The sequence below is a fragment of the Miniopterus natalensis genome, chromosome 2 (genome assembly GCF_054644295.1).
Source record: "Miniopterus natalensis isolate mMinNat1 chromosome 2, mMinNat1.hap1, whole genome shotgun sequence".
NCBI classification, from domain to species: Eukaryota; Metazoa; Chordata; class Mammalia; order Chiroptera; family Miniopteridae; genus Miniopterus; species Miniopterus natalensis.
Window position 1 is genome coordinate 72,927,596 of NC_142082.1, and position 144,179 is coordinate 73,071,774.

Here is a 144,179-nt window from a genome sequence, read left to right on the forward strand (position 1 = left end):
AGACCAAGGGCTGGCTTAGATCCCACCACATCTGTGAAGCCTGTCCTAACAAATTCCACCCCAGAACAATTTTTTTTTCTTTTCAGAACTATATCTGGCATCAAACTGCCCTTGAGAAAGTCATTACCCACTCTGAACTTTAGTTCCTTCATTTGAAAGCATGGATCAAAATACTTCAAGACAAGTCTGTAGGTGAATTCAAATGTGTCAGAATGTGTCCATGGTGACACACAGTAGCTACACAGTAAACATCAGTACTCCCTCTCTCCTTACCTTCTCAGGTGTGTCATGAGGATAAATGTGAGAGACAAATCTGAAACTATATAAAACATGCTTGATCATAGATTATAGCAGATATCAAGTCCTTTCTGGGTTTGTGAAGAACATGGACTCTGAAGAAGCTGGAGCAGAGATGTTGAAGGATAGTGGAGCTGCCAGGGAAAAGGAAAGGAAAAAGTGGGGGACAAGAGGCATTGTTTTGTCCAGGGATATCTTATTAATCTTCAAATAGCAAAGGGAACTGAGCACAAAAAGACTTGCCGAGATAGATAGCAACGTGCATTTCTAAGTGGAGACTGTGCTTCCAGGTCAGTAGTCAGAGGTCATGGATAGGATTCGAGCACACACCGAGGAGGAGGAGGAGTATTTCTGAGAGGGGGATGCAGAGGGCTCCATAACTCTAGGCATGAAGTGAAGCTCTTTCAGGACTATCATAGGACAGTGAGTAGAGCCCCTTGACAGCCACGGGGCTCCTGAAAAGTCAAGAGGGGCCTGATGGTGCAGGGCTGGGATATCTGGTTGAGTAGGATAGAATTTACCCTCTAATGGCTGAGGAACTCCTGGGAAACTTGGAACTGATGTATAACATGATGCCTGAGCTACCTAGACAGCACAGACTGCAGGGGAAGGAGGGTGGAAGCTAGGGAACGAGTGAAAAAGTCTTGTAATGAAACTGTGCACAGTGGATCCGGGCTTCCTGTCTCTACTTCAGCCAATTAAGCAGAGACAAGGTTGAATCATATTTGAGCGTTTATTGCATTATTGCTGGCAAAATGGGAGAGCAGAGGGATTCATCTACATCAAATCTGCTCTGCCCTTCCCTTATTACCTGGCTGGTTATATAGGCCTACATGCAAGGAGAGGGGTGCGGGGGGACGATGGCTGCAGGGTCTGTGGTCCGTGTGTCTCCTTCCAAGACCTTGAAGTCTGATAACAAGGTAGTTAATTTTCAGCGGTGTTAAAACCCAGTTCATCAGTAAACTCCTTGGGGGGGGGGGGGGGTCAGTCTCCAGGCACAGCAACCAAATCAAATGCATCCTGTCCTTTGTCTGTTCTCAAAATGAATTTTCTTTCTGAGCAGTGGACCCATCCAGGCCCCAAGGTGCCTCATCTTTTTCCAGCTCTCTTTTTCTTCTTGCAGCACATCCTCCAGTTTCCCAGGGTCTGTAGGAAAACTTTTTATCTATAGTTAGTAAGGTGAAAAATCATTAAACAACTAGTCCTATTAGGTGCCCTCCCTCTTTCACAATCACAGTCAACAGAGCATGGTCAACATCTCTGCCCCCAACAATAACATTCCTGGGACAAGCCCCACCTCAAGTAGCAAAAGTGGGAATGGAAAGAAAAGGACTTATGTTCAAGCACTATCTTCTATAATCTTTTTGTGGCCTCTACTTTTGGCTCTCCCTCTCATTATTATATGACAGACTATAGGTGTTTAAACATACTATTTAACTTGATTGGCATTAAAAAAAAAAAGTATTTGCAGATGGAAGGAGTTAATAAAATGGACTTAATGTTCGGGGCTTATTTTTAAAATATTGTAAGAGAATGAATTAGCAAACTGTCTTTGGCCACACACCACTAAAGGGAGACCCAGAATATAAGTAGTTATAAGTACTAGAACATCAAACTGGTGCTATTCCCTTAGGAAGCAAAAAGCATAACCATGACAAACATTGTGACTTCTTTTATAGACAAGCTTGGCACAGGCAGAAAGAAATGACTGCTTCTTAACATTAGTGAATGTATTGTTCCAAAATGGGCAAAATAAAAGTTGTGGTAATGGAGAAATAAAGTGACCTGGTAAGAGAATTGACTGGCCATGGCTGTCTCAGGTGAGAAGGAAGAGACAGAAATGGAACTGGGAGACCAACACCCTTTGACCTTGTTCATGGAACCATAGCCCAACCCTCTCTCTTCTGTTCTCAGTACAAATGGACTGAACAGAGGTGTGTAATTAGCATTTAGCTGAAGAGCATAAGGAGGGATATGTTTGGGTGTTTCAAGAGGCGGAAAATGTGAATCATCCCCTTTGGGGGAAAGGTAGAAATTTCTGAGGGCACAGCTTGAGTTATTGAACTTTGAGACTTGAAAGAGAGCTCTATAGTGAGGAGGCTGGAAACAAAAGGGTCACATCAAGAGTTCTAGAAGTCTCATGAGTGGGTCCTCTCCTGCAAAGTTTGTTTCTAGAAAGTTCCTTTCCTTGTGCTTTCATAAAACAGTTTAAATAGCTAGCCTTTCCCTTATTTACCAGAGATGGTTGAGAGGATCATGGAAACTTTGATCTCTTTCACACCAATAATTTCTTTAGGTCTAGAAGCAGAGCATTGGAGGAGAGTTATCGAGGAACACTGACTGTTGTGGGTTGAATTATGTTCCCCCCAAAGATATGTTGAATTCCTAACCCCAGGTACTTTTAAGAGACCTTATTTGGAAATAGTGTCTTTGCAGATGTAATCTCAAGATAAGGTCATAACAAATTAGGGTGAAGTGTTCATCCGCTGTCACCTCACCTATTTCTTACCACCTACGTGGATTTGGGGATGCCCTCAGCCATGTTGTATACACAAAAACCATGAAGCTTAGAGACCTGCAGTAGGTCATCTAAGATTCTATGTGGTAGAGCCAGGTCTGAAGTCCAGGTACACACCCCTCCAAGCATCTATTTGTCTACTCTGTTATGCACTGTTATGACCCTTAATATTATGAAACATAATGCTTAACAAGGGGAAAAATGCTTTGTGCATTATTGACCTCATTTGAGTCACGTTTTTTTCATCCAAAACATAACACTCTTCCCCTGCACTGCTGCCTCTAGTCAGCCCATGCATTTTCTTGAGAATAGCTCTTTGGTGTGTCTGGCATGTTTCTGTTGGGAAAAAAAAAAAAAAAATTAGAGTGAGGAATTCAGTTGCACTTTGGTCTGAACATAGAGAAGGAAGTCCAAGTCTCTGAAACCTGGAAAAGGAAGAGTCTCTGCAGCCAAGCCAATGTGACTTTTTGACAAGGAACATCCTTTACTGAGGTAAGAAACAGAATAGCTCCGATCCTTTATGGAAGCTAGTTACAGCTAGTTACTTAGAAACCATTTCCCCACTCTCCCCCTGGCTGATGCCTTCTGGGCACCCAGTAAGTCTCCAGTGAGGGATTGCCCCCCAGGACACCCACCCTCCTCACCTCCTCACTGAGCCTGGCCTCTTCCTGTGTTCCCACCACACCAGGGCTTTCCCCTACCATTCTGCTTGCTCATTATGTGACTTCTCCCCTGCTAAACTATGAGCCACTTAAGGTCAAGAATGGCTCTTAGTCCTCTAAGAATCCCCAGTGCTATAAACCCTTCATAACTGTTGAGTAAATAAATGAATGAAGGTAACCAGTTCAATATTCTGTGGGGAATATAAGAGCAGGGTCAGAAACCTCCCACCTCAGATTCCAGAAACTTCTCTCCTCCTTCCTTCATCCCTCAGAGGGTGATCCTTTCTCAGATATTCCCAGCGATGTTATCAGAAATACCTTGGGAAACTCACCGTCATCAAGGAAGTGGGAAACTTCAAAGAAGCTCAGGTCCTGGATTTGTGTCCACACTTCATTCCAGGAGACAGAGAGCTGAGGGCCCAGACTGGTGTCCTCCCAGCAGGGATGGAGAAAAGTGCAGCCTCAGAGTCCTATGTGATTGTATTTATTTCAGGAACTATGGCTAATGCTGCTGGGGGTTGGGGAAGCAAGGATCAGAGATGCCTCCTTTATCAATCGGTGTGATCTCCTTGAGTTAAGGCCAGTGTGTCAGAAGTGCAGGTTAGAGGTGACTGGGAAACCTGGAGCCAACCCTGAGCTGACACAGCATGGGGTGGGGAGGCAGAGGCTGGTGAAGGAAGTTCATCTCCCTGCTGCAATATGACATAGCAGAGGGTAAATGAGACTGCATGACAGCCCGGTCATGCCCGTTCACCTTTCTGCTGAGGTTTCCTCTGTGCCACCCTCGGTGGCTTGTACAGAGGCCAGGAGCTGCCGCAACCATGAAGGCAGGTTATTTGCCCACTCTGTCCTCTTTATGAATCTTCTCCCTGCGGGCTGGCTCAGGACAGGGTGCAGCCTCCTGCTCCCAGAGCTCCCAGGTACCTGCGAGGTGCTGCTGCCCTGATCCCTTTTTGCCCCTCTGTGCTCTCCCTGCTTTCTCTTTACCCAAGAACTCACTAATCAGCAAGTAAAATGATTAGGCAGGAGGGTTGGTGGCCAGAGACTGAAGGCTGGAGTTCCTGATCTTGCACTTGGGCAAGTTCCTCTTTATCTCTGGGCTCTATTTTACTCATCCATAAAATGAAACTAAAAATCCCTGAGTTGCAGATTGTCGTGATGATTAAACCTGTGGTTCTCAGCAATAGCTGCATGTTAGAATTTCCTGGGAAGCCACAAAATGCCAGTGCGTAGGCTCCACGCAGATCAATTAAACCAGTTTTTGGAGGGTGGGCCCAGGCGTCAGTGTTTTAAGGCTCCCGAAGTGATTCCTATGTGCACCCAAGGCTGTGATCACTGAATTAGAAGTAATGCATCTAACCTAACTGACAAGCTGCCTTCAGAATATGATATACTGTTAGTAATAATACCAACATTACTATTTTTACTCTTTATTATTGCTGCTCTCCCTTAATCTTACTTCTGCCAAGAAAGGAAGTCTGCTTACGGGGAAATCTGGTTGTATCTAAATTATAAATGACAGAGCACATACAAGTGATGATCACTAGCCTCTAAGCCGCTCAGGGAGACAATGAGAGGGGCTGAAACAGCCAGTCAGCTGTGGAGACCCCAGTTCCCTAAAAGAAGTTCATGCACTCCTGCTCCTTGGTGTGGCCCCTCCCCAAGCATGCTTCATCCAGCCAGCACTGTGCCAAAGGACACATTTCCAGTTGAAGCCCAGTGCCCTCATTTCCAGGTACAAATGATCTCCTCGGAGGCAGCTGTCAACATTTGCATCCCAAGTTGCCTTTCCTCTGCAGTAAACAGATGAGTCACGGTTGGTCCCAGGTTGGCCAACAAGCAGCCCTGGCCCGACAAGCAGCCCTGGCTTAGGCCGTGGAGACAATGCCCTTGGTGCTGATGAGGGAGTCATAAACTTGGGCTTGACACAGTTTAAAGTTATCTTTGTTTGCTGATTGTTTGGCTAGAGGGACTGGTGCTGAGTTATTCAGGGCTTCTTTATGGCCCTGCAGTGATAAGCATAATTAGGGTGAAAGGAGGGCAAGCCCAGCCTTTGGTTAGCTGAAGCAATGGGTCAAGTAGATTAGCACAGATAACTGCCGTAAGCAGACAACTCTAAACTCCACTTTAGTATCAGTTCCTTTCTTTTTCCAAACTAAATATTTTCTGAGTGTGGTTAGCAGACGGGCAGGCTAAAAGTTAAGGCTTCTTTCTACCTGTCCCATCCCTATCTGGGTGGTGATGCAGGACTAGCTTTGGTTTTAAGCCAAACATTTAAATTTCTCTCAAATTTACCCACTTCTTTGACTTTAATCCGTGCAAGTCTGGCCATGCTCCTCAAGAGAAGGTGCATTAACGCCTCCTGCCAGCACCCCCACATTCCCTCTTCCTACAGAGTGGCCAGCATGGTGCTTTCTGACGTCAGACGGCATCATTTTACTGCCCTTCCTGAAACCCTTCAGTGAATTCCCATCATTCTCAGGACCAAGCCTCACCCTTCGACATGGCCTCCAAGCCTGCATCAGAGCCTGGCTACCATCTACCTTTCCACCTCACCTTCTTGCACTCAGATGGAGGGGCCTCAGCTCCTCTCAGCTCCAGGCTTCCTTTCCTTCCAGGTCCCAGAACCACCTAGAGAACTCTCCCAAGTCTAGCTAACGCCTAGAATGCTTTAGTTTTCAGCTCAAGCTCCACTGCCTCAGGGAAGCCTTTCCTCACTCCTTTGATGAGTTGTGGATACATGCCTCTCTCACACGCTGAGTTCCTGATGCTAACACCACTCAGGCTTTGTTCTTACCTCTTGTCCAACAAGAATTAAAGTTGCATAAAGAAGGGACCCATCCACTCTACTCTCTGTGCACCCAGCACTCTATTCTTAGCACCTAGCTGGTGAATGCATCCCAAATGAACCTCCAAAGGCAGGTATTTGTGATCCCTCCAACAGGTACACTGGGAAGGTCAAAACAGTGGGGGAAACAAAGGAGGAGTATATTGTCCACATAACAATTAAAGAGCTAAGAGCTTCCTGTACTGTGTCAGGTCCCTATATACGTGTGAGGTACAATGTTCGATATTTTAACAGCTTTACTGAGATATAATTAATATACAAAAAACCCCCACAAACCAAAATGATATATATCACCTCATATCAGTCAGGGTGGCTATTACTCAAAAAGAACAGCAGGCGAGTGTTGGCAAGAATGTAGGGAAAAGAGAAAGGGACCCTCTTTGGTAGGGATGTAAAATGGTGCAGCTGCTGAGGAAAAACAGTAAGGCGGCTCCTCAAAAACTCAAGAATAGAATTACCACACGACCCAGCTATCCTTCTGGGGTACCCAAAAGAATGTTAGATACGTTATCTCTATGAGATATACATTTTATTGGTAATTGGAATAGTTTTCAAATAGAGATGATCGAAGAGGGGAGGCCACTGTTGACAGCCAGAAGAATGGGGATAATAGCTGACAATTATTAGTGCCTACAGTGTGCCAAGCACAGCACCCTGCGAGGTAGGTGCTATTATTACTCCCATTTTGTGAATGAGGAAACCAAAAAGCACAGGGAATGGAGCCGCTTGCCCAGTGCTATAGAGCTGGTGCAGTGAGAAACTAGACACTGCTCTTCCAGAGCAGGCACTGTTATACTGTCTCTCTGTGGAACCGTCTACCACCTTCCAAAATTTAGGTTCTCCCATGCTTGTGAGAAGATATCATGGGCTGAAGATGTATAATAGAGCTTACATTCCCCTTTTATAAGTGGAGCATTGCTAACATCTCAGAACACAAAAGGGTGCGGCTTGATTTCTCAGCTTTGTGAATTATTTCTGAAAGTTTATTGTATTATTGGTGACCAAGTAATTGTGGTCATGAAGAGATATAAAAGTGCTTCATTGCAGATGGTATAATCTTTAACTTCATTTAGAACACCTGCTGCCAGGTGGGTACCTGAATTACTGGGGGGGGCTCCTTTGTAAATTATATAATTGTGTAACCACTACACTCTACACCTGAAACTAATATAAAATAATACTGAAGGTCAACAGTAATTTAAAAATAAAAATAAAAATATTTTTAAAAAATGACCTGAAGCTCTGTGGCTTCCCACCCAGAATTGTGCTGATATAAAAGTGCTCTATGACTTTGCTGGAGTTATTATTATTATATTTTTTTAAATATATCTTTATTGTTTTCATAGAGAGAAAAGGAGAGGGATAGAGAGAGAGAAACATCAATGATGAGAGAGTCATTGATTGGCTGCCTCCTGCAAGCCCCCAACTGGGGATTTACCTCCAACCCGGGCATGTGCCCTGACCGGGAATCGAACCCTGATCACCTGGATCCTGGGTCGACGCTCAACAGCTGAGCCACACCCGGCCAGGCAGGTTATTATTAATTGACGTAGCCCCAGTCTTCTTGGGAGGACCTGAGGGGGTCCACAATGTCTGGCTGTTTCCACACCAGCCTCCCCGGGTCTGGAGAATTCACACAGTGCTCTGCCTCTCTCATTTAAGTCAAGGGCACAATGGGGACATTATTATAGGTCTTTCCACTTCAATTAAATTTTCTTCAAAGGGGCATCTGCTGTTTTTAGTTTTGCTGGTGCTTCTTGTATCCACTGACCCACTGCCACACTGAGCAGGGTTATTCGCCTCCTACTTGTTAAAGAGATGTAGATGCTCCTTGGGCTGAGCTGTCAACAATATTGTGATTACTGCTATTTATTGGTTCGATGTCCTGTTTCGCATGCTCTGTATGCCTGTGCTTCTGAGTTGTTGGAATCATGTTGACTTCCACTAATAAAATCACTTCCTCTGTTTCTAAGTGTGGTGACAATTCCTGTCATAACTCTTTCCCAATTTCTTGAACCTGAGAAATAAATTATTCTACTACAGGGTGCTCAAAACTACTACAGATACATTCCCCTTTTAATAGTAGTGCACTTTTCTGAAGTGTCAGACACTTACATGTACTTTCTCCTTTAATCTTTTCACCATCCTCATAGGCGTACTTACTGTTACTGTGTCCATTGTATAGATGAAAACACTGAACTTACAGAATTCACTTGTTTGTTTTAAAGTGATCTATCAAATGCCACACAACCAGTAAGTAGTAGAACTAGAACACAAGCTCATGCAACAGACTTGAAGAGCCCACATGCTTTATCCTTGTGCTGTGCTGTTCTATTTCACTTGCCTGCACTGGTTTTCATTTGAGGTGTTTTATCCATTGTAGCTGTAGCCATGAATACTTGGTTGCTTATTTATCAAAAATATGATCCTGAGTAATTAGGATGTATTTTTCAGCATCATTCAATTTCTGTTACACTCACTGTCCCCCAGACCCAGTGCCCACACACAAATAACCCCAAATTCAGGCATATAAACTTCGATGCGTTTTCCTTTTCATTGAATCAAATTGTTCTTTTTGATACGTAACCATCTTACCAATTCTTCCATGGTGATCTAGAACCTATTACTTATAAGCCTTTTTAGAAATTAGGATGACCTTTCTTTGAAAAGGGAGCAGTTTCCCTGGAAAAAAATATGGAGCTCCAGGAAAAGTAATACGGAGACTGGAGTGCTGAACAAGGTGGGGTTTGTCTCTTCCAATAGGTTAAAATAATGTCTGAGGCCTCTTAGGCTTAGTTTCATTTCACCTTGGAAACTAACCACATGACAAATTGGATTAGATAAACATATTTGCATCTCTCGGAGCAGAAGCAGTGCAGAATTTCCCATCTGAAAAATGATGGCTCATCAGAAAGGATATATGTACCCCAATGTTCATAGCAGCGCAGTTTACAATAGCTAAGATCTGGAAACAGCCCACGTGCCCAGCAGTAGATGAGTGGATAAAAAAGCTGTGGGACATTCACACCATGGAATACTACGCAGCTGTAAAGAAGAAGGATCTCGTACCCTTTGGGACAGTATGGATGGTCCTGGAGAATATTATGCTAAGTGAAATAAGCCAGGCAGAGAAAGACAAATATCACATGATCTCGCTTATACGTGGAATCTAATGAACTTAATAAACTGATGAACAGAATAGATTCAATGACATGGAAGCATAGATGAGACTGATGAATGTCAGAGGGATGGAGGAGGGCGGGTGGGTGGAGGAGGAGAGAGTAACCAAAGAATTTATGTGCATATATACACAACCCAAGGACATGGACAATGGTGGGGAGAGGGACTGGGGAGGGGGAAGGAACGGGGTGGAATGGGTCATTGGGGAGAAAAAGGGACATCTGTAATATTTTAAACAATAAAAAAATTAAAAAAAAAAAAAGACATATGCACCCCTAAAAAAATAAAATAAATAAAAAATAAAAATAAATAAATAAATAAATGGTGGCAGGCCATGAAAACGGCCAGGCAGTTGTAAGCAACGTGACAAGCAAGAGGCCTGGGCTACGCATCAGCCTCGCCCCTTGCTACTCTTTAAACACTGGCCATGTTACAACCTCTTACAGTTTGTTTTTTATTGTTTCAACATGAGTCTGTTGATAACTGCTCTTCCTCTAGACACTTCAAGGGTTAAGTGAAATAACTTGGGAAGGCTGCCTAGCAAGAGTGGCCAGCACACAGTAGGCCCTCACTAGATGGAGAATCTGAACCTAATTTGTTAGCAGACTCACTTAATACTCCAAGGAAGTGTTGCCACTCCTGTGAGAGAATTTGTTTCAATGAGCATATGCTAGCTCTCAGATCCTCCAGTTTTCAGAGGTATAACAGAAGTGAAGTTTCAGTCACCACAATGAAACAGCAAAGAAACAAAATGGGAAAAGAAATGATTTAAAGATTGTCAGAGAAAAGAAGTGGTAGTTTCTAAGAATCATTTTCTTTCCTCTAGATCCTGGATTTGGGAGTAGATTATTCTTGTTTTAAAATGAACTAAAGTTAGTTTATTTAACTTTTTTACAGTTGAACTACTTGAGGTTAAAAGGAGTGAGCATAGATAAAGACTAACAATCATTCAATGACAGGACAAAAAGTGTAAATCATAGTAAGTTTTTCAGAATAAAATTCACTTATCCCCTTAGGGACAGCAATTATTATGTGGACAGAACCCAGAGAAAACACTGTAACAGCATTGTTTTTTTGCTGAATAGAATTCCTGTTACTAAATCAAAAACACTATTTTCATGGGCCATCTACCAGGGCAGACAAATAATTTTGTTATCACAGGCTCAACTTTTGGAGATGAATTTGTGAGAAGATTTTGTGAATAGTCTTTTGTCTTTTTAAGATAAATGTTGATGAACACACTGAGGAATCAACCACTGTCTTCAGGGCACGCCTGAAACCAAATTCAACACCTACATGATCATGTCTTTTTCCCTTGAGAAATGGGACTCTCTCCTATGTGTCTGTGCAATGCCACAAAATTTTACTTTCTGTCAAGCTGCATGGTATCGTTGGGGGCCAGGGCCCATCACGTTTGGTCTTCTAGCCCTTTGTCTTCTTCTTCTCCCTGGAAGCATTGAGACTCCCTGAAGAAACACATCAATAGAGCCCTACTCCCAACATTTTGGATTTCCAAAAACCTTATTTTTGTTGTTAGTGGCTTACAATTCAATAGAAGGAAGTGAAAGACAATTCTGTGCCTCTGCAGCTATTAAGCTTCTTGAGAATTGTTTATGAAAGAAAGAAAGACTGGAGGGGTGCTCTGTGACCATGAAATAAGCTCAGGATCAGTTATTTAAACTGGCAGGGGAATGCTGACTGGCACTACAACCAGTCACTTGAAATGACTGCCACTTCCCTAACTGTGCTGCCTGTCTAGATGTCATCGCAGACGCTGGATTGTGGTTTAGGTGTCATTTTGCCTTTAGGAAAAAAACAAAGAAAAAGGCACCTGAAATATCTCTGCTAGTATTCATTCATTCATTCATTCATGAAATATTAATTGTGTGTATATCTGGACAGAAGTCCGGTGCTAGTTGCTATGGTGATCAGAGCCAGGACCAGGTGAGGCGAGTGAGGCATCTGTTTAAGCACTTAAGAGGAAGCCAAAAGCACTCGAGAATAAAGATAACTAGCACATTAATGCAATAGTTGTTTAAAAATCAAAACCAATGCAAAGAACCTATGATAAACAAAATGTCAAAATTTCCGATCAAGACAGAATCAGTAACAGTGCTGGGCCATATGAAAGCCTGAGGCAAACAGGAAGATCTGAAAGGAAAAGGGAAAACTACTGATCCTGTTTTTACAGAATATTTTGATACTTTGTTCATCACAGATATTTTGTTTTTTAAAATGTCACATTATAATGTTATTTACTTGACTGGGTTTTGGGGGTCCCCCTTAAATTTTGTATGTGTGGCAAGTGCCTCAATTATCTCACATTGTCCCAGTCTTGATGGGGATATGAAGATCCTGCCATTCAGGAGTTTATGGTAATAATAGGAGCACTGAGTGCTCTATACAAATGACTGTCTTACAAATGATAAATGCAAGGAGAAAGGTTATGGAGAAATGCCATAGGAACTAAGAGGAAGGAGAGCTTATTTCCAGAGTGGAGGCCAGTAGAGGCTTTGAACAAGGTTGTGTTTAAACTTGACCTTACCATGCTCTGGCATGGTAGAGCAGTAATAGAGAAACGCTCCTGGTGCATGAAAAGGTGGTCGACATCACCAATTATCAGGGAAATGCAAATCAAAGCCCCAGTTAGAAATCACCTCACACCCATTATTACAGCTTTCATAAAAAGACAAGAAATAACGAGTGTTGGCGAGGATGCAGGGAAACTGAAACCCTTGTGACCTGTTAGTGGGAATGTAAGTTGGCACAGCCACTATTTAAAACAGTGTGGAGGTTTCTCCAAAAATTAAAAATAGAACTACCATGTGATCCAGCAATTCCATTTCTGGCTATTTATACAAAGAAAACAAAAACACTAACTTGAAAATAGAGCTGCACTCCTATGTTCATTGCAGCATTATTTATAACAGCCAAGACATGGAAACAACCTAAGTGTCCACCAATGGATGAATGGAGAAGGAAAATGTGGTGTGTATATATAGGATGGAATATTACTCAGCAATAAAAAGGAAATCCTGCTATTTACAACAACATGGGTGGACCTAGGGGGTGTTATGCTAAGTGAAATAAGTCAGACAGAGAGAGAAAGACAAATACTGTGTGAGATCTCACTTATATGTGGTATCTAAAAATGACAAGAGCAACAAACTGAGCTAATAGATACAGAGAACAGACTGGCGGCTGCCAGAGGCTGGGGAGCGAGAATGAGGGTGAGGGTGAGGGTGAAATGGGTGAAGGGGATCCAAAGGTACAAACTCTCAGTTATAAAACAAACAAGTGCTGGGGATGTAATGGACAGCATGCTAACTATATTTGATACTATATTATATATTTGAAAGTTGCTATGGGTGTAGATCTTAAAAGTTGTCATCACAAGAAGAATAACTGTTCCTGTGTGATGATGGATGTTAACTAGACTTACTATGGTGATCATTTCACCATATATATATATATATATATATATATATACACACACACACACACACATATACATATATATATACATAATATATATGTGTACACACACACACACACACACACACATATATATATATATATATATATACATGAAGATCCCAGAAATCCATCCCAACTTTTCAGTGAAATAGGGGAAGAAAATTTACAGGCTATAAATGGAGAAAGTATGCCAGGTTCTGATGAAAGTGTGTGTTTATTTAGTGCAGAGCACGTCCGGGAGTCCCTCCCACAGCAAAGGAGGAGGCCTTGCAGGGTTGGACTCATTTTACAATGTCTTTGTATAAACAAGGCCCTCTCTCCAGTTCTGTGGATGGAGACAGAAGCTGGTGTGGGAAACGAGTGAATAAATCATGCTCGTGAATGGTGAAGGAGATGCCTTGTGCCTATCTTCATTCATCAAGCGAACTCTCGCCTCAAGGACTGCTTTCTGACTCAGCAAGCAGAAGTCTCTCATGGGCAAGACCTGTGTGAATGTTCTCGCCAACAACAAAACTCCTATTGTGGAAAACCCAGTAGCTATGAGCCACAATTACACAAACACAGAGGAGAAAGCATGAATTCAGAGTTTCCTAAAAGTTTATACCCAAGATGGGAGCAGGGCTTAGCTAGACAGTTTGGTTCTGAAACCTGTAATTCATTCAGGGTTTGCCATCCTGGATTTGCTGCTGTTGCTGTTTCTCAGCTTTGTAGCTCCTTGTATGCAGCCAGTCTCCTTTACTTACTACTAACTGCCTTCAATGGATCATGATCAGGAACAGAAATTTCGGGAGGTTGTTTTGAGCCAGTTCCCATTTTTGAATGAGCTGAGTCACTTATGAATCTATACCAACCCAGCCCGGAGGTCAGACTGCTGTCAGAGAGAAGGTGCTCCATATGCAAAGTGAAAGGGAGTGTTAAAAATAATTAATGAAGGTCACATAACACATAAAAAGTCTAATCAGGACTGTTGGGGGAGAACAGCGGTATGGTTACCATAAGCAGCTATTTGTTAAATTAATAAACTAATCTCACAAACCTGAAGATTGTATTTTTTTTCTAAAATTAGCTCATAGTCATGTAATATTTCATTGGGAGGGGTAGAACTTAGCCTCCTGAAGATGAAATTTATGGCATTTGATACCTCAAAGGATGAACATTCACAGTCCTTTTCCAGAAGGAGCCATAGTTTTTGTCTTCAACTGAATGTATTTAACACTCATATCATTAAAGTTTTATCTCACCCAGAGGCTCTACTGTCTCAGAAAATCAAATGATCAAGTAGCTAGACTGGAAAAACAAACTATTTTAAGAATGGAAAAGTTGTGACTTGAAGTGTATTAATTTACTTACTTTCAACAGAATGATAGGAAATAGATTTTCAGAGACACTGAGGATGTAAGCATTAAAAGGGAGTCCACGTGGACATCATTCGGTCCATTGGCTCTGGACACTTTATAGCAGTGGCTATCTTTTCCCAGGGATGTCTATCTGCTCCCCCAGCATATAAAACAGATCAAAGAGAACTGCACTAACTAAAATGGGGAAAGGGACTGGAAACCTCAAATCATGACTTTCCCCTAAACCCAAATGAAGCCAGCTTTACAAAAATCCCTCAAGATAAAAATTCCCCAAGGACACAGAATCCCAGAAAGTTTAGATGATTTGCTCCAAGTCACACAGACGTAAGGAATGAGTTTTGGAAATAGCTCCTGACTCCAGATCCCCAGCTTTTCCTATTGTGCCCACAGAGAGGACACCAAATGCAAAGGAAGTCATTTCCCATTGTGGTGTGTGCATGCCCAGGGGTTCATGGTTTTGACCTAATTTGACTAAGGTCAGTGCCCCCTGACCTTTCTCATAACAGGACCCACACAGTGTCTGTGAGGCACACTGGGCTAATGGCCAGAGGCCGCTGGCCAGGGTCTTGGGTGGCTCCGAGCCAGGCCTAGCCACCCTGAAGCATGAGAGGAATCTCTCCCCAAACTAGTAACCCATTGCTATGTGGAACACAGGCTGGGAAGCTCCAGGTTCTGCAGCCTGGCTCACTTCTCCTCCAGAGGAAATAAAGAAAGGAAAAGACTTGGGTCTGATCGTGTTCTAGCTATGCCTTTGATGTACTACTTCCTAGCATTTGTTCAGGAGCAAGATCATTGCACCCAGGACAGGGCCGTGTGCTTAGCGAAGTCAGCAGAGCCTTCCTATACTACAGAGTATAGCCATATTATTTCCACTCCGCACAATTTTCTTGCCACCTTTTTGGTCAAATCCTTGTTCTGAAGGTTGTGGTGACAATGAAATTGGAAGAGGTCATGATTTAAGTGTCTGATCAATACTGTCAAAGACAGATCAACAAGGTATTACCCGAGCAAGGGAGGCTTCCTGGAGGAGAGCTATCTGGACTGTCTCTTGAAAAATGAACAGGGTTTCAACAAGCAGAGAAAGGGAAAAGGGCCATCCAGGTGAAAGCAACAGGCTGCACAGTGGGAGAATGTTCCCAGCAAAGTGGGAAAATTCAAGTCTTCTTAAGTTCTTGTTTGCTTCATGGTTTGCAAAGGAATAGAGCCCATGAAGAAGCATACTGGAGGGATGGGGCGGACCAAGATTATGGAAGACCTAGAGCACAGCAGCAAGGGGACTGGACTTACCCTCTAGTCATTACTAAGACCAGGTATTAGATGCTCACTGGGGGCCTAGGCACTACGCTAGGTAAGGCAGGTGTTGGAAAGCCAATGTAAAACAGCAGTCTTGGAAGTAGGAGGGAGATGTAAAGAAATGGTTTCCTAAGTATTATGATTGAAATCTGTATTAGAAATAATAAGGAAGAAGTAGGGCCGGTCAACTCTATATGAAGCTTAGGAATGCCTTCAGGGATGGGGCCGGAGGGGGAGTCACAGCTTAAGATTTAGGAAAATGTGGCTGCTGAGCCAGGAACATGATTGGAGCTGCGTTTCAGGGAGATTGTCCCCACCCCCCCCACCCCCCGGCTGTGTGGTATGTTTTGGAGGGAGGAGTGGCTGCAGATAAGGGTCCCAGTTGGAAGGTCATTGCAGGGTCCAGGAGAGAGACATGAGGATAACTGCAGCAGCGATGGGAGGGAAGACATCAGTGGCCCTGGCTGCTCCAAGTGTCGTAACAGACCATTTGTTGCATAGCAGCCACCTACAATAAAGTCTAATTCACATAATTAACCTATGAGACCACAGTTAGGTCTATTTTTCTGCCAGTTATACAGGAGCACCACCAAAAACTGATATAATCCAGACACTCCGACTCACAAAACTTTTCCCATCCCCATAATTATGAACTGTCACTTATCCACTCAACCCTAAATAAATGACTCCTCTTTCTAAATACACTCCTTTTAAACCCATCTCCCGGTATTTTGCTTAAGAACCTTTAAATATCTTTCTACTCTGCTTCCAAAGTACACAAATCTTGCCAAAGAAGATTTATGGGGGAAAGGATAGTAATCTTAAAATATTTGAACATTTAACCATGAGGCTCAGATACATTTTTTGTGTAAATGGAAAAATAAGTCTTTTTGCCTCTGATCCCCAAGGGCTTCAATACGTAACAACAATAAATCCAAAAACTCTCTCAGAGACCTTCTATACACCTCCCCCCTGTATGTATCATAGCTAGGAACTGAGTGGAGAAAGATTCTTTCAAGAAATAGGCCTGGAGGGCAGGGCCTGAGGTAGGGGTGCGAGAAGCCTGAGAAGCTGCTAGAAGGTGGACTCCGAAGCAGCCTTTCCCTCCTCAATATGTGAGAAGGTTCTGATGACAGGTGGTGGGAAGCTCGAGCACGTAGGCTATATGTGGGTTACTAAATGTGATTTATGACTAAAATGGTGTAATGAATATTTATAAGACTGAATGTTAAGGGGCCCTAGCCAGTTTGCTCAGTGGTTAGTGCGTTGGCCTGTGGACTGAAGGGTCCTGGGTTCGATTCCCAGTCAAGGACATGTACCTGGGTTGCAGGCTCAATCCCCAGCCCTGGTCACCTTAGGGCACCTTCGGGAGGCAGCCAATTGACGTGTCTCTCTCACATCAATGTTTCTCTCTCTCTCTCTTCCACTCTCTCTGAAGAGCAATGGAAAAACTCACACCAAAAACCCCTGAATTTTAAGGGGGCAGATTTTAGATGAATATAGAGAAAAACTTTCCACTAATTAGAGCTGTCCAATCACAATGACTAGAGAAGCAAAAGAACTCTATAACCATCTGTTCCCCTCCTCTCCTCCCCTCCTCCAACTCCTTCCCTTCCTCCCTCTCCTCCTCTTCTTTCTTTTTCATGAACAACAACGGCATGATTGCAATGATCGTTTTATGAGGAAGGCCATCTTGGAACCACAGGAGATACAAAATCTCAGCTGCTAAGGAAATGACAATTGTGTGTGTGTGTGTGTGTGTGTGTTGGGGGAGGGGTAAGCCACCAGAGAACTAGAGATGATATTAGAAATTAGAGTGAGATACAACAATTGCTGCTCATTGAATGACAAGGGTTCGAAGGAAGGATGATTACATCTGATTGAGAGAATCAGGGAAGTACGTGGCAGATGACTAGGACCTTGAAGGACAGACAGCATTTTATTAAATTGCAGACGGATGAGCAAAGCACCGTTTTTCTATCATACTTTGGCTGGGGCATAGGGCACCGGTAGCAGAAAGCCTTTGAGGATCTTATGGGAAGTTTACTAGGGGCTGAAGTGAGGAGTTTGCACTGGATCTGGGTAGCTATTTAGGGTTTTGTAACAATAAAATAATAGTATTGAAACTATTTGGGGGAGACATCTGGCAGCACTGAAATAAAAAGATTACATGGGAAAAGAGAAACGAAGCAGGGAAACAAGTGGACAGACAAGGGTCCATATGTAAGATAATGACTACCTGACTCACTGTCTAGACTCACTGTCTCAGGGCCATTTCATTTCACTCTTTCCCATTTAAAAGCATGAGTGGCTAAGCTAATGCACTTAACATAGCTATTTTGTTTGGTTTTCTGTATCTATTTAAATACTGTATAAGATACTGCACCATTCCCTATGTGAGCAACAACCAGTAATTGTAATTTTACTTTGTAAACTTAGATAACAAATAATCCACAAATCATCTCATTCTAACCAATTGTGTGACTTTGGGAAATTCTCTTATCTTTCTTGGTCTCAGATCTTCAGCTGAGAAAATAGACTTAATAGTGCCCCATTGTTATGAAAATTAATTGTTGGGAAGATTGAGATATATACATAAATTTCCTAGCATGATTCCCTTCCCAGCTTCCGATGATAAGGCAAGAAGATAATAATCCAGATTCTGAATGTTCCAGAACTATTCTAGTGCTTTATTATACTAACTTACTGAATCTTCTCAAGGACCTTATGAGCTAGGAACTATGATTATTCCCATTGTACTGAAGAGGAAACTGAGGTTCAGGGAGGTTAAGGAACTAGCATAAGGTCACTGTCAAGTAAGTAGAGTCATGTCCAGGCAGTTGGTTCCAGAGGTTGAATTCTATGTGCTCTATGGCCCTTGTCAAATTTGAGTTCATGACATTAACATTTCTGGATGATTTCATATGTCTGTGATCCATAAATATTTTTGAAAGAATGCCAGGAACTCTTCCAATGGAGTAAAAGTGCTGGATGGAAGGTGAGAATTTCTTTTGGTTTGGTCTCTTTTCCCCGGTAATACCACAAGACTGAAATTAAGTCAATAAAGTGCTGCCCAGGCACCTCCCCTTACTTTGTTAAATGTGCTCTTAATTTAACCAAGGTATCAGAGAAAAACAAAATCTGTCCACTGAGTCTCAGAGGAATTGCTCCACATTCCCATCTGACGGGGCAATCCTTCTGCCTCCTGGATTCTGGATGCCAAGAAGCTGGGCCTTATGATGTCACTGGCCAAGCTCCAGGTCTTCCCGCTGAAATATTGACCCTGTGTATGAATACGTGTATCACCTCATTGTCCACTGTGGGCTTTTTCTACATGCGGATCTGGACAGAGAAAATCCAGAAGGATTCCTTGATTTTCACACACACACACACACACACACACACACACACACACACACACACACACACACACACACACACACGAGTCTTTATATGTACTTTATTGTAACTTATAAGTACTTTATGTCCTTTACTGGAAGCTTAGATAAATAGAGAGGTTTATTTCATACCAATGTAAACAAAACAATTAAAATCAATATGGTATAAATATTTTTTTCATCGACCGAGGCCTACTGCTAGATAGTTCAACACTCTGCCTTCCCTTCCCCCCGACCTTCACTAGCAAAAAGTATTATGCTTTCATTTTCCTATACAGAGTGGTTTAGCCCTCTCTGTTCTATCTGTGCCTTCCATGATTTTCCTGGGCCTAAGCTTCCTGCTCAGTTGTTCACATCAGGCTGGTTCATCAAGGAAGGAGAAATTCTGAAGTCAGCTGCTAAGATAGTCCTTTTTTTTTTTTTTTTACCCCATTCTGCTACATTAAGCTTGTCCACAACCCAAGTGAGAAATGCAACCTGTGAACAACCAACCTGGTCCATTAGGTGGCAATTGCTAATATCCCCCCTTCAATCTCCTTGTAACTTGGGCAGCCACCTCTGGTCTAGGTGCAGGAGCTCAGGGTACAGGGTTCATACAGCCTTACATAATACCCCAGGCCAGAAACTGCCTGTTCCTGATGAAGAAGCTGCTTTGAACTTTACGCAGCTCTTGAGGCCGTTGGCTGGAGGGGAAGAGATGGGAAGTGAGGCAGGAGAAGCAGTTACCTGGGAGGGCTCTCGGCACCATGGGGTGAGAAAGAACGGGCGCGGATGGAAGGACGAATAGACAGAGTTTAGGCCGCACCACTGGAGGTGAATCAGAGAAGGGAGCGTGGCAGAGAGAGGCTGGAAACTTCGTTTGGCTGGAAGCCCTACGAGAGTATGGAGACTGAGAAGCAGGCCCAGTTCTTTGGATAGTCACCTCATTTTCTCTTTTGCTAAGTGCAGTAAACTGCCATTTTCTCTTCTCTCCTCTCCTCTATTTCTTTACCGCGTGGTCAGCATTTCCAACTAATACTTATTTAACAACAAGCATGGGGTAGATATTTGGAGGATAGACTGAAAAGAAAAGATTGGACCCTGCCCTGGAAAATGTTTGGGGTCTTTTCCTGATTCTTCTAGGGCTGCTGCTCTGGGTACTTCAAAGCCAGGGTAAAACCCACTTAGCTCGGATTCGGTCCCAACGATCTTTGAACTGGGTAATAAAGAACATAATAGGGATTAATGAAATTTCCAATTATGTCAAATTCATGGACTTTGGCACACAATAAGAAGAATGTATTTGTGAAAGTTAAAAATGCCTCAAAAAGGTACACACTTACTCAGCCCTATGAGTGCTGCCAGGCCCTGGGAATGTGGACAGTCTGGGTGCTGAAGGAGGTGCCTGGCTGCTGTGAAGTCTTCCAGCAACACTTCAGAGTCGACACCATCAGCCAGTTTCTCCTCATGGAAACCATTTTGCCATCAAAGAAAAATTCTACTTTCCCCTCATTTAATTATGTGGACATTTGCTAAATTAAATGCACGAAGAGGCTGGGAGCCAACATCTACAAAGGAGAAATCTCAGACTCCTCTGTTTTCTGCCATTCTGTGCTTCCTTGAAAACAGACACTGGGCAGTGGAAAATGTGGTAAAAATTGTAATGTTTGTGCTCAAAGGAAAAACACCGTTCCTTTCCTTTACATTGGCCAGTCACACCTGGCAAGGCAAAGACCAGCTGAGTGAAAAGTCACTTGTGCAAAATCCAGCTGAGCTGTCAGCTGAGCTCAGTAAGCAGTGACTTGGAAATTTATAACACCAATATACATGTGTATATACTAACACCAATATACATGTATACAGACTAACAGCAATATACATGTACACATACTAACACCAGTATACATGTACATATACTAACACTAATATACATGTACTTATACTAACACCACTATGCATGTCCATATACTAACAATAGAAAAATATTTTAATATATATTTTTTCTGAGGTTAGAAAATATACATATGTATTCAACTTTTTTGGAATTGACAAGAAGCAAGTCATTCACCTTCAAAGAAATATTTTCAAGAAAATATTCCCAAAGTATGCAATTTTATTGTATATAATATTAATGCCTGGTGCATAATACAAGAAAATCAAAAGCAGTAAAGACAATTCTCTGTAAAGTAGGAGCTATTTGTTCTAAAATAGTGATGCCAATCCTTGGTGAAGCTGATAGAAGTGACAGGAGAGGGGCACGTAGTAACTCCTAGAAGTCTTCTCTCTAATTGGCCAGAAAGAAATTTACAGCTTTGCTTGATCCTGAAACAATGTGTCCTCAGGTGAGAAAAGAAGTCTGGTTGTGAGAAGAGGAGGTTACTTTGCTCTTAGCTTTTCCACATGGCCTTACTCAAAAATTATTTAACTTTCTTGGAAACAGTTCTTTATTTGAAAAATAGAAATTCAGATGCTTCCTAATAGACCCTGATTGTCAAGTTTTGAGACTGAGGTGAACAAAGAAGAGATGTCTCTATCTGCTGTCCATTGAGTGTGGTGGGACCACGGAGTCGCTGCCCCAGCACACTCAGCTCCCTGCCCTAGCACCCAGGCCAATTTGAGATGCTCTGGAGTCTGTACACAGCCTTAATGAAGGCTGCAAAAGCTTTCCCTAACGTTAAATTCCTCAGTCAATTTCTGGGCCCCTTTAAACTGTGAACAAGAAGACCCTTGTTCTGGAAAATCTATCACCTCTTGCCAAAACACACACATATACAAAAACATGACTGTTGGGCAAATAAATCTTTCCAGAGAAAATAGATTCCTTTCCAATTCAGTCAACTGTACTGAGCTGGAAACGGAGAAATGTTATTTTTCCAGTATGAAGGGAAAACAAGATCTCTCCTTGTTTACTCTGTCTAGCCCATTTCAAAAGAAGGTCAGTTTAATCCCTTCATTAAAAAAAATTCAAGTGTTGTTTATCAGAAGACACTTGGTTCCTTTCAGCTGGAAATCACACATTGGGGCTCTGTGCCTCTTCTCTTTGACCTAAGACACACGAAGCAGGGCTGAGTGCCCTGCTGCCCTGGAGATGTCGAAAGTGTTGGGAATGGGAGAGACAGAGTGGGGACACAGTCTGGTGACGAGGGACTCTTTGCTATTGGCCAGCCTGTGAACCATTCAAATGCCTGAGCATGAGGTATTGAGCTTATGAATTGATCTCTACTTTATTCAAGGCCACACACATATTCTATGCTTACTTTTTATCTGCGTTACCCATAATTTGTGGACCTGAATCATCTCATAGAAGAGTGAGAAAACAGAGTAATGAAGTACCTGGATGAAGAAATAGATTTAAATGATTTGATCTTTAGAGCTTACTGGAGTAAGTCTCAGGGAAGTCCCAACCATGACTACACTAACTTGAGAATGAAGATCCAGCTTTCTAGCTCTTCAGCATGAAATTAAACTTCACGTGTATAGCATGTAGCATATAGTTGTTGCTCTGTAAAAGCAAATGCATTTTAAAAAAGGATACATTTGGAAGATGAAACTTAAAAAAAATTATAAAAATTGTTCCAACAATATGGGTGAACCTTGAGGACAGTATGCTAAGTGAAATAAGTCAGTCACAAGAAGACAAATTCTGTCTGATTCCATTTATGTGAGGTGTCTAAAGTACTCAGACTCAGAAACAGAAAGTAGAGTGGTGGTTTACCAGGGATGGGGGAGGGGAATAGGAAGTTCTGTTTAGTGTATATAGGGTGTCAGATTGCCAAAATGAAAAAGCTCTGGAGACCTGTTTCATAACTATGTGAATACACTTGACACCACTGAACTACATGCTTAAAAATGGTTAAGATGGTAAATTTTATGTTATGTGTTTTTATTGCAATAAAAGAAATGTTCTCTACATAATTATTTCAAAAACTAGAGAATAATAGACCTAAAATGGGTCTGAGAGAAGTCATCTGGTCACCCTCTCACCCAAAGCAGGACATTCCATTAGAGAAAAGTAATAATTTCATTGGTTTCAAGTATTGTTAATACTTGTCTTACCCAATGTGTGGTTACTGTAAGCTGTACAATATGCCTTTCTTCTCTCATTCCAAACCAATTCCAAACAGAACAAATGTTCTGCTTGATTGCATTGGGACGTGAGTGAGCTCCAAATGGAAAAAGTTGCCTCCTCCCTTCCCATTTGTTTAATGGCTGGTGCACATTGGATTTTCTAAGGTCTGGGAGAGCATACGATGTGTTTTAGAATTAATATTCTGAACCCTGAGGAGAAGAGTCAGAAAACCTGCAGTATCCTCAAGGTGCAGCTAAATCTGCTCCTTCGACTCCTGGCTCAAGGCATCCTCCCAAGGCTCCACTCAGTGTGACTTCAGAGACTGCAGAGAAAGGAGGGAGTGTTTGCAAAGACCTCTTTCCAGAAGCACTAAGGCCTAATGACTGGTCCAAAGAAACCTCCACTTCTAAGGACTGGGGGAAAAACGCCGTGTTGTTTCTTAGAATGATAAGAAGAAAATGTTGATTTTAAAGACAATGTTTAAATAATGCAGAATTTAAAACATTGTATCTAGACCTGTTCAGTACAGTAGCCATTAGCCATATATAGTTAAGCACTTAAATGTGGCTCATCTGAATTTAAATGTGTTCTAAGTATAAAATACACACCAGATTTTGAAAACAATGCAGAAAAGAATGTAAAATATCTTATTAATAACTATATTATTGGTCACATGTTGAAATTATATTTTGTAAATATTGGATTAAATATATATTAAAATCAATTTGACCTGTTACTTGTTTTTCTTTTTTTTATTATTATTAAAAATATTACAGATGTCTCCTTTTTTCCCCATTGACCCCTTACACCCCTCACCAACTCCCTGCCCCAGGCCTTCACCACACTATTGTCTGTGTCCATGGGTTATGCATGTGTGCATATAAATTGTCTGGTTAATTTCTCTCCACTCACCCACCCCACCTTCCCTCTGAGATTTGTCAGTCTGTTCCATGCTTCTATTTTGTTCATCAGTTTATTAAGTACTTTAGATTCCACATATAAGTGAGATTATGGGATATTTGTCTTTCTCAGCCTCCTGGCTTATTTTGCTTAGCATAATATTCTCCAGGTCCATCCATACTGTCCCAAAGGGTAAGAGATCCTTCTTCTTTGCAGCTGCATAGTATTCCGTGGTGTAAATGTTCCACATTTTTTTTATCCACTCATCTACTGATGTGCACTTGGGGTGTGTCCAGATCTTAACTATTGTAAATTGTGCTGCTATGAGCTGCCTTTTGACCCAGTGATCCCACTTCTAGGAATATATCCTAAGAACCCTGAAACACTAATCAGAAAGACTATATGACCTGTTACTTTTCACTTTCTTAATATGGCTACAAAATAATCTAAATGACATATGTGGCTTGCATTATATTCCTGCTGGACAGAACTGATATAGACTATTCTGTGAAATTTAGAATGAATAAGAATGAAGGTAAGGGTCTACCATGGTATGATATAATAATAATGGAAAGATAGCTTTTATAACACACTACTCTGTGCCTGATACTTAATCTATATGATTTTATTTAATTCCTAATAATATTCCTAGAAGGTAATTATTAATAGCCTTATTTATTGAAAGGCTAAGCATCTTGCCCCAAATTGCATAGCTTGCTAATGGTACAGCTAGTATTTAAATTCAGATATTCTGGCACCAAAATACATGACCTTTTCAATCTCTTAAACATTCTTGATCTTACTTGAAAAAATATGCCCAAGATTGTTGACATTAGGTAACTTGGAAAAAGTAGGGGTGTCTCCCCACTCAGATCCTAACTAGAGCTTAAAAGTTTTGATGATTTGAAAAATCAGTGTTATCTACTTATTCTTTTATAATTGAGAAGGGCTTAATAGAAACATTGATCCTTAAGCTATAAAAACTAACAGAATTTAAATTGAAAATTACAATGTAAGATTCAATCCTTCCTAAACACAGAAGAAAAAGGAAATTTATTTGATGGAGGAGATGTTAATATTGATTGAGTACCTACTGTTTGCATCAGAGTGCCCCATAAGTTCATAATTCTTGACAGGCCCCAAATGGAAAACATTATCTTTACCCTCAAACCAGCTCCTCCTCTTTCTGTCACCAGAGTCTACCCAGTAAGTTAAGCCAGGAATCTTGTTGTTTCCTCTCTCAATTCCTCCCCCCTCTCGACCCTGCGGCTTTATAGGACACAGCTTCGCCTGCTTAACCCGAGGCGGACAGGCCGTGCCTCCCAGTGGCTGTGCCTCACGGTGGCCCTGCCTTTTTCTCGCCAGAAGAACATAGCCCCATACCCAGCTCATACAGGCATAATTCAAGCTTCTAATTTTTTCCAGTCACATAGGTTTATGAAGATAGCTCATTGCTGTGTTAATTCGCTGAGTTACTTAAGGCTTGTTAGCTTTTTGAGTTTATTGCTCTGTCAGTTTCCTGTCGCTCCTTTTCCCAATGAGGTTACTGTCTTTTTCTTGTTGATTTGCTTGATTTAATTTCTTGATTGACCCCTGTTCTTCTATATTCTATTATAGAGATCCCCTGTTCATTTGAAACATTGTAAGGGCTCTTCTTGCACTTTGAAATATATTTCTAACTTTATTCGTGTGCCCTTTGTACAACGGAAATCCTTAACTTTGATGCACTCAATCATCAATTTCATACCGTATGGTTTTTGAAGGTTTTGCTTAAGAAGTCCTCTACTGCCCCAACATCAGACAGATTTTAGCATAAATTTAACATGAATCTCAAAGATCTAACTGGAGTTTTAGTGACATTAGGCTTTATTTACTAGATAAATGTGAGGAGAGTTGGTATCTTTAAAATATTGTCTTCTGACCCAAGAAGCCTCTCACTCAGGTTTTTTCTATGTCCTTTATCAGAATATTTAAATTTCCTCAAAGAGGCTTTAAGTGTTCTTGGTTAATTACCAGACATTTTAAAATCTCTATTGCTATGTGAATGGTATCTTGCTTTTTAAATAACTTTTCTAGTTGTTTGCTGTTGGAAATGCTCTTATAATTTGATCGTATATACCACCGAGTTCTTATAGTTTACCTGTTGATTCTATTGGCTATTCTGAGTAAATAAATATATTGCCTGCAAAAAAACCAGTACTTTGTTTTTCCCAATCCTTTTATTTATCTTTCTTTCCTTCAATGTTGGCCAGAATTTCCAATATTATTGTATTGGTTGTAATATTTTGCTTTCTGACAAAGATAATATTTGTCTTGTTTCCAGTCTTAACAGGAATGCATGGAAATTTTCTCCATTAAGTATAATATTTGCTGAGGGTCTTGAAATATAATCATCATCCATTTAAGGAAATGAAAGAAACCCTTTTCTACTCTTAGTTTGCAAAAAGTTTTTACCATAAATAAATAACCTGTCAAATACTTTTCTTGCATCAACTGAAATTATTATCATGAGCTTTTAAAAAATTTAATCTACTGATGTTCTGAATTATGTTGGCAAAATCCTTAATGATGAATCATTCAATAATCAAGGTGTATTATTTTAAAACACACTGTGGGAATCAATTAGCTATATCTTTAAAGATTTTTTTCATCTATTTGTATAAGAGAAAGAAGGTATAATTTTTTATACTGTGTTTATTTGATTATACCAATATTATAAAATGAGCTTGGCAGTTTTATGTTTTGATTCTTCTGGATTAACTGATAATGTAGGTGATAATTTATTATTTCTCAAGAGTTTGATAGAATTTACCTGAAAAATCATTTGGGCCTACAGTTTTTTTGTAAGGGGAGGTTGTTAATGATAATTTAATCTCTTTAAAACTTTTGGTCTAATCGTATGCTAACTTTGGCGTTTGATGTTACCTCTATTTTGTTTAGGTTTTCAAATTTCTTAGTTCATAAAACTTTTAGTGTTTTAATGTTTTTTGAAAGTGATAGCTGCTGCTGGAGATTTCAAACAGTAAAAAAGTTTAAAGAAGAAATTGAAAAATGCATCCCAAATTGCATGCCCCAGAAATAATCAAAAATAGAAACATCTCTATATATGTACAGTTACAATTTTTATAGCAGACATTTCTTTGTATGTATAGTTATAATATTATTATTAATAATAGCAGACACATATAGTACTTAATATTATTACATACAACTACAGATAAAAGAATTATATACATGTACAAATAGAAGAATGAATGCCTACATAGCTAAATGATAGATAAATAGATACCCTGCATATAGTTCTATTATAATACCCATAACAAAAAATTGTATTTATTGATTATGAGAACATCCCCATGGGATTCTGCACATATTGAGAGTGGCAACCCTGTTGTTTGCACCACTACAGCTAGCCTGATTTCTGACATCTATCTCATGATTGAGATTTTATCAAATTCATGAGTGAGGAAATGAATGAATGTGCAATGTTGTGTGCAAACACTGTTCTCTGAGCTACTTACATTTTGTTTATATAATCATCCCTAGACCCTTGCAAAGTAGTGTCATCCCTATTTTAAAGCTGAGGAATCTGTAACTTGTTCAGGTTTTAACAAGTGACAACTGAATGGTGAGATTCTGGTGTCAGATCTAACCCTGACATCTGCTCTCTTTCCACATTGATAATCTGAACAAATACCCCACAATAAGGGAAAGAAAAAAAAAATGCAAAAGGGCCAAAAGAAATACCAAGAATCTACAGTTCCATCTTTGAACAAAAGTGCCTTGCAAACACCAAACACTGGGATGGCAACTGGCTTTTGGTGACTCGTCATTACAGTTCCTGCTCCGTTCCCTACCCGGCAAACAATGAGACATGTGCTCTCCTGGTAGGCTGTGCTCTGGAGCGTAGGGTGGGATGAAAGGGAAACGTACAAGAAAGATGATCCCCAGAGGCTTCTCATGTAAAGCCAAGGAAAGAAGGTAGGCAAGAGGAGGAGAGGGGACAGTGCTCCACAGCAGCAGTGACCAGCAGAAGAAAGGGCCTCTGCGGGACAGAGGCTGCATCCTTAGTTTTCTTTATCCATTTGGGCCCACCAATTAGAAAAAAATGCCCTGTCTGGGCTGATCAATTAGAAGTTTCCCCAGCCTCCTGCATTGCACCTAGAGCTGAGCAGAGCAGATGTCAGCCCTATTACGTCAGCTTGGTGCCCTTGTCAGGGCAAAACCACTGCGCCACCTTGCCTCCTGGGGGGTGCGGGGGGGCTCCTGTAAGGCATCCTCATCATTGTTTGCCTTATTTTAAGGTAGTTTTAACAAGTCATTGGAACAGATCACAGTTGGCTTTATGATACCTGTCATTTAAGATGAACAAATATGTCAATAAAAAGAATTATAACCCAATTGGGGGCTAGGGATGTGGGCAGGATAGCTTATTTTCTGGTGATTTGCGTATTACCAGAAATCTCAATTAAGAATTTCAGATTTCTTAACATCATTTTCAAATATCACCAGTTTTTTTCAAAAAAGGTAGTACTCTGAAGGAGGGTGTATTTAAACAATTGGGGGACCCTGTTCATGTTTTTTCTTTAAATCCTAAATTTTTTGTTGAAGTATGTAACACACACAGAAAAGTGCACAAATTGTAACAATAAAGCCAATAAATTTTTACAAAATGAATGCATCCAAGTGGCCAGCACCCAAGCAAGAAACAGAATTAGTGCTAGCACCCCAGGAACCTCCTCATGTTCTCTAGTCACTGCTTGCCATCCACAGACGACCACCGCTCTGACTTCTAACGCCCCAGCCTGGCTTTGGCTGTTTGTAAACTCCATGTAAATGGCATCACTCAGTGTGTACTAGTTTGTCTGGCTTCTTTCCCTTAGACTCTCTTTGTGAGGCCGATACGTGTTGTTGCCAGTAGCAATAGTTCATTCATTCTCCCTGCTGCATAGTATGCCCTTGTAGGAATGTACTACAAATTATTTAATTCATTCTGCTATTGACGGGCATTTGGGCATTTCCATTTTGGAGCTCATGTGAATAGTTGCCAGCTGTTTTTAATATTTGAGCGTTGTTACATACTCCTGCCAAAAGCCACACCAAAGTAAACATGAAATTCAAGGGCTGATAAATTGCCGTGGCTGTAGGAAGCAAAAATAACTGTAAAAGATCTTTTTCCTTGCTTGGAACATTTAAAGATACGGTTGCTGTATAAGGCAGTTATATGCAATTCTCTGCATAATGCTAATTCATTAGCCAGTGGGAGGCAAACAAGATTGATGAACTTGCAAGTAAAGAATGTGAGCCTATGTGATCCCAGCTGGTGATTTTTTTACATTCTTCCCTTAGCAAAGCGTGGTAACTTTTTCATGATACTCCTAGGATTTGACATATACACCACGCTGACTGACTTAAAACTCAGTGAGGTAGGTGGCAAGTGGCAATGCTCCCGTTTTCCAGAAAAGGGGGTTTAAGCCAAGCTCTTTACCTCCCTCCCGCCTTGTTCATGACAGTGAGTGGGTATTGGCTTCAGGCTGTGAGTCGAGCGCTGTCTCCAGCAGTCCTCCCCACACACTCGGCCTGCCTGGCGGGAAGCCCACTATGCTGCCAGGAAGGCCGTGGGAGGAGCTGCAGCCTTGAGGGAGGAGAATTCTGGAATTCTATTAATACCTTTGATTTTCATAGTACTGCCTCCAGAGAACTTTGAGCATCCTTTCAGAAGAGCTGGCCAAAGTTTGTGACTTATATGCCAGCACTGGCAGAAATCATTTGGAGATGGGCCTTCTTTTAGATTTTGCGGTGACCTCGGGTTCTTTATATGGACTGATTTCTAATCCCTGGTTATTATGTTTACAAAGGATTACACAGGAAGTCACGTATATTGAGATGCACTTATCCAAATAGTAAAAAAAAAAGCCCAAACTTGTGATACAGGAATATATGTGCTTCCTTATGGACACATTATATAACAAGATCTAGAGGTGGAAAAATAATTAACACAATTTCAAAGTAATCATGAAGATATCTGTAACAACTATAATATGTATTAAAATATTTTAATTTCTATTGGTGACAAAGTGAGAAATACTAATGCTTCTGTGTTTGCTGCCTAGATTTAGTTGAAAAGTTTTTTTAAATTTCCATTAAAGGTTAATAAAAACTTAAGATGTATCACCTTTTCCCATCTAAATTCATAGCCTCCTGAATTCTATCACAACCCCCTAAAATCTATTCCCATGTCAATGCTCCAAAGATAGCCCTAATGCTGGACACACACATACACAACTCTAAATAGCATTAAGTGTCTGGAACTCCTCTCCAGAAAGCTGGATTCTGGGCCAGTCCCACAGTCAGGCCTGAGCTTGTGAGTATAATCATCAAACTTTGCTAGTATGGCCAGACAAGAATTGACCTAGAATTTATTGATCACTGCCTTCTCTCATCAGTTCCCATCCTGGCTCTCTGTGACAGGTTGGGAAACAAGCCTTCTTTTCAATGATGTTCTTGCTCTTTGGAAACAGTCAGGGAAGTTTAGATGAAATCCAGGAATTATTGTTAATTTTAAGTTGATGCTAACCAGGTTATGAAAAAAATTCATATTTTTTAAAGATGCATACTGAAGGATATAGGGATAAGTAACATCCCTGGGATTTGTGATTATAATGAAAGGGGAATGAATGAAACAAAGGGTGGTGAAAACTTAAAATTCTGGACTCTGGGTGATGGTTGTATGGAGGTTAAGCTATCTTCTCTACCTTTGTGTATGTTTAAAATTTTTAATTATTTTCTTTTTTATTATTATTTTTTAATCCTCACCTGAAGATATTTTTTTCCATTGTTTTTCAGAGAGAGTGGAAGGGGGAGAGGGAGAGAGAGAGAGAAAGAGAGAGAGAGAAGAGAAACATCGATGTGAGAGAGACATATTGATTGGATGCCTCCTGAACAAGCCTTGACCAGGGCCAGGGATGGAGCTTGCAATCGAGTCTTATGCCCTTGACTGGACTAGAATCCCAGACGCTTCAATCCATGGGCCAGTGCTCTAACCACTGAGAAAAACTGCCTAGGGTTATTTAAAATTTTTAATATTAACAACCTTAAAAATAATTTTTAGCCCTAGCCAGTTTGGCTCTGTGGTTAGGGCATCAGCCTGAGGACTGAAGGGTCTTGGTTCGATTCTGGTCAAGGGCACGTACCTTGGTTGTGGGCTCAATCCCTGGCCCCAATAGGGGTAAGTGCAGGAAGCAGACAATTGATGTGTCTCTCTCACATTGATTTTTTTTCTCTCTCTCTCTCCCTCCCTTCCACTCTTTCTGAAAAACAATGGAAAAAAATATTCTCAGGTGAAGATTAAAAAATAATAATAATAATAATGTTTAGATCAGAAAATTCAGTAGAGAATGCTTTTCGCTAGTGTTAGTTTTTTTACAATAATCACTATTTAATTTACTTCTGTGCACAATACAATGACTCAACTATATTGTCTTTCTTACAGTAAATATGCAAGTTTTGGACATGGTCTTGCCCTCCAGAAGTTTATATTACAGTTGGAAAGAAATAATGTATATATATGAAACTACAGTTGGAAAACAACATAAAACAGAGTCTAGTATAAATGTCAAAACATGTCACAAAGATGGAAAATGTGATAGGAGTTCAGTAAAGGAGAGATCAGTGAGGACTGGTGGCTTTGAGTTAAAAGTTGCTGCCTATTGGTCTCAGAACTTCAGGTTCATTGCTTCATGCTGGTTAGGCATCTTTCTTTGCACAACTTTCCCCACAGTGGAATTTCCTCTGGATTCTTAAAGCTCATAAACAACAACATTCTTGCTCCCACTATCTCCCCACCCCCTTTCCCTAGGAGACTACATTTGACACATCCTGAGTCTCCATGAATGTGTGCCCTCAATCTGCTTAGGGCCTCTCTGTTTCATCTTTTTATCCCAGATGGCACTACAACCCAGATGCTAAGTACTACCCTGAACATTCTTACCCACTCAACCCAGTATGGACTGTGGCCGTGCGTGGTGCTGGCCAGGCAGGAGGCAAGGGACTGCTGTGCCTGAACCCCACAGTGGCCTCTGGGGAGAGCTCCTTCCTGCCAAGCGCTGGGGAAGGGCACTCTGGCTAGCAATGAAGCTTCACAAGGATCTGCCATCAGAAGACAGTGAAAGCAAAGGGCTGGGTGTAACTGGGAACAGCTGTGGGAGTCAAAATCATAACCCTTGGAAAGGGCTGGAAAAAATCTCTCAGAGCAGGAGAAACATCTCTAGACAGCATTTAAGAAGACCTAAGTTCTGGATGATCAAAATAGAAATAAATAATAATAATAATATCAAAAAGTTATTTTTCACATTGCTTAGGTCATTTAAACCAAAGCAAAAATTTTTTTAAATCTCCATTAATTCTCATTCTGAATTATCTGGGACACTCTGACCCAGTTACCTGGCCAGGCTGAGCTGGGGGGGACGGAGTTGGGATGTGCTCATACCTGTGCTAGAAACTGCTGTGACTGCAGCAGCCTTTTGATCCTCTCAGGACTTCCTGCACGGCTAGAATCACAAGTCTGAAGTGAAAGGGAAAACATCAAATTTGTGATAGTAGTAGGATTTAGGAATCTGTGCAGAACTGGCCCCTGACCGACAGATACGCAAAACTCCAGCCCGAGCGGCCATCCCTCTCCGGACGGCCCTCCCTGGCCTCCACATCGCTCCCATCACGTCTGGGATGGGGGGCTCCATAGGAGACTCAGGTCTCCAGGGTTTAATTTTATTCCACTTCCCCTCTTTAAGAGGTAAAAACTAAATCCTTTAACAACAACAATATATATGACTGCTGTCCTGTCTCCAAGGGAGAATCTTCTCAAAGAAAAGACATCGGGGTATGAGGCCTTGATTCATGAAAGTGACCTAGAGAGTGGCCTAGCCTGACCTAAGAGGCGAGGCAGGGAAACACTGACCTTCTGCTTAACAAAGTAACCAATAAGTCAAGCTTCCTCAGGGAAGCAAGGGCCCACCCCAGGGTCTGAGTGTCCAGGAACAGCAGTCTCAGAAGAGAGATGAGAGGGTCCAGTGGAGGTGGCAGGCTTGGGGCTCGAGAAGGGCCATGAGAGGTTCCTTGGGGTGGGGAGGCTACAGCATTTTAAAGAAACATGGTGTTTGCTTTTCCTTTTTAAATAGTTTCCATTCATTGTGACCCCTTCCGTAACCTCCAGCCTCCCCATGCGCCTGTTTCATACCACAGCTTTGACTGAGGGGAGCTTTGGGGGAGAGTGGAGATGCTGTTCTGTGGGAGGGAAAAGAGGGGTCGCTCAGCAATTGCAGGAGCTGTCAGTGGCCGTAAGAACAGGCCACAGCAGAGAGAAGGCTGGAACATGGGTAACCCCACCTCAGGAAAGGATGTGAGCTGACCCCCTTTCACTCAAAATACACTAGAAAAAGATGGCTCTGATGAGAAGGTGACTCCGATGGGAGAAGCTAGTTCTTACCTGGAAAAGGGCTATACTGGCAGGAGGCACTTGGATTCTTATGTTACATATGAAAAAAATTGCATTCGTCTGGTTTGGATGAGAACCCCATACACACATGTGTGCATAACACATGAGCACGCGCACACACACATGATCATTCCTATTTCTTGTCTCCCCTAAAGTTTTATTTATCTTCTATTATAGTATTTATCATATGATTCTATATTATTTGGGGAGTACTCATATGTTTTTATAATCATACTTGTGAATTTTTTCTTTGTGTGTTTCTTAAATAAATAGTTAGCTAAATGGCTAGTCTACATGTTACTAACACATGTTTGTTAATAAGCTGAAAGTCTGACTCACTCATTCAGCGGAATCAGGTCTCATTTATCATCAAGGAGCTGATGCCAGCTTTGTTCCCACTTTTCTGCACATACCCTTAGAACCCTGGGCTTCAGGAGGCATTAGTTGTGCGATGACCCACACCGCAATCCACAGCACTCCTCCGTGTGCTGTAACTTCTGGCTGAGGGGTGGACAAGCTGGTGTGGGCATGTGACTCTCACTGGGCCTGGCAGAGCTGGCCCAGCTGCACTGCACAATGTAGAGAGGTCAGCTTACCTCCAAGAAGAGCAAGGACAGTAAGAGGAGTGGGCAGGCCTGGCTTTTGAGTCATTTGGCGAATGCCTGGAAGCTCACTGTCCCCACACTCCCCACATTGAGCTTTCCATTTCCTGTCACAGAACCCACAATTCCATCATCACTGGTGTCATGCTTTGGGGTATTTCAGAGATCCCATTAGTGAGTGATTTCTTAACTTGGTAGCTGTAAGATTCTGGAATGGAGAAGGGGATGTGGAGATAGGTGGAGAGAGAATAAAATAAAAGAAATAATGGGGAGATATAGACTGACACTGCCCCCTTTCCAGTGGTTGCTTGTGCAGGATAATACTTTCTGGAATACCTTCAGCCCTCCCAAAGGTGCCCAGAAAATACTGAGGACCCCAGGAAGTCAGGACTCACCACAGACATTCTTAAACACATGCTTTCTCTTCCAGCTGCACAGCACCTGAAAACTCAAGCACCCAAGAGAAATGAGAGAGGAGGCAAAGATCAGCACAAAGTGTGTTGCTAAGAAAGCACTGCAACTGTGGCATACCCCGGACCCACGTGTCTAGGCCCCCTTCTCTATCCAGATAAGACTTGGGATCTGACCGAGTACCCTTTCTAAGTGAAGGCTAAGAACTTGAAAGCACAGGACTGTATTTTCTTAATCCCAAATGGAAATGTATCAGACATATCTGTAAACCTTTACACCTGAAGTCTTAAAAAAAGGAAAATAAATTGCCTTTAGTTTACATGTAATAAATCTCCTTTATTAATTAGTGGATTTAACTTTATTGACTCCTGGTCCAGGAGATGACTGTCAATAAGACCACTCCTGGAGCTGCTTCTCTTACACCCGGACCTTGGCATATGCGCAAGCCAGTTCCTGGAATCTGCATTTCATTTGCCTTCCATAACCAGCATGAACCAGTGATTTTGTTAGCATAACTAGCTAGTTATCAGTAAAGGAAGGGAGAAAATGGAATCAGACATTAAGCCTAATAAACTAGGGAGCTGAATGGGACATTGGGCCTGATTTACTAGGAAGCTATAGCATTCACAGGCTCCCCAGGGGACGCTGCATCCTCTCTGAAGGGACTGAATCCCTGAGTGGGCAGGAAGAATCTCCCCAGGGAACATCCTGTCCCTTCCTTGCAGATTGGGTGGGTGGGGAGGGAGAACCAGTAAAGGGGAAATTCCTTTGCTGGGCACATGCACAGTAGAAACCAGATGACTGAGGCGGAACTTTGGAGCCTGCACAGTAGGAGCCAAAAGGGTGACATAAAGGGGCAGAATCTTGTTCGGGAAAAGAACAGATTGGATCAGGGTGGAACCAGCCTGGTCCAGGAAAAAGATTGGTTAGGGGAGGGGCCCAGCACAAGCCTGGGAAAACCCAGGAAGTAGGTTGCGTAGTTCAAAAGAAAAGCCTGCTTGTTCTCAAAACCTAGAAAACATATGGATGATTATTAGGGATCCCGGGGCAGTTGCTACTAGAGCCTGCCCATCTTCTACATCCCCAAGGTGTGTTATTTCCCTTCACCCCAATAAATCTTTCTGTTACACTTAAGCTTCTCCCATGCATGGGCCCTTTGAAATTCCTTCCTCACAACATCACAAGAACCCATTTCACCAGTAACAATTTGTTTGCTTTCTCTTCTCACTGTAAGTAAATATTCACTCTTGTATGTAATTTTGCCTATGTAATTCTGCATTCCTTTTCATCAGGAGGCCCCCATAGTATATAACTTTCATTCCCACAAAGTTAGGTCTGTCCTTTCGTACATCTACTCATGTACTATACCTTCATCGTGTGCATAATTGCATAAGAAATCTCAATTCATGAATCTCCTGATAACTGTGATTCTTAGTTAATGAGAATGTTTTCTACATAATGCTCTGAAAGCAAGTAATGAAATTAGAAGAAAAAAAAGCAGATAGTAGAGATTTTTAATTTTAGAAATGTAGCAATTGTTCTACTTGGTCCCCAATCTTTTCTCCATCTACATGCACAGAAATGCATGATAACAGCTAACAATTTTAGTCCTCATAGATACTCCTTGAAGTGGGTATTCTAACTGTCCTCATTTTACAGAAAAGGAAACTGAGGCATAGAGAAGTTAAGCAAGTTTCCTAAGGTTACAACTAATATACAAGATACAGCTGAAAGTGTACCTGGCCATCTGGGTCCAGGACCCAAGGTCTGGAGCTTTAAGCTGCATAACCTGTGTATAAGAATTGCTTATGTTTGAAATAATATCCCTGTTCCACAGAAATAATATCTTTATTTTGTTTTCAGTTGACAAATATTCCCTATTCTTCTATTAGTTCTGATTAGTAAAGTTGTTACACTTTCTATTTCCTCCCTTCCTCAACTAGAAATGGGAGACATCCCTAGGGCCCCAGGGTAGTCTGACCCATGGTTAGGAGTGTTAATGGGCTGAGTGGTGCCTCAAAGACACCAATCCTAATCTCTAGACCCTGTGGATGTTATTTTACATGGAAAAGTTTTAGCAGATGTGACTAAATTAAGAATTTTGAGATGAGGAGATTATCCTGAATTATCTGGGTGGTCCCTAAATACTGTCAAAAGTGTCCTTATGAGAGAATGGCCACGGGAGATTAGACGTACAGAGAAAAGGCCATGTGAAGACAGGCAGAAAATGGAATGATGTAACCACAAGCAAAAGAACACCAGTGAAAGCTGGCAGCTTCCAGAAGCTCAAAGAAGCAAGAAACTGACTCTCCTATAGAGCCCCAACAGAGAGCATGGCCCTGATGACACCTTGATTTCAGATTTCTGGCTACATAACTGTAAAGGAATAAATTTCTGTTGTTTTAAGTCATCAGGATTGTGGCAGTTTGTTAAAGCAGCAAGAGGAAACTAACACAGGGGTCAATGCATGACAGCCAATAGTTTGAGGGTAATAATAATGATAGCTGCCATGCACTGCACCCAAACGTAGTATTGGGTATGCATTGTGTGACAGACAGCCCTCCATTTAATCCCCATAAGCTAAATGAACAACCTGAGGTCACACAGCTACTAAGTGGCAGAGCAAGGATTTAAACCCAGATCTGTCCAAATCCAAAAGTCATGAACAGAAACACTGTACTATACTGTCAATTCCAACACCTTACGTGGCGATTCATGAACCTAAAATGACAGCCAGACTCCAACAGTTCTTCATGACTTCTCTGAGGCTAGATTTATTAATTAAACTTTCCCCTTTTGCCCATTTACCCTCACACAGTTGGTTATTTGTCGATTTGTCTTAGTGCCGCTTAAAAAAAAAATGAGGTACAAACCCTATCAGCCCTTTCCCAAATGGAAGAAACTGAAACATAGAGAAATTAAGTCACTTGCTGGAATGCATCCCCCAGAGCCCAGTCCTAGGGCTTTTGCTCTCACCACTCTTCTATACACCCTCGCAGAATCTTGGGCAGGGCCTGTAAGAAACAGCTGGCAACTTTCAATTTTAAAGTGGCTTTTAGTTGGTGGAGTAGCTGTACCAGTTCTCTGTGCACAAAGGTTAATTAAATTCCTATAAAATGAAGAAGCAGCCAAGTCTTTATCAACAAGGTAATAAAATCACAAAATGGTTCCTGTTCAAAATGAAACAAGTAAAAATCTGTTGCCAGTGGGCTGTGTGCATTTTTTCTGTTTTAACAACATGTACTTCTCTCTTCACCAGAAACATTAGGTCACAAAAGCCAATCTCATCTACATCTTTCCAATCTTGTTTATCATCTTCCTCCTTGTGGGAGACAGAACTGGAAATGAAGCAGCCAAATTGGATTCCCGGGAGGATTTGTCCTGACTTAGAATACTTTCAGAATCTGTTCAGAATGCCTCTGATTTATCGTTAAGCCCTCTGAAGCCATTTATTTTGGGGCAGCTTGTCAGGGATAGGACATCAATTGTGTGCCAGTTACCGGGAATTATAACACAGCTGATGAAGTGTGACAAAACAGAGTCCATTGGATTTTGCAGAAGATTACAAGAAGGCCCTATAGAAGTCAGCAGCTATTAAGATGAAAATGTTTCTGATCAAAGAGAACATGAAAATAAGGAAATCGATTCTATCCTGTCACCTGGCATCTCTCTTGTGGTCTCTGGGTTGAGCTTATATGAGTTGTCCCACACCCACAATTCCTTTTACCTGCCCTGCAGCTTTTCACACACACTCCCATCTACTACCCCTCTCCCTCAAGCAGATATCATGAAAAACTAGGAGAACGGATGGAACGTGGGTTGATGCTTATGGCTATGCAATGGTGGGTGGTAAATTCAGCCACATCACAGACTCAGTTATGTTCAGAAAAGGGCAGGAGGCATGTTATCTAATGAGATTTTAGCTGACCCATAAAATCCAAAATACTTCACAAATCATGAATTATAGTCTTATTATACTCACAACTGCATCCAACTGAAGCTATTCTAGGTCAGCCTGCCCCCTTCCCATAGCACATGTAATATGCGCAGGAGAAACTCATGGGAGGGGCAGTGGTGACAATATCATCTAAAATGACCAAAGTACATACCTTGTGATCGAACCATTACACTTCTGTGATCTTTTCCTAAGAAGAAAGAAAAAGTACCCTGGACTATAAGGATATTTGTGCAAGGATGTTTATTGCAGCCTGGTGCCCAGTGGTAAAAATCTGGTAGCAAACAATTTGCATTTCCTGCAATAGGAATGGTTGAAAAAAGTAAAGAATATATATGTATTGTGGAATATTATGTAGCTATTAAAAAGGAGGCATTAGATCTATGTGCATGAACCTGGAAGGACGTTTACATAGATTATTAAGTGAAAAACATCAGTTGCAGTTTAATGCACACAATACTATATGATCAAACTTTAAATAACTCAGGCTGTCTCCTGAGAAGGAGTATCATTATGATAATATCATCTCTAAGTTTGAGACGGGCTCATCAACTTATCCATAATACAAAAGAACTAGGAATCTTAAATTGGATTGATTTCAATCTAGCTAAGGGGATGAACTTAAATATATGTACATGATCTGTCCAAGTTTATATTACCCTGAAATAAAAATACATTTTACCCTCCAGAGAAATCCCTTAACATTGGAGTTCTGGTGGAGTGTTAGGTTGAGTGATAGGATGAAAGAACACATTTTAGATCTGCCTTTTCAAAATACATATGCCTATGTCTTACCCCAGACCTACTGAGTCTGAATTTCCAGAAGGTTGGGAATGGGAGATGGAGAGAAAGGCCAGAATGTGTAAAAGTGCCAAGGTGTTCTAGCCACTCTTTCCTCCCTTGTTTGACCCAATTGAAAATAACTGTCTTAAAGTATAAGCCCTGCTGCAGTTATCAAGAGAAGGCTGTAATGATGACAATGAAAACAGCATTTACAATGTGCCAGGCACTCGTCAGAGGGTACTAACATAAACTAATTCACTTAGTCCTCACAGCTCCCCACAAGGGAGGTGTTAATCACTATTATCTCCATTTGCAGATGACGATAAAAAGGTTAAGAATCAGGCCCATGATTACAAAGCTAGCTAGTGGTAAAGTCAGGGTTTATAAGCCAGGCCGCCTAGCTTCAGAGTCTACATGGAAAGATGTGAGCCAGAGCATGTGAAAGAGGGCGCACTCGTGAGCTCAATGAAACACTTTTACGCCTCAGTTTCTCATTTATCTTGTCCCTTGATGAGACCTAACGAGTTGTTCTATTTATCGGAGCTTGCTCATTGCCTCCTCCTCATCACTGCATGGCCCTTGACCTTTGAATTGTTAAGTGTATCTGGAGAAATAATTCTGGAAAAATATGCTCTACTATTTCTCTTTCTCTTTCTCTTTCCTCCCTCAGTTCTTTTCCTGCCATGGAAACAGACTCATTTACTAGCGGATAACTGTACTGAATCTTCATTAAAAGTCTGAAAAAATCAGCTAAAATCTTATAATGCCTATGTCTTTTTTACCATGATCCTAACAGATGTCACTTTTGAGACCTGTCTTTAAAATTAGCCTGTGAGTCCTGGCTTGTCTCTGAAATCACTTGCTTAAGGGGGGCAGGAGGAGGAGACAGGCATATAAATGTTCTTTTCTCTAAAAAGGCTTGTTCTCAGCCTAAAACATGGAAATTAAGTCTTCTTGCCTTCAAGAGTTATGATGTTGAGTGAAGAAAAATATCCTAAGAGTTAAGGGTTCTTTCTGCCACTATTTAACAGTGCACCCTCAGCCAAGTCACTGGACTTTCTAAACATGTTTCATCATTTGTAAAATGGGACTAATAATTGCTGCTCTACTTACTTCATGAGGTTATTGTGCTGATCCAAATAAGAACCCAGATCATCTGGCTTCATGCCCATGATGACTATCCCTCTTTCCATCCAACAGCCTTTCATTTCTTCATTCATTCATTCAATATGTATTGTATTGTATTGTATTTTCCAAGAGTTAGCTAACTGAAAAATATATGTATGTTGGGAGGCTGGGAGAAGAAAAGTAAAGATGCACCCCAGATTGGGAAAGAGCTTTGAAGGCAGAAAAAATGAGGTGATTAAAAGCATAGTATGAGCAGGGACCTACAACAGCTATGATCCCACATTCTAATATTTTTCATGCTATTCCATTTCCCCTGAGAGTAATCATTATATGTGGCACAAAAACAATTAATTTTTGAGATTTCCTAAAACAGAGCCATCTTATTTCATCCAGTCAGGACTCTTCAGTTGCTATCTTCTATCTTCTTTCTCACTAGGCCCCTCTGTTAAGTACAATAATTGGTGAGCCGAACTAAGCAAGGCTTACAAGTCATCCCTGTTTTTCACATCTAGCCAAATGAAAAGGTGCCTGTGGGGTGCTTTAAATCCGTGCCTGATACAAAGATAACCTTAGGTATTACAGATTTTACATAAAGTACAGATTCTACATGACCTAAATAAAGATTTTAAAGGTAATTAGTGGTGTGCATCGTGGTATATAAGGGACATATACTAATACTTTGAATCTGTAAAGTGTTTCTCCGTCTACTGTTAGCTTTATCTTTGAAGTGTCTTGAAAAGGTAAAACTTATTTGAGTATAGAAAACATTATTTAACTGGCAGTATTTTATAAAAGAAGGAGCAGAATCTGTAAGCCACATGTGGTCAATTACACAGCAGCTGAGCGAGAACTAGACTTCAGGTTTCTTTGACGCTGGGTGGAGTTGACTTCCCCATCTGCAGTGAGCACAATGTTTTCATCCTCGGATGATGGAAGTCTTTTTCTATTCTGGTAATATTGCTGATAACTCTAGAAACAACTAATTCATCCATTTATTAATTTCATAGACCCTTAACTGGGGAAAGGAGTGGAAAGTATCTAGAGATGGGGCAAGAGCAGTAATCAGGAATCCAGAACTTCCATTGCCTTGGAAGCCAAGTTCAGAGTTAAGCCTTTATCTTGAAGGCAGAGCGAAATCCCATAAGAGTTGTATGTAGGGGAAAGTTCTGAGCAATTAGCTGCAATCACTGGACTGCAGTGCGCCTGGTTGGAATGAACAAATTTCGGAGCAGGAAATCCAGCCAGAATTATGCTGATAAAGCAAGTGGAAGATGGTGGTGGTAGCCATAAGCAGCAAAGTAAATGGATCATATAAAAATGTGAGAACCAAAGTGTGGTTCTTAACCTGAATCCCATTATTTCCAGATTTTCTTCTTCTATTAAGAATACAAATGTGTTTCAGAGTAGGAAACTCATTTCTGCTTCTTTCCCTAGCTTTCTCTTATTCCCATTGGGCCTTGCCTCTGGAACATTCAGGAATGAGAGAGAATGCAGAAGACCTGATCCCAGGGTTTTTATCACAATGTCCCATGCCAGATTCCAGAGCCTTAGAGCCAGCCGAGGTCATTGGCACCATGTGGAGGTTTCATCATGCTCCTCATGCTAAGGCCAGGCCTCTCCATGTTCAGAGGGAGCGCTTTGATATTTGATGAAGCCCCACAAGCCTCTGTGCTCTGCTTGGCAGACCCTCCAGGGGGTTGAGTGAGGAGAGGGGAGGTTCTGCCCAGGCACAAGCCCATCCTCAGCTCCCAGAGCTTTATAAACCTATGCACCTGACACTTATCCCAATCCCTGCCCCCAGGGTCCTGCCTGGAGGAGGCATTCTCAGACTCCTCCCATTATTAGCATCTCTTGGCTTTCTCTTCCAGGTGTTTCCTTCTTCTTGGAGTCATGAATCCAATCCAGCTGCCGTTTTGAGGCCTACAGCCTAGTTGCATAAGCACCTTCTCTTTGGATGCTTACCCTGTGAGATGGACACTGCAAGAGTATTCAGTTTTACAAGGAGGGAGAACTAAGGATTCTAGAGGTTAAGAATCTACGTGCTGGAATTTTAATAGTGGTTCCAGACCTGTGTTTTCTGCTTGATAACGTTGGCTCGGTTGTTAAACTAGTCAGAACTTACTTCCTCCTCTATAAAATGGAGGAAATAACAGCCACCTTGCAGAATTGGTGTGAAGAATACATAAAGTAAGAAGAGAAGAACCTAGTACAAGATCTGGCTTGTAGTATGCTGTTAGTGAATAGTGTATGCCCAGCTGCAAATACTCCCAGGTATTCTGACTTCTAGTTTGGGGCTCTATTTGCTAAACCAATGATGCTCAGAGGTCCAGAGGGTTCAGGGATATATTCAAAGGGTTCAGAAAAACATACTCCTCTACTACTACAATAATATTATAGATTTTTTTGCCAACTTTTTGCCAGGGACAGTTTTGTTTGTTTTTTAATCCTCACTCGAGGATATTTTTTCCATTGCTTTTCAGAGAGAGTGAAAAGGAGAGAGCAACATAGATGTGAAAGAGAAACATCTATTGCTTGCCTCCTGCATGCACCCCAACAGGGACCAGGGATGGAGCCTGCAACCAAGGTAAGTGCCCTTGGCCAGAATCAAACCTGGGACTCTTCAGCCTGAAGGCCAACGCTCTAACCACTGAGCCAAACTGGCTAGGGCTGCTGGGCACTGTTTTAAGTGTTATGGGTACATTAAGTCATTTTATCTCCACAATGACTTATGAGTTATATCATACCGTAATTCTTGTTTTATAGATAAAGAAACTGAGGCACAGAGAGGTTAAGTAACCTATCCATATTTAAAAGCTAAAAATTGTTGAAGCTGAGATTTACACCCAGGCAATCTAACTCATACAGCTACACACATTAATATTTGTGCTATACACTAAGTATGACAAAATGTGCTTTATGACAAGAGCTCTTTTTGAAAATGAATACTTTTGCTACCACCTACAAGGTGCCTCTGACTTGTTTTAAATTACCAAAGGTCAAGAGAAAAAATAACCAAAACCAGAGAGAGAAACCTAAGCCACGAATTGTGGGTAGACTACATATGGGCTGATTATTGGAAACCCATATGTAGGCACTATGTTTGGAATTCCATTTTAGCTGAGTGTTTTGGACCGTCACAACCCTCAGTGTCTCCTCAGAAGTGACCAACTATGGAAGAATGGCTGAATGACATGATTGGGATGGAATGTAGCAGTCATTTTATCTGATCACATAGATACAGGCCAGGAGAGGAATGCCTCACTTCCTAGTGATAACTTTGAAGACTTTTTGAGAAGGTAATGATATTATCCAATTACCTCACAATGACAAGGAGTACTGCAGTGACTTCAAACCCTGTATGCCACACTCAACAGGTGTCACAAGAATTGGGAGGGAGGTGAGAGCTGATAGACCAGAGGAGACCAAAGACTCAAACTGAAGTTAAACCAAGTGAGATAGGAGCAGGAATTTATTTTCCTGGAGGATAAAAGGATACTACTTACAGAGGAAAGCTGGAAGCAATTCTCCCTGGAAGCCAGTTCAGAGCTCCTGCTAAGTGACATTGGCCTCTGTAGCTGTGGTGGCCTTGAACTACACAGCACACTTCCATACTTAGCTTCTTTTTGTTCAGAGCAGTACTGACTCTTTCCCAAGAAAAATACCCAGATTCTTGGGCTTCACTTCTCTCTTCTGCCTTCTCTTCCTTCACCTTTCCAGGTAAGCATGAGAAATATGCAGTGTAAGGAGGGAGCTGAGTGGAAACTAAGTTTTGACCAATGTTAGATGACATTTGAATCTGACTGGTAGCCAAAAGAAGATCCTTAAGGGAGCAGGCCTGTGTTTTGTTCTTTTCTCAGTCCTGATCTTTGGTAGGGGGAAAAGTCATCCTTATCTTTGGGGCTGGGAATAACCAAGAAGTACATCAGACAAAATGAGACATGTAGGAGTGGTGCTGGGAATTGGGTCCCAAGTGCTCTGTCAACACCCTCAGATGATATTTTGAGTAACCAGAGTAAATGCAGGTTCTATTAAGAAGGGAAATCTACGTCAATTCTGGTAGAGAAATATTAGCTGTGAGATTTTTGGTGGTGAAAGTGTAGATATAGACAGATGATAAGGCAAGAGGCTGGGAGTCAGTACACCATTTGCTTGGGAAACAGAGTAAAAGAGTGGCATGAACAATAAAGCCTGAGGCAAAGGCTGTGGATTAGACAGTTGAGAGGACAGAGAGTGGGTGTCAGTCACATCCTGTGACTATAGATGAGGAGCAGGACAGTGGAGATAAAGGCCCAGGGACAAATAGCCAACAAGTGTGACTCTCATTTCAGAAAGGAATCCCAATCCACCATCCCACAAGCCCTTTTATCCCAACCAATTGAAGATTCTCTCCATGACATGAGTAATATCTGTGCTACTTAGTATTATTCAGAAACATTTATTGAGTACCTACCTTGTGATGGGATTTGCTAATTAGCTATAAATACTAACCTTTCACAAGCGATTCTATAAAAGATTATTTCTGCACAGCACTCCAAGCATTTATGATCTCAGTCAAGGAGAAGGAAAGAAGCAATGGGCTTAGTGGACCCTTCTGAATAGCTTTGGAGACATAAGCCAGGGAGACATAGGCTGAGATAAGGAAAACACTCCTTTCATTTGGAACCAGGAACAGTTAAATATTGACACTTTGATGTCACCCAGGCACCATCATTAATGAGAAGATTTGCAAAGTATTAGTTTGACCCATGTGAAGGGCTGATACTCAATCATTTTTGATGCACAAAAATGGCAACTCCACATAGCTGAACCTTATAGAACTCTGAGATAAAAATCAGATACTAGGAGATTAAAGATGGTGGCAGACTGAGTGGAAGCCACACTGACACTCTTCAGGGACCAAACTGGAATTATAACTAAAATATAGAAAAACCACCCTGAATAATCAACTGCAACTGAAGGTGAGCTGGAGAGCACCCTCATAACCAAGGAGGAAAAGTGAAGACCTCATAGAGGCTGTTAGCAAGTGTGGAGGTGTGAAAGGGCTGGCGGGGCTCCCACAGGCAGCAGCTGAAAGTCTGGAAGGATATCTCAGCTGTGGGGGGTTCCCACTGAGGACTCTGGGGCTTAAACCCCAAGCTGGGTTCCCGCCAAGAGCACCAAACTGAGAAAGGTGCCCACATAACATTTGGCTGTGAAAAGTAGCCGGATTTCTGTCTGCCAGGGAGAGATGACTAGAAATGCAGGCACCCTCTTAAAGAGCCAATGCACAAAGTTTCAGGTGCAGCCACTCACCTTGGGCTCCAGCAGAGGGAGGGCAAGTGGGCTGGAGCTATGTGAGGAGAATCTAGGGTTGTGGGCTCTGGAGATAGAGCTCAGATGGCACCTCTCTGGACTCCTGTGCTGGGTCATTCCCCCATACTATTGAGGATATCTTTCACAGGCAGACATTTACCTTCCTGGCAGCTTTTGCCTGAGGGGGAAGTAATTGCCCCACACAGCTGGAAAACCTCTCACTTCAACCTGTGGAGTTTCTATTGCCTGAGTCTCATTAAGAAAATCAGATTAATCAGTCTGCAAGCAGAGGCAGACCTCAGAGTACTTTGAGTCTCTGCCTGATCTGCTCTGGACCCTGGCTTTGGAAAAGCAGACTTTGGTGTGCATCTTGGTCCTATCCAAATATACCCAGCCCCAACAGAGGGGAACTCAAGCTGTGGGTTGTTGATAGCTCCAAGGCCAGTCACAAACAGTGTCTGACATTGGCCTGCACCAGAAACCCTCCAAAAAGACTAAAAGTCCTAGCAGGCATACCTAATAAATAGAAACTAACTCAAATAGACAGCCAAAATGGGAACATACACACACAAACAAGCCCCAAATGAAAGAACAAGAGAAGTCTACAGAAAAAGACTAAGTGAAACAGAGATAAGCATCCATCAGATATACTGAATACTGATTGTAAGGATGTTCAGAATATTGATTGAAGGATGTTCAATAGCATGAAAAAAGACATGGAAACTATGAAAAATGACCAGTCAGAAACACAGCAGAAAAAAAGAATACATGGGAAAGAATAAACAGCAGAGTAGAGGAAGCTGAGGATTGGATCAATGAATTAGAAGACAGGGTAGAAAAAAATCACTCAATCAGAGATCTAAAAAGGAAAAACAATTAAAAAACAGAAGGACAATCCAAGGGAGCTGTGGGACAACATGAAACGTAATAATATTCACATCATAGGAGTGCCAGAAGAGGTCGAAAGTAGGCAAGGGTTAGAGAACCTGTTTGAAAAAATAATGGCAGAAAACTTCCCTAGCCTAGTGAAGGAAAAAGCCACACAAATTCAGGAGGCACAGAGAGTCCCAAAGCAAGAAGAATCCAAAGAGGCCCCCACCCAGACACATCATAATTAAAATGCCAAAAATTCAAGAAAGAGACTATTAAAGGCAGCAAGAGAAAAGTAATCTGTTACCTACAAAGGAGCTCCCAGAAGGCTATCGGCTGACTTCTCATTAGAAACTCTACAGGCCAGAAGGGAATGGCATGAAGTATTCAAGGTAATGCAAAACAAGGCTCTGAAAACAAGACTATATCCAGCAAGGCTATCATTCAAAATAGGTGGTAAAATAAAGAGTTTCCCAGGCAAAAAAAGCGAAAGGAGTTTATCACCACCAAACCAGCATTGCAGGAAATGTTAAAAGGACTGCTGTAATAAGAAATAGAGAGAGAAACATAGGCATAAGAATTAAAATGACAATAAATAAGGACCTGTCAATAATAACCATAAGAACTTTAAGGAAGAGATAAACAGCAATACAGTCTTAGTGGTGAACTTTAACATCCCACTGACTTCACTGGATAGGTCTTCCACACAAAAAGCCAACACAGAAACAGTGACTCTAAATGGCACACTAGATCAGATGGATTTAATTGATATTTACAGAACATTTTACCCCAAAGCTGCAGGATATACATTCCTCTCACGTGCATATGGGTCATCATCAAAGAGAGACCACGTGTTAGGACACAAAACCATTCTCTACAAGTTCAAGAAGATTAAAATAATATCAAGCAGCTCAGATCACAATGGCATGAAATTAGAAATCAACAACAGTAAAAATACTCAAAAACAGTCAAAGACATGGAGGCTAAATAGCATGTTATTAAACAATGAATGGGTCACCAATAAGATCAAGAAATCAAAAACTTCCTGGAAACAAATGAAAATGAACACACAACAACCCAAAATCTATGGGACACAGCAAAAGCAGTCCTAAGAGGGAAGTTCATAGCACTACAGGCCTACTTCAAAAAGCAAGAAAAATTTTTAATAAACTATTTAGCTCTACAGCTTAAAGAATTATAAATCTCCACTGTGAAGCCATCTGGATTAGGACTTTCATTTGCTGGGAGTTTTTTATTACTGCTTTGATTTCACCAGTTGTTATTAGCCTATTCAGGTTTTCTGATTCTTCCTGATTCAGTTTTACATGATCTTACTCATATGTGGAATCTAATAAACAAAATAGACTGAGGAATAAAATAGATCCAGAGACACAGAAACATGGGACAGACTGATGAATCTCAGTGGGAAGGTGGGGGTGGGGGAGTGGGTGGGGAGAGATTAATCAAAGAACTTATAAGCATGTATGCATAACCCAAGGCCTGGGGACATGGGGAGGTGGGTGCTGGTGGAGTGGATCAATGGGGGGAAAAGGAGGAATATCTGTAATACTTTCAACAATAAAGATAAATTTTTAAAAAACAAAAATAAAAATAAAAATGAATTAAAAAAACAATCAGATACTAGGGGATGTTTAATTTAGTTGATTTCAGGGGAAAAAACTGAGGAAGTTTTGAGGGTCTGGGTCTCTGTAGGTGTGAGTATTCCTAGTTGTAAACAAGCCATTAAAAATAGTCTTGCAGGATCTCTAGTGAAAAACACTAGTGTTCCAGGCAGAGGGTACAGCATGTGTGAGGATCATAAAGAAAGGGAGGCTAGCCTTCTAACAGATGTGACTATGTGATTGTGACTATAAGTTGGTAAAAATATCTTGTATGCTCTCTATGAAATGTAATTGATTATTTGTCATTTTAATCCAGATGATCCTAGCCCATGAGGAGAAAATCCATTTCACTCATTTATTCAGCACATGATAAGTAATTGCCATGTTCCCAACACTGTGCCAAGTACTAGAAATTAAAGAGAGAAAAACCTCATGAAACACTAGGAGTTCACAGTTTTGTAAGGAAACAGTTATAATACAGTATGGTCATTTCTATGCTTTAGGTAGAACACCCAACACACAGGAAAGATATAATGATGTTTGCCCACGTGAGCCAGGGGAAGCTCTCAGAAGCAGCCCCTGAAGAATGAGGGGACCTCAGGGAGTAAGTGTGCATATGAGGAGAAGGGAGGCATGGTGTACTTTGGGGAAGCACAAGTAATGAGTCTCACAGGGGGTTATTGGGAATGAGAAGGAAATGTGAACAGCAGTGAAGTTAGGAAGGTAGATAGGTGTTAGATCTCGAAGCATCTTGGAATGAAGTTTTTATTTTATTCTGTAGTTGATGAGGAGACTTTTGAATAAAGAACTGATATGATTGGTGGATAGGAGTAGTTGAGAACAGAGATGGGAGATGAATGATTAAGGGGGCAGTTGTCAATCAATAGTTCAAGAAGATGCAAGTGCACAGGTCTCCTACAAGAGCCACGATCAGGACCAAAGAGGAGGCATCAGACGTGGGATGCTCAGGATATACAATCGATGGGCTTTGGGAATGACTGGAGGTCAGGCACAGTAGCATAAGAGAGATGGAGGAATGTAGACCAGCCTTAAGGCTTGCAACTTGGGAAACTGAGTGAAGGGGGGCAGAAGACCAGAACACTCCTTATCTTTCAGATTCCAGCACACAGTCACCAACAGAGATGACATGAATAACATCTTAGGGTTCTTGAATCACCAAATCACTGGTATTTTTAAGATTTTGCGTTGTTATAGGCAAAGAGAACTCTCAACAAAGACAAAAAGAAGTTTCAAGAAAAATTAAGTATTTATCAAGTCACAGCCTCTCCCAAACACTCCCTCCTTTATGACTCCCCATCTCCCAGTTCTATAGCCAGATCAATAATGGCCACTGTGTATTATGTTATTACCATCTATGGCCAAATAACTACATAACCACCAGAGGGCAATGAAAATGGTCATAAAAGCACAGAGTAGTAATTATTTTCCCATTAGCACCAGCCACACTAATATCACCATAGAACAATTAGCATTCCTAACCTCATAGTTATGCTATAACCTCTGCACGTCTTGCAAGAATAGATTGATGAATGGCATGGAGGGAAATAGCAACAATAAGGCAGCCAGGCACTGAGACCCTGCAATCTTGGCCATGTCTCTGGGCGATCAGCCATTGCCGTAGGGTGGAAAGGCAGTCAGAGAATTCAGTGTTATTACTACTGATCTAGCCAGTCCCCAGGGGGAAATCATCTAATTCAGCTGCTCTTTCTTTGGGCCCCCAGGAAGTGAGCCTTTGAGTGAGAGAAAAGCTGTAGCAACAATAACACAGCAGGCAGTGTCCTTTGCATTTATATCTCATTATTCTGCTCCTCACTAGGCAACCATTCTTTGTGCTTAAAACTACACATCTTTCTACTTTGTAACACCTTATTCTTTGAAGTAACTGCTCTGTTTTGCAGTGTGCTAAGGGATATCCATTCTATTTATTTCTGTTTAAGTTAATCACAATGAAGACCAAGCCATTTTGAACCTCTAGATTTATGTAGGAGCTTCTGTATGTTCTCCTAGATAGCATGGATCACAAACTTCATTGCAATTGCCTATTGCTTGTTCATTTCTCCCTCCAGAATGTGAGTTCCTAGACATCAGGTACTATGTCTTATCTATGTTTGCAGCCACATCCTTAGCACCTAGCACAGTATTTCATAGCTGTTAGATGAACAGATGAATGACTGGCTGGCTGGCTGGCTGAATGAATGAATGGATGTTTTTCCTGAAATTCAAGCTTTGGTAATTTAGTGTGATTATTTGATTTAAAGAGCAGGTCAGGCTACTAGACTTGGCCAGGAAAAATTAGGTAAAATGCAAAATATAAAGGACCAGTACACTGGCCTCTCTGATTGCAGAGGTGTGATGTGGCTATAACAGGGGCCAGCCGCAGAGGCAAGATCATTTTCCTCTTCTGGCTAAAAATATCATGTGGCAGAGACTCATCCAAGGCTCTGAATATAAGAATCACAATTAGCAAGATGGCGTGTTATTGCTCAGGCAAAGGAGAGCTCTCTCCAAGTAACTGTTTATGTTAAGTTGGGTTCCCTAGAAGCAGACCCTGAGAGAAGAACTTTTGTCCAAGTAATTTATTGAGGACATGTTCTCAGGAGAAAGGGAGTGAGGGGAGCAGAAAAGGGCAAGAGAAATGCCAGGATATGAGCTCAGCTGGAAAATAGCTGCAGTTTGATCACCTTGAGCTTGGGGGTTGGTCCCACCTTAAGGCAAGGAGGCTAATTCTTTGTCTCTTCATAAGGGTCATCCATTGGCTGCAGGCTGTCTCTTGGGGGCAGGGAACCATAACTATCTAGTGAACACATTGTTTCAATGGAGGGCAATTCTCTGGAGAAGGTGCAGCATTGAGCTCTTGGTACTCAGTACCCAGAGCTGGGGGATGGGTGCAGTGACTGGTAAAAGTAGTAAGAGCATGGCACTAACAGCATCTACAACTGGATAGTGTGAAATAATGTTGATTATAGTAATCACTGCCATTTACTGAACACTTACTATAACCAAGTGCTCTGTTGAATTTATATATTTAATAGCTGTATTCTAAGGACTATATGTATATATGTGTGTGTGTGTAAAATACAGCTATTACATAGGTAATATACTACCATTTCTATTGGACTGATGAGGAAACTCAGAATATACCATACTTCATGCTTAGAATATTTCCATTCTGTGTCTGTATTCCTATGAATAAAATCAGGATATTGAACCTCCAAATGGCCTGAATTCCATGCATTCATTCAACTCATGAATTCCACCAATGCTTTGGAGTGCCTCTTATATGCCACAACTAGTCTAGGCCCCAGTAAACTGATAGTCTTGGACCCTTTCCTCAATTGGTAGAACTAAGCCTCAGGCCCAGTTCCAATTCTCATGTGACCCAAATAAAAAATATGGTTTGTACACCTGTTGTTTACATTCTGCTGCATCAGGCTTTGGTTAAGAAAGAATCTAGGCCCCAGGCCTCTGTAACAATCCCTTTGAATTCCTCATATAAAACACACTATTGGGTTGAAAAATCAGTTTTCAAGATTTTGTACAAACCAAGCACTGTAGACCCTTTCCCTATTCATGGAAGGATTGAATGTTGATTTCTAAATCTCCTTCCAGCTCTCACACCCTAAGATTCCTCCTTCTGATCATCTACCCTGTTTATGACTACATCTTGTGTAGGGGACTGTGATGGTCAGTTTGATGTGTCCACTTGACCAGGCTATAGCTCAGTTATTCAGACACCAAGTTATATAATGCCTAGTGAAGTAAGTCAGATGGAAAAGGTCAAGGGCCATATGATTTCACCCATATGTGGGATATAAAACAAAAAGTACAAACAAACAAAACAGACAACAGAATGGTGGTTATAGAAGAGAGGCAGGTGAGGGGAGGGTGAAGAGTGTAAAAGGGGTGACAGAAGGAGATCAGACTTTGTGTGATGTGGACACAATGGAATATACAGATGTTGTATTAGAAAGTTGTACACCTGAAACTGATATAATGTTATTAACCAATGTTACATCCAGTAAATTTAATGAAAATATAAAAACAAAAAAATAAACCACTAATCAATGTTGCTGTGGAAGTATTTTGCAGAAGCGATTAACATCTACTTAAACTGATTTTAAGTAAAGATCATCTTTGATAATCTGGGTGGGATTCTTCCAACCATTTGAAAGGCCTCTAGAGCAAACCTGAGGTTTCCTTGAGGAAGAAGAAATTCCACCTGTGGACTGCAGCATCAGCCTCTACCTGAGAGTTTTTAGCCAGCCTCTGGCCTGCCTTTCAGATTTCAGGCACTCTAGCTACCTTCATAGTCACTTAAGCCATGTGCTTAAAGAACCAATAAAGCAAGGCACAAAAACATGAGAAAAGTTCATCTTTAATTCAATTAAATTGTCCAAGATTCTACAACCAGAAAATCTAAAATTTTTATATACATGTAAGTTCTGTGTTTTACACTATGGTGTTCTTTTTTTAAAAAAATCTGTGTATGGGCCCAGCCAGCATGGCTCAGTTGTTGAGCATCGACCTATGATCCAGGTGATCTCAGTTCAATTCTGGGTCAGGGCACATGCCCTGGTTACAGGCTTGATCCCCAGCAGGGGGCATGCAGGAGGCAGCTGATCAATGGCTCCCTCTTATCATTGATGTTTCTATGTCTCTCCCTCTCCCTTCCTCTCTCTGAAGTCAATAGGAATATATATATATTAAAAAAATCCACCTTTAAAACAAATATGTATATGGGTGGGAGGGACCATAGCTTTTCACATTAGGGCCTGTAAAGGTATTCATCCAAGTCTATATATGCCCAAGTACAATGTAGGTTCCATGAGGTCAGAGACCAAGTCTTGGTTTCTTTGTGACCCTGTAGTACCTTATGGTGCTTAATAGAAAATCACATATACAGGAGGTTCTGAATCAATCTATTTATTTTTCTTTTGTTTCATTCTTCAGAATATGTTACCTTTGGGGAAGGGGAAACAGGCCAGAAAAATGTAGATTTGTTTGTTTATTTGTTTTTAGGCAAATTGATTTACCATCTCTAAAATAGAGGTTGCTTCCTCAGTATGGTTGGAGACTTATAACCTGAAAAGCATTCTAGAGACTAGCCCTTCTTTTGTTTCTGTGTCCACTGGTAGGCAGCTGGAGGTCCAGATGACTGATGAGCATAAGGCTTTGCAAGTATTTTAAGCCAGATTAGTTTTCACAACAGTACACGGGAAGGCTGTGCCACGCTAGAAACAAGCATAGCTGGAAGTGGGAAGAATTAAAAGGGACTTTTGCTGAGACTCAGAGTCTAGACTCTTGAACACAGCCTGAAATAGTGGTGTGATGTGTAAACAGTAGATGTTCAATAAATCTGTGATCATATGTTGGCTGACTCTTGATGCTTGGATTATTAATACCCTTGGTAGAGAAAGTAGGGAGAGGTCCAGGTACAGAGCAGAGCTCTTTTTGAGGCCACCTAGGGAGCACTTACATAGAAATGATTGGAAAACAACCATGACAATTATCCCAGAGGCACATATTTGTGTGTCTGAAGTCTGAGGATGTTGGATCATCAGAGTTACTCCAAGCAAATGGGCAATACTCCAGAGAGGGACATATGTTCACCATTAGCCAAAAGTTGGCCAAGTTCAGTACCAAGTAGGGGCCACTTATTGCAATGAACACCTGGCCTGAACACTTTCCTCAATGGTCTGAACCTTCCTTTGTCCATTGAACAATATTCGGACTCTTCCTTGAACTCAACCTGGAATAATGATATGAAGTGTAAACAACAGATGTCCAATACATTTGTGTTCATATCAATTGAAGCTTGACCCGTGGATTATAAACACCCTTGATGGAGAAAGTAAGGAGAGATACAGGTCCTTACACAAATAACTCCAGCTCCAGTTATAAGGTGAGAACTTATAACTTGGAAGGAGAAAACATTAATTATTTAGGTCATAAAGGAGAGACTTCAGGTTGAATCAAACCTGTGATGTGTAACTTCTACTAACCTGACTGTGCACCCTGAGATCTCTCATCTAAGCCAGGGTGAAAAAGTATTGTGCAGCCTGACATTGCAGACACAGAGGCTGGATTTCAGAGCCCAAGGAAAATGTTGGGGAAAGCTCCTGGAATAAAAAAATTAAGAGAATCAAATTGTAAAGCAGCTGTGTGTAGTAGTACTCAAAAGGCACTGAAAAGAGAAAAGACAGAAACATGAGGGTGACTCTGGGAGCTTCTCTTCTACCCCACTAATACTGCCACTTTCTCACTTCCCCCTGTACTTCCTTCCTTCCATCCATTCCCCTCCACATTGGCCAGAGTGAATCTCTTCATGCCTCTCCCCATTTAAAGCCTTCAGTGTGAAAGTCCACATCCTTCACAGTATATTCAGAACCTTCCAGGCTCTCTCTGACCACATCTCACTGCCCTTGCTCCATATATTTTTTGGTCACACAGAACTGTTTCACAGTCTTTTAACCACTTTTTAATCTTCCAGCTTCCAGGCCTGGAAAATGTCACAGCCTGTCTCTTCTTTCATTCCAGGCCTCAGCAGATCTTTCAGAAGCTCACCAATCCTTCAGGGCCCAATTCAAATTTGGATCCCATCACCTCAGGCTGAGTCCACCAATCTTTCCTCATGCTTTTCTAACACCTTCTACTCTATTTATAAAGTATATTCATACCTCAGTTCTCATGACAGTGTGAGCTCCTTACACCACAGGCAGTGGTTTATTCTTTTTTAAAATTCTCGGTGCCTCATTTGATATACTGACATGGTGTCACTTTATAGGGCCTCAATAAATAAAGTTGGACAAATGAACCAATTAATCAGTTAAGCAATGTAGATCTCGATGCCCTTATCTTCAACTCCCACTCAGGTATTTCTCTCAAGCATTCTCCATTTAACTGCTGCTCTGAAAACCAATGCTCATTGATTGGTATGTTTGACTCCCCCCACTGCCTCATATTTCCATATATTCCATGTATTCCCAGTGCCTTCCATGCATAATCTGTACTCATATTGCAGGAAATAAACTTTTCAAAGACCAAAGCACCCAGCACCCAGCAATAATATGGGATGTCTAATAAATACTATTTAAGTCTGTCGAAAATTTGTGATATTTTTCTGCTATTCAATTCTGTGCTTAGACAAAAGAGATAATGACACTGAAACAAAATCGAAACAGACTCATAGATACAGAGAACAGACTGAGAGCTGTCAGAAGGGGGGCGGGTAGAGTGCTGGATGGTAAAGGTGAAGGGATTAAGAAAAACAAACAAGCAAGCAAACAAACAAACCTCATAGACACAGGCCACAGCATGTGATTCCCAGAGGGAAAGGGGAGCGGTGGGAGGTAGAAGAGGGTAAATAGGGGTAAGTGGTGATTGAAGACTTGACTTGGGGTGGTGCACATGCAATGCAGTATACAGATGATGTGTTATAGAATTATACACCTGAAACCTATATCATTTTATTAACCAATGTCACCCCATAAATTCAATAAAAATAAAAAGAGAGAGCTAATGACCCATAGCATCTGAATTCTAGGGATATTCACTGTTAGAGGGGTAAGAACCTGTACCCACTGGCTGCTGTTCTGCAATTATTCTCTGTCCACTGCTGGCTGGTGGCCCTCAGATACTCAAGGACCCCACTTCAGTGCCCTGTTTTGTGGGGAGGGTCTGATTAGTGACCTCTGGAAGGTTCAGCCCTTGAGACAAGAGAGAAGAAACAGGCCGTGACATTCCCTTCCAGCCTCCAAAGACTCTGCCTAGTAGGGGTCTGGGGAGTGCTCTACTCTTTAGAATACAGAGACTCGTGTGCAACTGAGGAATAATTCGGCATAAATCAATGTTCAGAACAAAAAACAACAAACGAGAGCTTTTGTCGTTGTAGCTCCATAAGAGAGATTATCTAAGCAATTACAGGATAATTACTGTCTACAATCAGAAGGGAGAAGTGGCAGAATGAGGCCAGCAGAGGCAGGGACATGGTAGATAATTTATTAGATACTGAGTAGCTGTTTTTCTCTCTCTAGGCCTTTGTGAGAGAAACATCCAAACGTCACAACTACATCCCCAGGGAGCTGCAAGGTGGTAGAAGCCCAGAACATGGGAACATAATTGTCTTTTATCTGCTTCCCTTTGGCTTTATCAACTTATTTGGCTCCCGAGGCATTCTGTAGCTGAAGTGTTCACGATGTTCCAGCACTGAGCCATTTCTGCTGGCCTTACTGGGGCCCAAGAGCCTGAGGCTCTGCAGAGCCTTCCTACATCTCTTCCTCCCCCCTGGCCTCAGAGCCTGTGTTGGCTACACTTCTGATAAGCCCTGACCTGGCTGCTCACTAAATTCTTTAGGGCTATAGCCTTGTCTCTTTTCATTCCAGACTGATTTCTTCTGGGCTCTGTGCTTGTGGGAGACTTGCAAGGCTAATGATAAACAAGTACTCATGGCAAAGATAAATTTTGTTTCCTTAGGAGAGAGTGGTAGGGCTAAAAGGCTTTTGTAAGACTCTGAACATTTGCCCATCCATCTTCCATCCATATATTCATTAAAGTTCTGTTATGCTCAGTCTGCTCAAAGAGCAAGGAGGTTTTGCCACGAGGTAGCTCACAGTAGAGGGAAGTGCAGACTAGAAGCCACATAAGCACCATACAGTGCTTAGATCAGAGATCTTTTCCTCTGCCATTAAGGAGGCCCTAAAGAGACATGGCGATACCCACACAGTCCTGAAGGCCAAGCAACAGTTTATACGATGTATTTCAGTTTCCCAGGAAGATTTAATAAGTGAAACCCACTGTTGCCAATGGTTGGTCAAATAGAAGATGCTCTAAAATCTATGGGATAGCAAAAGGTGGTGTTTACCAGAGGCATTTAAGAATCTCTATCTTGTCTGTGTTTTCTCTCACCAAAGCCCCTAACTTCCTTCCTACACACACACACACACACACACACACCCCTTCCATTTGATGCAGCCGTACCCAAGTAGATCAGCTCTACACAAGGGTTGTTTCACACTTTTGTTGTCCTTATGGTCTGTCTTCCAGGGCCTGGTCTGCCTGGTGAGACTTCAGCAGTTTCAGAACCTGCATACCTAGAGATCATTCTAGAATGTCTTGGGCAGTGTCAACCATCTCCTCACTGTGCCCTGTATATGTCTTCCTTGCACAAACTCTTTGGTGAGTATGTATGATCACAGGTCATCTAGTGACTATGCATAGGGAGAGCTCACCCATCCTTGCATTCTTAGGCCCTGGACAAAAGCCATAAAGTGTTTCAAAGCCCAAGTGACCATCAATAGATGAGTGGATAAAAAAGCTGTGGTATATTTACACCATAAAATACTATGCGGCTGTAAAAAGGAAGGATCTATTACCCTTTGAGACAACATGGAGGGGCCTGGAAATTATTATGCTAAGCAAAATAAGGCAGTCAAAGAAAGACAAATATCACATGATCTCACTTATATGTGGAATCTAATGAGCAAAATAAGCTGATGAATAAAATAGAACCAGAAGCATGAAAACATGGAATAGACTGACAAATCTCAGAGGAAAGGAGGGAGGGGGGTGGGAAGAGATTAACCAAAGAACTTATATGCAAAAATGCATAGCCCATGGACACAGACAATAGGGTGATGAAGGCTTGGGGGTGTGTGTGGCAAGAACAGGGTGAAGGGGGCAGTGGGGGGAAAGGGAGGGACATCTGTAATACTCTCAGCAATAAAGATAAAAAATGAATAAGTAAAAAGTAATCAGTGTTGAATATTCAGGTATCTTCTTATTAAATATTCTTCTCTATATTGCTCTTACATTTATTCAGTCACTAATTCAATTTCAGATGTTTATTAACCACCTACTTTGTGCCACGCAACACGCTCAACTCAGGTATCATAGTCTCTTTCTTAAGAGTATTCTGAGCCAGCATCTTAAAATTAACTCTGGGGGTTAATTACTAATACTGTGTGTTCAAGACTTGGGGTGAGTAGGAGAAGAATTCCATCTTATATTTACACAAGTGATTTATTTATTTTACAAAGCATTTTAAAATCCTTTGGTTAAGACCTCTCACTGTTGAGTAAGTAAGGTCATGTTCATTCCCATTCCAGGGGCCATGGGAGGCAATCTAGTTCTAAAACTGAGGTGTGTTTTCTCTGGAGCAAGCACATGCCTTCACCAGCTCCAGTGCTCACTTTGAAACAGTGATGGGTGACAGATGGCACTCAAAGGACAGAAGGTGGCACTCAGCCATTCCTCTGCATTACTATCGCTTTGGGGACTCATTTTCCTCTTTTCCCTTCTTTCCCTCCCCCATTTGTTATTTTTCCCTTCCTTTCCGCTTTCCCTCTTTCTGATAAGTTTATCACCCATAGATACACACCTTAGGCATTGCTTAGCTGGTGACATTTAGCACTAAAAACGTTTACCTCCTTTGCTCCTAGGCTGGAACCAACCCAAACTCCAGAATGTGGCCTGGGGGGGAGAAGAAGCACAAAAATGGCCCAAACTTTGTGTTACTCGGCTACTGACAACTCTGTTCCATACCAGGGCCCAGGAGGTAAACCAGCAGCTCAGCCTGGGCTATAAACAAGGTTTAAGCAGAAGCACTTCAAAGATACACTCAGCTGCGTGCAGGTCAGACAAGGGTCTGGAAATGGAACCTGGGTTTTCTGCATAGGGTCTCACACTATTGCAAAGCCAGGGAACGGGAGCAGAAAGGCAATGCTTGCTTTTCACCCAACACATGAAGTAAGGCCCCCTTTTCCCAGCATCAGTTTCCCCAAACCCTGCTCTGGGGGCAGTGAATCTTGACTGGCTCAGATTGATTAGAGCAGAAGAGAAAAAGAAGCAGCAGGTCCTAAATGTGAAGGTGAGGAGGAGGGTGTCCTGCCCAGAAAGGGAGCCAGGAATGTTCTCTGGGGTACAGCAAGTGCCTGGGATCCTCATGCCTGGAGGGACCAGGAGCCAGTTCAAGTGGGAGGTGTCAGGAATGCAAAGTCGGCTGTAGGCTCAGCACAATAAAAATGTCAAGCCGAGGCAGGGAATAACGTGAGGATAAGAGCGCCTTCTGTTTTGTGGGAGGCGGGTTATGAAATGTTAGAAGCACACGTTTGCTTTCATGTGTCTGTTTGGTTGCAAGTCTACTCTGCTGTTTGCTGGAACTCAGGAGAACTGATGGGAAAGTAGCGTCCGGGAACCTGTTCCCACCCCAGGAGCTCTGACTCTTTCTTCCCATGCCCCAGAGATTCTCCTGCAGCTGCGTTAAGAGGAATTTAGAGAGCAATCCATCCCGGCCTGCCTAATGAAAGTGAGCATTTACTGTGCTGCCTGTGGGCCTGAAAGGTAGTGGGGAGTGGATGAGTCTGTACCTTCTCAGAATCCATGTGGTTGGCAAAACAGATGACAAAACACCAAGAAAACTCCAGGCTTACTTCAACTTGCCATCATTTGTAAAGACACAGAGCTCAGCCCTGCTGAGCCACACAGCCTCACCTTGCCATGCAAGCAAGTAGAAACAGCACTTACAGCCTCCAGGCCCCAGCCTCTTCAATGCAAATCCACGCCAGTTCCTGACTCCTGCCCAGCTGGGAGGACTAGGACTTGCCTTTGCTGTCTTTTTATACCAGCCCAGCTGAAGTGCATCATGGGTAATGGGAAAAACTGGAGCAGATGTTAGGAATTTGAGCTTTCTTGTCTCAAGTCCACCAGCAATTTGCTCAGTTGACTGAAAGGAACTTGACAAAACTTTCTGGAACTTAGTTTCCCCATTGGTAAAATCAGAGTAATGACATCTGCCCTATTTACCTCTAAGAGTTGTGGTGAATCTCTTAGGAGTGGATTCATGAACCTGAAGCACCTTCAAAGATAAGGGATGCTCACTGCTCAGCCTGGGCCTATTGGTTGGGTTCTTGCTGGCTGACCTCTCTTATCCGACTCACAAGTGCAGCGTTCTGTTATGGGAGGGCAGAGTATCCTCTGGTCTGGAGAAAACTAGGCTTTTGTGTAGGCAGACCCAGTCTAGGACCAGGTCACTCCCAGGGAGCACACAGATGGTCCTCTGGGGACAAGAGAGAAGGTGATAATGCTCAAGTCTGTAATGCCCAGCCCCTCCTGGGTCTTCATTTAGCCAATTACTAAATCTCTAAACAACGTGGCAGATGGGGCAACACAACTCCCCCAAAACATGAATAGGGACCAGTGAGAATGCCTCTGTGATGTCAACAGAGAAGCTACCATCAACTGGACCCTAGCCCTCCAGTTAAGCCCAAGAGCTGGCATTGGTCACCCAGGGAGGACTGCCCAAAAGGGTGAACTGCATGCCTCAGGGTTGGAAAAACTCACAGTTCTGGAAGAGAGCAAGGTTTATTGCACAATCAGATACTGGTGTTAATGCTCAAGTGAGTAAAGGTGGTAACAATACCCACTGTATTACTCATTGTGGGCCCAGACAGGGTCATTGGGGAGTAACAGAGGGGGAAGGGAATGCTGAGCCCTTACACCCAGGCCCGAAAGAAAAGCTCTTCTTGTCATCTAGTTACAAACAATGAAAGCAAACTGACTCTGACAGAAACATTGGTGGGGGAGAGACCTGGAAGAGACGCTAAACCGTTCCCAGAATAAATTCCCCTGTAAATCTGAAGAATGTTAGTGGAGAGAAGCCACTGCTCATTCTTTCTTTTAAGCCAGATAATATCCTCCTGCTGGAACAGAGTTGTTCTTGGCACTGGGACCTAAATGTGAGGAGGGAATCAAAACACCATGCCTGAGGAAGGAATCCATAAGAAATGTGAAGGCAGGGACCTGTGAGAAGCAACAAAGGAAGATGCATTGGTGGCTGGGACAAAGATTAACTGTACCAGAGGAGATGGGACAGCCGAGCTGCAGGGCCACCTGTGACCTCTGCCTCCACTCTGAGGGCTCAGGGGAAGGTTCCTGCCCAGCCAGGGCATCCCCAGGTCAGGCTTCTGGAAGTTGAGCCCCCAGCACCTGCTGACTTGTGCACCAATTCTGGAAGGACGTTCCATGAACACATCAGTGAGGATTCATCTTGTGACGCAAAAAATCAACACAGAAAGTAGTGAAACCTGGCAGGGAGAGTATTCTCTATCTTTATCTTCAATTACACTGGCACTGCCTCTGGGGGACTTTGCCAAGTTTGACAAATGACAGAAGAATTTGGAAGAATTTCTTTGCTGGTAAAAGGAAGTCTATGATTGGACATGAGCATGCCACCATAGTTCTATGTGCTGAAACTCTAGATGGTAGGCAGAAACTCCAGATTCCTTGCCACTCTTTTCACATCTAATCCCTTAGTGCTCATGTGCAGAGTCCTCAAGTCAGTATCATTTGGGTAAAGATGAAGTTATCTGCTGTGACAAAAACAAATCCATCACAAATGCTATACATTCCAGCTAAAGGCTTCACGTTGTCTGCATGAATCATCAGGCAACAGCAGCTACACTTGCCCAACTCTGAAACACTCGTGGAACACTCATCTCCACTCATCTCCACTCACTTCCACTGTTCACGAAAGCACCTTTCTCCAGGTGACTTGGGGCCATTTATGGGCTCCTGGTTCAGTCTTCATCATAGAGCACTGGGTGTGGAAAGAGGAAGGGTTCACATAATTGTCTGCATTTGATATGGGGAAACAGAGGCTCAAACAAGCCCTACTGTGAAATGTGTAGATATTTTTAAATCACACACTGTCCACGGAAGAGCCAAAATGAGCTCCTAAATGGACTATTTTCTTGCCCAACAATTTCATGCAGCTGTTCCGACATAGCCTCACAACTGGTGAGCCAAAATGCAAACTCACTGAATTTTATGTTTAATAACCACTTTCCCTCCCCTCATTTCATCTCTGATTCTTGCTCCATCACGCTTACAATTTGATTGGCCCTTTCATTGACTTTAGAGGCCTCTCAACTCTCCTCTAGTCTGTACTTGCTCCCAGTTCTTACGGTCAGTTCATTCCTGACATTTCATCTATTTTTGACTGTTACATGATCCTGATATTTCTCCCATTTTGAACCTCTACCACCCCTTCCCCTTACCTGACCACAGTCTATAAACCTTTACGCCCAGAGGTAGGATTGGCAATAGGGTGAAGATCAGGGCTGGGGTGAAGCTCAAAGATGGAGTATAAAATGCCCAATTTATTCATCATTTATTTTTTAAAAGCTGAACATTTATTGACTGATTTTTTTTAGGCCAAATTAAAATATCCTCATGTCAAAAAAGCTGCACCAAAGTGGCTCTATTAAAATAGCTGCATCCAATGAACTGAGAATCTAGATGCCACCTGCTCCTGGCACCTGACTTTGGTCCTCTTATCTTGTGTCCTTGCCTTCTGTTCTGCTGCATTCTGGTGCGTGGTTAATCAGAAGACGAGCTAGCTCCAGGGCCACTTTTTATGTTGTTCCAAGTGAGGACTATGTAGGTGCTACAGATGAAACTGGTCCAGAAGCCAAGCAGGATGCTAATGGCATGGTCACGTGTTTCCACCACCCGGTGAGGCAGCCGGGCTGGCATCAGTCCTCTCCCAACCTCCTTCCTGCCCCCATCCACCCACGAGCTCTTGTTGGGTCAGAAATGCAAATCTTTGATGGTGCCAGACAGCCAGATGATGCTGGAAAGAAAACAAAAAAAAGAAAAAGCAGGTTTCTAAATTAAGCACATCTCATTTATAAAAATAAATAGCCACAGCCTAGCAATGTGCTCAGCTTCTCTCTGTGATGTAACCTCTGTGGCTGGAGCCGGGGATGACACATCCTTCAGAGAGCTCCACGCCCTGGCCCCTCCCCACGCATAGTACTCATTTGGAGAGTGCTGACAGTGGCACTTCGAGGGCCCAGCTCCTCATTCACGGCCAACCAAGGGCCAGTCTCCAAAGGAGCAGAGAGGAGCCAGAGCTTCCCAAGTTTAATGAGGCTCCTAAACATCTACAGGCTCTTAGCAATAAGTAACACACCTGAAGCAAAAGCAGATGACATTTTTGGGGCTGCTCTATTGAAACAGAAACCCCTCTTTGAGATCATGTTTACTACTGAATGCCTAGTACCCAGCTTAGCACATGGCACACACTGGACAGTCAATAACTGTGTGAGGGAAGACTGGATGGAAAATGAATGAATGAATGAATGAATGAATGGATGTCATCCAATCATCGCTGCTTCCCAAACTTTCCACCCTAAATGGAATAAACTCCAGGATCTACAAAGAAGCATAATCTCCTGATTATGACATTTACCAAAAAGGCAATGTGTCCCTGGGTTGGTATTTAAATTTGAGGAATTAACTGAGGTAAGCACTTAGGAGGTTACTAGAAAGCGTGGGCTTTCGTAACCCAGGTGCAGGTGGTGTGGCATCACACTTGGGAAGAGCAGAGGACACAGGATGTGCACTTGGAAATAATTGTCAGTGCTCCTGGACTTGTCTCCTTCTCTAGGCAGCTTCAGCTCCAAGGGTGAGAGCTGAAGCTAGGTCAAGAAGCTACAGGACAAAATAGTACAGGAACTTCTGGTATTAGTCTGGTCAGGAAACAAAAAGTGGAGCCCACAATGCCTTTAGAGGCTCAACAGTTCACACACATCAGAAATAGACCGCAGTACAGAAGATTTAATCCCACCACCAACCCTCCCAAGTCATGGCATGATTAAGTTAGTCTAGGTGATCCTGACACAGTCCTCGGAGTCCCAAAAATAAAGTAATCCTTTAAATTCCATGCGAAACCTGGTGAGGTTGCAGGGGACAATCTTGAGTCCTGGGAGCAGTTGCTTCTGAGAGGTTCCACATACTCCCTAGAGACCAGAGAGTGGTGGAAAACAGCATTTTGTAATTCACCACCTCAGAGCAGAGACTCTGGGTTTAAAAGATCAGAGAAATTGGTCCACAATTCAGAAATCTGTCTTCAGACATCTTTGTCTGGCCTGGCCAGAAACAGTAAAACCACATCCATGTCAGGGAGAAGAAAGTTCCTAATTAAATTCAGATGTACAAGAATATTTCATGGGTCTATTTTTGTAATTATACTTTATAATGGACAAAAATATCTAAAGAGCATAAAAAGTGATACATTAGCCCTGGCTAGTGTGGCTTAGTGGTTGGAGAGTCAGCCCACTGACTGAAGGGTCATGGGTTCAATTCCCAGTCAAGGGCACATACCTGGGTTGCAGGCTTGATCCCTGGCCCCCATCTGGGTGCATGCAGGAGGCAACCAATCGATGTGTCTCTCTCACATCCATGTTTCTTTCTCTCTCTCCCCCACTTCCCACTACTCTCTCTAAAAATCAGTGGAAAAAATATCCTCAGGTGAGGATTTAAAAAAAAAAAAATGATATGATAGTATCCAGTTTTATATAACAGCACACAACAGAGAGTCCTGAGTCCTCACAGACTCCTAGATCATCTCAATCCCAAAGCCTCCCAGACAAAGCTCTGTCACAGGAACATTTAGAAAGAGGGACTCCAGCAGTGACCTGACTGGAGGTAGGACTTCAAGGACACAGTCCCTGCAGAGGGTAGCACACAGGGTCAGGTGACCCTCAAGTCTCTTAGGTGTTTCTAAGAAAAGCCTTCTCTAGAGCAGACTGACCATGGGGTTCACAACCACAAGGCCTCTGCTCCAGCCTGGTGAGGATATACTGTGTTTCGTGGGTTTCTTATGCTCCATGCCCAGGGCTTCCACATCTGAAAGTGATAAGACTCCACTGACCCCCATTCTCTATTAAAGGGTACAAAGGTTCATGAGAACCAGTCCAGGGCTCAGCTCTGTGATCTTAATTACCTGGAAACTCAGTTTCCTCAATTATAAAATGGGGACAAAGGAAACTCTGCTGTCTGCTTCCCAAGATTGTGTGAGGAACAAATGAAACACTACTATGTTCAAATGCTTCTCAACTGAAAGCCATTGTTTTATGTGATAATATTGTCAAAACTGTAAAGGTGTACAATGAGAAGTTTGCTTCTGCTGTGGGGAGTGAGACTTCTTTGTCACAAACTCTCAGGGTGCTGCCTGGTTCCCAGTGTTCTAAGGTTTGGTCCATCCTAGTCATAATCCCAATTTTTGCAGGGATCCCTGGCCTATTCCCTCGTCTTCACATACCAAAGACTTCTAACATTTTTGTATGTTTGTGTGTTTGTAACTGCTTCTCTCTCCTTACAATAACTCAGAAAGTTCTAGAATTCTAGAGCACATAAGGGAGCTTAGGGGCTCTCGTAGTTTATCCAACCCTCCATTTTGCAGAAGGAGACATGGGGTCACAGGAAGGTTAAGAGCCTGTCCAAGATCATGCTGACTTCCACTTGCCTTGTTTTTGGCCTCTCTCACAGCCTGGCAGTGTCTGCCCTCCAGTGGGTCTTTCAGGGCCAAAGATCACTTGACTCCCACTTTTGCGTGAGTAACTACTACTCAAGCTAAGTGTGTTATGTAGGCTGTGGGGAGCAGGGAGAAGGAGCGGGGTAGCTGGTTGAGGGCAAGTGGTTATTAAAGAATGGCAGTTACAGGGACAGGTGTCTCTAGAGATCCAGATGCTTCATCTTAGCAGAGTACATCTTTTAAATTTGCCTTTTATTTTTGAGAAATAAATACACAGTTGGCCCTTGAACAACACAGGTTTGACTGCGTGGGTCCACTTACACACAAATTTTTTCAGCAAATATGTACATTACTGTAAATGTATTTTCTTTATAATTTTCTTAACAATTTCTTTTATCTAGCTTAATTTATTGTAAGAATACAGTATATAATACCTATAACACACAAAATGTGTGTTAATCGACTGTTTACATTATCAGGAAGGCTTCTAGTCAACAGTAGGCTATTAGTACAGTATTTGGAAAATAAAAAGTTATACGTGGATGGGGGATCGGTGCCTCTAAACCCCCACATTGTTCAAGCGTCAACGGTATGGTCGTTCCACTTTTGTAGTTATTTGTATTCATTTGAACTCTCCAGGAAATGACAGATTACAGCCACACAAAGCACAGATGCTGTAAGGCTGTAAGTTTCTGTCAGGCTGTTTTAGAAGAACGTGGTACAAGGGAACTAGAGTTCGTCAGGTGACAGTTCCTCCACCATTTGCTCACCTTCTTCTCAGCAGATGTTCTGATATTTAGCCAGTAAAAAACTGAGCTTATTTTATGTGTAACCCTCCCCCATATGAAGAAGAATCTTTTATTGTCTGTGACAACAACTGTACCTGTTAGCTAGGCCCAGAGGAACCAACCATGCTGATTAGCCCAGGACTGAGGGGTCCCTGGGACTTTCAGTGCTAAACTGGGAGTGCCCCAGGCTCACCGAGACAAGTTGATTGTCCCAGTAAGCCCCATGCTCTCTCCCCAGGGACCTTTCCAAACAGCAAATCATTATTGAATAAATTGATACCAAATACTACCAAGTTGCTATGTGAGATTGGAAGTCAGAAAGAGAACTGGAATGAATGAGTGAATGAATGAATGAATGAATTAATAAAATGTAATTATTTGTTTTTAGTGAAAAGATCTATAAATAAAGGGGGGGGGACTCGGAGGAGGATATTTTACTATCCAGTGAGCAGAAGAAGAGAAAAATTAAATTAAAGGATCTATATAAAGATGTAGATCCCATTCATCAAAAAGAAAAAGCATGAGGGTGAGTTAGGGCAACCATATTATATAAGAAACAGATCACAGCAATGTGTCCCAACTGGCTTACCTTTATGGCACATATTTTTAAAAATATACTATGGGCAAAAGTAGGTTTACAATTGTGAGTACACAAAATGGAGTTTATTCTTGTATTATTATTTATTAATTATTTTATCATTTATTATTATTATTAATCTACTTTTGGCCACCCCTGTATATAATATCTGCAACATGAAGGTTAAACTGAAGGGAGAAGTGACTTAATGTCCAGAAGTGATCGACTAAGGGACATCTAGACCAGAAGAACTCCCAGTCCACTGAGGGCTGAGAGGATCAGTATCTCAGCCCGCTTGTAACCCACTGACTTCTTTGAACTATAGGATTACAGCACTCGGGTGTAAACGCACAGATCTAGATTCTACTCCGTTGCAATTCTGAAATCCACATTCTCCCTAGGTTTCTGGTGAAACTAGCAAAACCTAGGCAGTCAAACTCCCTTTGATGAGCCAATATTTCAAAGCTTCCTCAAAGGGTGTTTCCTGCAATGGGACTGGCATGGGTTTCTGTTTACATTCTGCTTCCTTGGGCCAGGTTTGTCCCATATGTACACAGAGTTGCAGGCTGAGCAATGACCTAATAATGTCTTTGGGCAAGGAGGAAGTAATCGTAGATCACACTCACCTTGCGTTCAATTGCTGACCTGAAATGAGTTTTACAAAAACATTAAAATATATATATATTGCCCCAAATTTTAAATTTCTCATTAATAAATTCAGATAAACTGGCTTTTTTGAAAAATGGGAAGATCTGAAATCTCAGTGCTCCCCCCCCCCCATGGTCACAATCATCTGAGACTGAGGGCCTAGGTCCTGCAATAGATGGAGTGTTGGCTGCCAGGGTTCTAATCCCATCTCTGCTGCATACAGGTAAGCATATTCATGAACTTAAACTCTCAAAATGTTGGTTTCTTATCTTTAAAGACAATGTTAACTAACAGCATTTATTTTTGTGTATTAAAAAATGCTTAAAACAGTGGCTAGCACATAACAACCATTCATCAAATGTCAAAACTTTTCTCTCCTACCCCTTTATGTGGGTAGCGTTGCTATTTTTTATTTTATTTTATTTTATTTTATTTTTTTACGTTCCTGGCCCCGGAAGTGTAACCGCTAGTCTAGATAGTTCAATAAATGGAGTTTGGCAACCGTGGTGCCTCAAGTCTCTAGGTAATAAATAACTTGTCTACATCCTTTCCTAGGTTGATTGGCCCTATGCCCAGCATGACACAGGTCCCTTCTCCCTCTCTAAGCTTTTCCCTCATCCTGCTGAAGCCATAATGAAACCTGACATCAGGGCAAAGGACACACAGACAGGCCGAATGCTCAGACTTTCTAATTAGAGGTTTCTGGACAGAAGAAACATGGTCCCCCTTGTTGTCCTAGTGTCTCATCTTCTTTCTAATATTGAGCCTTTCTCAGCCATTTTGCTCTTCAGGTCCCCCCAACACATATATGGAGAATATCTTTTGGCTAATTCAGCGAGCAAGTCAATCAATGAGAGGACATGAATCCTGGGAAAACATGGGGATCAGTTCCTCACAGAACGTTGTTTTTAATAAACCAATTTCTGCAGCTAAGCAACCTTGATGATGCTTCTTCCACAAATACAGCTAAGTAGAATCCTTGATTGTCTACACAGGATTAAGTTAAAGCTCTTGTGAGTCAGAAGAAGGTACCAGAGAAAGTTTTACTCAGGCTGCAGTGCGTGTAAAATATGGCATAAGAAACAAAATAGGAGTGGCATGCCCAGGTTGTGTTGTATAAAGCACACTATCGTCTTACTCATGCTTTGCGGGTTGACACTTTTAGCTGTAAAGAGCTGGACTGTTTACTCATGGCTGAGTGAGTGGAGTCATGGTGTGGGAGACAGTCTCCTGGTTCTCTCAAAACACTAATAATTAAATGTGTGGTTAGATCTTACACCAAAATAAGGGAGGGCCGGTGGAACTCCCTGGAAGTGAGAAAGACTTTGAGGCAGACTCAGTGTTGTAACTGTCAAACCCACAGCATGGTCATTATGCTAAGGAGATGAGGTGAACTGCGAGCCAGCCAGTCAGAGCAGCTGGAGAGTGGTGCCATTTCCGATCGCGCCAGTCTCCTGGCTCTGCTGGGGGAGGCGGGGCAGGGGCGTGCCAGCCCCACAGTTCCTTTTGCAAAATTTAACACACTGGCTGGCTATGTCTCCCTTTGCTGAAAGCATGGAAAATTCTTTGGCATAATTTCCTAAGCCTCTAAATATATATTTCACCTAATAACTAAATGTGGCTATTTCAGCAAGGCCAATCAGCTAACGTAAAGAATAGCATTTGGACGGAGGACTGTTTGGAGTGAGGAAGGAGACTTCTGAGAAAATTCATCATCTTTATAATGTCTTCACCGCTGTCTTTTTGATACTGAAAGAGTCTAATTAAAAGTGTTTGCCTATATTTAAATTAAACTATTAAGCTGCTGAAAATAAAACTTGAAGAAGTGAAGAACTGCCGTTTTGACTATATTTTTGTCCATCTTTGACCCTCGGCTCTCTCTTCCTTGCTCCTAATCGCTAAAAACATCACCAAGACCTGAAACTTCTCAGGGCAAATCTCCCTGTGCCTCCTCCTACTGCTGAATCGCCTTCTACCTGGACTGGCGCAGCCTCTCAGGCAGAGGTAAGAAAACCTGAGAGGCTTAAAGAGATAAGGTAACTTGCCTCAAGAATGCCACCAGACTCTCCTTCTTGCTGGAGAAAGAAAAACAAACAGATAGACAGAACAGACCCGTGGCACAAACTGAATCATACAAGTCAGGGTTAGTGTCAGACTCGCTGGCTAGGAAGCCATTTAACTTCACTTTGCCTCCAGGTTTCCATCTATAAAAGCAAAGTATGTGACTTGCTCCCTATTCATGACCCAGGACTGTGCTGGGAAGATTTATTAACAAAGGTTTGGAGAGCTCCTGGAAGGAGTGGAGAAATCTGATCACTCTGTTCATTGTGAGGAAACATCATTCGAAACTAGGAAGCCATCAACAGTCTTCAGGGAAGGAAGAGATGAAAACACCCTTCCTGGGAAAGTGAAGTCACCTCCAATCTGATGAAAACTGTGTGCAGCGAATCAGCAGAGGGAAGGTGCTATGGATGCAGAGGGAGGCTGCAAGAAACAATGGAGATGGAAGAGAGAAGCCGGTACCAGGATCCAGCAGCTGACAAGCTCTCTTGGGAAGCTGAGCACATTGTCGGGGATAATCAGAAATCCAAATGACCTTTCCCACATAATCCCTGCTGTGGACATGTTCTATATCTTGATCAGTATATGGGTTACATGAGTATATACAGTTTTCAATATTTACCAAACTATACACCTATTTATTGTACACTATATATAAATTTTTAAAGTTATTTTTATTGTTGCAAGTATTACAGATGTTTCCTTTTTTTACCCTCCATTGGCCCCCTCCACCCAGCTCCCACCCCTCCCCCAAATCTACCTATCTATATAATCCCATTTGAATCAATGAGTTGCCTGTTGTGCCCATGAGCAGCTGTACTCCAATTACCAATTTTTAGAACAACAGTCCACATATTTATATTCAACAAGGTTAATGTATGCAAATATGGATATTCACGTATTTCATAATCATAGATACAGTTATTAAAACTGGCTTTATCTGTCATTCTCTAGTAACTGTTACCTCTGCACTGATAATTATTCAAATGCCAAATGTCTTTGGAATGACCAAAAATAAAACTAAATTGTGAGCAGCAGACTTATAATGTTAAATATGTTTTACTATATTTTAATTCATTAAAAACTGGTAAAGTGTGTATGGAAATGTGACAGCTCTACCAGAATATTGGTTTGCCCAAATCATCCTATATTCTTGCTAATAAGCCTAATAATAGAGTTTATGATATGTATGATTTAGACTTTGGGAAAAAATAGGTAACAACAGTTACAACTGAATGCATGATTAGTTGTTGTTTGGTTTACAGTTCTAACATAAAGGATACATTCTGCTTAACCCAGACTCATGAATTTCTGAGAACAATCAATGTCTGAAAGGAGCCTGAAGCTGGGTTCTTGCTAAAGAAACATTGCACTTTTATAAAAATCATACAAACGTGTGAAATTCAAGCTCGTGCATTACCTTTCTGATAGAAACTTTAAATAAACCAAGAAATACCTTATTTGAGACTAGGCAGTAAATACAACAAATCAGTTAACTTACCAACAGTTCAGTGTTCCTGACGGTACCAGCACAAGCTTGATCTCTAAAGGCCGTGAGGCGTAACCACCCCACCACCTCCCTCAGCATCAACGCAGTTTAGGTCATCCGAGACTCTCAGATTTACATGCAGGTAATGTGTGGGGACCGCTCTAAGGAGCCAGCGCCTGTGGGGGAGCAGGATTGAAAAAAGCTGAGCCCCCTGCAGCGGCAACAGGGATCTGAGCTGATCTCAGGAGGAACTCTGAAAATGGAAGGAAAATCTACTGGTGGCCCTTAAGGGGGAAAAGGGAGCCAGAATTTATAATCCTGCATCAATCCCTCATTGAATGTGGACTGCCCTCAACAAAGAGACTTGACCTTGACATGCTTTTCCCACCACATCCATCGCTACTCTCACCTCCTGCTCTGCCCTCAGCTGCACTGAGCGACTTTCCCTTTCTGCGGCATCTACTAGGTGCTTTCTCAGCTTCAGGCTTCTGCCTAGAAGACCCTTCTCCTTAGCTCTCTTTCTTTACCTGACTAACTCCTACTCATTCTTCAGGTGCTTGCCAGGACTTCTTCCAAGAAGCCTTCCTGGACCTCCTGTGACTGGGTTAGGTGGTCTCCTGTGTTCTCGCAGAGCTGCACGTGTTGGGAGGATTACATAAGGACTGGCGCATAGTAAGCCCTCTAAAAATAGCGGCTGTCATTAATCTTAGTCTTCCTTCATAGCACCTATCATTCTGAATTGGAGAGCACACGTGCTTTGCCTGGGCCTACGCCTTTACTCATCTCCAGCATCTGCCACTTTGCAGAGCACACAAAAATGCCTGATAAATATTTGTTGAAACAATAAAAACCTTCGTTACACAACTGGGTAAACATGGACAGGACAGCATGAGGAGAGGGAATGGAAGAGGGTGGCTAGGGCTCTCCTGCAAATTCCCAGAGGCTGGCCCGCAAAACCAATGTCACTCACGGTGGGTGTGAGCTTCCACCTACACTGGCTCTTGTGCTCTGGGCTGTGTAAGCAACCGGGAGGAGCCAGGTCTCCTGGCTGAAGACCCTCAGAGCCTATAACTGAGAAGGCAGACAGGGGTGGTCGTATGGACAGGACTGCTGTTCACACAATGTGATTCGACCTCTCTTGTTTCTGAGAAGCAGTAAAGCTTATAGAATAAACATGAGATTTGGGGTCAGACACACCTGCTGTCAAATCCCTATTCTTTTACCTAGAGCTATGGAGATAGCTTTAGGCAAAGGCAGAATCTTTGGGGCAGCACTTCTTGTGTTTGAATGCCGACTCCTCCTTTCCTCCCCGTGTGACATTAGAAGGAACATGTTATGTTACTTCTCTGTACCTTGGTTCTCTTACCTGTAAAGTGGAGATAATAATTCCTCCTTCACAAGGTTATTAGGATTGAATTAGTTCACAATTGTTTGGTTCTTAAAATAGGGCTTGGCTTATAGTAAGTGCTATATAAAGGTTTACTAATCCTTTGTAGTTTCAATTTTTCATCAGAGAAATGGATATATGCAGAACACTTGAGATAGTGTCTGACATGTGACATGCTCTCAGTAGTTATTATTATCAAGTAGAAAATACTTTCTCAGAGTGAATTTAGATAAATATCAGAAACTTTCTTCCTGTGGATACTTCTGGTCTCCACTGATGATTTTTGGAGATAAGGAGCTATTTCTGTGTAGTGCTGAACCAGCCACTTCTCCTGTGCTTTGCCTTCTCTCCCTAATGTTCTGAAAACATCCTTCATGGACCCAAACACCCAATTGCATACCCATTTCTCTGGCAAATGAGCAAAAAAGGGGTGTATTAATTTTCTTGGGCTACCATAAAAAAGTACCCCAAACTTGGTCACTTAAAATAATAGAAAACTGTTCTATCACAACTCTGGAATCAAAAATTTGAAACCAAGGTGTCTGCAGAGCAGCACTCTCTCTGAAAGCTCTAGGAGAGGCTTCCTCACCTCTTCCAGCTTCTGGTGGCTCTGGACATTCCTTGGTTTGTTGCAGCATCACTACCATCTTGGTTTTGGGTTCACATGCCTTCTCCCTCTGTGTGTCTCTGTCCCAAATCTCTCTCTTCCTATCTCTTTTAAAAGATATCTGTCATTGGACTTAAGGTCCATCCTAAATTCTGGAAAATCTCTTCTTGCGATCCTTCACTTAATTGTATCTACAAAGACATCTTTTCCAAATAGGTTCATATTCACAGGTACCTGGGGTTATAATGTGGACATAGCTTTTGGGGCCAGTCATTCAACCCACTATAAGGGGTGACTGGGCCCCAATTTGCTCTAAATAAAGTCCATCCCTTTATCTTATTTGAACCTACACACATCTCCTTTACCCTTTCCTTTCTGTTGCACACTTGTTCGAGCCTCGCTCAGACCTTGCAACATATACTAACCAACAAATCTGCTCCTTCCTGGGCTCCCCTTTGGCCCATGTCTGCACCTGCTCCCTGCCTCTGGACTCACTTTGGGCAGCACGTTGGCTACTTGAGCCCATGAAAGCTTATTCTGCTTGGCCCACCCAAGTGCCTTGCAGACAGCCAGGGGAGTCAGATGTCACTCTGGGACCTTGCAATGCCAGCTTGCCCCACCTGGCTCTTCACCAGAGTTGCCTTGGATACACATCAGGTTTCATAGATGAGGCCAAAGCAGGCGACCCTGGTGAGCTGGAACAAGGACAGGTAGTGGATCTGGGTCAGAGCAGGAATTATGTTTGTACTTGGACCAGGCAAATAGGCTCGAAGAAGGAATCCGGGTCAAAAGCTTGGCAGACTGGCAGGAAACATGAGTCCCGATACAGAAATGAAAATGGAGTCTCGCTTTCCATCTGTACAGGCCAGTTCTTGGTTCTTGAAAGTCTAACTGAGTTGGGTCTGTGACATAAAGCATATCATGCATTGTAAGGGCCAAATAATTGAGCATATATTCATTGAGCATTTGCTGTATGCCAGGACCTAAGGATATAGAGATAAGACATAATCTTTGTCTTCAAGTAGATTAAAGAATAGCAGGGAACACACATACATAAAGAACTAATTGTCATAAAATGTGATAACGCTATGTGCACTGTGTTATAAGAGGCCCAAAAAGAAAGTAATTAATTCTGCCTTGGGTTAGGGTTTTTTTTGTTTGTTTGTTTGTGTGTTTTTTTGGAATGCAATGCCATTTTATTTCACATTTCTAGGGCTGCCAAGACAGGGAGGACTTGACCACTGTCCAATGCACAGAGCTAAACACGAAGATAAGACTCCCAGTCCATTCTTACGGCATCAACAAAGGCATTTGCTCAATTCTGATGGTGTAATTTCAAAGTACAAAGGGTAGGGCTTTGCACTTTTTGGCAACTTGAAGCCACATAGGTCTTGGAGTAAAGATTGCTTTGAACTAATTGTTAAAATGGCATTTTGCCTTCCATAGTTATTGGCCAAAATGGAATCAGGATCTCCTTATTAAGTCATGGAGATAGCAAAGGGCACAGTGAGGTGACATTTGAGCGGATCTTAGAGAAGTCAGTCAGGAGAGTGTGGGAAGAGCAGCTCAGGAAGTTTACTATCCAGCTTCCCCTCTTCTTTGTGTTGATCTCATCCAAAGCCTAGACTTTGTGTAAAAAGAACCACCTCGTGCAAGCACTATTTTTTTTATCAGCACTCTAGAGACAGATATTAAGCATATTCTACAGGTGGGTCATGGCCTATGGAAACAACCAACTAGAAAGGACCCCAGTTGTGAGAAACTAGTTTGGTGGGCACTGGCTAAAAGGTAGAGGCCCCACAGCCACTACTACTCAATCCATGCGAAGTAAATTTGAGGGTATCAGCATGTTACAATGATGTGTCACCACTGAGATTGTCATGTGGCCTATTTGGATATCTTTCTTATTTGAAATGTTTTCCATTTATTTTACCTATAATATTGATGTTTCTCAAAATCCCCAAGATGCCAATCTCTGATAAAAGGTAAGGGGGCTATTGCTCATTACCCCCTGTTTCATATTGTTTCAGTATTTAATGAATATCTCTTTGAACCTTCTAGAAGGTGTCTTGCAACCCAACATTTTTATAATTAGTAGTGATATTTTAAAATTGGGGCATCTTCATGGAGTGTTAATTTTATCTAATTATTATTTGGTCACATTTAAGTAACCCCACTGGGTAAGTAGGTTTAAATGGATCCCAATTTTAAAACAAAAATGGATATATTTCATTCAACATTTTACATGCACACACGCACGTGCACATGGTATCCCTCACATTTGAAAGTTTGTTAAGCCACTTTGCTTTTAATGTGTTAAGCCACATTAGTACCTGTTTTTGCTAATTGAAACAAATCCAAAGAGGATTTTCACTTTTGTGAAAAAAAGTGAAAACAGCATTCAGCATTTGTTTTGCAGCTGGAGGCCACGCACATCCCAGGCATTGGGAGTGGCACTGCTTTTATTACATGTTAGTGTTCTCTTAGTGTTATTTGGTATAATTTGGTAGGTTATTTTTAGGATCTTGGAACACTAAAAAATGTTTCCATATAAATTAATTGTAACTGCTTCTTTACTTTACACCATTTAGTTTACAAAAAGCCTCATAGGGACACTCCACTTTTAGATAGTGGGGGAAACCTGTATATCTATATAGATCAGCATTGAATATAAAATTTAAATAAATTTTAGAATGAAAACAACAGGCCTCAATAAATATGAAAGAATCCAGACACAAAAGACTACACACTATGTGAATCCATTTACGTGATGTTCTGAAAAAGGCAAAATTATAAGAATAAAAATCGTATCAGTGGTTGCCAGGGTCTGGGAGTGGGAGAAGGAAATTGGTCGCAGAAGAACATAAGAAAATTTGCAGACGGTGGAAATGTTCTATATCTTGATTGTGATGGTGGTCACATAATTGTACATATTTGTCAAAATTCAACCAACTGTACCCCTGAAAAAGATCAATTTAACTGTTTGTGGAGGCTCCCTTTTCAGGCTAACTCACTGCTACATCTGTTCTTTCTCATCTGCCTTTAGAAATACCTGAAAGAGAAGTTTGTGAATTATCCATCTGAAGTTTCTTCTCTCTAAAAGAGAGGGGATTTTGAGTAGGATTCTGAGATGAGCCCCAAGATCTTAAACAATTTAAACCTGAACAATTGTTTCAGGAAAAGGAGGTATAGAGTACTTTCAAGTGAATGTAAAATATCAGCAAACTTACGCACAGTATTTTACAGTATTTAATTATTTATCCCAGTTTTCCTAAATTTCTTTACTTTTGAAATGTTCACTTGTTTCTATATACCACATAAGGCACATGTATCACTTGTATCTGTTTTCTGTGGTACAAAGTACTTTAGACTGGGTGGCTGAAACAGAAATTTATTTTCTCATAGTTCTGGAAGCTAGAAGCCCGGAATCAAGGTGTCAGCAGGGCTGGTTTTCTTGGCCTCTTTTCTTGGCATGTAGATAGATGGTCAGTTTCTCTCCCTTGTGTCTTCACACTGTCTCTTCTCTGTGTATGTCTGTGTCCTAATCTTCTCTTCTTATAAGGATATCAGTCATATTAGATTAAGGACCATGTTAATGCCCTTGTTTTAATTTAATTCCCTGTTTAAAAACCCTATCTCTAAACAAGGTCACCTTCTCAGGGGTTAGGACTTCAATGTATGAATTTTGGGAGAACACAATTCAGCCCCTAGCCGCACATTTGAGTCCTTCCTCCCTCCACCATCCTTGCAGCCATACTACCTTTCCCAAGATGCAAATTCCTCCTCATTTTTTCATCTTGGTAACCTCCATGCACAGGTCAAACATTTTCAAGAGGAAAATGAACACTAAGGAAACCCGAACACTAAGATACGCCAAGGATGCCATGATGCCACATGCAGCCCAGGTGGAAAAGTGTGTCATTCAATGTTTTCGCTTGTCTCCTTGGGTATATTCTTGCAAATCCTTCCCTCAAAAGGTTATATGGAGCAGCTTTGGATTCTGAAACTACATCAGGAATGTACCGGACATGTTGAACAGAAACTTAAATACCACAGAGCACATAGCCTTGGACTTGCTGTTACCTCACATATAAATGGTAAGACATGGTTGAATAGCAAATCTGCAGCGAGGCAGCAATAGTCCAGTTTTTAACCCAGCCTCCGGATACTTAGTGGTCAGAAAAAGTCAGATCCTGAAGTAATTTAACTCTGTGCAGTGGAATCAATTCAAGCTGAAAATATTTATCTTACCACTGAAAGGCAGGGAGGCTTATTGAACTTTTGGCAAAAGGGGCACCAGCTGCTGGCTCTGCTCCCTCTGCCGCAGGACAGTATTCGCAGGCAGCTTGGGTAGAAGTGGAAAGAAGTCTCTCCTTCAGCATCTGCACGGTCTCATAGAGCAGCAAAGGGAAACATAAATAGATCAGGCTGTACGTATAAAAAGAGTGGATGCAGACCCTGCACTTTTAGGTTCTACTTTTGAGCAAACATAATAGTAAGAGCTCTTCACATCTGTACTAGAGCTAAGGCATGATGGGCCTGGTGAGGTTCAGATGAGGATCGGTGAGTGACAGAGATCAGGATGATAAAAGTGAAGGGGTCCTAGAGAAGAAGGAAGGGAGGAGCATTTCAAGCTGTAATACATGGGTCATAAGGGGGGGAACTGAGGAATAATTACAGAACGAGCTACCCTTCATCCAGTAGCTCTTATTGTGTAAGCCCTGCACCTGGTTCTCTACATGTTATGGGCCTAATCCTAGAACAGCACTGCCATTTGCCTCTTATGATCCCTTGTTTGCAGACAAGGACAGTGACACTTTGTAACACAGTAAATTAGAACCCAAGTACCAAGTTTTCCCTTACCCCCTAGCCCATTCTCTTACGCTATCCATGGTAATGACCATTTATTCATTAATAGTTCATCCTATTGAGTAAACTGAATGAACTTTGATAAACTGAACACAGTTTGTTCCTAAGTGTGGTCTCACTTCTTCTCAAGGGATTTTTTTTCAATTGTTTTTATAAAGTTCAAAGAAACCATATCACAGATTCTGTTAAGAGACTGATGTTTCAAACAGGGGAACACAATTGATTTTTGTACTAAAGTTCTGGTGTCCATAGAGGGCCAACATTGCCAGAGAGTGTGGCCCCTTTATTGAAAGGGGTGGGACTTGCCCCTCTGCCACCTTGCAGCAGTTGGGAAGGTGTGGTCTCTCCACGGGTGAGGTTTCTCTCCTTTGGGAGGCAGGACAGACTGGGTTTCTGAACAAGAAGCACATGGATACATTTGATTACAATATTCCCAGAGTATTGAGGGAATTGTTGTAATGCTTGGTGCAAACTGGTAAAGTCAGTAGGGAGAATTGAGAAGAGTCTAGAAGTGAAAAAAAAAAAAAAAAGAACTTGAAGAAAAGTGAGAAGAGAAGAAGGACTACTGAGTGATGACACAGTGGCAGTGGCAGGTGCTGTTTGGCCCAAAGCTCCTAAACATGAATGGGTCCAGCTAATGAAGCTTTTAATCCCTGGGTTGGAATCTGAAACTTCCAACCAGACCTGCCCTAACTCTGGTTCCTTGAATTTTGAGCTCCCACCGGCTGTGACTCAGACTTGGTGTTTTCTTGGGTGGGGAGGGGGTAGGGCAAATGACTAGGTCAGAAGGAAAAAGAATGACTGGCAATCATTCTGCCCACAGCCCTGGAGAAGGGGATCCCGCCTGCCTGGTCCTGCCTTCCACTCTGACTCACGCTGCTGCTGTCGTAGTGCCTGTGACTCACCAGCCTAGAAAACCAAGAATCAGCTTTGACACCTCCGACTCCCCAACACTGAGGGATTCCACCCTCAGACTAATTTTAGAACCCACTCCCCTGCTCCATCCCATTGCCAATGCTTTGGGTCAGGCCTTCATCCTGCCTCATTTGGATTAAGTGCTTCCTAACTGGTCTTCTTGCCTCCAGTCTACCCACTAAGGTCTCTGAACTTCTACCTGTGTGATCTTTCTGAGAAAAAAGCCAATTCAGTTATTCCCCTGCAAGTTATTGCCTGAGCAGCAGTCGCACACTGCCTATCACCCATTGCCTTTCCATGTGCCTTTGCCCTTGCAAACACTGGAACCTCATCCTTGGCTTGTCCAATTATACCTTGTCTTTTAAGACCCGGACAAAATGTGGGAACTGTGAGCAAAAGTAACAATGTCATTTCCAGGTTGAGATAGGGTGCCCCTACCATGCTTTCTCTCCCCCTGACACAGGGACTTCGAAAGAAATGTTCTCAGTGGCTTTCTTGTAAGACGGAGGAGGGCTTCCCAGCCCACAGTGGACCTCACTTAGAAAAATTAAACCTTAATGTGTTAAACCACTGAGATTTGGGAGTTTGTCTGGTGCTGCAGTAGACCCAAGATATGGCTCATTTAATAGGAGAGCTCCTTATCTCCAGAATAGTATTTTATCCACTCAGTTCGGTCACATGCTGTATCTCACACTTATCCATGGCTCTGATTGGAAGTTATAGAGGTTGGATGACTTTTTTCAAATGGGAAAAACATTAGTTCGTTACTTCTTCATAACCGCAGTATTCGGGGGAGCTAAAAAAGAAATCTATGAAGACATGATCCATTGAAAAGAAAGTATAAAAGGGAGTTCTTAAGGATGAATGATGGGGGCCCAGCCAGGCGTGGCTCAGCGGTTGAGCGTCGACCTAGGATCCAGGAGATCGGGGTTCGATTCCCGGTCAGGGCACATGCCCGGGTTGCGGGCTCGATCAATGACTCTCTCATCATTGATGTTTCTGTCTCTCTCTTTCTCCCTTTCCTTTCTTCTCTCTGAAATCAATAAAGATATATTTAAAAAAAAAAAAAAAAAAAAGAACGAATGATGGGGACCACTGGCTTACAGGATAAAGTCCAAACATGAAGCCACATCAGAGCAAAGGAGGCACAGAAGCCTTTCTGCGTTGTTGGCTATGGATTCTTGTTGCCCTGTGTTTCACTCAACCTGGACCTCGACTCTTTACTCCCCTCTCACACATTGCCTTTCCACATGGCCTTGCCCTTGCAAACACTAGACCCTCATCCTTGGCCTGTCCAACTACACCTCCAAGACCCATCTCTCCATCACTACCTACCTCACTGAGCTGACACTGTGCTTCTTCAAGATCCAGATGAAATGCCACCTTCTCCATCTCCCTCAGCCATGGTCTCAGGCATAGCACCCATTCCATAATATTAGGGTTTAACTTATGCATCTCTGACTCTTCACTAACATACAGACTTCTCCTGCACAGGTAGTGATTTGTTTTCATCTCTTTTTCCAAATCCCTACAATAGTGCCTGGCACACAAGAGATGTTTACCAGCCAGTTTTGGGTATCCTTCTATGTACCTCAGGTTGGTTGGCCACATGTGGCATTGGATAAACTAGTCATCCAAGTGGCCCCTTGCTGTCCCTCAGGCATGCCAAGCTTACTGTCTCCAGAGAGCCCTCACATTTGCACCTACCTCTGCCTGGGACTCTCTTCTCCTAAATCTCTCTTCCTCTCATTAGTCACAATAGGCACCTCTTTCTCAGAGTGAGGCTTTTCCTGGCCACTCTCCCCTCTCTCCTTACTCTGCTTTATTTCTTCATAGCACTTATCAACTGACACATTATATTTTGCATTTATTATTTATTTTGTTTACTGTTTATCTCCACAGTAGATTATATAAGCTCTGTGAGGTCAAAGACTTAGTCTTGTTCATTGTACCAGACTAGTTTCTAATACACGGTAGGTACTCAAAAACTCTCTTTCAATGAATAAATAATAAAGTTAACATACTTTAAGAAATCAAATCTGAAACCTAGCCTCACATTCTCAAATTCTTTCTTCACAAAGCTTTAGAGTGAGAGAGGAATTTAGAGGGTTTACTTAGCCCAGGATTCTCATTCAACCAAAGCGGAGACAAGGTCTCAGACAGGTAAACGGTACCCTGTGCATTGCCAAAGCTAGACTCCTTTTCTGACTTCTGGGTTTTGACTCTTAGCACAGTGCCTTAAATGTGGGGAACATTCAATTAATCAATGACTTCAATTGAATTCAAACTAGAAAACAGTGAAGAGAGTTTGGTGCCTACATATATATCTTTCTGTCCCAAAATTAATTGAGCTCAAAGGACCTGGACCTCTAGAGAGAATTACTTGAGAAGGCAGAACTATAGCATCTGGGGACCCACGCTCTCACCCTGGACAGTTGGACCTTGTTGGCTAGAGACAAACCAGTTAACCATGCAAGTATCCAACCCTCCAGACTAGAAGCCCCCCAAACCTGCTAACACAGTTGGCACTGTTAGCTGGTCACCAAAGGATATTAAGGGTAAAAAAAACAAGCACAAAACTTTTTTGGCCCAAACATAAACCAGATGACTACCAGGGAAAAACAAGGAACACAGTGTCAGCTCAGTGAGGTTAGTAGCGATGGAGAGAGGCTCAGAACCTAAAGCTCATTCTCTTCTCAACTACTTTGCACTCTGGGTCAGTTACTGAAATTGCCTAGAGCTTCACTTGTAAAATAAATCTTATGCTAAGAATAATCATTGTCTCGTCACCAAGTTCTCGGCACACATTCAAGGACTCTAAGTTGTAAGTTATATATAGTAGTAGTGCAAACTGCCAATCAAACAGTGCCTTCCACAATGGAGGAACACACATAATGAAACCCTAGTTTGGTAGAACCTAACAAAACTGTTCACATGACTTCTTCATCTTCCCTTTAGAGAGAAAATCATCATCTTTTCTATATGTCCTAAGCATATTTCAGCCTATGCCCTCAGACAGTCAGGAGTACAAAGAGCTTTTTGGCCAAACACCCACTATTAAACAAATTAGAAGATTTCATAGCCTGATGTATGGTTGTTTAATATAGACTAAGGTACCATCAGTCCCCTCGTCTGCAGCCATGGCAGACAATGTCAGTGACCACAAGGTCCCAGCTGTGAGCCTGGAGCCCACCCCACAATCCCAAACCTTTCAGAGAGCTAGTTAGTTGGAGCTCACACTTGAAATGAAATGATTCACTATCCTAGGGTTTATTTGTATAAAGTCACATTCAAATCTGTCCTAACTCTTGTATCTATCTCTGGGTCATGTATTTCTGAATGAAAGATAAATAGTTGTATGTCTTGCAGTTCTTTCTTTTTTCCCCCTTTTTTTCTTTTTTGGCATTTATTTATTTTTCTCTAAACATACAAGGCAGAATACAGAATTCAACCATTATTTTTCAGTGAACTGAACATTAAACTATAAATTTTCAAGTCCCACATGGTCTGATATCTCTGTCTCTCTCCTTTCCTATTAAACAAAGCCAGTCTATATATGGCAGTCACCTTAAGTTGTGTCCTCAATGTACACGGTTGTGCAATGTTTTGGAGAGTCACTAGGTGGCATCTACTGGAGGCACTGGGAGAGCTATCCCAGAAAGCGCTTTTTTAGAGCACTCCACGGTTTTCCATGTTGGCTGCCATTGTCTGGTGGGTGTGTTGGAGTTAATTCATTGCCATCTGTCTTTATTTTGCTAAGTTACTCAGTCAGACGCCACACAATTGAGTTCTGCAAATGTCGGCTCTCCAGTACAGCAATTACGGAGTCTCTTTCTAAACAATGTCACCGCACAGCATTCTTCCTGCCTTTCAGCGAGCTCGAGGCATTCAGGCTCGTTTAGATTTGCTTTGCTTATAGGTCTCTTCATCTTCAAAGATTAAGAAAATTTGGTTGGTCTGAACTCACAGCCACAACAAGGCATGGCTTCTCTTTCCAAACTGAGAGCATGCCAGTCCACATGTTCCTATTACAGAAAAGCCCTGTGCAGCATAGCAGGGGACGTGGCTCGGCCCATACAGGCCACATCAGCGCCACCGCCTCCTCCAGGATGCAGACACCCGGAATGCATTTTGTGGTGGTTGTTGATGTTGTCATTTTGATATTTGAGGGGCTGGTGGAAGTATGAGGAGTGAAGCACGTGCCAGTGAGAAGAAAAGAAAGAAAGAAGGAAAGAGGGTGGAGGGACGAGCGAGCTGATATTTGAATGACATCTTCCCATTGCTGTTCCAAAAGAGAAATGAATTAATGACCTCAACAGCCTAGAAATGGTGTCTGTTCTTCCATTGCTTGATCATTCATTCATTCATTCATTCATTCATTCATTCATCCATTCATTCTATATTGAAGACCTACCTCTCTGTGCCAGGCATTACATTAAATGTTCCAGAGAAAGGTGGGGTCAGTTCACCAAGAGTCATTGCCCTCTTGGAGCTTACAATTTGCAGGAAGACAGATGTTAATCAAGTAACACAAGAGCAATGGCTGTGGTGAAAGAGACACTCAGGGTGTTGCACAAGCACATAATGGGGGCCCTTACTTAGCCTGGGGGTCTCTGAGGTAGGTGAAGATGCAAGGGTTTTTAGATTATCATTCTTTACACACTCCCATGTGCTAAGTTTTCTTCTTTGCAATTAGCAGGTGCTAGATTAGTATTTGGTGACTAACTAGCAAGTTTTATTGGGCATAGAGAGAGAAGGACCTAGCAGAATGAGGACCACATTGAGAATACAGCCCAGCCCCTGAAGACGTGTCAAGAGCTTTTCTCACACAGCATAGATTTCAGCTTTCCCTGCTCTGTTTGCCAATCCCTTAACTATGGCTTCTTTTTCCTTACAAACAAACCTACTTCCGCCTTAACTGCTTGTTTTTGCCCTTATTTCTCCACCAAATCATATTAAGATCTCCTTCCATCTTTCAATTTTATTTAAGTCCATTTTGGTCAAAGATTTAAAGTACAGACCAACCCAAAGTGAATTAAACATTAATATATCAGTTTACACTGCTTAGAGTAGTTCTCCAGATTTGAGTTACTAAGTTTTAGAAAATATAAAGAAAAAAAGGTAAAGAGAAAATGAAATCTCCTACCGTGTTTGTTTGTCTCCTCTATTGTAATATCATACTTTCAGGAGTCACTTTTATTTTAGTCCACTCTACAGGGTTTCAGCTGTAAATAAAGCAAAGGGAGCCCATATCCTGATGCACTGGCATATGAGTTAAGCAAAGGCCTGTAGTTTTTAGGAACTGTAAGCGTCCTGAATTTTGTTGTAGGTTTTGGAGTAGATGAACATTGCAGGAGCTTGATGTGGTCTCATTACTTACCAGTGCATCTGTGAATGACCCAGTCTCATAGGGCTTTATCTTGACAATCATATTTATTTATCATCAAATATTTGAAGTCTGAGTCCTTTAAGGTCATTCTTTGGAAAACTGTACCAACAGGTAGTCTGAAGACCAATCCCAGCTGCAACAATATCACAGGAAAATTTTGTTTTGCTTTTATTTGATTTTGTTGAATTCCACCTCGAAGTTGACTCCAAGTTGGAAGGCAACTGTCCTTCATGAAGTGAGTTTCTTTTCTGTGAATGCTGGGGGGGAGGGGTGTCCTGGGATAGTGGTTTGGCCTGTGTGCTGGGCCATGGGTAGAGCTGCCTGCCCTCTAGCTCCCACCTCTCTGGGGCCTGCCTATATCATAGACCTGATGGGGTGGGAGGTGCAGAGGGCAATGGGAACTCAGGAAAAGAAGAAAAATTTCCAGAACCATGTGCAAACATTGGAGAGCCAGACCCTTGCAGTGGTCACAGCTGTTACCATGGAAATCCTGAGGAGGCTGCTGAAAGCCACTAGAAGCAGCTCTGGCAATGTTCTTCCATTTTGGTTTCATTACACTTAACATAACTGATCAAACTCATTCTTGAGGATTTTTTTTTTTTTCTTAGCTTATGTGATGTGAACCCTCTTGTTTCTGCTCCTTTTACCCCGAGTGACCTTTGCCAGCCTCCTCTGCAGATACGTGCTTTATCTCCTTCATTCCCTCATTAACCATGGTCATAAAAGCTTTGGTCTGAGAACCCTTACCTTCCTCTCCTCTCTTTTCTGAGTTGTTCCTCCATTTCCTTGGTTTGAGCTACAAGGTGGCTAGAAAACATAGAGCTGGAATTTAGCACAGGCAGGAAGAAAACCAGTGTTGCTGATTTTTTGAGTGCTCACTATGCCTCTTGCAGGACCTGGTGCCTTGGTCACCCCACAGTAACCCCGCAAGGGATGTGTGTCATTGTCCTTTGTCCTTTTGTACAGTTGTTCCTTTGTCTGAAATTCTTTTTCTTCCTCCTTCCTCTCATCTTCCAAATTTCGACTTCTTTTTGAAAGGCAGTTTAATTACCATTTCCTTTGAGGCATCTCCCTTAACTCCCCAGGCCCCATGAACCTCTTTGTCTAAGTTCCAAGGCACTAATGTCATCCTATTAGATCATTTACCACATTTTATTACACAGCACAACTTGCAAATATCCCTACCTCCTAAAGTTGTCTTTGGGGTACTAGAGGACAAGATGGGATCTTTTCTGTTTTGGTATCCTAATATTACAGGGCCTCACACATACAGGTGCTTAAGAAATTATTTATCTCATAATAGCTAGCCTTTGTAGTTCCATGCTTTATCTCAGGCATTTCTCACAATAACTCTGTGAGATAGTCATTATCCCAACATCACAAGTGAAGTTTAGAGAAGATGAATGCATTGCCGAGAACCACACAAGCAGAGTTGGGACAGAACCAGCAGAGACTGAAAGTCAGAGCCCACACCCTACTGTATGGTCACCCTATGGCTGTGGTGGCCCTGCAGCTGCCGCCAAACAGCCAACAGAGAGGCACTGAGTAAAATACAAGTACTCAAGGTGAACTATAAAGGTATCATCCTCTCTTATAAGAATCACTTACCTACACATATCCATCCATCATTTTAAACCAAGCAATTTTGTTTACTGCCCGGGCCCGCTTTGACTGTTTTGCGTTCAGATCTTTGCCTGAGCCATTCTTCTGTGTTTTGAACACCTGTTATATATCAGGAACAGAGCTGGGTTCTGGGAATATAGAGATTAAAGCTTCGGTCTCTGAAGCTCATAGATTAGTGGAGAGATGGCTGAAAGAGCAATTACAAGGCACTATAATTGTGGGAGGCAATTCAGAGGAAAGCCGGGTTGCTATGGAAGCACATAGGATGTTCTCCTCCCACGTCTCCAGTAATCTCATCTCCCAGCTCACTCACTGGCTCCACTCACCTCTCACAGGGTGCTTTCTATGCCAGTCCCTTCATTTGCTCCTCTCAGGCCTTTCCTCCTCACATATGTAATCAAATTGTTCTACTTTTACCTATATTTTTTTATCCATTCATCTACAAAAAATATTTTTTTGAGCTTGGCCTCTTTAATTGCTAAACTGTAATGGGAGAGGAGAGAATAAAAGAGGACAAACTTAAAGGAAGGGTGTGCCACCTGGGGAGAATGTATCCCAGAGGGCAAAGACAACGTAAGGGAAAGGCGTGGATGGCTTTTGTTGGAACCCACCCTAATTAAGCCCTTTGGTGGTAGGGGACTGTGCTCTGAAGAGAAAGGGTCATGTGCAACTCAGACCTGATATACCAAACTTCTGTAGTCCAACAACTTTGTTCGGTGTCCCCTAAGAGAGCAGCTTACAGAAGGCAGGATGTTGTTTCCATATAGTTAGACTGACCATGGAGCATGTGAAACAGCCTCTGAACTCTCAGAGATACTAGAGGAATCTAGGACTGTGAAAGGAGGGCCAAGGTCCCAAGGGGGATGCAGCTGAGCAAACAAAATTTGATCCTAGGATTTGACAGTCTCATTCATGCCCAAGGCTAATGAAGCCTGAAGAACATTCACACGTAGCCCAGCTGTGGCTCTGTAATGATTTACCAATCAACTGAGGAGAAACAGGCTCCACAAGATGATCCCAGGAAAAACAGAACAGCCAGCAAGGCTCTCCTGGCCTAGCTGGTCCCACAAGCTTCCCCACCACCCTGCCAGAAAAACCCTGTCATTCCAGCACCTGGATAAAGACGCTTGGTTGACATAGAAACATGTCAGCAACATCTATGGCTCAGCTTTCTTGCTCTCAGGTCCGCTTGTTCCTCTCCTGCTCTAAGCCCCTTTCACACCAGCCTTCATTTCTCCACTTCTGTTACCTGTCCTTCGAACCAGCCAGTCAGTGGGCTGAGGAAGCCTCTCTCATCTTCACAGTCCTGAGGAGCGGGTGCTGGGAATTGGGCTATGGATGTTCTCCTTGCCTACTGCAGTCATTCCAGGGGCTCCCCGACATCAGACAGCCTCCCACTGGCTGAAACTCCCTCGTCACAGGGGATACCATTTTATGTCAACAGTTTCACAGGGTTAGGGGGTGGTAGGAAGAAGAGAAACATGGAAAGAAGAGAAGGTGTCACTAATCACTAAACTCAACATGGCTTTGGGACAGAGATGCAGAGATTTGGTAAAGGTAAAGAAATCTAAATGCTGGGCTGTGCTTATTAAGTTTGCCTGTGCATTGAGCTAGGCAAACAGATCCTCCATCTCCTTGACAACCAGAATACAAGCATGTTTTACCTGCTTTATCTGCTCTCTTTGCCAAAGCCAGTTAAAGAAGAAAAAACATAGGTGCAACCTTTATCTCTCATTTCTCTAGCCAGGAGTTTACCTACTCAACCTTGTTAACACCTCACTTGTCAAATTTATCAGCTGTGCCTTTTAATTGTTGATGGAAAGCTAATATTGCTTTGCCTCTCCCTCTCAGTGAACACTATTTAGGAGGCTGATAAAATAAGCTCTGAAGGTTTTTCTGGAAAGGTCTATCTACAGAGACACACCTAGGTGACCATCGACATCAACTATAAGTAGCCTCCTTTGTGTGAAAGAGGCAGGGCCATGTTGTCACTGTCTTGGACATGAAGGGGAGGCCTGCCTCCTCCTGATGGTCCCCACACTTATGCTTGCTATCATGGCATATAAAACAAGCCACATCAGTTACAGGGGGTTTGGCATGAACCCAACAGAGGGATGTGCCTTATAAGTGGGACCATCTCAAGGATATGGGAGGCAGCAGCCTCTAAATACTTAGGGATCCAGGGGCACAGTCTCCTGAGTTAAGCAGCAACCAAGATAAAGGCACCACTCCTGGGAAGATGGAATCTCAGCCCTCAGGTCTGGAATGTTCCTTTCCCTCTGACTGTCCTCACCACCATAGTCCCAGAGCCAGTGAGGAGGGTGGTCAGTGTGGCAGGACAGTGTCCTGACTCCTCCTGACCGGGCCCAAAGGGTCTAGAGTGAGGCATTTACAGTGAGTTATCACCTTGAGCACAGCCATATTTACACAACTGGGCCTTACACACACAAGTCAGAGCCTTCCCAGGGTAGAGAAGGAAAGAACCGGAGCCAAGTGGGGGAAGAGAAGAGAGTAAACAAGAGTAAGGGACACATGATGAGAGGATTAAAGTAGATTGCTTTCCCTCTTTCTCTCTCTATGCCAGGACTTTTCAAGACAAGTTGGAAACCATGTGAAGAAGAGGAGACGCTTGTGAACACATGTCGGTGAACACTGGTGTGTATGCTGTGCCAAAAGATGTAGATCTGTATGCGTATGCTGGTGCTTCTGGGCATGCGTGTGGAAACCCCTGTGATGCTACAAACAGAAAAGCGCTACACATGTTAGCCTAACCACAGAACCATTGCCAAACCCAACTCTGATGGGAAAAGCCATTATTTGCCAAGAGTCAACAAGTACCCTATTCTCATTCCAGTTCACCCTCTGGGAATCACTTAGCATAGCTAGGGGAAGGGTGAAGCATAAAGTAATGAGATAGAATGGGAGGTCTCTTAGTGTAGAAAAAAATAGAACCCATTAGGAATGGTTGGGACTGGATCCCAGGTGGCCTTCTCAGAAAGCGTCCTGCTGGCTTGTGCCAAGAAATAAGAATGGGAGATGAAAGGGCTGGCTGTGCAGGCTGCCTCCAACCTTGCCAGGGTGGCTTAGCTTGTGATGCAGGTGGATTCATCAACAGGGAAATATTTCTTGGAACCAGGAGTAAATTTATGACAACTGATTGCCCAATAATAGCTGGCCTGGACAAAGCTCTTGTGCAGTTACCAGAACCCTATACTACTACTAATTTACATAGCAAAGGTTTTACACCATGTAATAATAGCTCATGTTTATTGAAAGTCAGATACTGTTCTAAGCTCTTCATGTCTATTAATTTAATCTGCACGAGCTCTATGAGGTGCATACTCTTGTCACCATTCCCATATTACAGAAGAGGAAAAAGGCATAGTGAGCTTAAGTAACTTCCCCAAAGTCTCTCACTGTATGCAAGAGACAGGATTTGAACACAGCTCTTGTTCACTAAATGTGTATGGTTCCTATATTTACTTTTGAACAAAGCACTATACTATCCTAGGCAATCAAAAGAAGCTAACAAAAATGGCCTCATTCCTTTTTTAAAGGAATTTATGGTCTAGTGGAGAGACAGAAATACTACCTTCTGACTTAAGCAAAATTTGGCTGTCAGAAAACATCAGGTTCCTTTGGTAACTATTGGTAGCCTCTTAAGGTTAGAAGTACATGGGAAACTATAAATCTCTTCTCTCACAATATCAGAAATATTGGACTGTACCCCACCAGACATACTGACATGTATTGGCAAGGAAGCACAAAACCAAGTATCCAACTCATTCAGTAGATTGGGGAAGACCTTCGCTTGCCCAGGGGATCCAGTTGGTATGGTACATGAAAGGCTGGAGCTGGGCAGACACCAGCGATATTCTTAGGAGAGCATTAGGCAGTTCTAGGTTTGGTTAGGTAACAGTGTCCTCTTTGAAGGGGACAGACCACCAAAGGGCTGGTGACAGGCATATATTGGCCGCTTTCTTTTGTCTTATTCATGAAAAGGGGTGGAGCCTGTAAAATATTCCTAACAAATCACCTTGACACTATTCATGGTACCAAAGAAATGACTTTTCTAGGGATATGGGGAGTGCTAGCTAACCCCTCTGCAGATGCTGATCCATGATCAGACACCTCCTGTGTGGAGAACCACCCTGAGGGCCTCTTCCTGACTCAGTGCTCCTGTCTCCTGTTTCACATATTCTGTCAGATGACCTCTGTGTGCTCAAAACCAGTGTCCTTTGAGTCATTTTGGTTTAGTGACCAAAATAGTATTTCATTTTCCACAAATAAAATAACTGAGAAAGCATCTCATAATATAAGAAACATTATAAGAACCTGAATGTAAGGCAAAGCCCTCTACATCAAAGAGTAATTTGGAGGAAAATATACTTTCTATTTGTTTATTTACTATCATATAAAAGCTCCTAGTTTGTGTATGACACTTAGCAGATGCTCAATAAATTTGAGTTTCCTTTCCTACCTTACTATCTCATTTAATTCTCATAAGAAACACTATAAAGAAATTATTATATTTTTTATTTTATAGATGAGGAAGCAAAAATTTAAAGAGTTTAAGTAATTTCATGTGACTGCAGTTGGCCACTGGGTTAAAACCTGGGTTCAAGCCTTCTAGTATCCACACTGTCTTTCTGTTACACATAAGCAAGCTTTGCAGAAATTGCTACAAAACAGTCTGTCACACACGCCTTTTCATCGAATCCTCACAACACTCCTTTGACAGAGGATTATTATTTTCTTTATTCCCAAGTAGAGGAAGCAGTTAGAGGAATTACAGCAATATGCCCAGGTTTTCTAAGGTGGTGAATGAGTCCACCATAATTTGAACCCACATCTTACAATGTCCAAACCTTTGCTCTGGGTACCACACACCTTGTGACATCTCAGCACAGAGCCCAGTGATGGTCAAAGGGCTGAATGTGAATTGCACGCCAGAATGCCCCATTTATGGGTAACAAGGATCCAGTCGGCTCTTAGGGGTTGCAGAGCTGTGCTTAAATCCCATCTCACAGAATAAAGAGGTCACTTGTGATATGACAACCAACATTTTATAGCATTTTGTAGTTTATAAAGTACCTATCTCATATGTTCTAATTTTGAATGCAGCCACTGATTTCAGCACTGCAGAACAAAAACAGAACAGCAAGGTGACCATCCTTTTCAGGTTGACTAAGCTGAGCCTTCATCATATCCTTAGATGCTAGAATCAACTCCCACATCCTGTGGAGGCCACTTTTCTAAGTGACACTTTGCATTTTTCTTGCTTCACTTAATCTCCTTGAGGCTTCCTTGATCTTTTAGATATAATTTTTTCAGAATCCTTTAAGAATAGATTTACTGTATTATGATTACAAAAATTGTATTTGACTTGAAATTAACTTAGAACAGAATAATATACATAAGAAAATAAGCATTAAGAAGTAACTCCTTTACAAAGATATGCTAACATTAATATCATGTTTTATACACATATATAAGTGGCTACACAATATTCTATCACATGTACATTATTTATGTATTAATGAACATTTACTATTTGGATTGTTTTCGATGTATTTATAACATTGCAATGAACATACATCTTGAACATACATCTCTGTATGTTTGCTTGATTTTCTAGAAATGGAATTGCTGCTCGTGAAAATATACTTTTTAAAGGTTTTTAGTACATGCTGATAAACTACCCTCAAGAAAACTCTAATCAATTCGCAGTCTCACCGACAGAACATAGAACTGCACCAACAGTAGAATTAGCAAACTTTTATTCTTTAACAAGCAGACAAGAGAAAACAATTTGCTTTTTCACTTTTCTCTCACTACGTATGAAGGGGAACACCTTTTTATTGGCTTATGAACAGTCCAATGAGGAGTGTTTCAAGAGTAAAAAGGGAAGGTAACTGGAAGGGATACTAATGGAACTCATGGTTACACTAAGTACTGGTCATTTGCATTTCTTTGAGAATTACTTGTTTGTAGCTTTTATTTTTTTATGGAGTTGTCTGTTTCTAATTATGACAAAGATCATGTTACAATAATAATATTAATTTTTTTGTAATTTTTTGAAATTACATATTCCTCAGTAAATTGTTTTTTTATTTTTGATTGTAAAAGTAATACAGAAACATCATTTTATTTTAGTATGTTTTAGGTTTTTAATTAAACTTTTTGAGACAATTGAAGATTCACATGCCATTCTAAGAGATGATGTGGAGATCCTCTTTCCTTTTACCCAATTTTCTCCAATGGTACCATCTTGTAAAACTATAGGACAATATTATAACCAGGCTACTGGAATCAATAGAGTCAAGATACAGAACATTACAGAGATTGGAGTGAAGTGACCACAAGTCAAAGAATGGTGACTGTCACCAGACACTAGAAGAGGCAAAAAACAAATAATCCCCTAAAGTTCCAAAGGGGGAGCTGCCCTGCTAGCACCCTTTTTACAGTCTTCTGGCCTTTAGAACTGCGAAAGAACAAATTTCTGTTGTTTAAGCCACCCAGTTTGTGGTAATTTGTTGTAGCAGCCACAGGAAACTAATAGAAAGCTGTATATCAAAATATGTAATGAGACTCCGGAGATTATTGAAACCTTCTGTTTTCAAGTGGCTTTTACCCCCCTCTTTAATGAATTTATTGGGGTGACACTGGTTAACAAAATTATGCAGGTTTTAGGTGCACAATTCTACAACACATCATCTGTACACTGTATTGTGTGTTCACGAACCCAAGTCGAGTCTCTGTCCATCACCATTTATCTCCCCATACCCTCCTCTACCTCCCCCACCCCACATCCACCAGGCAATCACCATACTGTTTTCCGTGTCCATGAGTTTTTTCTCTTTTTTGCTCAATCCCGCCATCAACCCCCACCCAGACCCTCCCCCCTAACAAATGTCAGCCCGCTCTCTATCTATGAGTCTGTCTCTATTTTTCTTGTCAATTCATTTTGTTCATTAGATTCCACTTCTGAGTGAAATCATATGGTACTTGTCTTTCCCTGACTGGCTGATTTCACTTAGCACAACACTCTCCAGGTCCATCCATGCTGGCGCAAAGGGTAAGATTTCTTTCTTTTTTACACCCAAGTAGTATTCCACTGTGTAATATACTACAGCCTTTTTATTCACTCATCTACTGGTGGACACTTGGACTGTTTCCAAATCTTGGCTATTATAAATAACGCTGCAGTGAACATAGAGGTGCATATATCTTTGAATTAATGTTTTGGCTTCTTCAGATAAATTCCCAGAAGTGGAATCACTGGGTCAAAAGGCAGTTCCATTTTTAATTTTTTGAGGTAATTCCATACTGTTTTCCACAGTGGCTGCACCAGAGTGCATTCCCACCAGCAGTGTACTAGGGTTCCCTTTGTTCCACACCCTCACTTGTTTGTTGATTTGTTGATGGTAGTCATTCTGACAGGTGTGAGGTAATATCTCATTGTGGTTTTAATTTGCATCTCTCTGATGATTAGTGATGTGAGCATATTTTCATATGTCATTGGCCATCTGTATATTTTCTTTGGAGAAGTGTCTATTCAGATCCTTTGCCCATTTTTTAATTTGATTATTTGTTTTTTTGGTGTTGAGTTTTATAAGTTCTTTTTTTTTTTTTTTAAATATATCTTTATTGATTTCAGAGAGAGAACAGGAGAGGGAGAGAGAGATAGAAACATCAATGATGAGAAAGTCATTGATCGAGCCCGCAGCCCGGGCATGTGCCCTGACCAGGAATCGAACCCCGATCGCCTGGATGCTAGGTCGATGCTCAACCGCTGAGCCACGCCCGTTCGGGCAAGTTCTTTATAAAGTTTTTTTATACCTTATCAGATGTATTGTTGAATATGTTCTTCCATTCAGTGGGTTGTCTTTTCACTTTGTTGATGGTTTCCTTTACTGCGAAAAACTTTTTAGTTTCATGTAGTCCCATTTGCTTATTTTTTCTTTTGTTTCCCTTGCTAGAGGAGATATATCAGAAAAAAATATTGCCATGACAAATATCTGAGATTTTACTGCCTATGTTTTTTTTCTAGGATTTTTATGATTTTGAGTCTAACATTTGAGTCTAATCTATTTCAAGTTTATTCTCATGTATGATGTAAGAAGGTGGTTGAGGTTTTTGTTTTGTTGTGTTTTGTTTGTATATGTCTGTCCAATATTCTCAATACTATTTCTTGAATAGACTATCTTTACCCCATTGTATGTTTTTGACTCTTTTGTAAAATATTAATTGACTGTAAAGATGTAGGTTTATTTCTGGGCTCTCTATTCTGTTCCACTGATCTATATGTCTGTTTTTATGCCAGTACCATGCTGTTTTGAATAGTATGACCTTGTACTATAGTTTGATATCAGATAGCATGATTCCTCCAGCTTTGTTCTTTTTTCTCAAGACTGTTATAGCCATTCAAGGTCTTCTGTGGTTCCATATAAAATTTTGGAATATTTGTTCTAGTTCTGTGAAATACAACATTGGTATCTTGATTGGAATTACATTGAATCTATAGATTGTTTTGTGTAGTATGGACATTTTGATGATGTTAATTCTTCCTATCCATGAACATAGTATATGCTTCCACTGTTTTGTATCTTCTTCAGTTCCTTCCTTCAGTGTCTTATAATTTTCCAAATACAGGTCTTTTACATTCTTGGTTAAATTTAAGTGGCTTTTTCTGATACTGATTGGTAGGAGGTTGTAAGGGGCAGAGGCGGCACCGCCTTGTTAATGCCAGGTGGAAGTAAAAATCTAGGTTCCCCACTTGGTCTCTGTTGACACATGAGGGAGGGGACTCCTTGTTATGGCTGGATAAGAAAGAGAGTTCCTACTCCCCATGTAATCTCCACGGACCCTTCAGGATGCAGATGGAGGGGTGTTTCTGCACATCACAGGAGATGAAAGTCTCGACCCTCTACTTGGCCTTCTCTGACTATATCCCAGTAGGGAGACTGACAGCAGCCTCACAAGGGTAAAAGTATAGGCTTTCCACTTGGTCTTGACTGGCATGGGTGGAGTGGGGCCAATCTTTTCTGTAGTGCTTGGCTGTAGGAGAGATTATTGTCTAAAAGGTTTCTATCTTTTAAGACTTTTCCTTCCCTCTTCTTTTGACCAGAGAAAGCAGGTTTTTCTTTTCTTTTCTTTTCTTTTCTTTTCTTTTCTTTTCTTTTCTTTTCTTTTCTTTTCTTTTCTTTTCTTTTCTTTTCTTTTCTTTTCTTTTCTTTTCTTTTCTTTTCTTTTCTTTTCTTTTCTTTTCTTTTCTTTTCTTCTTTTTCTTCATCTTCTCCTGTTGGCCTATATGTATTGCTGACATCTTCAACTCCAAGTCTGGAAATTCATGACCATGTCATTTCTCAGGTCTGAGATGCCTAGCTAGTCTTCCTGCTTCTCTCCATCTTTCAGAATCATCTGATGTTTGTTTTAGATGTAACATCCAGGGATTTTAGTTGTCCTTAGTGAGGAAACAGGGAAAAGTACATCTACTACATTCTACTGGAAGCAGAAGTTTATTTTATTTAAAAAATAATAATAGGACCTAAACAAAATGTCTAAGGGTCTCACTCCTCATGCCTTACCCTCATTCTACTCTCCATAAGTAACTAGTCATTCTGTCTCTACTAGTAACATAATTCAAAATAGAAAGCTTACACCCTCCACTTTAAATTATGACTTAAGGTATTTTTTAAATAGGTGCTGAATTTACTTATATCTCATTTCAAAGATTCAATAGAACATATAATGCAAAATGTCCTTCCTCCTCAGATCTCTTCTCCCAGAAGCAACCAATGCTATCATTTTCTTAAATATCCTTCCAGGGATATTTTAGTCATATATTAGCAAATACAGTGTCCCTCTTGGGATCAAATGTACTATAATTCCCAATAATTGATGCCCTTGTTCCTAGTAAGAGAATTATCTATTCTTGCTTTTTGCAGTGCCTTCTTGGGGAAGAAGCATACCTACCAGCCCCATAAACAGCTTGAACCATGTATTTGCTTTAACCAATGAAATGTGAGCAGCAGTCATGAATGCCAGTTCTAAGAAGAAGGCTTAACACCCTAGTGAAATTCCACCCCCTTCCGGCTCTTCTCCCCTGCCATGAGAACAGATGTCCCAGGGGCCACTCCTCCCCCTTAATGAGAAGTTTGTGGAGCAGTGGCAGCAAATCCATGACCACTGTATTAGTTACTTATTGCTGCAGAATAAATTACCCTAAAATTTAATAGTAGTTTAAAATAAAAATATTTATCATATAAATATATTTTTATAATTTTACTAAATAAAAATATTACTGTCTCACAAAATTCTTGAGGGTCAGGAATCTAGGAGCAGCTTAGTAGGGTGACTCTGACTCAGGGTCTGAGCAGGTTCAGTCAAGCAGTCAGCTTCATCTGTGGCAATCTGAAGGCTTAACTGGGGCTGGCTCCAAGAAGACTCAGTCACCTGTCTATTTGCTGGAGGTCTGTCTCAGTTCCTCACCACAGGGACCTCTCCTTAAGACTGCTCATTATGACAACTAGTTTCCTCCAAAGCCATTGATCCAAGGAGGACATGTCATGTGCTCAGGATGGAAGCTACAGTGTCTTTTATAGTCTAATTTCAGAAGTCATCACTTCTTCAGTATTATATTGCTCACATAGACCAAACCTGATATCATGTGGGAGGATACTACACAGGGTGTGCATGCCAGGAGGCAAGGCTCAGTGGGGGCCGTATTGGAGGCTGGCAGGGACAGCCACAGACTTGAGATATAAACAAAACAATAAAACATTGTTTTAATATTTAGGCATTGTTTGTTGCCTCAGTATAACCTATGAAAACCTAACTGATACACTTACATGTCTTTATAAACTTTTAGCCCTTTTTTTTTTAACTTTGTATTCTAAAAGATGAAGAATGAATACCTCTTACACTCTCTTTGGCCTTCTTACACTACTGGCCATTTTTTGAGTTTGTTTAGGTGTTCTTTGTTCTCCATTTTTTAGTTTTTCTATTGGTTATGTGTATAACTCTAAACTAAGTACTTGGATGGTGTTCCACTATCTTTGACAGCATTGGCTTACTCCTCACTACATAAAATTAAGAAGTTGGTGCTTTAATGTTTCTTCTAACATCACCTCCCTTCAAACTTTTGTGCATTACACCATTATTTTTTATTTTCAATGTTCTCTTTGCCTCCTCATATCTTCCTCTGCAAGCCATGTTGTTGTCCTAAGAATTTACTAAACTCCATCTCCACAGAGCATAGAATCAGTGAAAGGTCCCCTGTGCCCATCAGGGAAACAAAAATGTTGGGTGCTGAGGGGAGCAGATTTGATGCTATCAGGCTTGCCTCTGAGGGGGAGCACTGAAATCTGGACAAACTCCTGACCTATGGCCACACGTAATTTCTTCCAGATCCTTATGCAGGACAGGCAGCATTCTCCCACTAGGGCTGAATTTCCAAAACTACCACAGTTCACGGGCCTCAATCTTGTTGTTTATGCAAAGAGAGTCCCTGATTCAAAGAGGACAGCTGAGGAAATGGGAGCTAGTAGAGCTCTTTTGACCAAGAAATTCTTTGTGTTCCCCAGCATGGTCCTCACTCTTTTTCCTGAATGGGTCCAACCAACCAGGGTATAGTTAATTTCTCTTCCCCAATATATGGATGTGAAGTGTCCTGCTGACTTCTGTCTTGATCCCTTACAAGTTGGGGTGACTGGGTAAGGTCTCCAAATACAATACAGGACACTTGGTTTAATTTTAATTTCAGATAAACAATGAATTTTTGTTTAGTATAAGCACAACACCAATATTACATAGGACATACTTATACTAAGCAATTATTTGTTGTTTATTTGAAATTCAAAGTTAAGGGAGCATTCTGTATTTTTACTTGCTAAATCTTGAAACCCTGCATGGATGGGGCTCAGCTCCCTCTTATCAGCAGGAACAGAAGCAGAATGAAAAGTCCCACACAGAAGTCCTGACCAAACCCAGACCACGAAGAACCCAAAAGGCCTAGCTATGCCAAGAGATATGTCCAGATGTTCTGAAGAGAGGCATCCATATGGAATTTCCCAGAGTCTTCTTGGATAACTTTATTTGCAAGTCCACAAATTACCTCATATCCAAATTATTCCACACCTATTTCTCAGCCTGTATATTGTTTGTACTCAGTGTATTTGCACTTGTTTTACTTTTGTACCCAATGTCTTTCTCTAACAGATCAGATTCACTGTTTTCCGAATGCCAGTGTGACAGGGCATCACGTTAGCTGCGTCCTCATAACCTACCTCCTTATCTTCACAACACCATACGGAAAGCATCATTTATTACAGTTGTTGCTTCCATCTTCCACATGTGGGACCTGAGCTTCAAAGGGTCCCTGCAGGCTGAGGGACTCATCAAGGAGGTATTGCCTAAGGCCCCAGGACTAATCAGTGCCTGCTGAGATTTAAACTCTTTCCTGAAGAATTGCTCCCTGCTGTCCTGGAGGCCTCCCTACTTTGCCATCTGCACCCAAACCACCTACCACTCACTACCTCCACCAAAGTCAAGTACCGCCTCCCCACCACCACTGAAACCCCTAAGGAAGAGAGAGAGGGGACATTCCCTCCAGCAGGATGGTGACATAGAGCTTTTGGGATTTACTATGAGGACATGGGGATCAATACATTAGTCCACAGAAACAAGTTACAAAAGATGGACAAATCCTACATGGTCTGAAGAAGCAAATGGGCTGTGGTTTGCCAGCCCGAGAACTCACTCAGCCTTTAGGGTATAATTTATATTGGCAAATGCAATCTGAATTCAAGCAATTGATTTAGAAGTGAAGTCGCACAATGCACACCTTGGAGACTGTGCTTCTCCTTTGCATGTGTGTGCGTGTGTGACTGCGGGCAACCTTCTCCTGCATTATCCTGTAATTTCAGTGGGGGCAGGGGTTGTGTCTTTGGTGACTAATTGTTCCCTGCATCATAGAGCATGACTTTAGCCAGAGTCAAGCTTAATCCCTGCATTGCACTGATGGAGAAAACATAGGAGCCCTCACTTACTCTATCTGTAGCATTTGCACAGCTTGAGAGATTTTTGCAATCACTTACAATCATCACTAACTGCTAGCAAACTGCAACCATTATTTTTCTTAATGGCATAAATGCCTATTAATTCTCAGTTTTCCCTGTTGAGAAAGCACCCACGCTTACTTTGCATCCTTCCAGTTCTCTGAAAGAATACAGAAAAGTGTGAACAAAAGAAAACCATTATCAGCCCAGGGCCAAAAGAATATCAATGCTGACTTGAGTCAAGCTTCAGAACTTAGTTTCTGCTGTGACTAACAGAAAAACACAGGTACTGTGCCCCTTGGACCGAGGCAATATTCAGCTTCAATCTGGTGGTTAGGAAAGAGGAACATCTTAGTCTGAAATCTTACCCATGAAAACACTAAAAAGAAATCCATCCAAAACAAAATGTATTGTTTAGGCAAGAGTTCTGGCCAGATGAAATCTGCTCTCCCACTCCACACATTCAGAAGAGAAGCTCCCCTTTGCAGGCTGAGATGCCATTTTTGGCTTTGGAAGGGAAACAAATCATGTCATTGTCAAAGCTGTTATTGAGAACATCATGCTCTAAGCCCTACTGGCTTGGCTATAGTCAAAAGAATCAGACAAAGCTATTGGCCATGGATTTCATTGCTCTGACTTGCCCAGCTGGGATCCCCCTCCCCCCCTTGCCGTCTCTAACTCCAATTCCACTCCCAACTCAAATGCCCAGAATTTGTTCCAGGAACAAGTTAAAATTCCTGCTACTTTCAGATCCACAAACAATGCAAACCTTTTTTTTCCTTTTCTTTTTTTAAGAAAAGAGATTGAGATTGCTGGAAGATTCTAGGTGGACAGCCCCAGAGTGTAAAGCCCCAGGAGAAGTGGGAGATAGAAGGATCAGTCTGCAGGACTGGAGGATATACGTGAAGCTTAGGGCCCTGAGCAAACACCTAATTGCCTTCCAGGACACAGAGGCCCGAAGGCCCCCTGCGTGGCTCTGACACCTGTCACCATTGCTGAGTGGTCCCAAGGGAGCTGGTCTACTCAATTGAGGCATTAGGGTCCTAGCTGTTAAACCCTTGCCTTAGGGCCTGTACATAGGTCGCTTGTCCATTAAACTGTCAACTCCTTCACCCCTGAAGCAGATTAGGAATGCAGTGGTTGTCCTGGGGAATTGGGAAAATACAAAGAATAATGTGTTCCCCCAAACAATGTTATTTAAAAGTCCTTGAATAAGGGGTGGAGGGATACACTGGCAGCTTTCATTATTTTTGTTATGAGACAGAGGGAGACTGTTGGGGAGGTGGAGTTTTTTCCCTTTTTTTGGGTTTGTTTTATTATTAAAATTTTCTTTGAAAAGTATCATTGGCTAGAACATTTTTTCTAGAAAGCTCCAAGATAAAATACAGGGTGGGGCAAAGGTAGGTTTACTGTTGTGAGTACTGGAAACACAGAGTTTATTTATTTATTTTTAATTTATCTTTATTGTTGAAAGTATTACAGATATCCCCCCTTTTTTTCCCCTCCACCCCACATCCACCCCCACCCAGGCCTTCATCACATTATTGTCTGTGTCCATGGGTTATGCATATATGCATATAAGTTCTTTGATTAATCTTTCCCCACACACTCCCCCACTCCTGCCTTCCCACTGAGATTCCTCAGTCTGTTCCATGCTTCTATGTCTCTGGATCTATTTTGTTCCTCAGTCTATTTTGTTTATTAGATTCCACATATGAGTGAGATCATGTAAAACTGAATCAGGAAGAATCAGAAAACCTGAATAGGCTAATAACAACTGATGGAGTTGAATCAATAATCAAAAAACTCCTAGCAAACAAAAGCCCTGGTCCAGACGGCTTCACAGGGGAGCTTTCTAATTCTTTAAGCTGTAGGGTTAGATAGTTTACTAAAAATTTTTCTTGCTTTTTAAGGTAGGCCTGTAGTGCTATAAACTTCCCTCTCAGGACTGCTTTCACTGTGTCCCACAGATTTTGAGTTGTTGTGTGTTCATTTTCATTTGTTTCCAGGAAGTTTTTTATTTCTTTCTTGACCTTATTTGTAACCCATTCATTGTTTAATAACATGCTATTTAGCCTCCATGTATTTGAATGTTTTTGAGTGTTTTTACTGTTGTTGATTTCTAATTTCATGCCATTGTGATCTGAGATGCTTGATATGATTTCAATCTTCTTGACTTTGTAGAGACTTGTTTTGTGTCCTAACATGTGATCTATCTTTGAGAATGACCCACGTGCACTTGAGAGGGATGTATATTCTGCAGCTTTGGGGAAAAATGTTCTGTAAATGTCAATTAAATCCATTTGATCTAGTGTGCCATTTAAAGTTACTGTTTCTGTGTTGGCTTTTTGTGTGGAAGACCTATCCAGTGAAGTCATTGGAGTGTTAAAGCCCATGACTATGGCTGTATGCTGCTGATCTTTTCCTTAAAGTCCTCAAGGTTATTATTGATAGGTCCTTATTTATTGCCATTTTAATTCTTTATGCCTATGTTTCTCTCTCCATTTCTTTTTATAGCAGTCCCTTTAACATTTCTTCCAATGCTCGTTTGGTGGTGATAAACTCTTTTAGCCATTTTTTGTCTGGGAAACCCTTTATTTCACCATCAATTCTGAATAATAGTCTTGCTGGATAGAGTAGTCTTGGTTTCAGATCCTTGTTTTGCATGACCTTGAATATTTCATGCCATTCCCTTCTAGCCTATAGAGTTTCTGAGGAGAAATCAGCTGACAGCCTTATGGGAGCTCTTTTGTAGGTAACAGATTGCTTTTCTCTTGCTACCTTTAAGATTCTCTCTTTGTCTTGAATTTTTGGCATCTTAATTATGATGTGTCTGGGCATGGGCCTCTTTGGGCTCTTCTTGCTTGGTACTCTCTGTGCCTCCTGAACTTGTGTGACTTTTTCCTTCACCAGGTTAGGGAAGTTTTCTGCCATTATTTCTGAAAACAAATTCTCTATTCTTTGTTTATTCTCTTCCTCTTCTGGAACTCCTATTGTTGTTTCATGTTGTCCCACAGTTCCTTTAGACTGTCCTGTTTTTTATTTTTGGATTTCTGATTGAGTGACTTTTTCTACCCTGTCTTCTAATTCACTGATCAGATCCTCAGCTTCCTCTATTCTGCTGTTTATTCCTTCCAAAACATTCTTTATTTCTGCTATACCATTCTTCATTTCTGACTGGTCCTTTTTCACAGTATCTATCTTTTCTCATGCTGTTGAGCATCCTTACAATCTGTATTCTGAACTCTATATCTGATAGATTGCTTATTTCTATTTCATTTATATCTTTTTCTGGAGACTTCTCTTATTCTTTCATTTGGGGCTTGTTTTTTGTCTCCCCATTTTAGCTGCCTATGTGGGTTGTTGCTATGTATTAGGTGGATCTGCTAGGACTTTCAGTCTTTTTGGAGGGTCTCTGGTGCAGGCCAGTGTCAGATGCTCTTTGTTACTGGCCTTGAGTACCCTCTTTGGAGCTATCAACAACCCATGAGTTGTGGTTTCCTCTGCTGGGCAGGCTTTTTATTCCTTCTGCTTGGACTGGGTACATTCAGACAGGACCAAGATGCACACCAAAGTCTCCTTTTCCAAGGCCTGAGTCCAGAAGCAGATCAGGCAAAGGCTCAAAACTCCTAGAGGTCTGCCTCTGCCTGCAGGCTGGTTGATCTTAGTTTCTTAATGAACCTCAGACTGTATACCACAACAAGGCTTAAACTCCACAGGGTCAGGCTAGAGCATTTCCTGTGGGTAGGGCAATTGCTTCCCTCCCCACCAGGCAAAAGCTGTCTGGCTGGCAAAAGTCTGCCTGAGAAAGATGTCCTCTGTAGTATGGGAGAATGGCTCAGCACAGGAATCCAGATGGCCACCCTCTGAACTCTGTCTCCAGAGCCCGAACCCCAGATTTTTCTCACACCACTCTAGTCCACTCTACCTTCCCTCTACTGGAGCCCAAGGTGAGTGGCTGCACACAAAACTTTGTATGTTGGCCCTTTAAGAGGGTGCCTGCATTTCCAGCCACCTCTCCCTGGCAGACAGAAACCCAGCTGCTTTTTGCAGCCAGATGTTATATGGGCATCTTTTTCAGTTCTGGTGCTCTGGGCTGGGAAGCCCTATTTGGGGTTTAGGCCCCAGAGTTCTCAGTGGGAACCCCTTCCCCCCCAGCTGAGATATCCCTCCAGACCTTCAGCCTCTATATGTGGGAGCCCATCCAGCCCTCTCATGCCTCCACAGTTCCTACCAGTCTTTATGTGGTCTCCACTTTAGGTTCTTGATTATGAGGGTGCTCTCCATCTCGCCTTCAGTTGCAGTTGATTATTCAGGATGATTTTACTCAATTTTAGTTGTAATTCCAGTTTGGTCCTGAGAGAGTGTCAGTGCAGACCCCACTCAATCTGCTGCCATCTTGCAATCTCTAGAGTTTATTCTTGTATTATTTATTAATTATTAAATTATTTTCCATATGAACAACTGTAAACTTACTTTTGTCCCACCCTGTGTAAAGTCACTATAGGGGTAAGAATTACTATTAAAAAGGAACACCTTAGTGGGCAGAAATATGAGACTTGAATTCTTGCTCAGACATAGAGCCTATGATTTGAGGCAAGTGACTTCATATCTGAGCCTCTTTTCACCTCAACTCTGAGTAATGGGTACACTAATAAGGCCTACTGAGAACACAGCTGTGAGCATAAAATGGAATATATAAAGAACACAGCACAGACCCCGACCTGTAGTAGGTATACTTAAGAATAGTAACAACCAACATTCATTTAGCTTTTATATACTGTCATCTGTGCTTTACGTTAAAGAAGTCATTTAACCCCCACCCATTTAAATTTAAATACATGTGTCTAGTAGCTCCCATATTGGACAGAACAGCTATATAACCCTAAGTAAGTTCAGCATTCACTTTCTCAAGGAATATTTCCTGAACCCTCCTTTCAAATTCAGGCCTACCTCCCCACCCTATGCTGTCTAGCACCTCATATCTTCATAAAGCTAATGAGGATTATAATTTTGAATGATTTTGTGTGTATTTACTAGTTTAATGTGTGTCTTCCTTAATAGAACAAGATCTAAGAAGGCAGAGATTATGTTTATCTTATTTATTACTGTTGTTATAGTACCTTGCAGTGTCCAGTACTTACTATGTGCTCATTAAATATTTATTAAAATAATAAATGATTAAACGATTCACTAAAATATATTATGAGATTATGTACCAAATATATGCATGTTAACTAATTGGCTACAGATTGCAATCACATAAAAGATCATTCAGAATTAATAGATAATTCTGGAATGCTAATAGCTCTGATCAACAGAAATTGAGATTGTCAAAGAAGGTATAAATTTGATACACTCAGTTTTGGATAAGTGAAATTTTAGGTGCTGGATTTTGTGTTTTATATTCTCTTGATCTTACTGTCAACTAAATCCTGAAAACTCTTCCAGTTCATGATGGTACCCCACATCTCTTCTCTCTTGCACTGTGTAGTTAATAGAAAAACCATTCACAATTCTCATGAACATTTCTTTTTCTTTTTTTTTTCTTTTTAAAATATATCTTTATTGATTTCATAGAGAGGAAAGGAGAGGGAGAGAGAGGTAGAAGCATCAATGATGAGAGGTCATTGATCAAGCCCACAGCCCGGGCATGTGCCCTGACCGGGAATCGAACCCTGATCACCTGGATCCCAGGTCGACACTCAACCACTGAGCCACGCCCAGCTGGGCAACATTTCTTATTCTTCCCAGAATTTTACATCATGGCTTGGCCCACGAGTTGCTCTAAATCCTGATTTTGCCACAGTGTGCTGGTCTTCACTCCCAGGTTTGCATTCTCTCAGTGTTTATTTAACATATTCCCTAAGCTCTTAATCCAGTTAATGTTTAATTGGGGAGTTTGTCAGAGAAGGTGGCATGCCCTAAAGACCTCCCTCTGGATACCAAGATGCATGAGTCAGCACTCTTGGGATGTATCCTTTCAACAGGTAGGTAACCCCTGCCTGGGATAAAACTTGAGCCAAGTCAGAAGTTCTGGCCTCACTGGAGCATTTGCAGGCTCCTTAGCAAGCTCCTTAATTATCTTCAGCTCTGGTTCCTGCTCAGCACTGTTGCTTCCACCTTCTTCTAAGAAATAAGTGAAATCTGGAAAGTTCTGTAGGCCCAGCTGGATCCAATTCCTACACCCTGGGCAGGCATAAGGCCAGGGCCCTTTGCCCAAATTTCACTGCAAATCTGTGAAGGACAGTTTTGTAAAAGCAGTGTTCTAATGGCATTCTATGTCAAAGCCAAGGTAAACAGTCTGAGATTCAGTTGTCAGTCCAGCTGGGGGCAAGCAGAGGAGAAAGCTAGTGGGAGAGGCCAGTTGAGGTGAAGAATGGGGAAGCCAGAGAGGGGACATCAAAAGAGATGATTAGGACGGAGACTTTGGCAGTTCTTGGTTCCTGCTGTCACTGTGGCAAGCTTCGGGCCTGGAATCCTTGAAAGGGCGTGTGAGGGATGTTCTACGATAATGATGAACACTGAGGAAGTAGCCCCCAGGGAATGAATTTTACTTAGAATAGGTGAAAGCATTCATCTTTACTTTCAAAACCATCTTATCAAACACAGTGTGTGTGCTCTGCATAAAGCTAGAGGACATGGGCTTTAGCATATATCACAAGGTCCCAGTCGGTGGACAGACACCTCCCTGTACACCCCAAGGCCTGGTCAGGCAGATTTCTGGGTGGCTTTAGCCAGCTCCCCAGTGCAGAGAGGAGCAGCACCACCAGCAGCAACCACCCTCCCTGGCCCACCTCCTAGAATTCTTTCCCGGCTTCTAGGAATGGCAGTCCTTCCATGGCCAAAAGGCCACCGACCTCCGCTCCTCGTCTTAATAGAAAAGCCATTCATTCCCACCTTAACATTCCTTAGTTTTTATGTGGGGTAATCCATAAACAGTCTAATTCACTGAGAAGTAAAGACAAACAGGAGTGCGTGGTCAGCTCTCAAGGATCTTGGGAGCAGATCAGGTCATTCCCAGAAGAGAGCAAAGCCAGGCGGAAGAGACTGCAAGTGCAGTAAGCAATGTGGTCAGAGGGTTCCGACAAGAGCTGAGGGGCACAGGAGCATTTGAAGTCCCCATGCAAAGCCCCTCCCAGGTCTAGGAACGCCTGCGGCCTGTCCTGTCCTATTGTTATACATGGTTCACAGAGTCCTTCAGCTCAGTGGTCGGGCTCAGTCAAGGAATAGCTCGTGCTGTTCCTTAGCAGCCCGCTGGCCAGCTTTACTCCCATCCAATTTTACCTCTAAGAAAAGCACTGATTTAACATATCAAACCTCAGGCCACTGAGAGATTTGAGCAGCCTCTGGGGAAGTTTATTCTGTGCCAAGTTCCTAAATGGTCCCAAATGCTGAATTTTAGTAATATGCCTTTTTTATCAATTACCCGCAGAACGCGAGGTGCTGTCACATAAACTATTTCCCTTAGTTTTGCCTCCAAAATCTCACTGCCTCCTCTCTCATCACAGGCAATTGCTCTCATCCAAGTCCTCAGAATTGCTGACTTTAACTTCTACAGATTCTATAATTCTCCAACCTGATTTCCCTGCCTCATCCACACAAAAGCTTGAAGTTGAAATGTATAAAAATAATTAAGTTATTCCCCTTCTGAATGACTTTTTGTGTCCCAGATGTCCTTGGGGTAAGGTCTGCTCTCGGGCTCAGCACCTGCATCTTGGCCCTCCTCAGCCACCCCACCTGGAGTGGGCACACCTCCTCACATCCCCAGTGCCTTGCCTTGGGAACCCCCCTTCCCTGGGGCTGCCAGGCAGTCCTGACTCCTCCTTTGTCATCCCCAGTGTCTCCGTTTTCTCCCTGAAGTCCTCCGAGAGGCCACTCGTCATAGTTGGTCTCCTACCCATGGGCAGTGAAGTGACTCACTCAGCAGCTTGCACCTGGTCTCTACTGCACACACCACGCTCTCCCATAATCTTTGTTTCTGTCAGTGGAGGGAATATTTCCCCAGAGGGGCAAAAAGTAGTTCTTGAGAGGGGGGATTGAAAAAATCTCACTCTTGTTGTGAAACACAGATATGCATAAATGCATAAATTACAGTATATCTGTGGTATTAAAATTTCATGGAGGGAGGAAGAAAGATTAGGAAAAATGTTAAAGAAGCTTTCTTAGAGGCCAGTAATGAAAACTAGATTGAGAAATACTGAATTATTTTTCTTATAACTGGGCTGTGAGTTTTTGTGAATCCCCAGAGCCAAGAGTGGCTGACACACAGAGTGCTTTGAATAAATGTTAAATGTTGAAAGATGAATGCACATGTGTATGAATGAATCGGCCTAATAATCTTGTGGGGTGGCATTACACTGGGGAAGATAAGGAAGCAGGTGCTAAGTGCCCCTCCCCCATCCTCACCACTGAAGTTGCGGAGCTGGTAAGTGTTAAACCAGAGACATTTATATTTTTTTATAAAGCATACTTTTTAAATATATATATATATCTTTTTTGATTTTAGAAGGAGGAAGGGAGAGGGAGAGAGAGAGAGAAACATCAGTGATGAGAGTCATTGATCAGCTGCCTCTTGCACGCCCCCTACTGGGATTGAGCCTGCAGCCTGGGCATGTGCCCTGAACTGCAATCTCCTGGATCATTGGTCAATGCTCAACTGCTGAGCCACACTGGCCAGGCTAACCCAGAAACATTTTAAATTCAGTACTTCTAGATCCCAAATACAATGTTGTCACACCTCACTTTGGTATAATTGACAGAATTTACACAACAACAGGAGAATATGTTTTCTAATTTACCTCCAACATTTAAGAATGTTCTGGTTGGAATATCCTAAACCAATCTGAGTGTCCAAAAACAGCCTTGGAAAATCAAGCCTGTCTTCTTGCAGACAAGCAAAGATACCTCAGTACCCAGCTGGGTTTTGGTGGGATGGTGGCCTTCTATCCCTCTCACAACGAGGACCATCCGAGGCACACCCAGGTGCAGCCAAAACTACCCACTTATTTATAATCCTGAGCTTTGCAGATAATCTAATTAAATTAAATATTTTTAAAAATCCTCCTCTGAGCCTTTCATATGTACTGAACTGAGTGGCACAAGGCTACTTTACCCTCAGGAAGTGGGGGGGGGGGGGTGGATAAGAAAAGAACACACACAATTATAATGCGAGATTCAACACAATCACAGTCAGGAGAGAGACAGGAATTTCTAAGCTAGAAGATAAACTACAACGGGAAGATTATGAGAATGGGAGTGTGTTAATAAAGACGCTTTCTTTGTTGAAAGCAAAGCAAAGCAACAGCTATGAAATGGTTTTATGAGTGAATTTGTTGAAGCAGGAATTGCTGAGCAGCTCAAACCAGTGTTTTATTCTTTCCAAGGTCAAGATGGGGTTTGAAATTGAATTTATGGGTCTGTTTGTTTCATCAGCCTTTCCTCATTTTCCACTCTATGAGCAGAAGTGAAGCAGTAAGTAAAAATCCCTGATGAGTGACAGCTCATCCTCCTAGGACGTAATCTTTTGCTTTTAAACATAAATACTTCATACATACAGAAAAATGCACTAATCATAAGTGTACAGTTCAGTGAGTTAGCACAAAAAGAACAAACTCTTGTTAACACCACTCAGATGAAAAAACAGAACTATTGCATCCTGAAAAGCCCTCCTGGTCACCACAGAGTAGTTTTGCCTCTTTCTAAACTTTAAAGAAATGGAATTATACAATATATACTCTTTATGCCTGACTTCTTTTGCTCAATAGTGTTTCTGTGAAATCCATCCAGATTGTTACCTATAGCAATAGTTTGTTCATTCTCTTTGCTGAAAGGATTTCATTGCATGGATGTACCACAATTATTCATTCTGCTGTTGATGAACATTTGGGTTGTTTCCACTTTGGGTCATTATGCACAGTGCTACTATGAATTTCTTTCTACATGTCTTTTGATGAGCATACGTACTCATATATACCCACAAGTAAAAGTGCTAGCTCATATGGTATACATGTGTTCAGATTTAGTAGAGCCTGCTAAATAGATTTGAAAAGTGGTTATACCAACTGTATACTAACACTGTATATGTAATAACACTGTGCATGTGTTCCAAATATTCTAACTCCTCACCAACACTTGGTGTTGAATGTCCTTTTTCTTTTAGCCATTCTTGTGGCTGTGTTTTTGAGGCTTGTGATTTTAATGTGCATTTTTCTGATGCTAATGAAGTTGGGCATCTCTTCATATGTTCATTGGACACTCAGATTTCTTCTTGTGTAAATTACCTCTTCAAGTCTTTTGCACATTTTTTTTCTGTTGAGATGCTAATCTTTTTTTAATTTATAGGATATCTTTACATGGTTTTTGGGTATAAGTCCTTGGTCAGATATATAATTTGTTAATATTTTCTTCTAATTCATGGCTTCATTTTTCATTATTTTCATGGTGTCTTTGATAAACAGAACTTCTCATTTTAAGTGTCATCTAACATCAGTTTTATGTTTAACAAATCACAAAATTCATAAACACTATCTATGAAATTTTTGCCTTTCCCATGCTCATGAAAATATTCTTCTGTATTATAACATTTAGTCTTACAATCCACAATCTATACCTTCATTTATTTAGATCTTCTTTAATTTATCTCAGTAATGTTCTGTAGTTTTTAGTATAAAAATTTTGCTCATCCTTTTTTGGATTACATTCAACTTTGAACAAATTCCAAGTACCTACCTTTCAGGTAGCAAGATATATAAAAAAAGAAATTCTGAAATATGTGCCTTGAATTCAAAATTCATTGGTACAATTGTGGGACAAAATTGCAGAAAAGTAAAAGACTGAATATTAATAAAGTACTAATTGTGTGACATATGCCATGAGAAAAGAGATAGGCAAGCAACCAGAGTGGGCTAGAATTGCTGGCAAAGATGCTTCACACAGGATGGAAGATGCGAGATGGGTTTGAGGAATGAATGGCATGTGTACAGTGGAATGGAAGGAAGCATTCCAAGGGGAAAACTGGAATGAGCCAAAGTCTTAAGGTTAGAATGAACAAAGCATATTAAAGGGCAAGGAGGACACTGGCTGACGAAAGTATCTACACTCTGATTTATGAGTAGCGAGAGATGAGATGAAGTCCTGAGCTGAGAGGCCCCATGAACAAAAGAAGGTAGATCTTCGTCTATTCTGGTGATAAAGTTTGGCATCCTGGCCCCTGGAAGGTAACTCAGCAAGTACTTACCCTTGCCTGGCACTAATTGGTAACCATATGGATGTCTTTAATTAAAAACTTCCTGATAAGAAGCCCCACACTCTCACACTTGAACCGACTACCTATCCAAGAAAGTTTCTAATCTAAAAATGAGCCACCTCTTATAGAATGTATGATCCACAGAGACTTTCATAATAATCCAGAGCTCACTGCCCAGCCAAAAGGTTTAGACCCAACACCTACCACCAAGTACTCTGAGAGGGAGAGAGCTATGAGCTACAAAATGAAGTAGTGAAAAATACTGCACAAATCTAGCAGCAACAACTGGACTTCCTAGAAGAAATGAGGCTTGGTGTGGCTGTTCAAATCTTAGATCACTGGTTGGGTTTTTGATGCCTTTTCCAGCTTAACTAAGGCAAAGTTAAAACCAGCAGGCCTAGGGCAGCTCCAAGACACATAGAGTCAGGTCCTCAGGCCTCCTGGGAGCTACTGAAATGAGTAGAGCCTGGAGTAGCCAGTACTGAGTTGAAATGATAAGATTTCTAATGAGTATGCATTTTGCCAAGATTTATTCTAATTTTGGAACTCAGTTGGAAACTTCTGAACATCATGTTCCATTTCACCCTGGCAAAACACAGCTCTGCATTGCTTTGTGTTTATTTTATCCTTAAGATCAGAGCATAATTTATTTGTAGTTAGATTTTTGTGTTTAGTACAAACCTCCATTTAGATAGAAAAACAAGCTGATACATTTTTTTCTTATATGTCCCTAGGGGACAAAGATGTACACAATGGAGAAAGATTGCTCTAGAAAAACATGCTACACAATACAGGAAATTTACGCAAACAGAAACACCCAGAGGAGAAATATTTTATAAAGCCTAAAGTATGATAAGTCCTCAAACTTGGCACAGAAAAGTAGATATTAGATCCAAAAAATCCTCAGGACTCTCCTACATTTAGGCAGGAAGACGTCTTCTCTAGCACCTCTGTCTTGTAAATTTCTTACCATATTTAAACAAATATTTTGGAAGAAATATTATAACTTCCTGTGGAGCTATGTCCTCCAACACTCCAACACTATGTCCTCAAAATACGAGTATGTTTCCCTATCAGTCCCTGTTCCCCATCTTTTTCTCATTTCTCATTTACTCTCAAATGAATTTTTTAGTGCTTATTAAAACAAACCCAAATTCTCCTGTAGCTAAAGTGTACTGGGACCTACGACAACACAAAAATTGAGAAAAGCTGGCAATAAGATTATATTAATCAGGACTCTTTCAGAAACTCAACATCAAATAAGACCAAAAAAAAAAAAAAAGATGACTTATTGGCTCATATGACTGAAGAGTCTTCTTACTGCCTCCAGTTGGAAAGGTCTCAGAGAACTCTGACTGGTCCAGCTGAACCACATGCCCAAGTAACTGAACCTGGGTCACATGTCCATATGGCCTGTACTCATGGAAAGTGCCTGTTTCCAAAAGGAAGAGGGATTGTACGTGGGCATGTAAAGGGTATTATAAAGTGGCAAATTTAAAAGAAGCGAATTGAAATGTTTTCACATTGCCTCAGATCTAGTACATTAGAATTTTGGAGAAAGGTTATTTCTTAAGAAAGACAAAAATGATAAAAATGGATGCCATTATCATCAACGGTGGGTCAGCCCTGGTTACCCATGAGACCTGCTCTGGGAAGCACAGCAGCACTCACTGTGGGCATCGCAGGGGCACTGAGAAGGCCGTGCAGCGCACGCACTAAGTACAAACTTTGCATCCCATTGACTCACATTCAGATCCTCACAGTGCCAATTGGTAGCTTTGGTGTTAGGGAAAGTTACTAATCCTCTGGAAGCAAAATTGGTATAATAATAAAATTTACCTCGGCTTATTTTAAGGACTTAATGAAGTAATACATGTAAAATGAGCAGCACCATGTCCAGCACTTAGAGATTAATAAATGTTAACTCCAGCTATTATTATTTTTGTTACAATCATCATAATTGTTATTATTAACAAAAGTGCCCAGGAATTTCAAGGCTAGAGAATGATGATCTTTTACTCTCTGATCTTTCCGGATTAAAAAAATCTCAGTACATCCATCCTCTCCATTGATATATAACCCCATCTTTTGCCTTAGATCTGTTTAAAATCTCTTTCTTTTACCTTCCATAATTTCTCTTCCTATCCACAGGCATAAAATATTAATGCACCTAGGTAGAAAAAGCAACATAATGGTGCCCTTGATACTTGTTTTAACCTTTCCAAAAGAGACTTCACAGGTAATTGAAGTCCAAGAAATTGCAGTCTTAGGAAGTGTCCGTGCTGTGAGCAATAAAAGATAACTCCTCAGAGAGATATCAAAACAGTTGACCAACTTCTGGAACCAATTGGTAAAGTAATGTATAACCCCACTAGACTATATTGCAAAGGAAGAAACTGTGAGGTCCTCCGGGCAAAATTGGAGTCTTTAAGACTGCACTTGTACATTCTCATTAACTTTATTGTACCTTACTTTTCATAAAACTTTCCATTCAAAGCTTCAGAAAGGGGGGTGTCTCAGCAGAAACTGGTTCCTTCACTTCCACTACTGCCTGTAGATTTAGGACTTTTTTTTTTTTTAATCAAGGAAAAGAGTTTGAGACAGGAAAATAGGCTACCATTTGAGTTTGACTTCCATGCTTCATTGAATGTCTATGGTAGCAATTACTCAGGATTCATAGTCTTATTTTTTTTTAAAGAAAATATCTCATAATATTTTTTCTTTCTAATTATGAAAGGCAGATAGAATAACACCTTATATTTACATAGAACTGGTCCTTGGAAAGTGCTACAAATAATGTCATTCTCTTTCCCACCAGAATTCCTGGTGGAAGCAACATATTTTCCTCACACCACTTTTATAGATTACATAGTCTGTCAGAAGCAATGTGGAGGCCAGAACCTGGGTTTTCTTTGGATTTGAAGTGGAGTATTAGGTTTCCTTTCTATTAGAAAAACAAAATTTCTACACAAAAATGGGCTTTTATGAGTAGTGCTCAAGGTGATTGCCATGGGAAAGAGCTCAGTTAAAACTTCTTGATTTTCAACACAATAAAATCATTATTTTTCCATTTTCTTACAAAGTTTTTGCAGCCATAACTCTAAAAGTGATGTATCTTATTTATATCAGAGTTATTTGCTGATAGTAATAATAAGTATTTGTCTGTGAAACTTTTATATGTGTTCTGGGTCACAATGTATTTCTTCCTGTGAGTTGCAGCTTTATTTTAATTAAGATATAAGTGACATATATTATATTACATTTAGGTATACAACATAGTGATTTGATATTTGTATACCTTCCTAAATGACCACCACATTAAGTCTAGTTAACATCCATCACCTTACGTAGCTAAAAAATTTTTTTCTTCTGATAACTTTTAAGATCCACTCTTCTAGCAACTTTCAAATATGCAACACAGTGTCATTAACTATAGGCACCATGCTGTACATTACATCCCACGACTTATTTATTTTATAACTGGAGATTTCTACTTTTTGACCCTGTTCACCCATTTCTCCCTCCCCCTGCTCCCTGACAATGGCAACCAGAACCTGTCCTCTGTATCTATGAGCTTGGTGTTTGTTTTGTTTTTGTTTGGTTTTTTTTTTGGTTTTAGATTCCAAAACCAACTAAAACATATAAGTGAGATCATCAATATTTGTCTTTCTCTGACTTACTTTACATAGCATAATGGCCTCGAGGCCTATTCATGTTGTTGCAAATGGCCAGATTTCATTCTTTTTTATGGCTGAATAATATTTTATTATAATATGGCTGTCTAATATTCATATATATATTACATTTTATCCATCCATTTATCCTTTATGGACACTTACATTATTTCTACATCTTAGTCACTGTAAATCATGTTGCAATAAACATGGGGATTCATGTGTCTTGTCAAGTTAGTATATTCATTTCCTTCAGATAAATGGTAGTTCTATTTTTAATTTTTTTTGAGGAACCTCTACAGTTTTTTCCATAGTGACTACTCTAATTTATATTGTTCCTAACAAGGGTTCCATTTTCTCCACATCCTTGCCAACACTTCTTTCTTGTCTTTTTGAAAATAGCCATTCTATAGGTGTGAAGTGATATCTTATCTTGATTTTGATTTGCATTTCCTTGATGATTGGTGATGTTGGGCACCTTTTCATGTACCTGTTGGTCATCTCTATGTCTTCTTTGGAAAATGTCTATTTAGATCTTCTTCCCATTTTTTAATAAAATTGTTTTTTTTGCTACTGAGTTGTATGGGTTCTTTGTATATTTTGGATATTAGCCCCTTATCAGATATTTGATTTGCAATTATTTTCTACCCTTCAGTAGACTGTCTTTTCATTTCTTTTTTCTTGCCTAATTGCTCTGGTTAGGTCCTCCAATACTATGTTGAATAAAATTGTGAAGAGTGGGCATCCTTGCCCTGCCGGGTGTGGCTCAGCAGTTGAACGTTGACCTAGGATCCAGGTGATTGGGGTTCGATTCCCGGTCAGGGCACATGCCCAGGTTGTGGGCTCGATCCCCAGTCGAGGGCATGCAGGAGGTAGCCAATCAATGACTCTCATCACTGATGTTTCTCTCTCTCTCTCTCCCTCTCCCTTCCTCTCTCTGAAATCAATAAAGACACATTTTTTAAAAAAAGAGTGGGTATCTTTGTCTTATTCCTGGTCTTAGAGCTGAAAGCTTTTCACTGTTGAGTATGATGTTAACTGTGAACCTGTCATATATGGCCTTTTTATGTTTAGATGTATTCCCTCTATACCTCCATTATCATAAATGGATGTTGAATTTTGTCAAATGCTTTTTCTGCATCTATTGAAATGATCATATGATTTTTATAATTCATGTTCCTGAGTTGCAGTGTTAACTGTTTGGAAGCTACATATCTAGTCCAACATTGTCCCATTTTCAGATGAGAAAAAGACTAAGGTTAAGAGAATTTGGATGATTTATTTCATTACACAGCTAACTAGTGGAATTAAAGAGAAAAAAGGTTGTGGGTTTTAGGGGTTTTCTTGTTTTTGTTTTTTGCTTATGGAATTATTACAGTGCTGAACTGTGTAGAGTAACAGCTGATGTAACATATAAGCCCCTAGTTGTACATCAGTGACGTAACACAATAAGAATTTATTTATCACTCATGTGACAGTAAAATATGTGTTTTCCTAGTCAGTGGGTGATGACTGTGCTCTGTGAGGTGATTCAGGGACCTAGAACTCTTTCATTTTGTGGCTTTACTATCCCCTATGGTAGTGGTTCTCAACCAGAAGTGATTTTGCCCCCTGGGGGACATGTGGCCTTGTCTGGAAATATTTTTAATCATCACTTTTGGGGCATTATTACATCTAGTGTGCAGAGGTTAGGAATGAACACCTATAGGACAGAACCCATAAAAAAGAATTTTCTGGCCCAAAATGTCAATAGTGTCAAGGTTGAGAAATACTGCCCAGGGGACACATTATCTTCTGCATCCAGCCATTAAACAAGAAAGAGAAAGAATTGATAAGCTATAACCACTTCGTAAATGCCTTGGCCTGTAAACACAAGTCCCATGTTTGTGACTAGTGGGGATAAGAAATGAGCCCTCATGGGCAGCTCCTTCCAGCAGCAACAACTCTTCTTTGGGAGAACGAGAATTTTTAGTGAACAACTAGTCAACTTGTCACAGGTGTCAATAGCATGTTTGGATAGTACGTTTGCCTGGCTGCTCACAACACTATTGAAATATCAATATGAGCTAATAAAACCAATAATATATAAACACAGCCATCACCTCCTCCTTGGGTTCCATATCTTCTGTCCAGTGTCCTACTTAACATATCATTAGGTATCACAAACAACACAGCCAAACAGACTTTTGATCTTCTCACCAAAATTTTGTTTCTCTCTCATCTTTCCTATCTCAGCAAATAAGGGTACCATCCTACTCCCCACTTTCTTACATTCTTATCCAATTGTTCAACAAGTCTTCTCAGCAAAATCCCCCAAATGTGGGACTGTAAATATTATGGTAGACCACCATTTCTAGCCTTAACTACCACAACAAACTTCTAATTGGTCTCTCCACTAATTCTCTTATCCCATTGAAGACTGTCCACTCCCAGTAACCAAAGTGGTCTTTTTACACTGTAAAGATTATGTCTGCATATCTGAAGCCAATTCACTCTCTTGGGTACTTGAAGTATGCCCCAATGAGACCCATTTACTTCTCCTAATTGTTTCTGTTGGTCTACAGTCCCCTTCATCACTGTCATAGTGTCCTGAACCTGCTACTGGCACTGATTTGCTTGTCTTTACATTCACCATGATCACCTTTTAGGTATGTGGGATAGTATTGTAAAATGGAGAGTTAATTTGTCTAAATGGGGAAGCTCATTTGTCTAAATTCGATTCTCATCATAGTCTACAAAGCCCATCACCATCTGGCCAATGTTCTTCTAATCTCATTGCCTGCCTTTCTACCTCTTCACTTCTTTGCAGACACACCGGTGTGCTCTCTGTTCCTATTAGGTGCCAGATCCTCTTGGTCTTAGGGCCTTCATATTGGCATCCCCTTTCTTTTTGGATCGCTCTTGCCCGGATGCTTGCTCACCTACCTTCTTCTCACTAGTTCCAGGTATCATCTCCTCTATAGTGAACACACGCCTGAAATTGCTGTTACTACCACACATATACACCACTCCAGACCTATATCCCATTCTCCTGTTTTATTTTCTTTAGGGGACTTATCACAACCTAGAGCTGAAATATATTATTCATTTGTTTGTACACTATTTGTCCCCCCACTAGAATGAAAGCTCTGTGAGAGCAAGGGCTTTGTCAGTCTTGTCCACCACTGTGTCCTCAGAACTGGAAGAGTACCTGTCATGTAGGAGCTATCAATATATAGTCATATCAGAAATCCAATTAATGAACAAACAGGACAATATTGGAGCCCTAGAATACTAGGAAATGGAGAATACAAAGTTTTACCCTAGCTCTGCAATGGCCCTTGTTTAGGTTCACTAATGATTCTTACAGATCATACTCCCACTCATAAACCTGTTTTCTTACCCAGAGAAAGAGCTTACCACAGAGACCTCCTAAAAACACAGGAGAATCTTTAGATTTAGCAAAGAATTCCCTCCAGGGCCAGCAGATTGTTGTCATTGATTGGTGAGTCACCTTGGAAACCCTTATGTACCTACTCACAAGAGACCTCAGAAATGCTCTCCTTCCAGGCTACCTGCAGAATTGCCATTGCTGTGGGGGGGAAGAGTTGGAGACCTAATGAGGAAAATTCTTCTTTCGGTCCTTCTATCCCCACTTTCTGCCTAACCTCTATTCTCTCTTTTCTCTGGCATATGCAGGCTGTCCTCCTACCTTCACTAACTGCAAGATGACTCTGTGCTTTTAAAAAATGTCATTCTCCAAAATCCACATCTCCAGCCGAGGGCATCCATGGAAGTTTCCCATGGCAGCAACCTGCCTTCTTTAGGGCCCACATCAGGTTGGGATACTGCTTGGCACATGCATGGCTGGCAGAAGCCTCAACTTTGATGTCCTCTTTACTACTCTTCATTGTCTTTTACAAATTACTTTCTCCATTTTCTTCAGTTAACAAGTATTTATTGAGCACTGAACTGAGCTTTAAAAATGGATACAAAAAATAAAAAAATAAAATGGATACGAACAAAGGCAAAATTACTGTGATGTTAATGACGCTTAAGCTACAAGGCCATGCTCACATGAGTTTTTTAAATTTGCAAAACTAAACAATTTTAACTGAAATCAATTAAAACGATCACCTCCACTCTGACTTCCTCTTCCCCCACTCAAATTGTGTGGGGTTGCCTTAGAGTGGCTGTATCATATTTGGGATTCTACTGAGGCAAAGCTAAGCTGGAGATATATTTGCTTTGGGTTCACATTCACCTCTGTATATAACAGATTATTGCTATTCATTGTGGTGTAGGAATTGCTTCTAGAAATACTCCTAGAACCCACTATGCCGACTCATCCAGCATCATGATATGAAGGCACACAGCCAGACATCATACCATGATATAAATGTCCTGTGCAGAACCTGGCCCTGTGAGTATATGGGAAACGGGGGATCTCCCAGGTTGGGACTGTGGATGCAGAAGCTGATCGGTGGGAATTCCTCCAATCATCTCACATGTAAAATTGTAAACAGAAATTTCAATTCATGTGGATATCTAGTCAAAAAGTAAGTTCTCTGTGTCTGCAGGGCATAAACTTATACTCACACAATAAATAACAGATATGTTCCCATGTGAGTCACATGTTTGTGCATCCAACTACTTAATTTAAAACTTAAAATTTTGATTAACCATGTTAAAGGAAAAACTGCATTATCCTTCTATTGTTTTTCTATAAAATTATTGTCATATAAAGAGGTGATCGAAGAGTATGTAGCCAAAACTTCGTGGAGTAAACGGTATTTTCGAGGTATGTCAGGAAGTTAGTTAATAAAGACAGCATGTTATTTTTCCTGGACTTTTGTGATGTTTGTGGTGTTTGTCAGCATTTAAAATTTTTCAATTTATTTTGATTTCTATCCTTATTCTGCATAAACATTTAATTTTCTTCCATGAGGCCCCTACAGTTATCAAGCTTCAGGCCTTAGGAAATTGGGTCAGCTCTGGATGCAGGTACAGATGATGTGCTTCTCGTTACTAAGGAGCTTATGACAGACATTAAATTAGCCCCATGTAGTTAAAAGGGTAGGAAAAAAAGGTGGAGAAATGATCCTGCCACATTTGACAATTCCTCCTTCTACCAATCCCCATTCCCCTCATCTCTTAGAAATAATCTCCAACAAATTAGACTCTTGACCATGATGCTCTTGAGAGAATGAAGGGGCTAGATTGTGGTGATGAGTTATAGATCAAATGTGGCAACTCTCCCCTTTCCCCTTTGTCATCATGATAATAAGGAAAGCCAGCAAGCATGGCAATACTAAGTGTGACTCTTGACTGAGATGTCTTCTAGAAAAGAGAACTGACAGGTCATAAGACAGAGCCCCTGATCTTCCTGGGTCAGTCACTCTGAGGGCTGAGGACAGCAAGTTGTGAGCTGGAAGACCCTGAGTGCAGTCACAGTGTGGCATGAACGAATGTTCTCTCTAGAAGCCCCCATCCTTTTGTTGCCCATGGAAATCAGGTTTGTCCACCCGATTGTAAGGAAAGCATTCCAAGGACCCACATACAGGAAATTGTGGTGTGGCAAGATTTATTCCGGAAGGCTGCCCCTGGGTTTCCAATGTCCCATCTCCCTCCACCCCACCGTGGAAAAAGTGCAACCTTGTCCTCACCAAGGCCAAAACAAAGGCCAACGTTCAGAATTTCTGCTTCATGTTACAGCTTAGTCCTTTGGAGCCCACGATGTCTGCAGCAGGCCCTGGTTGCTGTTAGACCTGTATGATCAAGTGTTTCCAGTTGAGAGAGACAGAGACAGAGACAGAGACAGAGACAGAGACAGAGACAGAGACAGAGACAGAGACAGAGACAGATAGAGAAGGAACGGGGCCAGTGCGGTTCAGAGAGAGAGAGAGAGGTAGATAGAGAGAGAGAGCTTCTTTGTTTCCCTGGGGTTATGACCAGAAGCTTTTTCAAAAAAAATAACCAATGAATTTCCCAAGCTTTTGCAGGCTTTTGATGGCTCCACCTCCTGACCAATGATCCTGTTCCCAGGTTAGACTGAAAGGCCCCTGTGGTCAAGCACCTCCCGCTGAGCCATTTTAACATCTATTGCACATGTGCTTACCTCCTCCTGCTCCCCCCACCCCCCAATTCGGTAGGTGCAGCCAGGCAGCGCTCCTGGGGAGATTTTCTGCCTGCCCCCAGGGTTTAAGTCTCCTCAGCAGTCCCCTGAAGTGTGTGTGAAGCAGTAGCTTCCCAGGGAAGCAAATAGGCTGAGTGTGCGGTTCAGTTCCCCAGCCCATTAGGCTCAGCAGTGTCCCTTTGTTTCCTTCCTTCAATATCTAGCTTCCTAAGGTAACACTTTCCTCCTTCCCTGCTCAGACCACAGTCATTATTCAACTGGTTTCCAATCATTCAGTGAACCTTTGACTTGGTGTGAGACAACTTACACTAGCATTTGAACTACTAATTGAGTTCAATCCTACACACAGTTGTTTACAAAGGCTCCCATCAAATGGAGCAGCTCACCAAACGACCACCGACTGTGGTTACCATCCCATAAGACAAAACAAACCGCACCATGGTTTTCCTATAAAAATTAACCAGAAATGTAAAGGAATTAGAATCAGAACATGTGAAGCAGCCAGCAATTAGTTATTTACTATAGAGTGGGTGACCTTTTCACTGACAGTAACAGGTATAATTAAACGGCCTCTTGCAGAGTGGGTGTGGAAACTGAAATTCCCTGGGCCTGACTCATGGCTTTTCCACCTGGTTCCTGGCTCCTCCCGTCCCGGTGGGGAGAGCAGGTTGCCTCTCATAACAAACTCCGGGAAATCCCCGCCTCGAGCCTGCCTTGGAACATGCTACTAGTGTTTTCCTTTGTCATTTAAAGTTTGTTTGTGTGCTGGGCAAGGGGAAGCCAGCAAGCAGGTACTTGAACTGCATGGAAGAAAAGCCATAGGGATCAAATAGCACCCTAGGCCCATTGTCAAGGCCAAGGGGAGGGACGGAGGGCTAATCACAGAAAGTGGCTGCAGCTGCACTCCAAAGCTGTCATTACTGTCTTGCTGTAGCCCCTGGAATCTTGTTATTTCCTGTTGCAAACTTCTGGAGGTGTACCACCCAGTACAATTATTAAGGGCAATAACGTCACTGTGAGGTGGGCTGACCTTTTGTTTTGTGTTTCATTTGGGCTGAACCGCCCATTATAAAGTCCATAGCAAGTCTGGCTTTGCAAATGCCCTTTTAACTGTAGATAGCTTCTGATCCCTGCCTCAGGGACTCCCCTGCCCCCGCCTCTCCCCACCCCTGAGATTCCCCACTCCTGTGACATGAGAGACTTAAGATGATCCAGTTAATGATGCTGCTTAATTCAGACCCAGTGTTTCTCTTGCCTCAAATCCTTTGAATTTGATGGGAGAGAAGAAGAGAGTAAAACTGGATAATCTAAATAATTTGTAGTTAAAGCCAAGATTTATGAGGGGAATTCTGCACAGGGCTTGGTTTTGAGTATCTTTGGTCCCCTACAGCCAGATTCTCCCCTGACTGCCTACGTGGGTCTCTCTACTCTGCGAGCACCAGGCGTGTGAGCAGTCTCAACCCCCCCCCCCCCCCCCCAGGTACAGGAAAGTGTATGAGGATCCCAAGAGACTGGGGGAGGGGGGTCTGAGGGCCAGAGGAGGATGGGGGTGTTGGTGCACATGATAGCGTGTGGCTCTTTGTGGTGGCAGGGGAGGAAGCCAAAGAACAGGAAGGAGGGAAGAAACCAGAGATTCTGAGAAACACACCCAGGGAGATCAGGCCTGGGGAAATCCAGGGAGGGACTCAGAACCTCGCTTTCTTGCCTGGCCCCTCCCTTTGCCAGAGAGGAAGGCTGTAGAGTAGGACCATTTTTAGAACCACATGTAAGAATGAGATTCTACTAAGGTCAGGCCCTGCTAAAATTCATTTGAGAAGTTTAAAGACTGGAGCAGGGAAAACTGAAATCCTAGCATTCTTTGCCTTGCACACACACACACACAGACACACACACACATACACACACATGGAAAGTGCCTGATGAAGACACGGGACCAGTGAATGAATATAACATGCTTAAAACATGTTATAGTATCTGACTCACAGCAGATACTGTAGAAGCACTATTTGAGTCTTTGCTTAGCTATAAACAATTATTATTACTACTGTTGTATCTTGATTTCACTTTGAAAGAGCTTGTTTGAACATAAAAAAGTAGGTAAGGAAATCACAAGCCATATTCTTACTTTTCTCAGTTACCACACATGAGTAGGCAAATCAATGAGCTAAAGGTGGCCTGGACCTGAGGTTAGACTGCAGGTGGGCAGCTACGGACAGCCCAGGAGGCACCCTGCAGAGAGGAACACGCCTGGCTGACTGCTTGCACATGAGGGTTGCTATTTGCTGATTCTCCACCATGGACACTTCAGGGGAAAGAGCCGGAGAGTTCTGAGACTCAAATCTGAACCCCTCACCTGTGAATTACCTAGCTGTGAAAATTAGGGAGTACCTCTGAGCTACCATTTCCTCTTTTACAATTGGATATAATGAAGCCACCTCTTAGGAGAGAAGACTTATTTTCTATGTGCTGTCTCCTGCTCCTCACAGTATTGGAAGGGTTCTATTAACTGGAGTTCATAATGGAGCAAAAGATATTAGGAAAGACAGGTAAAACCTAGAGCATGGAATGACAGCTAACCAATCTACTCACAGTTAACTTGAGCACAAACACATATAATCAGTTACAGTTAATATCTACATCTAACTAGATGATGATTCTGGTGCTTTTAGATCCCTTCTCAGTGACGGATCTCAGAATAACTTTATCTATGTGTGTTTAACCTAAAGGAATGCCCATTTTGGTTTATTGACTTGGCTCTTTGTGGTCTCTGGTCCTTCCCCATGGGGCTCACCAGTATCCAGCTCCTGCTGGCCTGCCTGGGACCATCCCTCCCATCTAGAACAAGCTTCCAATTGCAGTCAGTTTTTTTTTATGTTATATATTTATTTGTTTAAAATATTTAATAATGTTAATATGTATTGATTATTTTATAATTACAAAAATAATACATACCTAGAAAATATAGAATCACAATAGAAAAAAAATATTGCTTCACCCCTAAGTAACCACTATAAATTTTGAGGTATGCTTCTGCCTCTTTTGGGTTGTTTTTTTTTTTATTTGGTTGGTTGGCTTTGTGTTTTTTTTTACTGAAGTGTTATTTACTTTCATCAATTTTTGTAACAGCTTTATTTGGGTGTAGTTTACATATCGTATAATTGACTCATTTAATGTGAAAAGTCAATGATATTTAGTGTAGTCACAAAATTGTGCAACCATCACCACAACCTAAGAACATTTAAGAACATTTTAATCACCCACCCAAAACCCTATACATTTTCTTTATATTTCTTTTAAATATTATTTTTCAATTCAACATTAGTTTGCATTCAACATTATTTTGTTTGCCCGGCCGGGCGTGGCTCAGCGGTTGAGCGTCGACCTAGGATCCAGGCAATCAGGGTTCGATTCCCGGTCAGGGCACATGCCTGGGTTGCGGGCTTGATCAATGACTTTCTCATCATTGATGTGTCTGTCTCTCTCTCTCCTTCTCCATTCCTCAATCTGAAATCAATAAAGATATATTTTTAAAAAAAACAAAAAAACATTATTTTGTTTAAGTTTCAGTTGTACAGCATAGTGGTTAAACAATCATATACTTTACAAAACAAAACAAAAAACTCTATTGATGCAGAAGTCCTTTACTTCACAACTACTTCCTTAGTCCTACTTGAAACCTATCTAAGTGCAGTTTCGTTAATTATTTAATACCACTCAGGTGGAGCTCTTAGAGAGTTAATTTACCTCCAAAGGGCCAGCTGGGCATCTCTATCCTAAGTTCACAACAGAATCGACATAATTTCATTTTAACACTTTAACACTCTACTCTTTAGAACTACTTAAATGATAAATTTGGGCAACACACAGAGGTCCAGATTCCATTTGCTCTTAGAAGTGGAAACTCGTAGAAATCAACAGGCTTTCTATGGATTAAACATTCTTAAAGTTGATTTGCAAATAAACTGCTGCTGAGATCATGATGTTTAGGATCAAATCCCAGACCAGAATGCAACAATGAAAAGAAAGGGACAACATACTCAGTTGTATGGTAACTGGCCTGGCATGAGGTGGCAAAAAGCCCTGTTCCCAGCAGACAGGAGCGCTCCATGCCCCAGGAAGAAGTGCGTAAAGCATCAGGAGACTGATTTCCCAGATTCTGCGTTAGTCTTGTCATCCCCCCTGAGATTATGCAATTAGTTTTGTTTTGATTCTATGCTCATTGAGAAACCTTCTGATTCTGACTTCAGTCACCCCAGGCACCTTAATACCCAAAGGGATGCCCTGAATCATGGAAATAAATATTTCAGTTACTGGAATGGTAGTGCCTACCACTGTGTAGGAATAAATTTGTTTTGTGGCATATAAATCAATTACCTGTGAGTTTAGCATAATTCAGTCCCTCCAGATCTAGTAAGTTCCAAGTAGACTTGAAAAATAGAGGTTCTTTATCACAAAGCTGAGAACCAAACTCTAAATCAATATTTTCTTAAATTCTAATGTGCCTCAGTTTCCTCATCTGTAAAGCAGGAGAAAGTAATAGTGCTTGCTACCAAGCACTATGGGTGTTATGAGGATTTAGGATTTAATAGATGCGCATTTTATAAAGTGATTTAACATACAGAAGTATTCAGAACGGTGCCTATTATTTATAGTGACCTCACGAGGCAATACCCGGTTAGTGTACCCTGCTAGAGCAGCCAGCTGATGTACCTCTGTCATAAACTTTCTTGTATGGCCCTCCAAGAACTTACCTCTTCCAGCCACTCCACTCTGAAAACTGGAGACGTCACATAAAAGCTACACTCAGGGCAGCTCAGTGGCATGCAACCTGTGTATTTGCCTAGGACATGCACTTAGTTGAATACTTAGCTCTTGCCATCTTGAAATTCTTAATATTTTTTTAAAATGGGTCCCACGCTTTTATTTTGCACTGGGCCCCACAAATTTTGTAGCCAATCCTAGCTCCATGTGACCAAGGACTAGCAAGTGGCCTTGGCCTTAGGTAAGCCACTTTCTTTCCAGGTGTCTCCATCCTGGTTCTCTGGACGATAATAGAAACAATGATGAGAGAGGTGGGACCAGTGTAGCCAGGACCAGCCTTGCCAGTGAGGAAGCTACTTGATCATGTAGCAATGTGTCCAGAATGCGGGCAATAAGCTCTCTCTCAGGGTTCCCAGTAGACTCGGGGAAAACTAAAAGGAACTGAATGTGCTTCCCATCCCTACTGCTCCCCCAAAAAACAGCTGGACTGGGTGATTCATAGTGAAGTGATACAGAGAAATCCGCTTTCGGCACGGAGTGTGCCAGGAGCAGCTGACCACCGCTGGGGAACCAAGGGCTCGAGGTCATTCTGGCGGGGCCCTCACAATGGAGGCTCTGGCAGGGGAGGGGAAATGAATGCTTCAGACAAGCAGCTGATGCCAGGCAGCCTCACAGGTGACATCTATCAACCATAGGAGCAGCAGCTCTGGCCCCTAGGGTTTGCCCCCAGTGAACAGAAGTCTGTCCTATCTGTCTGACTGTCCCTACAAGAAACCTCCAGGAACTGAGTGCGTGTGTGGGATTCTCCTAAATTTAGTCATGGGCGTTAGAGGCAGAGTGTTTTGAGGCTGCTATTGTAAATTGTTCTTCTTCTGAGTTTCTGAGATGGAGTAGCCCAAGGAAAAATGGCTCTACAAATACTCAGTCCCACTGTTCTTGTAGCTAGCTACTTTGCCACTGGAAGACAGGACTTAGTAGCCGTGAAATCACTTCTCCACCCCCAGGTCAGTTGCTATCATCTTCTGGGTCACAAGTCCATGGCACTGAAGTGACTATGTGGTTTACCAATGGTTGCCAGAAGCATAGATGTGTGGAAGGGCTTTTGAAAGGCTGCCTCAAATTCCCTCATACAGAAATCCAGCTAAATGTTCCCATTCTCAGCAATTCCATTCCTTTGAATACTCTGGTCCACTTTGTTCTGATTTTAGTACCTAGAAATGCAGTGCAAGACATTTCTAAGCTGGGAATTTGCCATCCTGTCTCAGGAGCTCAGCAGCAAGCCCAGAGAAAAAATGTTCAAGGCTGCAGAGAAAACAAGGGCTAAAAAAAAAAATGTTTGTTTATTGCCAGCTCTCCCCACAGTCACTTACATAAAAGTTTGTGCTGAGACAGGCTGTTCTGCCCAGACTCAGGATCAAGAGTTATGCTCCTTGGGATTGTGACAGAAACAATGTGGGAACCACAGGCTACGGCCTGTGACGCAGTCCAGGAAGTAGGACCAAGTGGCATGGAGCGATTAGTGCTTTCACAATGGTGTGATGGTTTCCTGGGGTGTTTTTCAGCTCGCGGGTGGTAGCACAGTCTGCAGGAGGGGAAAGGCTCTGTGAGTAAGATACGGCTAAAGAATGGCTCCTCGGTTTCCCATTTTGAAGATAAAACAATGCCCACGCAGTATGTGAGCTGAGGGGCAAAGTCAAAAGTTCAGGTATCTTCTGACCTTTCAGATCCATCCTGAATTTCTAAAAGCTACATAAATACTATATCCAAATCTGGAAGCATTTAAAAAGTTTGGACAAAATTGTATACATTTCATTCAACTGTTTACTGGGGGAAGAGGGGCGAGGAAAAAAATCTATATTAAACCTTTTCTTCACAAAACAAACATGAAAAACTAACTCCATCAGACAAAAAAAAAAAAAAAAAAAGCAAAAGCCTTAGACAGATTATGTTTGAGTCCAAAGGGACAATGTGCCTTTCCCCACAGTGTTACTGAGAAGCAGATGTGACAGGCAGAGATGCAAACCTGTAATCAAGCTTGTGAAGCAGCCATAGGCAGTCTAAATTATTCTCCACAGCGTCCCCCTGAAGGAGACCCCCAGCCTCTTTGTGTAACTGTTCAGGGCTTTAAACGGGAATCATAAAAACATTTCCCATATGTTTTAACTTCTAGTTTGAACGTGTGTTCATTCGTCCTTGTTTGTTTCTCAACAGCCATCATGAGTAATTGTCCACTTACTTTGCTGCTCACCATTCATAGCTGGGTGTGCATTTTTCTTACACCAGACACACCTAACTCTTAGCATCTGTCGTCACAAGTAAGGTTTCTGCTTGTTGCTTTGCAATTACAAGTTGAAACTAGCACACAAGTCTCACACACATAGGGGATATTCGATCAGCATTTTGTTGATGGAGTCATGTTTCTCTCCCTTTATTTCTCCTACTACTTTTCTTGCTTCCCAACCCTTCCTCTATTTTTCTTTCTTTCTTCCTCTTTAGCTGCCAAAACATTGGGTTTACCAGTGAATCACTGAGTACTCTCTAAACTTCTGGTTTTTAACAAACAAGCAGCACCATGGCCACACAATAGAAGAACACTCACTTTGGGACTCCAAGGTTGGCCTGATTCTATGTGAGTTTGGAGCCATGATTTAGTTTAACCAAGTTGAGGTCTAAAAGGAGCAAAGGTAGCTGGACCCCAGGAATCATCTATGGGTCCCATCTCACAAGACCTCACATGTAAGAACCTTTTATTTCTCATCTGTATGATTTCCCATCCTTTCTTCCTCCTGATTCTTCCCCAAACATTCATGAACAGGTTGGAGTCTAAGACTAATAGCTTATGATCTTTAGTTCATTTTTCATAGTGTCTAGAAAACAGGAAAATTTAGAAAGACCCTGAATTATACAAAATTCATTGGTTACAAAAGGAATAAACACATCTTGCACCAGTTTAACCACAAAAAAGGATGGTTGGATTGAGGGAAATCCTCAGGACTCTCACTTTCTCCTGTTTTTACTCTTGCCTAATGCCATTTTCCCAGACTAGCTCCTCCATGAGGTGGGGACATGGTCATGGCAAAGCTTGCCTCCTCATAGTTTGAGATCTCGGCACATAGGAATTTGTAACCCTTTCCCCAATGAATCAGGAAAAATATCCCTGAGGTATAACACTGATTGGCCCCTTTGCTATGGCTAAGCATGTGAGTTATGTGATTGGCTCTCCTGGGTCATGTGCGCTATAAGGCCAGGGGGGACAGAGTCTGTTTTACCAAAGGAAGTGGGGTAGGGGCTTGAGGCAGATTATACAACAGCAACTACAGTATCTGAGGAAAGGAGAGTTCTGTGAAATCACAGAGTCTACTGGCAGATGACTCTTCTCTTGGATCTTCCTCCATATCCTCATAGTCTTATAAATGAGGGTTAAATACTACATGTGGTCTAGGGGATCTCAGACTTCCCACATGAAGATTTAACAACAGTCAATATCCTACCATCCAGGCAGAGAAAAGATCAGGAGGTATAATTCACCTGATTTTCCTACTAATACCAAGAATTAATTAAAGATGAAATTTAGGATTCACAGAAAATCATAAACTCAGGGAATTGAAGATATAAGGGAATCTAAATGATTCCCAACCTCTGGTCTGTGCTTCACAAAAAAGAGCAGTGATAAGTAGTCAAAGGTCTTGTAGAGGGTCTTACATTAGATGTGAGGCCAGACAGGGAAACTGCTAAGGATCTTCAGATTCTGAGAGGTCTGGGTCTGTGAAACCTTCCCAACTCCAAATCAACTGATTAATTCCTTAAAATTTCCAGGATCTCCCCTCACTCCCCCAGTCTTATTAAATGATTTAAATAACCAATATGCCTACTTCCAGGCAAACACTTAAAGTAGCAAGCATTTGGATTTCATCTAGATGTCTCATATAAACTCCCCACTGGCAAATTAAGCCCACAGCCTTTAAGTCCAGGCATTCATTCCCAGGCCCTCAGAAACTACACAAGTCTTTTCTTGGCCCTCATCCTATTATAACCAACATTTGTGAACCTCCTTTTCTATAAATTTTAGCGTTTTTGCTTCTTTTCTTTGTGTCTTGGCCATATTAACCAGATCACAGCTCAAAAGAGAAGCCTGACGTTGAGTACAGAGATCTAGAACATCTTCAAACTAACTTTTTATGGTCACAGAGAATTAGAGAAATCAAGTAAGTAAGAGATAGAATTGGTCTTTGTTCTCATTTTCCTACTCCTTAATGACCCCACCAAAGATGTTCAAACCTTAATCCCTAGAAGCTGTGAATATGTTACGTTACATGGCAAAGAGGACTTAAGGTTGCGATTAAGATGACCTTAAGATAGGAAGATTATTGAGGTGAAATCTAGGCTAACCCAAAGTTATTATAAGGGTCCTTAAAAGAAGAAGAGGGAGGTGGAAAAGGAGTGGAGCAATGCAATGTGAGAAGGACCCCACATGCCATTGCTGGCTTGGGAGATGGAGGAAGGGGCCATGAGCCAAGGAATGTGGGCAGCCTCTAGAAACTAGAAAGACAAGGAAACAGGTTCTCTTCTGGAACCTCCATAAAGAAATAAAGCCCTGAAAATATTTAGATTTTAACCCCATTAGACTGTCAGACTTCTGACCTACAGAAGTGCAAGATAATAAATTTGTGTTGTCTAAGCCAGTAATTTGTGGTTATTTGTTATAGCCACAATAGGAAACTAGTACATTTCCTATTTCTTTCAAGCGTGTCCTGAAATGTCAAGTTCTTTAGGTTTCCAATTGTTGGACTACAGTCACAGGATAGTTTCATGGACAAGGAGAACAGATTTGACACAGCTATGACTTTTTCACCTTGTGGTTTTGGGTAAACCCATTTCTCTGGTCTTCGGTTTCCACATTTGTCAAATTAGGTAGTTTGTTTTTTTGTTTGTTTGTTTGTTTGTTTTATCCTCACCTGAGAATATGTTTATTGATTTTGGAGAGAGCCAAAGAGACAGAGAGAGAGAGAGAGAAACATAGATGTGAGAGAGAAACATTGATTGGTTGCCTCCCGTGTGCACTCCTACCAGGATTGAACCGGAAACCCAGGTATGTGCCCTGACTGAAAATCGAACCTGGAAACTTTTGGTGTATAGGACAATGCTCCATCCAGCCAGGGCTAAAATTAGGTAGTTTTATTAAATAATTCTAAAGCCTTTCTCCCTCTAAGTTCAGAGATTCAATATCCTCACCCTTTTTTTAATGCTATAAAGTGCTCTGGAAGCCCTGGCCAACACCTAAGCTGCCCTCCTCCACCTCCCCACCCCCCACCTTTCCGTTGTTGCTCATAGCAGAGCTTTGACTAGGGAAAGAAAGTCCACTTGATCATGGCTCTTTCAGGTCTTATCCATAGTGAGTGAGGGCAGAAGTGCTCGTGGTAGGTGAGGCAGCTGCCTGGTTTGCAGTCTGTACTCAGGCAGAAAATATCTAGTGCCAAGTAAGCACTGTGGGGGCTGAGGTGCACCCACAAGTAGCCACAAAACTCCTCCTAAAGGGAGAGACTGTGTTAGTTTCGAGGGAGAGCTGGGCTTTGGATAAGGATATTCTATGCATCAATAATGGCGAGAGCCAAGGGCCATACTGGGTTGGGCATGGCAAACAGACCAGGCTGGTAGAAGAGCAGGTTTTGTAGTGGACATATAGTCAGAAATCCATGTTAAAACCTGATGGTGAGAGCCTTGAGGAATTCCAGGACAAGGACATGAAGGCTGGGTGACCTTCCTGAGGCTCTGTTGCATTTAGTGCCACATTGTATGCACAAAACTTAGTATAGTGCTAGGCACATAATAGGTACTCACTACAATGGGTACTCAATGTTGAATAAATGAATGAGGGATCAATGTTTTTTGAGGAAGATATTGCCATGCCCTAAGATAAATTTAAGGAAGAAAGGGGCACCTCAATATGGAAAATGGATTGAAAGTAGGCAGAGAGGGAATGTCTTAGAATGTCAAGAGAATGACTCTTGACTCTGCCAAACAGATTGGGACATAAGGGTCAAGCTGGACTGTTGGGCAGTGTAAAGGGAAGAGACCCATGTGCCATTTAAGACTTTCCCTAAAGCACTCCAGCTGGGAGGATGTGATTTTCATTCATGCAAATCTCCAAGGAAGGAGCCCCACCACCTCATGAATAAGAACAATGCAATGTCCCAGACAGGCTAGTATACACTAAATATCCTTAGGCAGCAATTTCAGTCTCTCTATCCCACACCATATTTTCAGTGGAAATGACCACTAATCTCTGCACAATTATTTTCCCTGTAATCAAGCTGGTTCTCAGTTCACCCTTGCCTTCCCTAGACTCAACAACTCTAATTTCTGTAACTGCTTTCAGAGGTCCATTCACCAAGTCTTCTAATTATTTATATTTATCTCCTTTGAACTCTCTCCAAATTCCTCCTCCCTTAAGTTATTTACCTGAATCAGAAGACCAGTTTTGCTCCAACTACACTCATCTTACAGACCAGCTTTTTCTCTAAGTAGTTGGCAAAGATCATAGCTCTGCTTCAGGAGGGAGACATGGCCTCATGGGAGCATCATAGTTCTGTTTCAAGTCCAGTCAGCCAAAGACTCAGACTGTCCTTGCCTAGAAGAGCGCCCACAGAAATCAGCAAGAAGCCCATCTCCAGACATGTCCCAGAGGAACTCACCATCCCTTTCCTCTTTATCGTCCTCTCTAAGCTCTCCTATCTTTGTATTGGCCAAAGTCCATGCAGGCAAGCACAGAAGAGTAATTGATGGCCTTAAGGGATATCAAAGTGCTATTGAGCAAAACCACAACTCAACAGCCTCACAGGTGCTTCCTGCAGCAGGGAGGGAAAGGAGTGTCTTTAGAAAGCCCTAAATAACTCTAGGCAGGGATGTCAACTTGACAAATGACCCTCAAGAAATAGCCCGTTGTTCTCTGGTGTGTGATTCATCCCAGGCAGTGCTGGGGTGGGTGACAAGGCCCAGTCTGAGTCCTGAAGTTGTCACTTGGGGCCGCTCTTTAGCTCGCCTCTCAGGAGACATAAGAAAGCACTTGTATAGGATATCTTGGCCTTAGTCACTTTGACCTTGTTTCAAGTGGTTTTATTAAGTGAATCCTGGGTTTGTGCTGATCTGGTTTTAGCTGCATTTGGTGAAGGATAGGAACCATCCTCTTTCTCTGAGCTTCCAAAGACCTCTCTCCTTTTCATGTGAACTCCTCATGCAATCATAGCAACAAAGACCCTAAGCTCCTCAGGACAGAGACATCCTTTCCTCTCCCTATTCTCAGTTCCTCAAAGAACTGGCTTAAGTGCTTATCAAATGTTGAATGGATAAGTGAAAAGATCTTAAGATCAAGAATCATGATAGCTAGTTTCTGGTCTTGACTAAGAATAAGTAGCTGGACCTTGGCCAGGTGCTAAAGGTCTCTGGGCCTCCATATCCTCATGTGTAAAATGAGAAAGCAAGCTCTCAGTTCCTATCAAACTCAGACCTGCAGAGGCTGACTGGGGCTTGCCCTGGGCTCAGCAGAACAAAGGGGAGGCAAATATGTGGCACCAGCAATTGTTTTGCACACTCATCAGCAGAAGTAAACAAGAGCATGTTGAAAACCCAGGTAAAACGTATATAATTTGCCCTGGCTGGTTTGGCTCAGTGGGTAGAGCATGTTGGCCTGTGGACTGAAGGATTCCAGGTTCCACTCTCGCCAAGGGCAAGTACCTGGGTTGCAGGCTCGATTTCTGGCCCCAGTCGGGGCTGGTGCAGGAGGAAACCAGTGGATGTATCTCTCTCACATCGATGATTCTCTCTCTCCCTCTTTCTCTCTTTCTTTCTCCCTTCCACTCTCTCTGAAGAGCAATGGAAAAAATATCCTGGGGTGAATTTAAAAAAAAAAATTTATGATTTCAATTAGTAGGTGGGCCTGGAGGACCTCTCCAGTGACACCAGATGCAGGTATTATGAATAGTGAATGGGATGACATGTGGTATCAGACCCACACCTAACACAGACACAGCACAATCATCCCCCCTGAGTTTCTTGGGTGCTCTTCTCCAAGGTGTCCTAGCCATCAGATATGTACATCAACTTTTTGCCTTATGGTGTTTCTTTTATGAAAGAGCACAGCAGATCTAGGGAAGGCTGTCCCAGAAGTAGAGGCAATTTTTTGTGTGTGAGTTGCACAGAGTGTCTACATAAGATGGGGTGGGTGGTTTATATTTTTATTTTTTTTAATATTCACCTGAGGATATGTTTTTATTGGTTTTTAGAGAGAGGAAGGGTGAGAGGGAGAGAGAGAGAAAGAAATATTGATCAGTTACCTCCCAAATGTGCCCCATATGCGCCTAGACCGGGGATTGAACGCACAACCTAGGTGTGTGTCCTGACCAGGAATTGAACCTGCAACCTTTTGGTGTACAGGACAATGCTCCAAACAACTTAGCCACCCAGCCAGGACAGGGTGGGTGGTTTATAATGAAATCCTGGATATACCCTAGAGAGACTGGCCAATGCGTTCCAGCACAAGGCCCATTTCTCAAAGCTGATTAACCATCTGATTAATTTCCCCATGCCTGTGGATGTGCTCTGGGTTTTAATGTCATTCATTGCCATCAATGGCAGCTTTGTTACTATTAACAGAAAGCAAGGCAAATTTGTTTGAAATCAAAGACTCATAGATGCCTAAATATTTCCTCTCCTCTGAGTTGAATATCCTTATAACCTTGACACTGAAGAATTGAGTGAAATTATCTTTTGAATGGAAATGTATTTTAGCAACTGGAATTAATGTTCACAAAAAAGTTTTCAGAAGATTTAACAACCCTAGTTTCCCCTGTGGGAATTATTTTAGATTCTTATATACAGATCACTGAGCATAGAAGCTCTTAGTGCTGGAGAAGTTAGTGAGGATTCTGACTTGCCCTTTATTTTCCCCTTCCTTTGTGTAAAGCATCGGGTTACTCTCATACCTTGGCTTAGCTTAGTGTGGGCAGGTACTTTTGTCTGACTGTCCCCCCAAAATTCATATGTTGAAATTCTGACCCCCAAGATAATGGTATTAGAAGGTAGGGCATTTGGGATGGGCTTAGGTCATGATGAGGGTGGAGCCCTCATGAATAGGATTAGTATTCTTATATAAGACCACACAGCACTCCTCAGCCCCTTCCATGCAAGGATACAATGAGAAGTCTGCAACCCAAAAGAAGACCTTTACTAGAACCTGACCATGCTGGCAGCCTGATCTTGGACTTCCAGCCTCCAAAACATGTGAGGCAAAATAAGAGAGGGACTTCAACATCTGTTACTCTGAAATTCACAGAATAAAGTCAATTTACTAAAATGAACACCTGCCATGATGACTCAGCATTTGCCACCACTTTATAGGTGTGAATTGTCATGCATAGAGCTTCAGAAGGTGTGGGTGTCATGCTAAACATTATACTGAGAGTTCGGGAACCACCCCAACTCAAGTGCAAACTCTGTGGGCACAGGGGTCTGCTTTGGGTTTGCTCACTGCTGCACCTCCAGTGCCTAGAATAGCACCCAGAAATCATAGCCAATATATATTTATTAAACAAATAAATTAATTAATGACCCAAATATGAACGATGAAGTCAAAGAACCATGTAGTGTGTGGGCTTGGACAAGTTACTTGCTTTCTCTGCACCAAGATTTTTCATCTTGAAAGGGATATGGAATTGTGAGGATTATTGATTTCATCGTGTAAATCTCTTCAAAACAGTGCTCATTAATGTTAACTATTTTTGAGCATAGGTCTTTTCATCTATTGTATTTTTTCTATGTCCTCACAGAGGATTAGCAGATATTCAGCAATTTAACAGACATATTTAAAATTATTTCAGTCAAATGATCATATTAGAAAAGTCCTGAAAGGAATTGCTGTTGTTTGTCTGTTGTTTGCTTTGATTCCCTTTGCTGACAGCTCAGGTGTGCATAGGTGCTTGGTTTCACTCCCATTGTTTTATATGAAGTGTGATTTTTGCATTGCGACTCGCCTGTGATACCAAAAGAACCAAGTTACATTTGCACACTTTTCTTGGGTTGATCCCCTTCCTACAAAACTGGCATGCAACCTCCTAGACATGCTAATGATCCCCTAGAAGCAAGCCCTTCATGGAAGGGAAGTCTCAAAGAGCCTTCCAGATGGCGAGCTGACCACGCCGATCTCCTCAGGCCATAGACCAGGTCTCTCACTGAGACCCCTCTAAAAACTTGCAGCTTAATTATAAACAAAGTAGATATTGTCTGAATTTTACCAAACAACAAACAAACAAACAAAATGTGTGAATACCTTGTGGCTAAGATATTGGGAGCAACTTATAGACATGAATTCACCAAGTCTTATGCATAGGGGTAAAGGAGAGTGGCATCTTTTTTATTTCATTGAAGAAAGAAAAGGGGAAAGCAGTTGAGAGTGAGAAATGGAATCCAGCCTATGGCTCCTGGATCCACAGTTTAGGTGACAGCACACCCACCCAGAGTTCTCCATAAAAAACAGTCATTCCCCTATCTTACTGCTAAACATTGATCTGGCTCAGGACACTGTATTAGTAATAGTAAATATTTGCACACAGAGAAGTGCAGCGCAAATAGCAGGGATTGGGGAGTCTAAAATATCTGAATTTAAATACCGGCAGTATGACCTTGAACAACTTACTTGTACAATCTGAACATCAATTTTGTTAACTATTTTTGAATGAAAAATGGGGTCAAGGATTGCAACCCAGCAGTGTTGTTATAAAAAGTGATAGATAATATCTGTAAGCTTCCAGCAGATTGTTTAGCTCACAAACTGTGTTTAATAAAGGGTGATGATGGTGACGCAGAGGTGATGCTGATAATGACAATGAGCTTCCCCATTCAGAAAACACATTCTCAAGCTAGGCAAGCACTTTGCCTTTCTTTCAGAATTGTTAGAATTTAGGAAAATTTGAGGTGCTAAAATTTTACAGCTTTATCAGGTCAACTTTTTGGGAGGGCCAATTTATAAAAATTAAATTTTGTTGTATTCATTTGGCCATAACCTTAATTGGTCCAAACTGAGTATTTCCAAGACAGGGTTTTTCTTTTCCATCAGTTTAACACACACACACGCTTACCCCAGCAATTCATTTCTCATTTTGGTTTGGGATGGAGCCAATTGGTGAAAGGGTTCCAAGTGTGTTTATTGCTTCTTTGTTCTCAAGCATTTTCTGGGGTCTCCTGGCAGCTCTTGGGTCTAGAGTAGGCAGCAAAGCCCTCCAGGATTGCAAATCCAAGGCAGCTCTAGGCTCTGACCATTGCCTAGAGCTGGCATAGAACAGCTGAAAGCCTTTCCCCTCCCACCCCAAATTCATACCCAGAATTCTGAGCAAATAATACAGGGCAGGAGCTGAGCATTTGGTCCCCTGGGGCTTATTCTTACTGGAGCTGTTTTGGAGTCAGCTCTGCTGCCTCTTGCAAGGCCCTGAACAGGACCTTTTCCCTTGATATTGACTGTGCAAGACTCTGGAACCTATTGCCTAGTCTCCAATAAGCAGCTGTTTAGGGGAATGGGCAGGTGTGTGTGTGTGTGTGTGTGTGTGTGTGTGCACATGTGCACACGCATGTGAAGCCAATTATACTTGGTCTTCAACAATGACACTGCTGGATGTACACACAGCAGATATCCTGGTTCTGGAAGGCCCATGGATGCCTTTTCAAATAAATATCTAAACACTCTGCTCCAGTCCAATATCCCTGCCTAGATGCCTACTCTAAGCCTGGAGGTAAAAAAAATTTATCTAGCCCAGGCTGAGCTAGCCCTTCCCAGCCCTCTCCACCTCCTGCCACCATTGTACCACTTAAACACCTGCTGTGGTGGGTGTGTTAAAATGCAAAACAACTCAATAATCAAAAGCATCACCTTTAGCTTTCAGCCAACCAAAGTCCAAATCTGGCTTTGCCATCTTAGGAAGCTCTGTGACCTTGAGCCAAGTATGTAAACTCTCTTTGCCTCAGTTTCCCCAAGTGCAAAGTAATGATATTCACACCTACTTTGCTGTGAAGATTATACGAGATGGTGAGTGGAAAGGACCTGACACATGTTGACATTAAGAGTAGAATGTGAATGGAAAATGCTGGCAGACTCCCTTGGGGTTGGTTTCAAAGAGCTTGCAGCAAGTCCCTCAAGAGGTGAGGCAAAATGAGAGTGAATTAACAGGGGTTGCTGTGGGAGTTGTTATGCCACTGGTACTTTTTCAGCTTTGAGAATGGCGGGATTGATTAAATAATTAATTAATTTAAAACATTTTGAGTGTCAAGCATTGGTGAGGGAAAAATCTGCAGAAATCAAGAGGCCCAGGTCACTGTCCTCAGGTTGCACACATGGGATAAGGAGAGGTGAAAGAACCTGTTCAGATATTGACAAGGTTCATGGTGATTGGGGCTATGACAGGATATTATAAAGTGGCTGAGGCATCAGGAAAGATTTCCTAGAGGAGTGACCACAGAGAAGGGGCTTGAAGAATGAATAGGGGCTTATCCAGAAAAAAAAGCGAGGAAGGGAATTCTAGACAGAGTGACTATGCAAAGGCACAAAAAATGGCAAAGAAAATGCCATGTTTGGAGAATGGTGAATAGTTCTTTGTGGCTGCACCACAATGGAGAGGGATTTGTTTGGAAAGATAGGACTGTAGGTTAATTTGTTCTGCTATAACGGTTTGGCCTACACCACTCAGTGACACACTAATGAGATGATCAGCTTGGCCTGTCATCCATCCTCAGTGTCCCTCTCAGCCCCAGCCACAAAGGCAGGAAGAGTGCAATGGGGATAATAGCCAAGTCTTAACTCGAAGTAAATGGTTCTCTGAGCTCTTTTTCTCCTATGTAAACAAATATCTTTTTGTAAGTTCAGAGTCTTCATCTACAAAATGGGATCTCAGTGGGGTGTTCTTCCTTTAAAAAAACTTTATGCAAATCTCAGTTTCTCATCACCTACTCATGACACTATTTAGGGGCAAGGTTTGAATAAAGTGGCTGTTCAACATCCCTTTCTAGAGGACTTTTCATATGTGCTAATGAACATATGGAATGAATTTTTCCTACTCTCTTCATGGCCCCACATGATTTTTCTGTGTCACCCTCTGCTCCCACCTGCAGGATGATGGGCTATCAAACCTAAACTATTATTTCCATTCTGATTCCCCTGAGAAGGAATCGTACATTACAGCTCAGGGAAAGGAAACATCAGCACAGGTGAAAGTACTTAATTTCCTTTTCCCCATCCTCCCTCTTCCCATCCCCACCAAAAAAATAAATACAAATGCAGCTGAAATCTATCAGAGCCTTAGGGAAAATCTGATAGATCTATTAAGTCATCTGACCTATCACCTAGATCGCACTGAAGCAGGGGGCTTCTTTTCTCTGGTCTAGAAGGACATTTTCTATATTCTGTCAGCAGTGACATTCTCTCAGTGCCCAATTTGATCACTGCATCTTCCCAACTCACTGCCTGACTTTCTGAAGCCGTGGCCAGGCAGTGTTTCCTACACACGCTGCCTGAAAATCGCCACCCTCAAGCCTTTGCAGCTTTGAGGAATCTAAGTCCTGACCGTTTCGCCCTTCACAGAAGGAAACTGAGCCACAGCAAATACATGGGCATGTTCCAGGCCCAAAGACATTCCCCAGCAGAAAAGAGAAAACATTTAGTGCCCTTGTTGATGACCCAAGATCCCAAAGCTGCTTCTCCAAGGCAACCCCAAGAATGCAGCTCCCATAGTCTTCCAAGTGAGGAGGTGGAGGGGAGGGATAGCATAAGTTGCAGGCAAATATTTAAATAGATAGAAATAAAGATATGTAGACATAGATTTTTTTTATTTTTATTTTTTGCTGTAATGACCAACCTTTTGGGGGTTTGTCCTTTTTATTAACATTGAAACTGAGACAGGAACCAACTATCCAAGCCTGCTTAGGATGCCACCTCATATCACAGTCTCACTTCTAACACAGAGAGTGTCAAGGCAGGCCTGATTTATTACCAGATAGCAAAGGTTTATTGTTCCCGGACTGTGGTCTGAAACCCTAGTCCTGCATCTCAGCTTTGAGCAACATTCAGGTTGTGGACTAGATGTTTATTTTCTCTTCTACTCTCTTGAAGCTAGACAGGAGATTTATTTTCTATTTCTCTTAAGGCACAAAATAAAAAGGCTGAAATCAATTTCAACTCCTTAAAAACCCATAGATGGTTCCTTTACATTCAGTTTTTTTTCTGATTAAAAAAAACAAACAAAACATTTTTTTATTTTCCAGTTACAGTTGGCATACAATATTATGTTAGTTTCAGGTGTATTTAAATAGATATTGATGATATAGGTTGAAATAGATATAGTTTTAAATCAGCAAAATCCCACTGACCTCATGGGAGGCAACCAGAATTTTACACTGAAACCTATTCCCTCTGCCAAGATAATAATTTTCACATAAGAAAGTAAAAAGTTCAAGAAGAAAATCTCTTTTGAAAACTTAGTTAACCAAAAAAAAGTTGTTCTGCTTCCTATTCCCCAAACTTTAGTCAAAGTTGTCCAATATTTGAGTGGTCGTTTCCTGATTCGTGATTGTCCCCTGCTTTTATGTAGCTAGTTTATTAAACTCCCTCCCTGCTCTGGGAACCCAGCATCACACAAACAATGGCACAGACAGGACTTTAGAAAACAAACTCAGCCTGTTTCCCAAAAGGGGAAAACACACAAAAAATAACTCATTCAGACTAAGCTATTGTAGAAACAATGGTGCAAACATTTTTCCATTGAATTTCCATGGCTTTGATGTCAGCAGACTGGCCCTAAACTCACTTCTTAGTAAAATGCACATACTTGGAGCTTAGGGAGGCTGATGGGGAAAAAAAAAAGTTTCTGAGACCCACGTCAGAGTCAGCTTGGGAAAACAGGGACAGCACCCACAGGACATGATGTGGTCCTCGTGGAACTGATGCCACTGAGCCAGAGGTGACCCTCCTTGCTGCATGGGGACATCCTGGAGACAACCTTGGAAGTACCAAGAAATGGAGACTTGAACCCAGTTTACTTGGTTCTTAAGGAGTAAGAAACGTGCTTCCCTGGGTTACACTTGAGGCTGGACCATAGACTGGCTCCCATCCCCCTACTCCCTGAAATTCAGGGCATGATCTGAAGCAGACACTATTGACTCACCCCCATAAGCCATGTCCCACTCCCTTCTCCCTAGCTGCCTCCCACTACAGAGGCCACAATGTAATGCTCTTTCTTTGCAGTTAGTCAGAGCCAGATCACCCCATCCTGGCCCATCAAATGCAAACAGAAGACTCATGGATGTGCCTTCCAGAACAAATTTCCTTTCCTGAGAAAAAGGAACAGTCTTGGCCAGTAGTGAGCCTGCCATTCCTCCTTCGTCCTGCCTTGAATGTGCCACTTCACAACCGAGGCAGAATTCCAACTTGGGTCTTGTCCACTTTCCAGACCCATGTTCCTCGCCACCACGTCCTACTGTCTCCTTTTAATCACTTCTTTGGCCCACAAATTACAGCCAGCAAAATGCTAGGCAGTGAGGGACAGAGAAAAGTACACTGGGCCAGGCACCTGCAGAGGGGTCTGAGGGCAAGTGCTTTTTCTGTACCAGCTGTGTGGCTTTAGGTCAGTCAGTTCACCCATCTGAGTCTCTGTGATATCAAAATTACTTAGACCTAGGACATCCAGCAGAGCAGGGGCTCTGTTTTCCATTCAGACTTTTTCTCTCCTTTGGTTTTTCAGATGTCAGGTCAAAAGGTGCTTTAGCTCCTGAGCCCCTGGGGCACCTGGAGATTTGATGTTGCAGCCTGTGTGCATCATTTGGGATCATTCAGTGCAACTGAGCAGGCTTTTCAGAAGCCAAAGGAAAGGTGGACATTTTCCTCCATATAACACAGCTCTTATAATTTCCATTAGAAAATCTATACCCAGAAAGAATATCAAAATGATTGATGCTGCTGGATTCTAATATCGATCATTTCATTTTCTTGGTGGTCCCCCCCTAGAAAGTAACCTAACCACCCAGGGCCTCTGTTGGCAGCAGGAGCCTTCTCATTGCTGCTTCTCTGAGGGTGGTCTCCTTGAGTATGAGCTGGGTGCCGAACCACACATGACACTGGCTACACTAGCCACGGGGGAAGGAAACCCTTTGATGGGGCACACCCCATTGTGTGGTGCTGAGCATTACCCCTCCTCACTCCCTGCGTGACCTTACTTTCCTGCTGTGCCACCTTCTCAGGCAGGACAGAGCCCCTCCCTTGAGGGAACCCACTACCCTCCGCAACCTCATGGTGCGGTTACTGGGGCTGCCTATTGTAGAAAGTCTGTCACCTAATGGGAAGCTGGGCCTGGACCCATTCCCAGGAGTGACACACTGTGTGCGGGAGGAAATACCACACAGTGGTTAGTGTCCAGGCTCTAGACAAACTGCCGGGATTCAATCTTTATTCTGCCTCTTACTAGCATCTCTAGACTCTTAGACAAATTTACTTTTCTCTCACATTCTCTAAGCTGTTGAAGCACATAATGCTATTTTGACCACATTAAGTTGTTCTGAGGGTCAAATGAGTTAATTTGTATAAAGTGCTTAGAGCTGTGCCAGACATATGGTAAGTACTCAATAAATGTCAGCTATTATTATGTTTAAAATGTGGAGGAAAAACTCCTTTACTGAGCACCCTCTGGGCCAGGCACAGTGCAAGGCATGTTACTTTCATTATTTAATCCTCATAGCAATGCAATGAGAAACAAAATATTATTTGCATTTTTACTGAGTGAGGAGGTTAAGTAACTCGCCTGAGTACACAATGCTAGTAAGTAGTACATCTGGGACAGGATTTGAACCCAGGTCTGTCTGCCCTGTAATCCTACATGGAGCTATCTGTAGAGGAAGCAATATTGCTTCAGGAGAACTGCTATTGAAGAATTCCAGCAAATGACAAGAAGCGTACTTATGTGAGGAGCATCTGCTGGGGGAGGGGATTCCTCAGTACCTGATATAAGACAAATATCCCTTTTCCCAAATATACTAGAGGAAAGTGTCACAGATGCCATAGGTCAGCCAACCCGGCTTCCATTCCTAGTCTTCTTCCCACTTTCTTACAGAATCTCAATTTTAATAGAGTGATGATGCATCTACCCATAGGAAATAAATCATGGCTGCCTGGCTCTCACATTCCTGTCCTTCCTTACCGCTAGCCACCCAAGTCAGACCTGGATAGAGGGAAATTTTTCTTGGAGGCTTGAGAAAAAAACTTTTGCTTCTTAAAAAATAAAAATCTAGAGCCTAATAAAGAGAAGGCCTTTTGCCCTTGCCCCTTCCTTTAAGCTTTGGATGCTCATGCAACATCTGGAACTGCAGCAGCTATCTTAAGGCCGTGAAGCATGAGGACAAAAAGCCATTAATGCTGAGATGGCGAAGGGTAGAAAACACATGGAAGGATAACCAAGTGTCTAAACAAACTCCGAGACCTCTTAGCTCCAGGGTTCTTCTTAAGTACATAATAAATGTAATTATGCATTCATTTACGCATAATATTTACTCAGGTATCCCGCTCACAACTGAAACAGAAGGTAGCCTTGAAGGAAAGAAGCTAAAGCTTACCTAGTCAGAATTAAAACTCCTCCATCTGCAAAGTGAACTAACAAGAAAAACAGAGACAGGCTCTTTGAGAACAGGCTGACAGCTGGGGGTGGAGTGATTGCCCAGGGGTGGGGGTGGGGTGGAGGGTATAGGGGGATAAATGGCGATGGACAGAGGCTTGAGTTGGGGTGATGGACCCACAATACAGTGGACAGACGATGTGTTGTAGAATTGGGCACCTGAAACCTGTATAATTTTGTTAATCAGTGTCATCCCAATAAATTCAATAAAAAGGAAAAAAGTGCCTTAAACTCAAAAAAAAAACCCCTCCTCCATCTGCACTCTCATAACACATGGCCTACACCTTATTCTGCCTGATGTTTCCAAGGCCAGTTGTTTATGTGGCTTTTCCCTTACCCTTTTCACAACCACCCAACATCACCCTTGATAAGCTATTTGAAGGCAGGAAGTTTGAATAATTTTTTAATCCACTGACCCCTCCCCTCACCCGCACGTGCCATATTGACTTATTATATCATTATATCCTGAATTACCATGTCTATGGCAGACAGAAACGCCAACGCACACACAAGTGTGCACACACATCACATACGTTTATTACTCTGAAGCGAGAATCAGTGGGCTACGCGTACTGAACCCCTGTTCAAGGTCTGAACATGTCACAAAGAAAACAGAGAGGTGAAAATTAGGGACAAGAGACTGAAGGGAAGAAACTGAGATGCGAAGGACTAGGGAGAGAGAGAAAATAAACAATATCACAGCAGCTCAAGGGCTTGACATCGGCGAGATCTACTGCACTAATATACCAGGATGCTACCATAATTAGTTTCTGTAAAAACCCTATGTCCTAGCTCAGAGCGAATTAAATCTCACAGTGTCTATTTGAGAGCTTTCTTATTACATGATGGGGGGGGGTAAGCTGGCAGGGCCCCAAGCTCAGTGCACCCACCTGTCCCTTGCCTGGCACAATTTATGTGTCAGTCACATTATTTTCGGGGGGCCGGGCAGTGAGGGGATGAATGGGTGAGTGTTTCCGCTGACAGAGATACAGGAAGTCGCCATGCGAGGCAGCGATGGCCCTGAATGATGTTATTTTCTTCGTGACTTGGAAGGAAAGCACCCACTAGAAAACATGCACCAGTTAATCCAGTGTTTAATCCTAGCGTTGGTTATTTTAAATCCTTTTGTGTGGAGGAGGCAAAACCACAATGATTGCATCTTAAGAATGGGTTTGTGAGAGACCCCGGTGATGCAGGAAAGAGCAGCATCTTATCCAGGGAACGCACCCGGAGAGAGGTGCTTCTGGCTGCGTGCACTTTACACGCTGCTCTCCCCGCCCGCAGAGTGAATGAACCGCCGTCAGAGGCCCTCAGTGCGAGGCGCGTGCACATGGGGACGCCTCCAGAAGGAGAGGCGAGTCCTGGTCAGAATGCAAAAACGGAAATCCCTGCACGACAGCGTGCTCAGCTGCAAGGGCAATTTCTTCCTCCTGAAACTGAAATCAATTTTAAATTAAATCTGCATGCTTCATCTCCGTGGGTAACTTTCTAACCTCCTTTCTTGGCCTGTCACAATTCCTTTGCCCTCTCAATCCACAGTGCAAGTTCCCATAGGAGAGAAACAGCATAATGCATCAGCTGCTCCCCATTCCTAAAGAATTAGCAAGAAAATCAGCTTTGAAAATGAAGATCTGCAGGGAAGACGAGTAAAAAATAATTTTTAACTCTTAAACCATCCATCTCCTGATAACCAGCTCTGCCAGCTGGGGGAGATCTATTAAGGAAATACGGACCTCGGGCAGAACCTGGTCTGAAATATTATCCTGTGTTTGTAAGGATGCCCCTCTCTCGTTGTTCTTGTTCT